This window comes from Myotis daubentonii, chromosome 5 (assembly GCF_963259705.1).
Source record: "Myotis daubentonii chromosome 5, mMyoDau2.1, whole genome shotgun sequence".
NCBI classification, from domain to species: Eukaryota; Metazoa; Chordata; class Mammalia; order Chiroptera; family Vespertilionidae; genus Myotis; species Myotis daubentonii.
Genome location: NC_081844.1, coordinates 87413327 through 87557505, shown reverse-complemented (window position 1 = coordinate 87557505; position 144179 = coordinate 87413327). Strand labels below are relative to the sequence as shown.

Below are 144179 nucleotides of genomic sequence, written 5' to 3'. Positions count from 1 at the left end.
CTTTTAGCAAGTTACTTTACATGCTCTGAGCTTCCGTTTCCACCCCCTGGAAAATGGGGATAAGAAAATTGATGAGATAAAGTACCTGATGTGCTTTGCCCAGTGATCAATAAATGGTAGCAGCTATTATTATCATCATCATCATCATCATCATCATCATCATCATCATATTAAAGAAGATCTCAGAGATTTCATAGATGATTTAGAGTCTATTATAGATTTTACTTATATCGCAGGAGTCTGGGTAAAGATTCCAATAAAATGAGTTATTTAGTTGGAATGGGACGAGTTTGTAACCACCGTTGTAAAAGGAGAAATTGTAAAAGGAAGTCTGTGCAGCTTGGCACGTTTTTGCACAGTTGCATGAGCAGTAACTTTGATGGGCGCTCTACATGTTAGGAGGATGAAATACTGAAACGGGCCAGGGAGACCCGAGTTCCCGTGCTGCCTCCGACCACTGGGTGACCCTGGGCTCATCGGCCTGGGACCAATAATACCTGCCTGTTTGCTCACAGCGTTTTGGTGAAGACCCATCCTGTGTGGTGCAAACTAACCTGTTCCCCGCCACCCCCTGCTCCCCACTCACACCTCTCCCATCCACTCCTTGACTCTCGGTGCCAGACATCGTGGACATTAAGCCGGCCAACATGGAGGAGCTCACGGAGGTGATCACAGCGGCCGAGTTCCACCCCCATCACTGCAACACCTTCGTGTACAGCAGCAGCAAAGGGACAATCCGGCTGTGCGACATGCGGGCATCGGCCCTGTGTGACAGGCACACCAAATGTGAGTAGCCGTCAGCCAGCGCAGAGCTGAGGGGCGGGGCACTGGCCCTGACACGCGGGGGGAGGGCTGATCTCCTTTCCTACATGAGACTCGCTGGGAGCAAAGAAAGTACCAGTGTCCGCCTGCCTCGGTGTCAGCTCCACGGTGGGTATTTCAATAAAGATGAAACCTCATGTTCAATCCCACAAACATCGCTGCAGGCTGTGGTCTGTGGAGATGAATAAGGCATGAGCCCTGTCACATAACGTTGTGACATGATCTGAATTATGTTTTAAGATCAGTGTTGCTGCTGTGGGCAGAGGAACCTGAGGGGCGGGAAGGGGAGAGCGCTGGGGGTTGTTGCCACGTCCAGGCAGGAGTTGAGCACGGCCCGGACCAGGGCGGTGGTGGGGAAGCGGAGAGGGGCAGGTGGGCTCTGGGTAGACCTTGGCAGGAGCTACCAGGACCTGCTGGCCTGTGCAGGAGGCTGAGATTACACAAAGAATCAACAATGGCATCTGGGGATGGTGACTAAGTAGCCACACCATATCGTATATTTGAAAGTTGCTAAGAGAGAATATCTTAAAAGTTTTCATCACACAAAAAAATGGGTAACTGTGTGGTGATGGATGTTAACTAGACTTACTGTGTTTATTTTGCATTATAGACATATATCAAATCCTGAAACTAGTGTAATGTTATATGTCAAATATATCTCAATTTTTTTTTTTTTTTTAAGAATAGTGGCTGGAGGGAGGGGTTCGTGGCTTCTTAGAGAGATTGCGGCTTTGGGAACCAGCATTCTAGAGGTACCGATGGTTCTAGTGGGCACCGGAAGAAGGTTTCAGAGAAGCGGGAGGGGAAAGGGCAGCCAGAGTCACAGGCCCTCTGGTCACGCTGGAGTTTGCAGGGCGTGGACAGAGCACAGCAGCTCCAATCCAGTGGGGGCTGAGGCTCAGACCGATGTGAGCAGGTAAAGCAGATGTCAGCTGGCACTCAAGGCCAGCACCGCGGTCAACAGGCTGGCCTGGAGCCAGCAGGAAGGCTTTCTAGAAAACTCCCCAGAGTGAAGGTGCCTGGGAGGCAGTGGTCGGTCCCCCGTGTATAGTGGTTTATAAGTTGTGTGGCTTCTACACTCCCACAGGCCCAGGTCAAAGCCAGGCTTCACCCTGGTTAGCTGTCTGCTTTGTCCAGCTTTCCCTAACCTTTCTGAACCTTGGCGTTCTCATCTGTAAATGGGTAGAATAATAACATCTGCCTCATGGGCTTGTCATGGGGCTTCGATGAGATAATAATTAAACATCGTTAATGGGATGTTTTATTTTTTTCATACTAAGTCTTCAAAAACATTTTCAATTCAGATTATCTACTAAGTGTTCAATAGGCACGTGTGGCTTGTAGCTACCATATTGGATAGTGCAGATTTAAGATGTTTAAGGTATTTTCATCGTTGCAGAAAGTTCTATTGGATATTGTGGATCCCAGGGGTGGGCAAACTTTTTGACTCGAGGGCCACAATGGGTTCTTAAACTGGACCAGAGGGCCGGAACAAAAGCATGGATGGAGTGTTTGTGTGAACTAATACATGTTAACACTGCTGCTGGTGAAGGAGCGGAGGGGAGAGCAAGAGAACCCTCCACTCTTTCGGCTCCGCGGGCCGGATAGAATAGCCGAACGGGCCGGACCGGCCCGTGGGCCGTAGTTTGCCCACGGCTGATAGACCATCAGCTTTTTGAGGGCATGGACTTACTCTGTTTTGCTCACAGCTGTGTCCCCAACTACAGCACTCCCAAGGTCAGGCACGAGCCTGGCTGCCATGGAGGAAGAACACGCAGAAGCTGTCCAACCTCCTTGAGGTGCTCTGGGTGGCCTGGCCTGGCAGCAAAGACAGCGTGTGCCTGGCAGGGGCCAGAGACCCTGGGGGAGGTATTGCCCACAACCGGTTTTATTTGCAGACTTATTTTCCCATCTTAAAATTTCACCTGAAATCTGTATTTTATTCCCATAAAATGCCTACTTTCCGTTTAATGTAATAATTACATTTCTACCCACCCCAAATTTCAACCAAAATTTATTTTCCCCCAAATTGCAGCATTTATCCCATGGCCTCCTGTACCACTTAATGTACCCCACATCCTCCTTCTCCCTGACCTTCAAGGATACATCCATGTGCCCCAGTTCCTAGTATGTGGAGTGCAATTTGAATCATTTGGCTGGAGAACAGAGTTATAGAATTCCTATTTTATGGAAGATTAACACGGCAGTGGTGGGAAGAAATATAGAAGAATTAGAAAGTAATAAATGGAAATTTATAATGTAGATAAGGATGGTAGCTATGGAAATTGAAAGGAAGGAAAAGGAAAATAGAGCCTTTTCTTATAAGGTAACTATGGGTGATGTGATTGGAGATTGGCAATCACCAGCCATGGATGTTAGGTCATGTTCGGTGTTCGTCCCTCTATACTATAAACTCTCTGAAGAACTGAATTTGTTTTGCTCACATCGCATTACCAGCGCCTGACACTAGTAGGTGCTCAGTAAATATGTATTCAATAAATAAATGTATGCCTGAGGGTTGACATAAATGGGCACGTGGAATGGGGACTAATCAGAAGCCATATAGAGGAGAGTGAAGGGCCAGGGTTCAATTGGGAACATGCTGTGTGTGAGGTGACGAGCTGACGAAGGAGGTCGGGCTCTCTGGTGAGCAAAAGCAGAACCAGGCTCGAAGGGTCACCAACATGGATGCCAGAGATGGCGCGAGAAGCGCCAGTGCTCACAGCCAGTGCGGCAGACGCCAGCCTGGGCTCCGGGATCAGACAGACCCACACGAGTGCTGGATATTGAGAAATAAGCTGAATGGGAGGCTTGATGGACCCTCCACTCAAGATGGAAAAAGAACAAGGCCTTAGAAATTCCCAGAACTGGAATAGTTTAAAGTAGAAGCTTTGAATCAGAGCTCAGCTCGGTGCTGTGTGGCCTCAGGATTATTTAATCCTGGTGAGCCCCAAGTTCCTCATTTCAAAGTAGAAATAAAAAACGTAGCCTCACAGGGCCGGCTGTCCACAAAAAGGAAATGTTATCACAGGGCGAGCGCCTAGCACCTGCTGGGACCCAGGAGTCAATGAATGGCACCTGCAGTTATCACAGTTATTCCTCCCCGAGTCCCTCTGTGCTAGGCCTGCAGCTATACGGTGCTTGAAACTCCAGCCTTTTTACCAGATATACGAAGCTCAGTTGTTCATTTACTTAATTAGTATTTGTTGAGCACATACTACATGTCAGGTGCTATACCAGACTCTGGGGATGCAATGTGAGCAAAACCAGGCCTGGTTTCCTCCCTCCTGGAGTTCACAGTCTGTGTTACTGAGGGTTCTCCAGAGAAACAGAACCCATGGGAGATATATATCTCATATACATAAACGTGTGTGTGTGCGTATGAGAGAGATGTAGTATAAGGATTCGGTGCTAAGTCCCAACATTTGCAGTGGGACTGCAGGAGACCCAGGAAAGCTAGTGCCTCAGGAAAGCAACAGGCTCATTACCCAGGAAGAGCCAATGTTTTCATTCAAATGCAGAGGCAGGGGAAAAAAGAAAAGAAACATTGATGTCCCAATGGCTCAAAGATATTCCCTCTTATTTGGGGAGGTCCAGCCTTTTTGTTCTATTTGGGCCTTCAACTGATTGGAGGAGGCCCACCCACATTAGGGAGGGCAATCTGCTCTACTCGGTCTCTCAATTTAAATGTTAAATTCATCCAAAAATGCCCTCACTGTAGCACCCAGAATAAGGTTTGACCAAATATCTGGGCATGTCATGGCCTAATCAGGTCGCTGCCAAAAATTAACCATCACACTGTCTAAGGAGGAAAGACTCCTTACTTACAAGTGCAATAATTGGTATGAAAGAGGGACATATGGTGCTGTGAGGGGATATGGCAAGGACTTTCTAACCCAAGGCGGTGACCACTGACTGTGACCTTGCCGGGAGCCAGTCCATGCTTGCTGTTTCAAGGGACCTGGCATATATGGCATACTTTTCTTAATATGTTTGCTCACCTTCTTGGCACTATGTGTTTTAACCAAGGTCACCTCTGAGAAAGGTTGTTTCCCCAGGTAGGGATTTTTCCCCTGAAGTTAGGGAGGGAATAAAACCCCTTAACTAAGTGCCAGGCGGGTAATTGATCATTTTAACTACGAACAATCATGCTTAAGCTACATAATCGTTACTCCCTGGAATGGAGATAAGAAACGCCCTAACCTTTGGAATAGAGATTGATGGGATTGAATCAACTGGTATAAATACGGATGTAACAAGACAGAAAGAGACAGAACTTAGAACACAGAATTCAGAAGACAGAACCTACACGGAGCCTACAGACAGAAGAACTTCGCTGGAGAGAGCATGGCAAAAGATCCTGGACTGAACCTGACTGCGGAGATTGGCAGGAGAGCCTGACTAGAACCTGGTGACTGAACCTGACTAGAGAACCTGAGCAGAACCTCTCTGGAGATCCAGACCAGAACTTGGCTGGAGATCCTGGCTGGAGATCCTGGCTAGGCTGCTGATCAACTGAACACTGTCTCCGTGTCCTTCCTTCTTCGCCGACTCCGTCCACACCTTTGGGGACCCCTGGACCTGCTGGGGTTGGACCCCGGCATGACCTAAAGACTGAGGACAGGAAAGGGTGATGGCGCCCACAGAAGCAGCTCTGCCAAGCTGCACACCCAGGGACCCCCAGCGGCTGCTCCTGCTTCCAGACTGGGCCCCATCCAACCCTAAGCCCTGAGGACAGTCTCTAGTGAGACCCCGGAGCTCAGTAGCAGCCTGCAGGCCTCTGCCTCAGCCCTGCCTCCCGACAGCCCATCCCTACCCGGGCAGTGCTCTGAATCGCCAGCCGCCAGCCTCCTAATCTAATTAAGAAGTGAATGAAATTCATTTTCCTGACTCGTCCAAAGTGGCGACCTTCTTTGGTGCACCTCTCCCTTTGTTCGGCTGCCTGCGCGGTGGCCCCAGGCTCCTGCCAGCTGGGAAAACAAGTTCAATCTGACCCCTCGCCTGACATTTCATATTGATTTTCTCCATCCTCCTCAAACGCCAGCCTCCAGCCGACCACGGTGCAGCCGAGGTGTGCGATCGGAATTGAGACAGTTCATCAGAGTTCAAAATGAAAAGCAACATTGGCTCTCGGAGATGAGCTCTGAGAAGGAGGGTGTTTAATAACCGCCGGCGTTTAATCAAAATGCCAAGGAGATCCGTGTTATCAGCGCCGCATATATTAATTCCCATATGTCCCTCACTCTGCGTACGCAGCAGGGGGTAGAAGGCATGCCTCGCTCCCTCATGTCTCTATTTTCCCCCCTACGGCTTCTGGCAGTAGTGACGGGTGGGTTTGCTGTTTGAGATTCTTACGCCTAAAACAATAGGGTGCTGATGGCGGTGGCAACTGGCTGGTCAGAATCGTGCTTTTCCCTTTCAATGCATGAGTATTGGGAGCTGAGTGAAGACACTGGCCGGGTGTGATGAATGGCAACCGAGGAAATGAAAGAGAAATTTCTATCTGAACGCCTTTCCAAGGCCCTGTTTGAATCTGATCCCTACCCCTCTCGAACCTCAGCTCCACATAGTCTGGCCGCACGGGCCTGCTTCCTGCACCAACCCTGCCCTTCCCTGCCCCAGGGCATTTGCACAGGCTTTTGCTCTGCCTAGAATGCTCTCCCACCATAGGTTCCACTTGTCTGGACTGTTCTCACTGTTTGGGTCTCTGGGAAAATGTTACCTCCTCTGCGAGGACTTCTCTGTTCATCTCATCTGCACCCTATTTCCATCTTAACACCAAATTTTACTTTTTTATTTTTTCCGCAGCACTCACCTATAGATGCTTGCTTTTCTTCCTCTGTCTCCCCTACTAGAATGTCCTCTCCATGAGGGCAGGGACCTTACTTATCTTACCAACCACTGAATTACCAATACTAGCTTAGTGCCCAGCATGGAGGGGTGTTTTACTGAACATCAGTGGTAGGGAGACAGGCAGATGGGGAAAGACGGATAGAGGACAGTGTATTCATTTACTAGAGTTGCTGTAACAAAGGGCCACAAACTGGGTGGCCTAAACAACAAGACTTGATGTTCTGGAGGCTGGAAGTCTGAGATGAGGCTGTCAGCAGCGTTGGTTCCTTCTGAGGGCCAAGAAGACAGGACCCATTCCAGGCCTCTCTCCTAGGCTTGCTGATGCCCGTCCTCTCAGCTTCACATCATCTTCTCTCTGCACACGTCGTGTCTAAAACTCGCCTTCTGTGGCACCAGCACATTGCTTTAGGGCCCACCCATTTTTATTTGATTACCTCTTTAAAGACCCTGTCTTCAAATATGGTAACATTCTGAGGTCTTGGGGGTTAGGGCTTCAACATATGAATTTGGGGGACACCAGTTAGCCCCTGACAGAAGACATGAAAATAATCCAGAGCACAGGCACTAGAGTGACAGTTCCTCCAGGTGGATCCCCTGTCCCAACAGTTTCAGTTGCAGAACTAACCCTGTCCTTGGACAGACATGAAATCCACTGTCTTATTCTTCACCCTCATCTACAAACTTAACTGCCGTGTCCTGGTTCCACAGGCCGCTGGATCCCTTAATAAACCTACGGCTCATTCACTCAGGTCTCTGATGGAATGTGTCCAAAGACATCAGCTGAGATGGCAGCTGCAGTGAATCTTAAAACCTCCGAGGTTTGGCACAGCTTCCAAACGGGGTTCAGTCTTGATTGGGGGCGTCCTTAACAGTGTTTGTTGCAGGGGAGTTTGGCTAGGTGAAAAAGAGAAGGCCCTTTATGAAAAGGCTTTTGGCTGATGACAGGCTTATAAACACACCCAGACACCCACCCACCCCTCCTGGAGGAAAGCCAAAACAGAGACTTGTTGCAGGGAGTGGAATTCACTGAGCCCCTCCCCCTCCCCAACCCAGTGTCTACCCCATTCAAGCTCAGCGGCAATTAACAGCAGAGCAGGCAAGGCCCAAGCCACGGAGTGAACACAGAATTCCCCCATCCTCATTTCCATTTTTGATTAATTTAACCAGTTTTGTCCATTAGTCATCCTGTTGACTCCAGTTGAGTGGATTTTCCTAAGAATTGGAAGCGTATTAATTTTGGAGACAAGTATCATTCATTAGCAGTTGACACCTCCCCAGGCCTTGCCCTCTCCCCACTAGGGGCCTTGGATGAGGCGGCCATGGAGGCTGACACCGGCTCAGGCACATGGCTGTGGCCTCCAGACACACACACACACACACTCACACACACACACACACACACACACGGAGCATGGAGCGGGAAAGGTTGGCCATAAGGTTATAGGTGGCTCTGGCTGCTCTGGGCTTGGGACGCATCAAGGCTAACTTGCCCGTCATTATCGTCCACGACAAGCCATCGCTGGCAAAGCAGTCGTAGCCACGGGGTGAGCATCCTGAATTTGAGGTACGAGAGAACCCCAGTCAAGGGAGTACTGGGAGGACTTTTCCCCAGGGAGGGACATGGCCTGTCAGTGAGGGCTCTGTCCAGGGCAGGATGGGCCTTACGATAGCTTGTCCCTTCCCACCAGACCTGAAAGAGAGAGTTCACCTCATCCTCTATGTGTTAGTTTCCTATGCCTACCAATTACTGCAAACGCGGTGACTCTGAACAACATAAACGTATCATCTTACGGTTCTGCCGGCCGGAAGTCTGACGTGGGTCTCACTGGCGGAAATCAAGGTGTCGGCAGAGCCCTGTTCCTTCTGGGGGCTCTAGGGGAGACTCTTTGCCTTTTCCAGCGTCTAGGCTGCCCACATTCCTTGGCTGAGGGCCTCTTCTCCATGTGAAAGCCAGCAGCAGTGGGGCAAGTCCTGCTCCCGCTGCATCTCTCTGACTCTCCTCCTCTACCCGCCTCTTTCCCTTTGGGGGCCTTTGTGATCACACTGTGCCCACCCAGGTAATTCAGACTAATCTTCTTTTAAGGTCAGCTGATTAGCAACCTTAATTCCATCTACAGTCTTAATTCCCCTTTGCCATTAACGGTAACATATTCCCGGGTTCTGGGGATCAGAACTCGGACATCCTTGAGTCATCGTTCTGCCTACCATACCCTTCATGTGTCGCCAAGTAGGACCAGGTGCCCTCCATCAGAGCACCTGATGTTTTAGGCTGAAATGATCTGTTTCCATTTCTGTCTCTTCTGCTAAACGATTCTTCCATTGTGGCTGAAGCTCTTTATTCTCCCCTTTCTGCATTTAGCACAAGGAGGTGCTAACTGAATGCGTGTGGAGCAGCAGTGGTCATGCACTCTGACAAGTTTGCGCCTGGGAGTTCTCTTTACACAATGACAAGGCTCACACTAAAGAGTGGTTGACCCTGTCCTTTCACTCATTTCTAGCTTTGGGAATGCCTGGCATTTGTAGGCAAAGTGAAAGGAAGAGGAGTCTATGAGTATGACAATCAACCCATGTCTATTCAGTTACTTAACAAATGTTTATGGTTGGGGCCATGTGCCAGGCACTGTTGCAGACACTGAGAAGATGGTATCTCCTGCCCTCATGGCAGTCTAATCCAAGTAGATGGAGACAGACATCAAACACATAAGCAAAAAAGTAGTGCGAGATTTGGCGAAAAATGTTTATGGAGAAGCAGAAGAGGCAAATGCAGAGGCTCTGAGTCTGGACTGTGCCTGGCAGGTGGGGGGTGCAGCGGGCAGAAGGGAGACCAGTTTAGGTGTCTATAAGGAGAAGGAGCAGCTGAGGGGCAATGGAAGGACTCCACACTCAGGACAGGCACCTTGCATAGCCCCAGAGCCCCATTCCCATTGTACACCATGCAAAGGACTTGGGAGTTAGGCAACATGATAGCCCTGTGGGCCAAGGTCAGGAAGTTGGCCTTTCTTGTACTTAGGAAGGGAAAATCTAGGAGGGTTTTGTGTAAAGGAATAATGTGATTATACTTGTAAATACTAGTATACCACACAGAGTATGTAAAGAATGAAACATCAGGAGGAAGAGTTAGAAGGCTACCAAAATGGTCTAGGTCAGAGATGATAGTGGCTTAGACTAACATTGGGCCCGTTTGGGCAAAGCTTTGAGTGTAAAGTTAACAGGACACCAGGTGTGGGAGGTGAGGTCAGGGAAGGCGTCCAGAAAGACTCTCAGCTTTCTGACCTGAGCACGTGCCAAGGATGAAGGGCACTGAATGAGCAAAGACTAGGGGAGCGGCAGTTTGGAAAGGAAACTCACAAATGCTGTAGACTCAAAGACTCAGGGTGTGTGTGTGTGTGTGTGTGTGTGTGTGTGTGTGTGTGTGTGTAAGCATAAAATGGTTATATTGATACCTTTTGCTATTTAGCATGTCACCATTTACAGAGCCCCTTCTCATCCATTATCTTAATTGATCTTCACAAAGCCCTATGCATTCAGAGTATTTCTTCCTTTTTGTAGCTTGAGGAAATCAAGGTCCAGAAAAGACAGGTCTGACACGCTGACAAAGACTGTGGGTTCATCTTGGTTTACTGCATATAATGAATAGGAGCACCCTCAGTACCGCACTAGAACATAGAGAAGGGCAGGGGACTGTCGCGTGTGTAATTGACCCATGTCTAAGGATGCCGGCTAATGCGAGCCCTGTGCAGTTCATATCATTCCATTGTGACAGCTCGGTAGGGGGCCCCAGTAACGGAGCTGTGCGGTCTGCTGTCCACTCCCGCGCTCCCGGCCCCATCGGTGTGGGTCCCTTTATCTGCTGAGTTACTCAAAGCACCTGCTGGCCTCCCCTCACCACCAGGCGCAGCCCAGGGGCAGGGGAGTGCACCCCCTGCGATGCTCATAATGATACTTGCTTTTGTCATCTTTTATATATTGAACCTGAACATAAGGATTTAAATAGAATTTTATCTCGTGGACGGGGATCCTTCATCCTGGGGTGGATGACCTGAAATGTTGGTGTCATTTGAAAATCCCTACAATGTCGTGAAATTGTCATTGAAGAGTTAGTTACATGTGAGAAAATGGGATCATCAAGCTTAGGGAAATGGTGAGATCAAAGAAAGCAAGGAATCGGTCAGTAAATGTGAACAAGGTGTCGTCAGCACAATGGGCAGGCAGACTTAGAAGATGCAGTTACTGCCTCGGTAGGGGCGGCAGAGCCGGAGCTGGGCCTGCATCCTAGCTCTGCCCCTTCCTGGCCTGTGGCGAGGGCACGTGCCCTCGGAGCCTCATTGCTCCATCTGTAAAGTAAGCACGTTGTGAGGGTGGCATGGCTATCACAGAGGGAGTCTGTCCGACACAGTGCCTGGCAGATGGGAGGCTGCTACTCCGTCCACTCCAACCGGTTCCTGTGACTCCACGTGTGCACGTCCCAGGAGCACTCAGGGCAGGCCTGACTGTCCGTGGGTTTGGAGCCAGCACTGGGAACACGGGCAGCGCACCGGAGCCACACGAAGACAACAGGCAGTGACCCGTCCCCGCCAGGGTCCCTCTCCCAGCAGTGCTCAGCCTGTGCCCGACGGACCCTCCTACTCGGCCTCGGACCCCTCGCCTTACTCTGCAAGATGACTGTCAGCAGGGAGCTCTCCTCTCTCCCTTCCCCGTGTGTGCCTCTCACCGCAGTGATTATTGTACAGCCCAGAAAACCAGGACATCCTGGGAGTGCAGCCCTGGCCTCTGCGGCACCATGACAACCAGCTCCCCAGCAATTACCCCTAATAACAGCCACTCACACGGCCTCCTCCACCTGGGCAGGCTCCCCGGGGAGGTGAGCCTCTCTTGGCGCAGCTGCAGAGCTTCCTGCTGGGAACAAACAGAGAGAACGAGAAGAGAGGGGGAGAGGAGAGAGAAAGGGAGACACGAAGAGCCTGACCTGTGATGTACAGCGTGGGCCTGGGGACACGGCCCCCAAGCCCCCGGAGCCTGCTGGCTGCAGGAAGGTGTCATTCCACCCAAGGAGCAGAACGCCCCATGCCTTTGCCACTCGCCCGCCTCACAGAGAGCCGGATATAATGGAGTGAAAGACCGAATGTGAGGGCTTGTCACGCTGGGCCTCGCTGCTGCCAGATTTCTTCATTAGGCTCCTGTCGAGACACCCACTGCCACTCATCATCGGTGCGGCCTGCAGCCGCCTGCCTCCCTGCGCCTGCGGAGAGGGCGTGCGCAGAGGCCTCTTCAATCAGTATCTCTCCAGGGCGACAGTTCTCAGAAACGCCGGCCCCACTGGGCTAATAAAGGGTTATTCCTCACCGAGGAAGGACAACAGGCCCCCAATTAATGGACTTGTCTGTGGGTGTTCACCCAAATCCGGCCTTTAGATTGACAGGGATGCCCTCCGCCAACACACGGGTTCCCGCCTCCCGGCTCTTTAGACCCCAGATTCCAGCTGAAGCATCTTCAGGAGAAAAGGTCTAACCCAGTGGTTCTCAACCTTCCGAATGCCGCGACCCTTTAATACAGTTCCTCATGTTGTGGTGACCCCCAACCATAAAATTTTTTTCGCTGCTACTTCATAACTGTAATGTTGCTACTGTTATGAATCATAATGTAAATATCTGATATGCAGGATGTATTTTCATTGTTACAAGTTGAACATCATTAAAGCATAGTGATTAATCACAAAAACAATATGTAATTATATATGTGTTTTCTGATGGTCTTAGGCGACCCCTGTGAAAGTGTCGTTTGACCCCCAAAGGGGTTGTGACCCACAGGTTGAGAACCACTGGTCTAACCCCAGAGCCAAGGGGCCTGGGGGATGCTGGCCTCACTCCCGGAGCGTTGCCAGGGACCCCGTCTCACCGAGCCTCTGTTTCCCCATTTGTGAAACAGAGATCATTCTCCCCCGAACCAGGCCTGCAGGCACCACATGCTGCTGTGATCACCAGCCGGCCATTCTGTGCAGCCTGTTCCCTGGACTAGGATTGCTTAGCGCCTTGTAAATGCTGAATAATGTATGTATTTTATAACAGGGAGACATGGAGAGGGTGGTCAAATGAACCAGTAAGGAGAAGAAAAGGGTGCCGTGGGCTGAGGTGGTCAAAGAAGGCTCCCTGGAGACAGCGAGCTCTGAGGTTGAATAGGAGTCAGAGGAACAGGGATCAGAGGCAGGTGGTATTCTGGACTGAATGTCTGCATTGCCCTAAATCCACGTGTTGAAATTCTAACCCTCAGGGTGATGGTATTAGGGGGTGGGGCCTCTGTGGGTGATTAGGTCGTAGGATAGAAATCTCTGAGTGGGATTAGTGCCCTTATAGAAGAGACCCAGAGAGCGCTCATCCTCTCCACCAGCTGGGCACAACGAGAAAGTGGTCATCTGCCACTTTTTTTCACTTAGCACAATACCCTCTAGGTCAGTGGTTCTCAACCTTGGCTGCACATTAGAATCACCTAGGAATCTTTTCAAAATCCTGATTTCTGGGCCTCATCCTCCGGAAATTCTGTTTCTTTGTTACTAATGTTGTGGCCTCACCCCATAACAAAGAAACAGAATTTCCGGAGGATGAGGCCCAGAAATCAGGATTTTAAAAAGATTCCCAGGTGATTCTAATGTGCAGCCAAGGTTGAGAACCACTGCTCTAGGTCTACCCATGAGGTCACAAATGGCAAAGTAAGATCTATTGTATACATGTACCACATCTTCTTTATTCAGTCTGCTATCAGTGGGCACTTAGGGCGCTTCCATCTATTGCCTATTGTAAATAACGCTTCAGTGAACATAGGGGGGCATCTATTGTTTTGAATTAGTGTTTTGTCTCCTAATAAGTACTCGGAAGTGGAATTGCTGGGTCATGGTAGTTTTATTTTTAGTTTTTCTGAGGAACCTCCACACTGTTTCTCATAGTGGCTGCACCAGTCTGCATTTTCACCAACAGTGCACAAAGGTTCCCTTTTCTCTACATCCTCGCCAACACTTGTTTGTGGATTTATTGGTGATAACCATTCTGACAGATGTGAGGTGATATCTCATTTTGGTTTTAATTTTCATTTCCATGATGATCGGTGATGTCGAGCATCTTTTCATATGTCTGTTGGCCATCTGTATGTCCTCTTTGGAGAAGTATCTATTCAGGCCATCCACCAATTTTTAAATTGGATTGTGTTTTGTTTGTTTTTTTTTGGGGGGGGGGTTGTTTGTTTTTAGTGTTGAGTTGTATGAGTTCCTTAAAAATGTTATATATAACCCCTTATCAGATGTATCATTGGCAAATATCTTCTCCCATTCAATAGGTTGTCTTTCCATTTCGTTAATTATTCCTTTTTCTATGCAAAAACATTTTAGTTTGATGTAGTCCCATTTGTTTATTTTGTTGTTGTTGTTTCCCTTGCCCATGGAGACATTCACAAAAGTATTACTAAGAGTGATGTCAAAGACTCAAAGGTTTTGAGTCTTACATTTAAGTCTTTAATCCATTTTAAGTTTATTCTTATATATAGTGTACTAAAATGGTCGTTTCATTTCTTTGCATGTATCTGTCCAGTTTTCCCAGCACCATTTATTCAAGAGAATGTCTTTACCCCACTGTATTTTCTTACATCCTTTCTCATAGATTAATTGACCATATTGGTGTAGGTTTATTTCTGGGGTCTCTATTCTATTCCATGGATCTATATGTCTGTTTTTTATGCCAGTACCATGCTGTTTTGATTACTGTGGCCTTGTAGTATAGTTTGATGTCAGGTAACGTGATTCCTCTAACAGTGTTCTGTTTTTCTCAAGATTGCTTTGGCTCTTTAATGAGGTTGGTACATTTTCAAATTATTGAACAAAAATCAAAAGGAGACTACTGTTTTGTGACATGAAAATTAGATGAAATTTAAATTTCCGTGTCCATAAACAGAGCCTTATTGAAATACACACTCACCTGTGTACATATTGTTTGTGCTGCTTACAAAGGCAGAGTTGAGTTGTTGCAACAAGGACCAAATGACCCCCAAAGCCTAAAAAAATTACTGTCTGGCTTTTTACAAGAGAAGTTTGCTGACCTCTGATCAATCCAGAGCTTATTGATCATAGGTTCAGCATCTTCCTAAGCCTTACCTGGTCATCCCAGCCCAGACCATCTAGTCATTTTTCTACCCAGGGAATTTTTGGTCCTTTTTTTCTGTCTAAAAAAAAAAAAATGTTTTTGACTCATTATTTTTTATCTTGGAATGATTATTGAAGAGGCTATATTTCTGAAGTATAATGTATGTATTTTGAAAATAGTTATACAAAATTCAAAGACCAATGTAATCTCTTCTAGCTTAACTGCTCATTCTCCATGATACTATCTATGCATTGTGTTGCTACAGTGTTCACTGCTGACAATTATTTGCAGAACTAAGGAGGACTGTATGAAAAGCAAATAGCACAGGCTCAGCAATGAGGCACCACTGTTTCCCAATTCAGAACCCTCTGAGTTTGATATGATCTGCGTTCCCAGTCTCCAGCCCATGTATAGAGACAGTGTCTTTGGGCCCATGGTAGTACCCTAGCCACTAATTAAATCTTAAACTTCTCTCTCTGTCCTCAGCTGGATGGAGGCCAGCATTATCTATCCGTGGGAGTTCTTACTCTCTGTGGGAAAATCGTTGGCCATTTCTCTCATTGGGCAAAATTGTTGGCTGTGTCTTCTGTATAGTAAAAATCACTGGCTGCATCTCAATTGCCGAGCCTTTTCTCTCCAGGGGCAAAACTGTTGCCGGCACATCTCTGAAGGAGAATTGCCATCTGCCTCGCTCTGTGGGAAAATTGCCAGTTGTGTCCCCATGATGGGGAAGTAGCCGACCATGTCTCCAAACAAAAAAGCGTGGCCCCTTCTCCATAGTAGAAACATCAGTGGAAGTGAGCAATTTAAAACCCTGTGCATGGTTCCTTTTTCATCAGGAACAAACTTTCCCCTCCCCCCGGCCTCGTTTCCTGTACTCTCCCTCTCATCTGCCTGAGTCATCAAAGGCAGGGTGGGTGGTGGTGACATTGTTCAGCACCAATTGAAAGACACTTGGACCAAGAAAGGCGAATTTCAAGTGGCAGTCCAGAGACAAGCTATTGTGTGTCTGTGCCACAGCCCAGTTCGGAGACCTAGAAATCGATTTACAACTGGTAGCTCTTAAGATCTGGCCCCACCTCGGGCTCTGGGACTTGTTTTGCACCAAGTTTGCCTTAAACACCACCCCCCTGTGCATGGCTGCTGACTTCCCTGTTATTCTGGGTGTGCAGGCACAATGCTAAGCGCTGGGCATGGAAGAGCTCATCTGTCCCACCACCACCCAAAAGGTAGGCACTCCTCTGACAGGTAAGGAAAATGAAGCTTGGAAGGAGTCAAGCCACATGCCCAAGGCTTCATAGCTTATAAGCAGCAAAGTCGGAGTTCAACCAGGTGTGCTAAGCTTAGAGCCGCCTCTCCTCTTAGCCACTGTACCTTAGGCTGCAGAGCGTGAGGAGGCCGTCAGGATCAGCTGTGTGGCCTTGGGTCCCCTCCTGACTCTTCATCGTAGGCATGAGTTTCTGTGCAGTGTCCAGTGTGAGGTCGAGAAGGGAGCCTCCCCAGAAACAGCCTTCCCTATGGGTTCCCTCCATCCTCCCTTCTCCTGTCCCACAACCCAATGACAGGCACACTGCATGTTTCCTGTCTGTTCTCCCCTTTTCTCCTCCTCCCTTGCCCCCCGGTTGTAATGAATATAGTTTTAGCTTTAGGTTTCTCTAAGTCAGCGGTTTTCTTCCTGACACTTCCTTTCTCTTATTGGTGAATTCCACTCTTTCCCTGGATTCTGGGACCTTATTCAGTCCATCAGTCATCGGAGCTCTCTCAGGTGCATAGCCCACGCCTGCACCCTGAAGGATAACATCAAACACAGTTCTGTAGAGTCGTATTCAGATCTGCACACGTTATAACACAAAACACTGCCTGCTCGGGACACTGAATGCGGTATTCCCCCGCATCCTCGGTTTTGCTTTCCATGGTTTCGGTTACCCACACTTAACTACAGTCCTAAAATATTACATGGAAAAATTCCAGAAATTAACAATCCATAAGTTTTGAGTTGTGCACCATTCTGAGTAGCGTGATGAAACTTTGTGCCAACCCACCCCATCCAGGATGTGAATCATCCCTTTGCCAAGCACATCCATGCTGTATGTACAGTATAATATGATATTTTAAGAGCAAGACCATATTCACATAACTTTAATGGCAGAATGTTATCCTATTTTATTATTGTTGTTAATCTCTGACTTTACTGTAGTTAGGTATGTAGAGGGAAAACCAGGGTATATACAGGGTTTGGTACAACTCATGCTTTTAGGCATCCACTGGGGGTCTAGGAACCAATCCCCGCAGAGAAGGGGGGCCACTGTTTAGCCTGTGGGATTTCAAAGGAAGTATCAGTTGCTTTTGACTCGATCATTGTAACCCAAAGTGTGTTGTAAGCAACAATAACTAGAGAAACAATGGGCTGCAAGTGATTTTCCCCCCAAAAAAACGGAATAGTGGAGAGGGAGGAGGTGTGACCCAGTAAGACTTGAAAGCAGGATTAAAGCCAGGGGCAGCCATTCCCCCGGGGAACATCTGGCAATGTCTGGAGCCACTTGGGTTATCACAAGTGGAGATTGAGGATTTATTGGGTAGAGGCCAGGGATATTACTAAACACCCTCTAACGCCCCCAACAGCAAAGAATTACTTGGCCCAAAATTCACCAGTGCGTAGGTTGAGAAACCTGGAGTAAAGAATGTTAGTTTTTACCTGTGGGACTTCCCGGCACCTTTAATAAGCGAATTGCATTCTCAGAATTGGATAGGAGTTTCCCAAGTGCGTTGGCCTCAGAATCTGGAATGCCCAGCACATCACGGGGTGGGCGTGCTGCTGATGTCACTTGGGGAAGGCTACCCTACAGTAGCAGGGGTCAGTAGAGGGAAATTGAAAGACAAGACCAGTGGAATTTCACAGATCTTATCATCTAAGAGCTGGGAGGGACCTGGTTGGCAATCCTGCCTCTTTCACATTACGGACAAAGGAAACAGGCCCCGGGCGGTTGCCAGTTGCCCAGTCATTCTAATGAAATGCAGTAGGACAGAAGTTAAAAGCTCAGAGGTTAAGAGCATAGGAAGCAGACAAAGTTCAAATCCTGGCTTTGCCTCCCACTAGCTATAAAACCTCTGTGCCTGAGTTGACTGATTTGTGGAAAAGGGAAATCATCATATCTATGACTATTGAATGAGTTACTACACGTAAGGCACATAGCATAAGTGCTCAACAAATAGATAGTATTGTTAAAGAGTTGGCTAATTTGTGTCCAGCCTGGATTCCAACCCAGCATCCTTGACTCCCAGTCTGGTGTTCTTTCCAGTATCCCATGTTGGACACAGGAGGCAGTGAGGAGGAGCTGAGGCACGAAAGTGGGAGAGCACCAGGTCTATCTAGAACAGTGGTTCTCAACCTTCCTAATGCCACGACCCTTTAATACAGTTCCTCATGTTGTGGTGACCCCCAACCATAAAATTATTTTCGTTGCTACTGTTATGAATTGTAATGTAAATATCTGATATGCAGGATGTATTTTCATTGTTACAAATTGAACATCATTAAAGCATAGTGATTAATCACAAAAACAATATGTAATTATATATGTGTTTTCCGATGGTCTTAGGCGATCCCTGTGAAAGGGTCGTTCAACCCCCAAAGGGGCCGCGACCCACAGGTTGAGAACCGCTTATCTAGAACATGAGGGAGCCCAGTTTAACGAGGTTGTTTAAACAGAGAGATGATATTGACAAAGCAAGGAAGGTCTGGTTGTGGTGGCAGTGTCACAGACAGACACATGGTCCCTCGAAAACCCATTTCTACTCTATAACTGTGATCCTGGGCAAATTACTCACCCTCTTCTGGTCCATCTCATCTACAAGTAAGGACAGTAAGCATACCTTCCTCATAAGCTTGAGCATTAAATGGGATAATGTATGCGAAGTATGAGGACCAAGAAATGGGGTAGATGTCATTGTTTTTTTGACTGTTGTAACTGGGGTCTCCAGGATACGTGCTCCCTTGTGGTGAATCTGACACACTTTGATTTGCCTCAAGATCTGTCACTCAAGCAGTAGATGCTTTTGTACCACGCGTTCAGTAACGTTCATGGAACACACGGTGATGGCCCATTTGCATTCCTCTTGCTGGCCCCCCAGCACCTTTACTCCCCTCTGTTAATGCAGTAAAATCTCACGTATTCACATCTGTAATGAAATGTGTAGAATTGTTTAGCATTTGTCTTTTCCTCTAGCCTGTGAGCACCATGTGGGTAGGACTGGATCTGTCTCGTTCCTGGCAACCTTGGCATTTAGTACAGGGTTTGGCATGCATCCATCCAACAAATACTTTTTATTTGTATGTTCTAGGTAGTATACCAAGTGTGGTGCATGTGCGTGCATGCACATAAAATACACTGAAATAGCCCACAAATGATTGCTCGGCCTGAATTAGTAAAAACCCTGAATTTTTCCCATACTTTTCAAGGGCCTAAATAGAAACAAATTTGAGCTGAATAAAGCATTGTTTAGATAGGTTCTTTTCAGGGCCTGTTTAATTATTAGATAGATATTATTTTCACTTAAAATTAAAATGGTTGTCCATATTCATTCATTAAACATATATTTATGAGCACCGTCTATGTTCCAAAGAATATAGCAGAACAAAATAGACCAAAAACAAACAAAAATACATAATAAAAACCTTGTAGAGCTTGCATCCTATTAGGGGAGACAACTAAGTGAAATAAATCAAATGTCTGTGTACATAAACTGAGGGAGAGGGACAGGGAGAGGAAAGGTTGCCTCACTGCTTGCCACGGGGATTAGAGCTGGGAGGTGAGAGATGGCCTGGAGGCTGGGCTTCTTCTATGGTAAGGGTCTTAACAGGGCATGCGAAGTCCTGGGGTTCCCACCTTATGCTTGCCACTGGTGTTATATGGCTCACGCCATGAGTTCTTGGTGTAGAAACCATGCCCCTTGTCTGTTTAAGTGGACTCTATATAAAAGGGGAAGCGTAGATCTAGTCATTAGGAGTTGTTCCACTTTACAGTTCCATTGTTCTGTGTAGATTCTAACCTGGAACCCGTCTTATAGCTCCTAAAATAAGGTCTCATTGATGGTACCAGGAGGATTTCCATCATGATTAAGAACAAAGACTTTGAAGTCAGACCTTGATTCAAAAGGCAGATCTAGCTGTGTGTCCTTGGGCAGGTTACAAAACCTCTCTGTGCCTTAGTTTTCCATATCCTATATAATAAAAGGTTAATATGCAAATTGACCCTAACAGCAGAACGACTGGGAATGACTGGTCACTATGACACACACTGACCACCAGGGGGCAGACACTCAATGCAGGGGCTGCCCCCTGGTGGTCAGTGCACTCCCACATGGGGGAGCTCTGCTCAGCCACAAGCCATGCTGTCGGCTGCCAGTACAGCGGTGGTGGTGGGAGCCTCTCCCGCCTCCTCATTGCTAAGGATGTCCAACTGCAGCTTGTATTAAATGAGATAAAGCATGTAAAATACAGGGCCTAGAATATACTAAGCTTCCCACAGACAGTAGTTATCAGCACTATTAAATGTTACTGAATGAATGGAATTCATGAAGTTGATATTAAACCTCAGATAGGCATAGATGTGTCATGAACTGCAAAGTGCTGTGATGCTATGTTATCTATATCCTGTCCTGTCCCACATACATAATTAGTGATGGGTTGATTAAAGAACTGTCCTTTTATTTCACCTCCTTATTCTGGGGATATCACTTTGAGGCTTTCTAATGTTGTTACATTGGGCCCCAATATGCCAGGTGTTTGGAGAACAGATTCCTTATAAACAGTTCACAGTCCCAAATTCTCAAGATTCCCAATGAATGAAATATGATTGGCCAATGCAGAAGAGTACAAGCTAATGGTGATAAAAATATCAACTGACAGTTATTAAAAATCTACCATGTGCCAAGCCACATACAAGCCCTTTCTGCCCCTGAGAAAACTGAAGCTCAGGGTAGTAAAGAAAAAGTCAACCACTGGTAAGTTACAGAAGCAGAAACTGACGGACTCCAGAGCAGTCTAAGCCCTTCCCACCTACGGCCTCAAGCTGCCCCTCACTACATCAGGTGACCAAGCCTCAAGGCTCCCACTGCCCTCTGTTAAGATGTGTATGTGTTTTGTATGGGGTGTGATTGTTGTTTCTAAGTCTCCAGTCCTAATGAGATTGCCTTATATGGAAACTAATGTGAAAATGTAGTTTCAACTATGAGGGTACCAGTCAGAATCCAGGGAGGGGCCTTCGTTATGCTTGATATAAATATAATGCCAGAGACTCAAACAGTGGGTCAGAGACTATAATAAGCTTATGTTTTTCTGTTTCAATGGTTTTTGGTTTTTTCCTTTTAATCTCAAGTTTAATTCTGATTGATCAGTTGTTTTGCTGTTCTCTTACATGGTTCTGTGAAAAGAAGTATTTTGGGTTCGGCTGGTGGGTTGATGTAGCGAGGTTTGAAAGAGAGCTCGATATCTTAGGTTTTCTATCTGGAATTTGATGGTACTGTGAGTGCATTGAGCAGGCAGGAAAGAGGAAGTTTTGGAGGACAAGTTAACTCAGTAACCTGCAGGCTGTTGTTTGTATCAAAATTTTAGGCTGGACCAAACACTTACTAAGTAGGCCATACTCAGTCACCATTGTTGGGGGTCCAAAATAATTAAATATTGGCAAAGATGTGTAGCTTGACATCATATATGCTAAGCACTCAGAAGGCAAAGAATTCATTAATTTAGCTGGCCTTGGTTCCACTCAAGCAACAAATATTTATTGAACATTTGTGAGTAAAACTCTCAGTACAAAGACAAGAAAAAGCAAAATCTGCCTTTAAGTTCACATCCTAGTTGTGGTAAGACAAACCTGTGGGTTATTAAGTAATAAGGCGAGAGTCCCTGAGCACATTCTAGATGAATGAGCCAGACCACGCATGATGGGGCTTCAGAGAAAGATCATTTGGGGCTAAAGTAATATGTAAAAGATGAGGCATTTGAATCAGTGAGGAAGGAATGACCAAGCAGAGCTTAGAAATGGGATAACAAGATATATTCTGTACATTCAATTTGAACCAGAGAAGTTCAAAATCAAAGTAAAAGACAAGGTAATGCAACTTATGACAGGCTCAATATCAAACTGTAGAGCTGTCTTTTAGTCCTGTAAGTGGAAATTAGCTAAAGCAATAAAGACATGGTAAGTACCTGGCTGGGTATCGGAGCAAACGAACAACATTCAGGGTGGGGCAAAAGTAGGTCTCAGTTTATTCTTGTTTTTTTGTGTAGGTTTGTTTTATTTTAAATCTCACCCCAGGACATGCTTAGAGAGAGAGAGAAACATGGATCCCTTGCCTTTCATATGTGCCCTGACCCAAACCCACAACCTTTCAGTGTACTGAGCCACTCCAAGCAGGCTATTCTTATATTATTTATTTATTGTATTTTTCATACGAACAACTGTAAATCTACTTTTGCCCCATCCTATATACAAAGGACATTGTAGCCACAGTTTAGTAACTTGCCCAAGGTCACACACTAGTAAATGACAGCAAAGCCCCATTATTAAGCACCACAATCCAGGAAATATAAAAAACATATGAACATTCATGTACAAGTTTCTGTATGGACATAATAGCCAAAAGGTAAAAACAACCCAAATGTCTATAAACTAAACGAGTGAACTGGTAAAGAGAATGCGGTATGTCCATACAATGGAATATTTATTCAGCTGTTAATAGGAATGAAGTACTGATACATGCTATTGCCTGGCTGAACCTTGAAAACATGATGCTAAAGAAAAGAAATCAGACACAAAGGACCACATATTCTATGGTTCCATTTATAGGTAATTTCATAGAACCAGAAAATAGATTAGGGGTGGGGAATGGGGAGTAACTGCTAATGGGCATGGAGTTTTTTTGAAGGGGTAAAGGAAAATGTTCTGATGGTCTCATGATTATGTGATTATACATAAAAAAAAAACCACTGAACTGTAATCTTTAAATGAGTAAATTTTATGGTATACAAATTATATCTTGATAAGGTAGTAAAAATTTTTTAATTTAAGCATCTAAGACCACTCCAGGTTTTGGTGTGTACAGTGGCACCAGAAACAAGGGGGAATGTGACACAGAGTTAGGTGCATAGACCTGGAGCTCTGAAATGGTCAAAGCCAGATAAATGGATGGGACAGGCCAGGCCCCATGCCAGTCCTCCCATCAGAAGGAAAATACAGAAACCAGTGACAGCTTTTTCTGCTGCCAAAGAGCTGACAGTTCTCTGTTATCAACGGACTAACATGTTGGTAAGAATGGGCTAAATTTGTCTTCTTTTGCTTTTGTTCTGCAGTTTTTGAGGAGCCGGAAGATCCAAGCAACCGGTCGTTTTTCTCTGAAATTATCTCTTCTATTTCGGATGTGAAGTTCAGCCACAGTGGGAGGTACATCATGACCAGGGACTATCTGACCGTTAAAGTCTGGGATCTCAACATGGAAAACCGCCCCATCGAGACTTACCAGGTACAGACCACCCTCCACCCATGGGTGTATCGCACACTTCCACTGTGGGCTTCCAAGTCAGCCTCTGCCCACAAGGGCTTATCACAACACAGAAAAATTAAAGTGGTATATCCTGTGGGAACCACAGGATTTAAGAGGAGCTGCATATGGAGGGGCTAGAACTTAATCCTTATCTACTGAGCACTTACTGTGTGATGGATACCGTAGATTCAGATGTGGTCCTGCTCTCCTGACAGTCTGGTAGAGAAGTGAGATGACGAGCAGGGAATTGAGTGTACGGTGATGATACTGAGGGCCACCTGGGGAGAGAGGCTTTCCTAAAGAAGCAACCCTTCATCTGAGTCTTGACTCCATGAACTAGCCAGAAAAATTATGTTCTTAGAATAGGGTGTTGAAAGGCCTGGAATATGGAACACAGGGGCAGAAAGAGCTTGGAGATGTAGGCTCTGGTAAAGTAGATTAGGGTATTTTGTCTTTAGTCTGAGTACAATGGAGAGCCATTAAAAATGCCATTGTGAATTTTGTTTTTACCATGTGTTTTATAGTTCAACTTGTCAAACGGATTGAAGGAATTTAGGGCGGAGGCAATGGTGGCATGCAGGTGGAGAAGGCGGGAGGATGGAGCGTCTGTGAGGTTTGCTAACTGATTGGGTGTGGAGGGAAGAGGAGTCAGGAAGGCTGTGTAGAGGTTTGTAGACTTAAGGACAAAAAGAGACAGTATTGCTTAGAATGGTTGGCTGTTGTTTTAAAGAGGAAGACTAGACTTTGAGGTAGAAAGGATTTGCAGAAGCTAATTCTAGGCAAGAGTACAATGGAAGCAAAGGTCAAGAGGCAGGAATAAACTAGTCTTATTTTAAAGATTCTTGGGTTAGATAAAAAGAAGTGGGGAAATTCTAGAAAGAGAAATTTGGTTTACATATTTCTTCTTGAGATATATGCCATAATATTCACCCTTTCATAGTGTACAATACAGAGGGGTTTGGTCTGTGCCCAAAGTTGTGGGACTAACATTTTAAAATAAATATTCTGGTTGTGCTGGGGAGGAGACAGAGAGAATAGGTATGAGGTTATTGCAACATTCTGGCAAGGGGTGTAAGTAGCTTAGATGACAGTATTAGCAATGGAGGTGGTCAGAGTCTTGGTATATATCCAAGGTAAAACCAGTAGGATGGGATGTAAGAGAAAAAGAAGCACCCAGGATCACTCCGAAGGTTTTTATGCTGAGCAAAGTTGAGTTGCCATTTTATTTGGATGGGAAGTCAAGAGTTTGGCTTTTGACATTTTTAATTGGCTCAACATCCAGAAATACCAAGTAGGCAGCTCAGTATGAGTCTGGATATATCTTGCCTAGAGAACAACATTGGACACTCATGAATATATTGAGGTTTTCAAACCCGAGAAAAGAAGAGGTTGGGTAGAGAAAGTGGATTTGGCAAGAGATCTTGGGAAGAAGTGGCCAGGCAGGTAGGAGAAAAACACAGGAATATCCTAGAAGCCAAGAGCAGAAACTGTCCCGAGGAGGGAGCCATCAGCTGCTGTTGCTGAATCAAGTAAGGACTGAGACGTGACCCTTGGACTTAGTGATGTAGAGATTCTCAGGAACCTCCATGAAAGAGGTGTAGGTGGGTGATGAATGAATGTCTGATTGGAGTGGGTTCAGGACAGACTCTGAATAGAGGACGTGAACATAGTGAATACAGATAACTCAAGAAATTTTATTCTGAAGGGGAACAGAAACATGGGATACACGCTTAAAGAAGTTTTATGCCAAGAAGAAGCAGCCAATGGAGAGGGAGACAGCTAAAGGAACAAAGTCCTTGAGGGAAGAGGGTCCATTGCAGAATTGGCCTTAGAGGGGAAGATGGTCAATTCATCTATCAAAGAAAGAAGAGTGCAGTAGGCTTGTAAATTATGTGATGGGACTATAGACAGTTTCTTATGTCGATTTTCTCAGTAAAATAAGGTCATCAGCTGAGTGAGGGTGAAGAAAAAGGGTAAAATTCTCATGAAGAGAGTGAATTGACTAGGGCCATGGTCAGCAAACTGCGGCTCTTTGGCCCCTTGAGTGTGGCTCTTCCTAAGCCTTAACAATGTACCTACCTATAAAATTTAAGTTTAAAAAATTTGGCTCTCAAAAGAAATTTCAATCCTTGTACTGTTGATATTTTGCTCTGTTGACTAATCAGCATTTTCAGATCATGGTTTTCAAACCACGTTTAGCTAAGAAATAGATATTTTAGCACACGTATAGAAATGAAATACCACTACACTTATATACTATATCAAAGATGATAAATAAATGCTGATTGAGTGTCTAGACCAGGGGTGGGCAAACTTTTTGACTCGAGGGCCACAATGGGTTCTTAAACTGGACCGGAGGGCCGGAACAAAAGCATGGATGGAGTGTTTGTGTGAACTAACATAAATTCAAAGTAAACATCATTACATAAAAGGGTACGGTCTTTTATGGGAAAGAATCCCATAATCAATTACTAAGGCTTGCCCTGAGCTGTAGACTTAAATATGATGAGCTATTTTCAGGGTTTCCTATAGAAGAAGGAATGGCAACTTGTGAGCCAAATCCAGCCCTGCCTCTGTTTATGTGAATAAAGTTTTATTGAAACACAGCCACACCCAATTATTTTGCATATTGTCTATGGCTGCTTTCATGCTACAATGGCAAAGTTAAGTGGTTGTGACAGAGGCCATGTGGCCCACAAAACCTAAAATATTTACTCTCTGACCCTTTACTGGAAAAATGTGTCAACCCCTGAAATATAAGAACAAACCAATAGAGTCTGCTCTTGGTAGGCCTCATGAGCAGACCATTAACTACCAACATCAGACTTCCACAAGTACATAATTGAGAACCCCTGGGTTGGAAGACTCAGTGTCAAAAAGGTCAAACACAATCTAATATGAACACAGAAGCAAAATATTTGGAACATGAAGCATCGAATAAGATGAATTTTAAGTTCTCTCTTGCTCTGTTTTCTGTTTCTCGTGTATATATCTTACCTTATTCTTGCCTCTGATGGAGAAAGATGCATCTTGTTTGTCTAAGATTTTTAACAACAGAACATAAATGCAACATACCTTCACAGTAGCTCTTCTTTTCCTTCAGATGCCTTCAGTTGGAGGCAGGCAGGAGCTTCCCAGAATATCGATGCTGGGAGGAGAAAATACTAGTTCAGATAAGGTTTTCCCCCGAGTCCTTCCTGACTTTTATCCTTCAGGAATTACTTGTGGATAGTCACAGGGATGTAAAGGAAATAGTCAAGAATATTGTAATAACTGTATATGGTGTCAAATGGGTACTAGACTTATTGTGGTGATCACTTAATAAGTTATAGAAATGTCTAAGCATGGTGTTGTGCCTGAAACTAATATAATATTGCATGTCAACTGTAACAGAAAAATAAATTTAAAAATTATTGAGTTACTGGTGGTGTGGTTCCCACTAGTGGGCCTGTACTTCCAAAGCTCACACATTCTGACACTTAATACTCACCTGTGCTGTTTCTATAAGCAAAGGTGAAGGATCAGGAAAGGTTCATCAAGGAGAGGACAGCCTGGGTCAGGCCTGAAAAGGCATACCAACGCCCTATTTCTAAACCTTATGCTCTATCCCCTCCCTCCCTATCAAAATCCTAATTATTTTAAAGATAATAGTTGATACTTCTACCAAAGGAAGGAAGTTGGATGATCATAGTGAAGCAAAAGAATATTCTATCCCCTTCTTTATAACTTTACGATTTCTTTAACCACTGTGGGACTCTGAGAAGTGCTGCATTATACAAACCTGCTTAACCAAGGGTTTGCAGAACTTATTTCCCCTTCTCAGAATACTCACATCTGTGCCAGGCCTTAAACGTGCTCCATACCAGAGAAGAGGAAAGAGGCGAGAAGGCTGTCTGTTCTGCTCATCTTTCCCCTCCAACAGCAGGAGAGCTGGGGCATCGGATCAGAGATTTGGCTCCCACTGCCCCCTGGATTCACTCCCAGCCCAACTCCTCTCCCTCCCCCACACATTACACACAGCCCAGAAGCAAGTCAGTGATGACAGCCAGAATCAACACTTTCTAGAAACGAGACCCATGCTGAGTCCTTTAACTCCACCATCACCTTCTTCATAGAAAGTAGTCTGTGCTTTGAGGGAATGGGGAGAACAGTCAAGACATGGAGTAAACAGAAGTATGGCCCAGAAACCAATCCTGTCTGCCACCTGTTGTTATAAATAAAGTTTTACTGGAACACTTCCCTGCTCATTTGTTTATGTATTGCCTGTGGCTACTTTTGCATTACAGGGGCAGAGCTGAGTGGTTGCAACAGAGGCCATATGGCCCTTTATATTGTAAAAAGTTTGCCAGCCCCTGGTCAATACCCGGAATCAGCCCTCTTTTGCCCTCAGATGCTTTTCTGGTTTTATGCTTAAAAATTCTTAACAATCACTCAAGATTTTCATCCCTACAAACAGAAATGGCCTTCTGAGCCACTTCAGTATGCCCCAAAGGAGGCAGAAAGGGAGAGAATTAGTTAATTTGCAGCAGAGATACCAAGTAAGAACACAAGTCTCATTCTTGCATCCCCCTTCACCACCCACAGCCCTGAAGCAGACACCCTGGCAAGGCCCAGAACCTTGGGGGAACAACAGAGCCACGGTGGAGGAAATTGATTTGCAGTTAGCAATACACTGTCCCATGACTCAGCGAGCTTGTAAATACCCAAAACGTGTAAGGCCACATGGGATGAATCTTACCTCAGTCCTTTGCCCAGCACTCAGCACACAGCTGCGCCTGAGGTCAGCATCCCGCTGGACTCTGGACTCAGGAGAGGCGAGGGGCCCCGGCTGCAAGACAAGGGAGAATGAACCATCACTCTAAATCTGAACACAGTGACACATGCTTTTCCTACCATCCTTCTACCTTCACCCAGGTCTGTCTCCCTGTTGGCCTCATCTCAGGTCATTATCTCGGCTTCTGTGTGGGACTGAGACCCCGTGTACTATAGTACGGTGAGGCTAATGAGGCAGAGCGAGTGGGGGAGGCAGATTGCTAGAGTAGAGAGTGGGTGCCCTGGAACCCGAATACAGGGGTTCAGTTCCCATCCTGTCATGTTCTTTCCTGTGTGATCTTGGACACATGATGTCATACCCTGCACTTCATTAAAATGAAGTGAATGATGGTCCCTACATCCTGAGATGAGATTTTATGGATAAAGCACCTGGCTAATAACAAGTAACATACTATGTACGCCTATTATTATTATCACCACTCCTTACTACTGGGCCCTGTTGGGTGCCACTGCCCACCTACCAAGCTTGTTTGATCCATTCTAGCCACATAAGCAGCCCATCCTAATGCCCCACAGCTAGAAAGGGCCCCACCTGGTTTCAGGCCGGGACCACCTGGATCAATGCACGTTTACACCGAAAGAATTAACAGCTCACGTCAACAGAGGAGGTATTCACAGACATCATCCTTTTTTAAAGTAATTGACTCTGTTGATGTATTTCTTCCTCAGGTTCATGACTACCTCCGCAGCAAATTGTGCTCCCTCTACGAAAACGACTGCATTTTTGATAAATTCGAGTGCGTGTGGAATGGGTCAGACAGGTAAGAAAGGCTCAGTGGCCGGGAGCCTCCCAAAGGCCGGTCCTCTCCTGGCGGAGGCCTGGGTGGTTTCTCTTCCATGGATGTCAATGTCAGGTCCGAAGGCCTGGCAAGGATGCCTTGTGTGGGTCACCGGATGCCCCTGGGGCAGGCCTGGGAAGAAGGGAAGGACGTAGTGAGACCCTTGACTCCTCTTTCAGGACCAGCGCAGGTGACCCTTTGACATCAACGAGAAAATCTGATCTTTTACACACAAGACCACCCCCCCAGGGCCAGGCCAGCATGCTGAAAATGGAGAGCACGAATGATCCTCCCTCAGATCCCAGCACGAACGGTTCACATGACTGCAAACTTTCTAGATCGAAAATTATTTCTTGAAGCTGCTAGTATAGACTTGGCCAAAGGCCCTGGCGGCTCATTAGCTGAATGCTAGCCGGCCCCATTTATCACATTCCCTCTACGTGATTTATTACTGTTTTAAGGCCTTTGATTTCAACAATGCTTCATATTACCTCCCAATAGTTCATTTTTAGTTTGACAAATACAGATGAATCTCTGAGTTCCAGGAGAACTTGGCTCAGGCTTCCAGGGTCTGTCCCTGGTGAAGGCGGCACCAGCACTACAGTATTGCCTACAACAGTGATGGCAAACCTTTTGAGCTTAGCGTGTCAGCATTTTGAAAAACCCTAACTTAACTCTGGTGCCGTGTCACATATAGAAATGTTTTGATCTTTGCAACCATAGTAAAACAAAGACTCATATTTTCAATATTTATTTAAATGCCATTTAACAAAGAAAAATCAACCAAAAAAATGAGTACGCGTGTCATAGGTTCGCCATCACTGGCCTAGAAGCACAGAAATCCAATGGTGCCAAAGCACTCAGAGAGTCGCGCCTTTAGTGAGCGGGAGCTGTCCCTGTCCCTTGTTCAGCCTACTTAGCCAATGAACCAGAGCGCCCTCCATGTAGCCTGGAAGAAATCACCTTATGGCAGAAGACCCAAGTCAGACCATCTAGCTGGCATAGGACGGGGGAGGGGGGGGGCAACTGTGATATACGAACAAAAGCTCCTACAGGGGAAAAACTAGCCAGCCCTGTTATTTTATTACTTATTTATATATAATGTATTTGTTTATTAATTATACATATTATTGTGTATTTGTTGTCATTGTTCTCATTTCCCCTCTATCTTAGCCTAGATTCAAAAACTACACTTATTAAGCGCCTACTGCAGCCGTGGGCAAACTACGGCCCGCAGGCCGGATTCGGCCCGTTTGAAATGAATAAAACTATTGGGGAAAAAAACCGTACCCTTTTATGTAATGATGTTTACTTTGAATTTATATTAGTTCACACAAACACTCCATCCATGCTTTTGTTCCGGCCCTCCGGTCCAGTTTAAGAGCCCATTGTGGCCCTCGAGTCAAAAAGTTTGCCCACCCCTGACCTACTGTGTACCAGGCACCTTCACACACATTGTTATTTAATCCTGACCATGGATTAAATAACAGAATGTTATTTAACATAAACAACATAAAAATGTTAGAAAATGGCACTCCGCCACTTACTGGGCCCTGTTTGGTGCCACTATCCACCTTGTTTGATCCATCTAGCCACGCAAGCAGCTCACCGGCCCCTCCTACCGCCCCACAGCTGGGCAGGGCCTTCGAGGTCAGCTTTAAATACACACAATGCTTCATGGTTTCAAAGTGCTCCTGCCCTCCTCACCTTCTCCAGCCTCACAATCCTGAGCCCCACAACCCTGTGACTCACTGACTGAGCCCCAGAACAGAAAGGAACCTAGGGAACAGCAGTAATTAACAAGGAAGCTTATCACCATCCTTATTTCCAGGTCCAAGGCTGGTTGCTCTTGGCGACTGCGAAGGACATCAGCAGTCGCACTCTGGAGCCTGTTTGGGTGTTTGTTTTTAATAAAATGTACGGTGCCATCAGCAGGCCACAGGGTGGCGGGGCGTGCTTTAGAAAGGCACCGTAGGGACATGTGACGACCCTTTCCCCACAGCACTCAGTGGCACCATTTCCTCTCTGCCTTTCAGCGTCATCATGACCGGCTCCTACAACAACTTCTTCAGGATGTTTGACCGAAACACCAAGCGTGATGTCACCCTGGAGGCCTCGAGGGAAAACAGCAAACCCCGGGCTATCCTGAAACCGCGAAAAGTGTGCGTGGGGGGCAAGCGGAGGAAAGACGAGATCAGCGTCGACAGCCTGGACTTTAGCAAAAAGATCTTGCATACAGCTTGGCATCCTTCAGAAAATATTATAGCAGTGGCGGCTACAAATAACCTATATATATTCCAGGACAAGGTTAACTAGGAGGACAAGTTATTATTGCTTAATAATCTCACATACTGAATACTAGTCAAACACGTTTTTAAATGTTTCTTTGGGTCTTCATTTGATGCATTGACTTTCATTTCCCTACACGGAAAACAACTGGGATAGAATTCAAAGGAGTCCAACTTTCCCATATCCCCAGTTCTAAGACACTTTTGTCCAACCCAATAGGTCCCGGACACTTCTGTTTAGAATTGAGAGCTGCCAGCTAACAGTAATTCTTCCATAGTTGACCTGAATTTCTGATGCTTTTCTTTGCCCAGTTTTCTCTGGTGGGTCCCGTGTTCTGTTGCTAGGTGTCTGCTGAGATAAAATGAGGTTGTCTGTAGTATTTAAAGTGAAAGGGGATACGTTTTTTTTTTAATTAAACAATTCCCTTTGATTGAAAAATTCAACAAAAAAATAAACACCGTTTACTCTACTCTTTGGAGAAATGCTCCTTGTTTTGTGAGAAAGAAAAAAAAAGAACTAGTCAGCATCTCCTGCCCCAACAGCACTTCTTTTTTTTTTTTTTTTTTGCCATTTTCTTTTTTAACAATTTCATTTGAGCCAGAGATTTATCTCATGAGGCTGTGAAGGGGATGCTGAATGAGAAGGGGAGGACCGCATCAGCGCCGCTATAGTCTTTCATTTGTAAGCGCCATAGAAAGAGCCTGAGAATCTGGCTGGGAAGCACCGCGAGTGCTTCAGGGGACATAAAGGGAGCGCTTCTACACGGCGCTTCTCAGGGCTGGCTTGGCAAGGCCACGGGGGCCAGATTCCATCAGCCGCTCTGTTCCTCTTGCTTTTTGTCATTTTAAATGGCTCCATATAATCCTCCACTTACACGTTCCCTGGCTTTTTCTCTTCACCCTTTTCCAGCTTACTTACTCCATTGACTTCTAAAGGCCGGGCCCTGGTTGTTTCTTAGCTGGCGTTCTGCATGAAGCTGGAGGCTGCGGGGACCAGCCCTGGCTCCCTGAGCAAGGCTGGCCTGTCCTTTTCGGGCGGGCGTGTCTCCTGAGCAGGCCCCCTCCCGTCTTCCTGGGTTTGGTAACCAAAAGGAACAACCCATCGATCTCCACTGTTGCTAGAACCGATACAGCCAATAAAAATGCTGATTTGTACAGTCTAATTGAGCACTTCTAACCCTCCCCAAGCTCACCATCTGCAAAAAAATGGAATCCGGGGGAATGGAGATGCTTTGACAATAGAGTGACGTCAGCTTAAACCTGTGGAGGCTGGTTCGTCCTTCCCCCAAGTTGAAGATTCAAACTAAAACTTCCAGAAGGTTCAATGTGGCACACCTCTGGGAAGGAGACACAGTGAATTCAAAGGACTGAAAAGCAAAAGGTTTCTCAGAATAAGCAACACATAAGCAGAATTGTAAAGCAGGTCGCCCACCAGGCCAAGCATATTATGGCGTTTCTAGTAGAGAGAACATCACAGGTGAGGTCTGAAGCAAGCATGGATGCTGCACGCACGGCAGCGTGAAATGAATGTTTCTAATTAGATTAGAAACACTTCAATTTGCCAGAACTGGCCTGGCCCCTCTTTCTTTCGTGCATCCAATAACAAACAGTTATGAAGCCCCTAGACCCAGGTACAGTACTTAACTATAAAATAGAGTAAAAGGACACCATATATCCTTGTTATGTGACAGCCACTGAGCAAGGCACTTTTTAAAACCATTACGACCCCCTAAAGGGTAAATACATTATTCCGTTTTTACAGCTGAGAAACAGACTGAAAGGGGTTCGATGGCACCGTCGCGAATCCACAGCCACAGTCCGATCTGGAGCTGTCCTCTCCCAGGTCCGTGCTGCTCCCACCACAGTGATGGGTAACACAGAGCTGCCCTGTCCTGTCTCTTTCCACTGGCGAGGACACTCACAAACACGCCGTCTCTCTGCGACCGAATATTGCCTGACAGCTGCGCAGGAATACAAATCTGGTCACCAAAGCAGAGAGTGAAGTCAAGTAGCTCCCAGAGGCCTCTAACCCCTGACCTGGACCTTTTTATTACCTTTTAACCATCCCCCAATTTAGATCTTCCACGCCCCATTAGCTAAACTGCTGGTGGCCGGACAAGGTGACCTGCCTTCTCTGCCTATTCTGGCCTTGGACGCTGTCAAGTTAATGATCGCTGCCAGGCCAGAACCAGGGGGTTAGTGACAGATCCCCAGTCCACTCCCTACCCCTCATCCCCTGAAAAGCTAACCTTGGTCTCAGACAGACAGCTGCCCTAAAGCCCTGCCTGCTGACCCAGCTCAGGACCCCCCATGTGGTCTGCCGTATTAGGTTTGAGCGAGAGTGGAAGGAGCATTTCTCTAGAGCTCATCCTTGTGCCGATACCGATATCACAGGGAAGTGGGGGCGGCCACTGTCATATGCATTCTTGCTCTGGGCAGCTAACAATACACTCCCTCCCACCCAGAGCAGTAACTTGTGAGTTGAAGAGAACCCGAGGGAAGCTGGAGTAGAAGGGAGGGGATGGGGCTGCCTCATTCGCAGAGGAAAAGTAGTATTTTGGCACTCCAAACCATCGCTCGGTTGGGTGATATTCATGAATGTGGTCATTCATTCACTCAAACATTTCATGGTCAATCTGTACTACCTGCAAGCCCTGTGCCGGGTGGTCCGGGAAGCAGGCGTACACTGCCATGGGGGTGCAGGTGATGTTAGCAGGAGAAGGTTACAGTGCGGAGTCCGGGGCACCTGCTGGGTGGAACGCTGAGCTCCTCCACTCACACGCTGAACTCTTGGCAAATCACTTCACCTCTCTGGGTCTCAATTTGCTTATTGATAAAAATAAGGATATAAATGGCACCTATATCATAAAACTGCTGTGAAGATTGAGTGATTTAATATAGCAGAGCTCTCAGAATGGTGCATGGGCAACAATAAACACTCAGTGTGTGTTCTTGCTGTTGTTCCCCCAGCTCTGTAAACCGGCGTAAGTGCTGTGATGGCTACGGCAGGCGCCGGGAGAGAGCAGGAAGCACCCCTCATCCAGAGGAGCGATTCCTAGGGTAAACCTGACAGATCAGTAAGGAGTACGTGATCCAGGTGAAGAGAAAGGGAAAGAGCGGTCCAGGTGCCGAGATTGTATATGAAAAAGGGGGAAAAGCACCTACTGTGTTTCCTGGGAAAAACAGGAACGCAGCCCTAGCTGGTGTGGCTGTTGGTTGGAGCATCATCCCATACACCGAAAGGATGGGGGTTCCATTCCCGGTCAGGGCACATACCCAGATTGCAGGTTCGATCCCCAGATGGGGTGTGTATAGGAGGCAACCAATCGATGTTTTTCTCTGACATCAATGTTTCTCTCTCTCCCTCTCCTTTTCTCTCTCAAAATCAATGAAAGCATGTCCTCTGGTGAGAATTAACAAAAAAAATTAGGACTGCAGGCCAAGAGAAGGGGATGTAAAGGGACAATAACACATGACATGAGACATAATAATGCACGGCCTCAGTGAGGCTCGCACACTAGGGCTCTCCAATAGCCAGGCTATGAGCCGCTTGATTGAGAAATTATGGTTCCCATAGCTTAGCAAATGCATATGGTCTGGGCACAGAGGACGTATCAATAAGCTCAGCTCAGTGTCACCTCCTCAGAGAAGCCTTTCCTGACCACCCTACGTTCCCCAAGGCCTGAAGCATTTCGTCCACTCTCATATCCCCAGAGCAGAGAGAAGTGTCTGGCACACAGTAGGTGCTCAATCAATATTTGTTGAAGGAATTAACAAATAAGGGAGGGAGTGAGGAAGACAGGCACAGCCTCTGCCCTCAGGAAGCTTACAAGATGATCAGGGAGTTTGAGTTACAAGGAACCTGGCATACGGCCTCACAGCACTGCCCAGAGGAGTCGAGGAATTAAAAAGAAAAAAATGGAGCGCCAGTGAGCCGAGATGTGTTAAGAACCAGCGGCGGAGCTCAGGTTGCAGCCGCAGTTAATAGAGCACGTGTCCCTGCCTGGTGCATCACCACCACCCCCAGCAGCAGTCAGTCTTCTGGGACCCTGCAAAGCGTGCAGAAAGGCTGACAGCTCACAATCAATACCATGTTCACTGATGCAGGGAGCAACATTATCACATCCAAGATGTTGCCCCCACATCCCGCTCCAGCACTAAATATTCCCCATAACAAGGCTAAGGGGAGTGACAAGAGCTATTATTTTCAACCCTCCCACTTGGAAGCAAGAGATGAGGCGAACCTTTCCCTGGATAGTCTTAGGGGAAAGCAAGCCAGTTCCCCCAAGAAATCGCTCAAAGCTGATCCCAGGCCTGACACAGCAAGACAGGGGTGCGAAAGACTGGCATTTCCACTTTGTCTGGGTGTCCACAATATAGAAGGGGAGGCTCTCTGGGCGGCTGAGAGGGGGATGGATGGTCCCACACACACACCCAGGTTGGCGGGAAATGTGCGAGGGGTGGATGCTGGGCTGTGTTCTATGTGTCCAAGTCCCTCTAATAAAATGAAACTTCACACACACACCCACACACACAGTTTAGCTTTCCTATTTCAGCTTCTCTGACTGTGGCAAACTGAAGGTCATATTTCATTCAAGCCAATGGCTTCCAACTCTAAGTGCAGGTGGCTTCTGAATAGTCAGCCGGAATTTATCAAAGGGAACAGCAAACAAGTGCATGTTAAACACCACCCATTGCTCAGTGGGGGAAAGGGGAGTGGGTCAGGCTGCACACAGCCCTGCTGTTAAATCTACCCTCACATGGCTCTCAGCCTGTGCCAGGACTCTAACAGGAAGCAGGCGGGGCAAGGATGCCAGGGATGTTTTCCTAATTCCATAGTGAATTTATTTAATGGCAGGCTTTTTTTTTTCAGCCTTTCACTTCCTTCCTGACAAGATGAGGAATATTGCTCTTATTTTTCCTGTTCTTTTTGAAAAGGCAGACAGGTTAATTAGTTATTTTTATGATGCTTCTTGATCAAATAAATGAGCTAACACTCGAAGATGGGTATATTCACTGGAGATGTGACAAATGTCATAGAAACTCAGAAATTTGTCCATCATGGAACAAGAAAGCTCAGTTCACAAGCTGACTTTTCCAATGCACAAAAAGCATGCATTTCGGGGACGGACCGGCACAGGGACGGTTAACTAACTCCATCAGCCTCAAACGGTGTCTCAAGAGGGACATTGGGGAGGCGCCCACAAGAACGGTGATTATAGCTTCCTCCTGTTCTCCAGCATTAAACACAAGATGGATTCTTCTTAACATGACACCACACGCACACACATGCACACACACGCACACAGCCTCAACAGACCCTCCTTTCTCAGAGACTCTGTGACTCTTCTGTCTGAATGATGGCGGCTCCCCTGCTGGAAACAAAGGTTGTCAATTCCTTATTGTAGTTTATATCAGGACCGGGATCCATTTACAAATGAACACTCCGCTGGCTTGGTTGATAATAAAGTTACATGACGCCACGTAAGATTGTAACAACTTCCGTCTACACCTGCTCATTACATTGCTCAGTCACAATGACACTTTGGGTGGAATAACTGTCCTGGTGATGAGCAACAGTTGAACATTATTCTTTGTGGAGCCATTTCAACCTATTCCAGCACTTTCACCACCAGACAGGTGATGCAGTCTGCCCCAGGTTACATGGAGAGTAACTCCGAGACCAAGGCTGACGCCAGGTCTTTCCAATCTCTACGATCAGCCTTATTTCATTGTTGGGTTTGTGTTGTTTGTTGCTGTTGTTTTTTGTGGGTTTACTTAAACCTAGGCTGAAGGTCTTGATAAAAAATGTCAATTCCGACTCAAAGAGAATTCAACATTTCTGTCTGTGGTACCAAAGCCAGTTCTGCAAGGGGTCTTAGGAGGACTGCCTCACGCCAACACTCACTGGCGTCCGTGTTGGCACAGATTTGCACAGGCGGCCCACTGCAGTTATCCACCACATTCAATATCATTGACCCACAAGATTAAATGCTACTAAATACTTACCTTCCTGCAGATCTCTATGCCCAACAGTTATTCACATATGACCATGTGCCACACAGTAAGCTACACAGATAATCAAGGCACAAGCCCTGTCCTTAAGGGCTACAATCTAATAAGAAATACCATTCCAACAGGTGATCTCAAAATAGCCTGGTTAATGCAATGGCAGAGGTATGCATAGGTTATCACAGGTATATAGAGTCAGATCATCTGATCTCCCTCCAAGATGAAATGAGTCCAGTCATAACGGAGGATGAGGTCCACCCAGGTGAGCACGAACATGAGCGAATGCTGAGAAGCCCCACCTGTCCTGAGAACTACCAGCAGTTTGATTTCGCTGAAAGCAAAGACTCGGCGAGGACAGGCTCGAGTGCGGGTGAGGGAGCTGAGGGCCTTTTAGAGGGCTCAGACATCACTGGAGTGCCACTGGGAGACTTCTAAGGGGAAAACTGACATCGTTGGAATTATATTTTCGAAGATCCCTCTGGTAACTGTGTAAATGACACATTTGAAGTGGACAACATTGAGAGCAGGCAGTCTACTCAGGAAGCTGTTGAAGGGGTCCAGGAAAGAGAATATGCGGGCCTGAACTGGGGATAAAGGAAACACTGAGGAGGTAAGATCTGTGTAAGTTAGAGACTGACTTGATTAGAGAAAAAAGAGAAGTTAATGGAGGTGCCTAGGTGGGTAGTTAAGACGATAAGCAATGTCGGGAGCAGAGATGAAGACTAAACGGACAGGAGTAGGGCTTAGGGGGAGGAAAAAAAGATAAGGGGTCTAACTTTGGACATAATGGCTTTGAGGAGCCAGAGCAATCAGTGACCAAGCTGTCACTACATATGATGGAGAATTAGTCATCAATGCATTCTGGCCTTTATACAGAGGACTACAAGTTGGCATAGACAGTGAGATTCTGTTGGCTGGGGAGAGGGCCCTGGGGAGCTGTATGTTTCACATCAGAGCGGGGGTGCGGGGGGGTGCGGGTAAGCACACCCAACGCAATAGAGGAGGAAGCACTGGAGTCATAAGAAGAACCATGGGCAAAACATGTTGTGGAGATAAGAGAGAAGAGTTCCCCCAATGACAAATACAGTTCCTATGGTTCTATATTTTAAAAAAAAATAGAAACCCAGTAGAAAGTAGGTAATGGACTTAAGGCGACTCACAAAAGAAGATATCCAGAAAAGTCAATGAACATACAAAATGTGCTCTATTTAGTAATCAGGGAAATGTAACTACTACTATCCAACCACAAAATGAGAGACATTAGAAGGACTGACGCTAACAAGTGTTGGCAAAGATCTGGTTTAGAGCAGACGTCAGTCAACCCTCCCTATAAAAGGCCAGAGGGCAAATAATTCAGACTTTGCAGACTGTCCGGTCTCTGTTGTAACTACTCAGCTCTGCTGCTGCAATGTGAAAACGTCCATTGACAATACACAAATGAATGAAATAGTGTTCCAATAAAACCATATTTACGAAAGTAGGTGGGGGCAGAATTTGGCCGATATGCCGCAGTGTGCCAACCCCAGGCTTAGAGCTTGGAGTCTGGAAAGACCACATAGGCTCCATTACTTGCACAGTCCTGAACAAGTGATTAATCTCTCTATGCCTCACTCTCCTCATCTGTAAGTGAAAATAATAATACCCCACCTCACAGACTCATTATGAGGATTCAATGAATTAGTAAATGTAAAGTGCTTGAAACAGTGCCTGGCGAAGTGAAGGGCCGAGTGTGTGAACTGCTTTACTGTCGCCAGCATCATCATGGTCCATGGTGCTGAGAAAGGAATCCAGTCTTGTGTCATGTGGGCCCAAGATCAAAAGAGACCGAAAGCTCTTGGCCCAGGCTACCCAGTTACAATAAAGTAATAATATTCCTTTTTTGCTTAAAACAGTTTGAGCTGCTTTTCTCTTATAACTGAAATTATTTCATCTGACAAAATTAATGAATCAGGATAGGGATGAAAGTTACCTAACACACCGTTTCTGCGCCCGTCACAGACGTCACCATTTAAACACGGGCATTTCTCTCACCTAGCCTCTGCTATGGACTGAATTATGTCCCCTGCCCCCAAATTTATACTAGTATGTTGAAGCCCCACCCGCCTGCAGGGACGGCATTTGGAGATGGAGCATTTGGGAGGTTATTAGGGTTAACTGAGGTCAGGAGTGTGGCATGGCCCTCGTGATGGGACCAGTGCCTTTATGAAAGAGGCATTGAAGAGCTTGCTCCCTCTATCTGCACCTACACACTCCAAGAAAAGGCCACTGAGGACACGGCGAGAAGGTGGCCTCCTGCAAACCAAGGAGAGAGCTCTCACCAGACCCCAACCCTGCTGGCACCTTGATCTTGGACTTCCAGTCTCCAGACTGTGAGAAATAAATTCCTGCTGTTTAAGCCACCCAGTCCACGGTATTTTGTGATGGGAATCCAGGTTAATGAAGACAGACATGTAAGCCCGCCCACCCCACCCCCACCCCCACCCCCCGCCAACGAAACAGGACCCAAGCAGCCTATCAATCCATCAAAGTCGCCTGTGAAATAAAACCTCTCTATGCCTGCTGGAGGTCATGGATTCTAGGAGCTGATCCCTGGTAATACTGATGAGCTTTGTGAATGTTCTCTAAGTGTATGTTTGTGACAGGGAAAGAAATTTGCCAAAAAAACCTATACATTTTTAGATGTGCAGTCTCCATTTCTAACTTCTCATTTATGAGTCTTCATTCCTTTCAAATCCATACACTTTAAACTGCCTGCACAAAATCCTTGAAATCCTCCCACAGTCCTCCTTTCTTTACCAAGTACCTTTTCTCTCCGAAGGGCCAATAAATGCTGTTTGCATGAGTGAAGGCAGCAAAGGCTGCTAACGAACAAGTTTACCGCCTGGCCGGTTTTGCTCAGTGGTTGGAGCGTTGCGCTACAGACTGAAGGGTCTCTGGTTCAATTGTGGTCAAGGGCGAGTACCTCCGTTGCTTAATCCCTGGCTGCAGGGCATGTGTGGGAGGCAACCAATCAATATGTCTCTCTCACATCGGTGTTTCTCTCTCTGTCTCTACACCTCCCTTCTACTCTCTTACAAATCAATGGAAAAAATACCCTTGCGTGAGGATTAACAAACAAAACAAAAAAGGACAAGTTTCTCCTCTACCCCAGAAGTGATCAAATTAATAGACTTTAAACTGTACAGCGTCACTGATGACTGTAAGGTCCCTAATCTACTGTGGGGAAACCAATGGCATAATTAACCTGATTTGTTTGACATGCATAGAGAGCCTTTGAATTCAGAATGCAAACGAGCCAAGAACCTGCATACTTTCCTTTTTCTTTAAAATTTAATTAGCTTATTGCTAGCAATATTCCGTTCTTCCCAAATTCTTAACGGGCGGTGGGAATACTATTACTACCTCCTTGAAAAATTACTCTGATGCATTCCTTCTTCTCAAATAAGTGAAGTTACCGTCTGTTGGTTAAGAAAGAACTCCCTGGTAATTCTACTACGAAGTGTCCATCTCAGTGGTGCTTCAAACTCCACTGTGGATCAGAATGACCTGGAGACTCCTTAAAACATAACGCTGGGCCCGTCCCCAGAGGTTCTGCTTCAGTAAGTCTGGGGTGGGGCCACCTACTAGGGTGGGTGCCCTGTTTTCACTCTTTGCTCCTATCTAGTGGCCATGGCTGCATAGACCACAGTGCAAGCCCCTTAAGCCAAGCCCGAGCCACACTTGGAGGCTCAGAGACCACAGGTCAGATTGGTCTGGTTTCTGGTAGACGCGGCAAACCTAAGAGCTGGGGCGGTGTTCTACTGTTGCCATGTGAACCACAGCCTACCTACTTACAAGCTGCGTTAGCAGTCCGTGGGGAAGTACGTACAAAAATGAAAAGCACTTAGGAGCCCTTAGAGCACTTTGTCAGAGTAATTCTATGACTCTGGATTCTCATACTAAAAAGTAGCCTTTATTTCACTTGGGTATAAGCATTGTTGCTGTGTTTTAGCACAGACAGTCTGAGGAACACTGGATTTCAGAGGGGCAAAGTCGATCTGCAGAGAGAAACGGCAGAGGCAGATGACCAAGAAGGGGTCCTGGTTCCAGCCCACTCCTGAGACCCGGTGACATCTGTGCCCTTAGATTCCAAAACACATCCCTGGGTCCTTGTGGGTGATGCTTTTTGCTGAAGCTTGCTCACGTGATCATGTGATTTTATGGGCCTTGAAACTAGAATCCTAGTGAATATGTCCATACCGGTCTCTGAGGGGGAAGAAAGCCCTACCAGTCTTCATCCTCGTTTCCTATTAAGTTCTAACCCGAGACTCCATCAGCCAACCCACAGAAGCAATCACCTTTTCCTTCTCATCCTTAACTAGACCCGTAAAATAAAAGGGCTCTTTCTGCAGGAATCATGGAGAACACAGAGAAGGGTGATGGCTGAAACAGATGAGAGTGAATTGATAACTACTATATATGGAGAGCCTACTGTGCGCTCTCACTGCATGCACACTGTGAGCTGATGCCCACAGGCTTGCTACACGTAGCTCACTTCATAGTGGGAGAGACACAACAGACAACAAATAAATCAATAAACCAGATCATTTCAGAGAGTGATACATGCAGGGGGGGAAATATATATGTGACAAGGAAAACACTCAAACTATCAGCTGAGACAAGAAGGAAAGGAGGCAGAGATGAAAGACTGAGAATTATAATAAATGTCATTTATTAAAGCCCAACCCTGTGCCAGGCCTAAATATTTTAAGTGCCCTCGGAATAGCCCTAGGAGAGCTGTTGTCACCCCATTTTAGAGATGGGGGATAAAAATTCAGGGAGGTTCCCTAACTTGCCCAAGACAGAGTTAGGAAGACAGAAAGGCAGGCATGAATCTCAATATATATTACTCCCAAACCCATACCTTAACTGCCCATGGAAAACAGCAGAACACAAAGGTGGCCTCAATGAATGAGTATCTTCTTGGTCACCCAGAACACTCAGGCCCAGCCATTCTGCTTCTTAGCACAGAGGGCCTGGAAATGCCTTCAAATACACGTTTCCCTCTCTACATCCACTGCAAAGGCCTCCTGCTCAGGGGGGGCGGCCTGTGTTGGTTAGTAGAAAGCAGCAGGAGCCAAGTGCTTCGGGCCACATAAAAGCTATTTTTGCAGGAAGCATCTCACAAAATGGAACAAGAAAGAAGGCTGGAGAATATGATGTTATTTCCCCAAGCAGAGGCAGGGGACGGCTGTAAAATGTCTCATAAAATCCCGACAAATGTACAAATGGCACGGACTTCAGTTGAACAGCGATGGAGTGAGTTGTTGTACATCTGGGTGGGGTTCCCTGGGGCTCCAATCTTTGTTTACAGGTGCTAACCCATCCATCACACCCCCGTGAAGCTGTGTCCTCCCTCCCTCTGCAGGGCATGCAGCCCTCTCCCTCCCTCCCACTCTCCGGATAGGTTAGTGCACCTGTTTTCCAATAACACTTTCAGGTGACTGAAGTCATCCATCTTTCTGGGCCTTATGGGTAGGCAGACTCTGGATTTAGGCCTCCATACCCAGCTCCAGGCAGGATGCCTGACATCCCAGCCGTGAACAAAGAAACGCAAGAACACTAGGTGCCTTGAGGTGAGGAACAGACTTATAGAATGGTGACTCCAGTGGAATAAAAAACAGAATAAAATATCCATTCCAACCCCACTATTCTAGAGTTCACAGCAATCTAAGATAATTTTTGTTGGCTTTACTTGTATGCTGCCTATGAAATAAAAGTACACTAGAGTAGTTAATATCTTTAATTACTTTAGTAAAAGTAGCTCTCTTGTATGCATGCATATTAGCATAACCAGTGGACACAGACACTGGGGCGGTGGGGGCTTGCCCGGGGTGGGAATGGCTGTGGGGGAGGGGGGTCAATTGGGGAAAAAGGAGACATGTAAAACTTTAGACAATAAAAAAAAAAAGCTCTCCACAAACCCACCATGTGCTATCCTAAGAGTTATAGTTGACCAGATATCAGTAATAACAATATTACCTGCTCAGTAAGCATCAGTTATGTGTCAGATCCCATCAGAATATCTATCACCACCCTTTATGGTATTGATAGTATTATTCTCAGATGATGGGATATTGAAAGTTCATAACAGAATAGGCCTAAGGCCCACCCCAGCCACCACCTAAGGGAGCAACTCCTGGCAACTCCCCTCAAAGGTCACTTCTGTCCTCAAACAACCTGCCTCAGGTGAGATCCACCTTCAGCACCACCTTTGCACCAGACTGGTTTCAGGCCCTGGGGCTGGAGATACCACTGACACCTCATCCTCTGAGCCTTCCTGTTCTCTCTATACAAGTGTGTCGAACTCGCAGCCTGTGGGCCGCATGCCGCATTTATTTGGCCCATGTTAGCCTTTGAGTTTGACATGCTTGCTCTACAAGCATCCCTTTCCCTGGCATGCATGAGCCTTTCGTAGCCCCACAGTTCAAAGGAAAATCTGAAAGTATCCCAGCCCTTACAGGAAACAAATTCCAGGTGTTATCTCATAGGATATATAGGGTGTCTGGTCAAGGTGGGGGTTGATTTCTCAGAAAAGGACTCTTGTTCATTCTCATTACTTTCCCACCAAGAGAGGCCTTGCCACACGGGCAAGTTTTTTCTTTCTTAGATTTCAAGTTTGAACTCTTAAGCATCCTTGTAATGAATGGACTTCTTGTGTCTTTATTTCTTTGTGTCCTTTACCAGTCTTAACATGGTGGGGAAAGAATTCAGATGCAGAAACACACATGCAGAGATACATACATATAGACATAGATAGATACATACACACATGGATGGATATATGTACACAAAGATACATACACAGGTAAATATACACATGGATACATATACATGGACATACATCCATATCTACACATAATCTGCACTTAGGAAGCCTGCTTAGGTTAAAATATAGATAAATAAGTTTTATCTTTGGAATTAAAAAGATAGGGAGAATCTCCCAAATGTGGGAAATATGGTATTTTCCATAAGTCTTATGTGAATATTAATAAGTTTCTCAAACTAGGTATTGAGTAATATTCCTGAGACTCCTTTTAATTCTCAAGGACCATGAGACCCAGTCGAGGACAAGCGCACGTTATAATTTTAGGAAGTTTCTCAGCTTGCTTTTATAAACGGGATCCACTGAACCTGTTTGTTTAATAGTAATGTAATAAAAGCTTCCTTAGCAGTGAAAAGACCAACCTGTACGAATACAGGATATTGAGGTTACTCTTGCAATAATTATTCTGTTCCATAAAATTTATTGAGCATTTGTGGAATCCCTGTAACACCCATTTCCCCAAGCGGCCATGAGCACTCCAACCACATGCTTCTAACTACAGTTTTGCCACTTGATAACCCATGATCTTGAACTTCTCAATTAGCTTTCAGGTGATTAGATAGCTTACACAAGAATCAACCAATGAGTGCATAAATGGCAGGTGGAACAACATGTTTCTCTCTCTCCCCCCACTCCATCCCTTTATCTCTAAAATCAATAACAATTTTTTATTTTTTTAAATATTTTTTATTGATTTCAGAGAGGAAGGGAGAGGGAGAGAGAGAGAGAAACATCAATGATGAGAGAGAATCATTGATCAGCTGCCTCCTGCACACCCCCTACTGGGGATCGAGCCCACAACCCAGGCATGTGCCCCTGACCAGAACCGAACCCAGGACCCTTCAGTCCACAGGCTGACCCCTCTAACCACTGAGCAAAACCGGCTAGGGCAACAATTTTTAAAATAAGGAGAATATGCTAGAGATTCATCTGATACAATTCCAAAATATTAAGAACTGTAGTCATGAGGGCAGAATTGACAGATATTATCTGAATCCTTATTCATGGCAGACACTATGTGTACAGCTCTTCATTTTTAAAAAAAAAAATACATTTTGTTGATTTTTTACAAAGAGGAAGGGAGTGGGATAGAGAGTTAGAAATATCGATGAGAGAGAAACATCGATCAGCTGCCTCCTGCACACCCCCTACTGGGGATGTGCCTGCAACCAAGGTACATGCCCTTGACCGGAATCGAACCTGGGACCCTTCGGTCCACAGGCCAACGCTCTATCCACTGAGCCAAACCGGTTAGGGCAGCTCTTCATTTTTTATCTCATGTGCTCATCACACCGTGCCACAAATACTCTGCTAACCCTGCTTTCCAGATTAAAAAAAGCGAGGCCAAGAAAGAGTGCAGGTAGGTGGCAGAGCGGAGTTGGACCTTGCTCACTGTCCCCGGGCAATGTGGCATGGAGCCCTTAACAACCGTGTTACTGGACGGCATTTCTAAGTGACAAAACTCAAACACATTATTTGGGGGGGGGCCCTCCGGGGGGGAGATGGTGGAAGGAAATCATTTGTAGGCTTATGAATTCTAACATGTGCCCCTTCCCAAGAGTTGCAATCAACTTGTGTATTTACAACAGTTGAAGTCATTAAAATGATAGGCTCAGTGCTCAGCATCCCAAGGGATCGCCAAACAACAGAGCACAAATGTCCTTTATTCCCTGGCCGGATCAGAGCTGACTCTGCTTTAGGAAATTGCTGCCAATGAGCTCTGGGTCGTCTATGAACCACCTAAAGTCACATGGATTTTTCTGGGATGAAAGTCCACAGAGTGGACGGTTTCTCAAAGGGCTCCAGGACCAGCATGCCAGAGACAGCCTGGGAAGTGCCGGTCTCAGGTGCCCCTGCCGTGGACGTCTTTTCCTGGACATCTCTCCATCAGTCCCTGCCCTTCACAGCCATAGTTCTGCAGAACTCATTCCCAAAGTCAATTCATCCCCGTGTCCAGCTGCTCCTGTGGGCCCCGCAGCCGGCATGAGACACTGCGAGTGTGTCCTTCACCGCTTCTGGTAATGAGTTGTGCTTTTAAGCAGCCTGACACAGCCAGGCCTCTCCTTCCTAAGCCGAACCCATTAGCATATACGACCCCATTTACTGATAAATGCATGTGATTTGTTTCCAGCACGTCACTGTATTATGGCTGCTGCTTGTCTTAGGGCGCGTGTGAAGTTTTATGCAGTGGTGTTTTTGTTCTCTTAATTGGAGCCTTAAATTCTAAGGAAGAAAACAATTAGTATTTAATTTAAAATCACTCACGGGTTGCCCTGACTGGTGTGGCTCAGTAGGCTGAGCATCGTCCCATGCACCAAAAGGTCTCCAGTTTGATACCTGGTCAGGGCACACACCCAGGTTGTGGGTTTGATACCCAGTTGGGTGGCTCCTCCTATAAAATATGGATAATATGGGTAACAACAGCACCCCAGAAGTTGGGCACCACCTGGAGGCGACTGATTAATGTTTCTCTCTCTCCCTCTCCCTTCCTCTCTATGTAAAATCAATAAAAACAGCCTGACCACTGTAGCTCAGTAGTTGAGCATCGACCTATGAACCAGGAGGTCGTGGTTCAATTTCTGGGCAGGACAAATGCCCAGGTTTCAGGCTCTGTCCTCAGTGGGGTGCACGCAGGAGGCAGCCAATCCATGATTCTCTCTCATTGTTGATATTTCTCTCTCTCTCTCTCTCCCTATCCTTTCTTCTCTAAAATCAATAAAAATATATTTTAAATAAATAAATAAAATAAAAATGTATTTTTAAAAATAATAAATAAACTAAAATCACTCCTGGGTTTTCAATCCTTTGGTGCATCAAAAGGGGAAAAGAGGAGTAAAAGAAAGAAGGGGGAAATCTAATAGATGAACCTGGGTAAAGACAACCAAGGCTCCTATCTTGTCAGATGTAGGGAAGACCTAGTCACATTTTTTCTGAAGAGTAGGCCATTCCGTTGTCTTTCTCAGGTGCTGTGACCACGTCTAATGGACCAGAGGCCAGAGTCCCTTCGCTTGGCCATGGACGGCCAATGGAAGGATCAGATTCCGGTATCTGAGTCCCAGCCTGCAGTGACCTTGGTTATGTTACTTAGTTTATATAAGTTTGCATCATCTCTCCTGTAAAATAGGGATAACAACAGTACTCAGTGCATCGGTGTGACAGCGTGCTTGACTGCAAGCAGGAAGAATCTACAGAGCACAGATGTGCACAGCTGGAGGGTCAGCGGGAGCACCCCCTCCCCCCATGCTCTGACGAGGGGGCAGTCAGTCTGTCTACAGTGCTGCTGGCAGGAGCACACAGCCCACTGCCCCGTCTCTGCCCTCTTGTCTCTTGCTCACACTCAGATAATCTAACATGAGTGCCCCCCTGCTGACCTGCCTGCTGGAGTCAGGGAGAGGGAAGCTGGGAACCCCAGAGGTTGGGCACTGCCTGGAGCCCCCCACACGAGGGAGAGTCACATGATGCTATGCACAAGGGCAACTCTCCCCCAAACAAGAAATAGCTATGACAACAGGATGGTTGTGAAGAATCAATGACAGAATGCACAGAAAGCCTTTAGCAACCTACCAGAACGCAGCAGATGGCCAAGACATGGAAGCTATTATTATTGCTATAATTGGCAATATTTTTTTAAAAAACAGGAATAATAAATTTATTATAAGAACCACAGAAGGTATAGTAGTGCACATACAAAAGAGGGAACCTCTGAACCAGAGCGCTGGCTGATGCCTCATCAGGGAGCCCTCCGTCTCCAGAGTGGCTCTGAGGATACCAGGTCCAGAGGATGGCACCCTGACCCAAAAGTGAGCCCAGCTAGAACACATGGTGCCAGGGACAGGGTTCCCCCAGAATGCTCTGCTCCCCAGGACCCCCAGTGCTGAGCAGGCCCCAGGGCTTGAAGGGAACATGCTGCGAGGTGTGAGGTCCAGCTGGTAGTGGCGACTTGAAACTATCCACAGGCCAGACTTCCTTCCGAGACACACGGGTGCCCCTGGATGCAGGAGCCTCCCTTCCGCAGGCCCCGTATGAACCCAACACTGAGCAGTGAATTCTGTGTGTCTTTAGGGTTTCCTACAGAAACGGGGGGAGTGTTTTCTGGCACACACACCAGGGCTGTAGCAGGGCCCTGGCTTCTCCCCGGAGACAGGGAGGACAGGGGCTCTGCAGGTGCCAAAGGGACAGCAGCTTGAGGAGCGCAGGCCCGGGGCATGTCTGCCACTCCTACCACCGCGGACTCCAGAGCCCCTGTCCCATCCGGTACCTGTCCCGTCCAGTTCAAGTGTGGGGAACGCTTGGTAGGTCCCCAAGGCAGAAGATAAAAGCAGGAAAGCTAACCTAAGCCCAGGCTCTCTAGGGAACCCACACCTAGAAGGGTCCGACACAAGGTGTGTGTCCTCTGTGGCCCCAACAAGGCTGCCAGCCGACCCGTGGTCCCTGGTGGGCTGGCAGCCCGAGATGCAGCCGTGCTGGTGGCTAGGTAGCTGAGAGGCAGGCCCGGTGGATGCTCTCCGCCCAGATGTTAAGCAGGGCTGTAACTGAGTGCTTATCGGGGAGCTTCAGCAGCCTCGAGGTCAGGTATCGGTACACCAACTGCAGGAAGGGGCTGGCGTCGTACTGCCACCGCCGGTCGATCCACAGCGGGCTCTGGGAGGGGTAGTCAGCGGGCACACGGAGCTCCAGGGGTGGCACGCTCGGGAGGTCCTTGTCATTCAGCCTGCATATCAGGTGGATGGTGCCATTGTCACTGCAGTGAGAAGGGTCCAAGTTCACCAGGAACTTGGGGTCCAATCTGGCCACCTCCCCCTGGAGCACGTCGGGGATGCTCTGCTGCTCATCCTCTTCCAGCTTACGCTTCCGGGCGCACACCACCGGTGCCGTGATGGGTGGGCCATGGATGGCCGTCATGGCTGGCATGAATGTGTGGTGCAGGGAATGGTTGAAGACGGGCGAGTGGATGTTGGCCAGGACGGCATCCAGGAGCGGCTGGCACAAGCACTGCTGCTCGGTTGGTGGTCCCGGGGATGGTGGGGGCGTGAGCACCGCCATGTCATTCTCGAGGTTCTCCAGGGCGACCTCACACTTCTGCAGAGTTTCCAGAGGGCACCGCTTGGAGGGGTCAGTCAGGATCTCCAGAAGGCTCTTCATCATACTCAGGTCCTTTTTTCTGTCTTCATCCTTGTCGATCTTGTTGATCATGCGGCGTAGGGGCTCGATGTACTTGGACAGCTGCCTCAGCTTGTCCAGGTACTGCTGCTCCTCGGCCTGACTAGAGCCCGCTGGGCTCATGACGGAGCTGGAGTTTACAGGGGTGTTTAAAGGTCCCGGGGAGGGGACGCTGAAGTTCTGCAGAGTGTGCGCTACCACTGGACTCTGGGAGGGCTGTGGTGAGGGGCTCAGCAGGAAGCTGCTGGGGGATGGGGCAGGGCCGGGGCTGACGTTGGAGTTGGGCTGCGGGGACGGCTGTTGGGGAGGGGACATCGACTGCGGGGTCTGCGCCTGCTGGCCCGGCGACGGCGAGGACGGCATGGTGAGGCTGTCCTGGCTGACCCTTGTCTTTCTTTGATGCCCTGCTTCTCAAATACTAATGTTGGGGTCCAGCCCCAGCAGGTCCAGGGGTTCCCAAAGGTGTGGACGGAGTCGGCAAAGAAGGAATGACACAGAGGCAACGTTCAGTTGATTATCGTAGCGAGGCTCTCCAGCCAGGTTCTGTGTCTTGGCAGTATTTTTAGCAGCTACCGCTCGGGCCACCAGGGATGATACAGGCAGATGATAAAAACAGACTCATTTTCGATGAGTTCGTGATGAGGAATCCTGGGGAGAGGGCGGAAGGAAGGATAGGCAGTGAGCAGAGAGGCCAACGCCTCTGAGGAGGGACAGCTAAGGACGCAAGGCCACTGGGGAACTACCCTTGACATCCCTGTCAGCCTGGGCGCAGGACCATCGCCAGCAGAACTGCTGCTGTGGCCAGGGCCTCCCTTCGATTGTCCAGGGGTCCCTGCCCCACCAGCCGGCCCTACACAGGAGGGTCTTCCCTCTTGATGACCTGCCTCACGTCTCAGGTAGAGGAAAGACAGACCTCGGTCCTCCTGAGGTTAAAGCGCAGGCTCAAGCCTTGTCATTTAAAAGGGATCCGGGTATCCTTGCGCATCGTTTGATTCAAAACGACAGCTGAAGTCTAACTATTCGCCCAGTGTAACCGCAGAAAACGAGGCCTGGCGTGGCCATGAAGTCTTTGCATCTCTCTGCTGCGGACAGTGGGGATTTTTTTGTTAAAGGGCAGAATTCTCACCACAAGTTCAAGGCATATTAGTCAGTGGCTGAGAGCTCAAATCAAAAGTGAAATCGGACCTTGGAAACTGTGGTCCCGAGACATTCAGATATTGCGGGAGACGAGCAGTGTCCTCTTAAAGGTGTGTGGTGTGTTACCTCTGGCGGTCATCGGCTGACTTCGTTTTGTTTTGTTTTTTGCCTAAGCTGACTTTGTAATGCCTGATCCTTCCTCCCAATCGAGGTGCATGATGGTTTGCAAATGATGAACCTGAGGCCTTGGAAGGCTCAGAAGGGCCACCCCAGTAAAAGAAATTAAAGAAAGAAACCAGAGTTGGTATTGGGTAAAATTTAGTGACATTAATAGAAAATTTAGTATTGGGTTTAAGGTTATGGTAATGTAGAGTACACCATTATTTAGAAACTAGAGGCCAGTGCAAGGGATTCATGTACTGAGGGGGGGCGGGGTCCCTCAGCCCAGCCTGCGCCCTCTCACAGTCTAGGAGTCCTTGGGGGGATGTCCAACTGAAGGCCCATGGGGGGGTTCCGCGGAGGCTGGAGAGGCTCCTGCTGCCGCCCCTGCACTCGCCAGCCATGAGCCCTGTGGGAACACACTGACCACCAGGGAGCAGCTCCTGTGTTGAGTGTCTGTCCCCTGGTGGTCAGTGCGCATCATAGCGACCAGTCATTCTGCTGTTCAGTTGATTTGCATATTACCCTTTTATTATATAGGATGCCCAACTCCATTTCCCCCATACCAAATCTTTCCCCTTGGATTAAAGTTGTAATCCAAGTTGTGATGGTGGTAATGCTAAGCAATGGGGATTAACTAATTAAAATGTGGTTAAAAGTTAATGTGCTGGGTAGTCATTCCTTCATCCAAACACTATCCATTCAGTGCCAGCTATATGTCAGAAATCATGCTGAGTTCTGGGATGCAATGAAGAATGAAGGCAGTCAGGGACCTCAGGGAGTGGAAGGAAAAGAGAGTGGCTGTATAAAGAAATGCGAAGTGGTAAAAGTTATCAGAAGGGTAAGCTACTAGAGTAAGGATGTGTGACAAACAAGCTGAGACACAACAAATGTGAACAGGTACCTGGGTGGAGAATGGATAGGGTAGGGGGGAAGGAGGGTGTTTGTCCGGTAGTCATTCAGCTAGCCTTATGTAACCCCACTCCTTCCTAGGAAGTGCAAAGGTCTCTGAACATCATCGTTAACAACAGGCTGGGAAACAGACCCCGACTCTGTCCACAGACCCACCCCCAGCATGCCCACAATCTAAAGCACACAAATTCTCAAGTCAAACACTCTTGTTTAAGCCTCTATGAACAAGACAATGAAGATTATACAAATAAGAATAATGGCTCATCCCTGCCCTCCACAGTACCCAATCTACTTCTGAAGACAAGACAAATGCATAAATAGCTTTTAAAAGCACCTAGGATGCTCAATGAATGAGAGAAGGCATATTCTTTCATCCATTCAGCATTTATTTGCCAATTATTGTGGACTCAATATTGTGTGGGAAACAAAAATGACTAAGACTCATTATTTGGGTCAAGAAAAATGGGGCTCACTACAAACGGCCAAAATCCAAACCCCCAACAACACCAAATGCTAACGAGGATATGGAGCAACAGGAACTCGCATATATTGCTGGAGGGAATGCAAGATGGCACAGCTACTTTGGAAGACAGTTTCTAAAGTCTCAAAGACAGTTTCTGACCAAATTAAACACGTTTTGACCCTAGGATCCAGCAATCATGCACCTTGGTATTTACCCTAAGGAGTAGAAAACTTCTATCCACACAAAACCGACACATGATGTTTCATCATAATTGCCAACCAAAGGCATCCTGGAAGCAACCCGATGTCTTTCAGTGGGTGAGTGAACAAACTGCTATGTCCAGACAATGGACAGTATTTGGCACTGAAAGAAATGAGCTATAAAGCCCTGAGAAGACATGGAGAAACATCAAATACGTGTGAGAAACCAATCCCGAAAGGCCACTTTTTTAGAAAGTCATACTGCATAATTCCAACGATATAACATTCTGGAAAAGGCAAAACTATGAATATAATAAAAATATCAGTGGTTGTGGGGGAGGTGGGGTGTGTAAATAGGCAGAGGATTTTTAAGGCAGTGAACATCCTGTGATATATTGATGGACACACGGCATATATTTGGTCCGAACCCACAAAGTGTACAACAGAATTGAGTGATTGTGATGTGCCAATGTACGTTCGTTCGTCCTTGGTGAGAAATGTACCTTTCTGATGAGTAATATTAATAATGGGAGGCCATGCCTACGTTAGGACAGAGGGTATGTGGGAAATCTCTGTACCTTCCTCTCAACCTTGTTGTACACCTAAAACTGCTTTTAAAAAGTGTCTTTAAAAAAAAAAGAAAGAAAGATAGGGTTTCCATTGGGTCTTCAGGGGAAGTAGAAATTGAATTATTGGGAAAGGGAAGAAATATAGCTCAAGGAGATGTAACAGAGGAAATAAAGTCAGAGAAAAGGGACAGAATTTCCAGGTTGGTTGTAGCTGAAGAATTGACAAAGCTAACCAATTCCTGCTCACCCTGAACCCCAGGCAGATAATAATGACTGACCTCCGTTCAATTCTTCTCAGAATTCAGGAATCTTTCCTTCCAGGTAGCCACTCCCAATAAGTCGGATTATGAAACTCGCTAGGCAAGATGGTGGCTCCATTCACAGAAAGAAGGGAGACAGTAAAGAGAACTGAGCTTTGAGGGAAATGGGGAGGGTCCATTTAATTGGTTGGTAAGGATGTGTCTAGGAGCAAACCAGTAAAATTCAGCAAGACCTATTAATCTAGAAATCAGCCTCAGAAAGGTGCTCCTAGATCAACATTCACTTTTTTTTAATATACATATGTTTATTGATTGCAGAGAGTGAGGGTGAGGGAGAGAGAGATAGAAACACCAATGATGAGAGAGAAGCACTGATTGGCTGCCTCCTGCATGCTCCCTGTTGGGGACGGAGCTCACAACCTGGGCATGTGCCCTTGACTGGAATCTAACCTGGGACCCCTCAGTCCGCAGGCCAAAGCTCTATCCACTGAGAAAACCGGCCAGGGCAACATTCACTCTCTTGAGCCTCTTTGCTACTTTGAAGGGGTATGAATAGTTCTCCCTTGAAGATGCTACATAATTTTAGAGACCAGCTTGCAAACTGAGTGATTACAGAAGTCTGCTAATGGACTGGATCAGAGTTTTTTATTTATTTTTAAATATATAATACACACACACACACACACACACACACACTCTGAGTGGCCAGATTATTATGACCACCTGACGTTTGTAGGCAAATTAGCCGTACACTGCATCGTATGGGATATGGAAGCCGAAGGCCTGTTCGAACACCTTTGCTGTCTGCAGTTACCAAGATAAAACATCTACAGTTCGCACAGGAACACAAGGATTGGACAGTCGAGCATTGGAAAAAAGTCATGTGGTCCAATGAATCACGTTTCCAGTTGCATCATGCAGATGGCATAGTGAGAATTTGACGGAAACAGCATGAAAGCATTCACCCCACATGCATGAGTACAACCCTTCAAGCTGGTGGGGGCAGTTTAAGATTTGGGCCTTTTAATTATGTTGAACAATGTCTGAATAGCACAACATACCTAAGTATTGTTGCTGATCAGGTTCATCCTATCATCTTGATGGTGTATCCCAATGGAGATGGCTTCTTCCAACAAGACAATGCGCCATGCCACGGTGCTCGTATTGTGCAGGAGTGGTTTCAAAAACATGAGGGTGACTTTACCTTGCTTAGGTGGCCCCCACAATCACCAGATCTCAATCCAATTGAGCATTTGTGGGACCAAGTTAAAAGAGCCATCAGGCAGCTGGTTCCACAACCATCAAATCTCACAGAACTGGACAGTGCTATTCATCAGGCATGGTGTCAGATTCCTCGCATCACCTTTCAACATCTTGTGGAGTCAATGCCAAGAAGAATCGCCGTAGTATTGAAGGCAAAAGGTGGTCCAATGAAGTACTGATGGGGTGGTCATAATAATCTGGCCACTCAGTGTGTGTGTGTGTGTGTGTATTTTTTTTTTTTTAATTTCAGAGAGGAAGGGAGAGGGAGAGAAACATCAATGATGAGACTCATTGATTAGCTGCCTCCTGCACGCCCCCTACTGTTGACTGAGCCCACAACCAGGGCATGTGCCCTGACCAGAAATTGAACTGTGAACTGTGACCTCTTGGTTCACAGGTCAATGCTCAACCATTGAGCCACACCATCCAGGCTGGATCAGGGTTTTTTAAACTTCAGTTATTTGTGCAACTACTGTTAGTGATTCTAAAAGAGCTGGTAACAGACATACTAGTAACTAACCAGGATCTTGTCCTTGAAAGATAAAAAGAATTGAAAGAGGTTATACCTGTATGAGTTCAATGCTACCTATGTTAGGTCTGTGTGACACAAAAAAAAACATTTATTGTACCCTATATGTCTCACATTTTTTAACCATTGGATGGTGTATAATTGGCTAAAGTTTACTGAGCGTGCACCAGTCGCCACTCTCACAGCTTAATACTCAAAACATCTCAATTAGATAGAAAGTATTACCTCCAGTTATTGTATGAGAAAAAATGAGACATGGAGAGGTTAAGAAGTTTGCCTGGGTCTTAATACCAGGAAATGGTAGAGCTGGGATTCAGACCCAGTCACCCCAGCTCCCACAGCCATCCTCTAATTATTATACTGTGCTGGCTGGCCAGAGAGAGTGGGACATCTCTGCAGAGCGATGTCATGGGAAGGTGTCATGGACTGAGTGGAAGGTGTCTGGAAATGCAGAGTTTTGATGGGTGGCATATACCCTATAGTTACATGAACATAGACAATAGCATTTAACTCATGGACAATGTTAAGGCGAGGTTTCCCTGTATGAGAATACTATGGGGTTAAGCATTATCAAGATTATGTGTATGTGCGTGTAGAGAGAGAGAGGAAGAGATTGAATAGGCCTAAGGCAGTGGTCGGCAAACTGCAGCTCACGAGCCACATGTGGCTCTTTGGCCCCTTGAGTGTGGCTCTTCCACAAAATACCGACTTCTGCACCTGGGCCACAAAGTTTCAATCGCACTATACATGTGCGCCCGCATGTGGTATTTTGTGGAAGAGCCCACTCAAGGGGCCAAAGAGATGCATGTGGCTCACCAGCTGCAGTTTGCCGACCACTGGTCTAAGGTAATGTTTATTTACTGGTCAGAGTTTAGTGTAGGAAACAAAACCCATTCTAGATATCCTGAGAAGAATAGGATTTAATTCAGGGATGAGATGCCTGCAAAATCACAGGAAGAGTTAGCTGAATGGAATTTAAAAGGCTGCCTCCAGGCTTCTGTGGGTGTCATAAGTACTATTCACCGAGTATTCCCCGCTCTCCACCTGTTGGGAGCACTTTCTAACCCCTCTCTGGTTAGGTGGCACTTGTGACTAGTTCTGACCATTGCTTTTTTAGAGTAAATAACATATTGCTTCCGGGTCAGATCACGTAAGTGCCAGCATGATGGCCCTCCACATCTCTTCCCTCTGCCATGGCACCCGGCAAAGACTGGGTTGATGGCTGTCCCAGCAGTCCAGACCCTAGAGCAAAGACACACAGAGCTCAGCCCCTCGGCAATCCACAGTGGGGACGTATCATACACAGGAAATGAAACTTTGTTGTTATAAATGACTTAAGATTTTGAGGTTGTTTGTTACCCCAGCAGAACCTCACCTATACTGACTGAAGCATGTTCTGACTTCTAGATTATAAACTCCCACAGCCACAAACAGGAGGGCAGGAACTATTACTGCCAGTAAGATGTCAGTGAGATGCTGTTTCCATGGCTACCACACTGCCGAAGCCACCGCTTCCTCAGCCCATGACGCTAAGAATAAACAGTGAACATGAGTTCGGCTGTTGCCAACATTTCACATATATTGGCAGCACAAAAAGCTCTGGGGGATGAGGAGGAATGGTCTTTGCACCCCTTCTACCTTAAAAATATCAAGATTATCTCCTCGCCAGAGCCTAAATTGCATCCAGAATCCTATTAACCAAAGAGCAGGAGAATGTGGTTTTCAGTCTTCAAGTCCCTGGGATGGAGGACATGGATGGAAACAGACACTAGGTACAAAACACAAGATCTAGCACAAATGCTCACAGTGTGCTCCACAGACCCTCAGCGTCGGGACCACTGGTGTGCCTACCACCAGAGGGCAAACACACTGTCAGGATCTCAGCGGCCGGGGCACCTGCTTTTTGACAAGGGCCCCGGGCAATCCTCATGCACACTGAAACTGGAGATCTCTATATAAGAGAGAGAAAAGAGGTCCAAAGCAAAATGGCTCCTACGTGAGAATCACTTTAATATTTTAACACTCCCTATAGGATTCGTGTTTCTCGGATAGTGTGAATTCATATTAAAGTGTGGATCATAAACGTTAGCGATAGACCTCACAGACTCTGAAACCCACAGAGAACACAGATCTCGGGAAACCTTTAATCCAGAAGCCCCACAGGTAGCCCGCAGATGTCTTCTTTTATGATACACTATGTATTCTTTTAACATTTGAGCTAATGTTTAAGATTTGGGAGATTTCATATAAAAACCCATACATCTGGTTTCTCTTGAACAATTAGAAGAGCTGACCATTTGGGGCCCACATTTCCAATTGCCACTAGCCTCTCTGGGAGGCAGCATCCCTGATACCACCTCACCTCCAACACACACTCTCCAATTTGCTGCAGTCCCACCACTCCTGACTGCCTCCTAGGATTCCAGGCTGAGGGTCAATGTCCATTTGGCACCATGCTTGAAGTAGACCTTTCTACTGTAAAGAAAGATTTCTCTTAACTATATGTCGATCAAAAGTACAGAAACAAACTCAGACCAATAAGGCTGTGTGAGTCCTCAGACCTTCCCACTTCATTCATTTTCACTGCCTGCCTGGCCCCTGGGGACACTCTGCCACTCTGGCCTTGGAGTGCTTGGTAGCATTTTTTGGTCCTGAGGCCAGTTTGCAGCATGTGATCTAAGGTCCAATTGAGGGGAGCCCCCACCTGGCCACCTGTAGAATAGCACCCTGGAGAGGGGCTATTTTTATATTCTGGCATGGGGGGGTGGGGCAGGGAGAGGATTCTCTATACAGGATACCACAGCACTGTGTGCTGGAGGTAATTAGTTTGGCTCTAAAACTTGCAGTTAAATAAATGTTAATGAACAGCTGTTCCCAATAAACAGGATAAACTGAAATTAATAATTGCAGTATTCATTTAACAAATGAATTACCCACTTTCTAAATACGCGGACATAACATGTGTGATCTCCTGCCAAGCCAGGCCAGCCTAAAAAAATTAATTTAGTGGCAAAAAAGGGCAACCTGGGAGCTGTGCCACCCACTCTGAAGGAACCAAGAAAATGGATGATGGCTTTGCTTGCTTTTTCTTTAAAAAGTAAAAAATAGCTGACTGACTATGATCCAAACACCGGGGAGAAGGGAGTAATTTCATTCTGCCAAAAGTGGAATAATGTTGTGCAAGTGTTTCCCAGGTGTTTCCATGACGACACACTCAGCCTGCCCACCATCATGGCTTTTATTTAGGCTACTATTTGCACATGGATCTTTAAAGAACCCAGCTGCATAGAGCAGTGATGGCGAACCTTTTGAGCTCGGCGTGTCAGCATTTTGAAAAACCCTAACTTAACTCTGGTGCCATGTCACATATAGAAATTGTTTGATATTTGCAACCATAGTAAAACAAAGACTAATATTTTTGATATGTATTTCATATATTTAGATGCCATTTAACAAAGAAAAATCAACCAGAAAAATGAGTTCACGTGTCACCTCTGACACGCGTGTCATAGGTTCGCCATCACTGGCATAGAGTCTCAGATAGGAAACTGCTAGAAACATTGAGTTCTCGGGCAGTGGTAGGGCATGAGCTTTGGAGGCATTCACCATTCACACAACCTCCTTTATGGTGCCAGACCCTGTTCCTGGCAGGGATGCCACCGTGAACAAGGGCTCTGCCGGTGGACCCAACGCACCACAAACACATGCATGAAAGGAGAGGGAGAGAGAGAGAGAGAAACATCAATGATGAGAGGGAATCATTGATCGGCTGCCTCCTGCATGCCCCCTACTGGGGATCGAGCCCACAAACCTGAGCATGTGCCCTTGACCAGAATCCAACCTGGGACCCTCCAGTCCACAGACTGATGCTCTATCCACTGAGCAAACCAGCTAGGGCTGATTTCATTTTTAAAAGATAACTCTGGGTGCCCAGAGGGACAAAGGCAGGAGGCGGTGAGTTAGGAGGCTCTTGCAGATGGTGGCTTCAACTAGGGTTCCCCAGGCCTTGCCCCAGGCCACCTCTGCTCATGCCAAGGGATCCTCCCACCGCGGGCATCCCTGTGGCACACTGTGTTCATTACAAAATACAAGGTCACTACTGACAGGTGCTATAGCAAGTACTGGGAGCCAGGCCTTGAAGGCAATAACTAGGCTGCACATAAGAACTTGGTAGCCCCTCTCCATTCACTCTTTGATCTCTGCCCCTTCTCCCAATCCACACATCTCGTTATCAGAGTGCTTTGCATATGGAGGGACTCAACAATGGTTTGTGTTTAAAATGTTAAACGACCATAGGCATATGCAATATTTCAGGATGGATAACAGACTTAGCCTGGTCTGAATCCCAGCCCTACCATTTCCTACCTGTGCAGCCCTGGCCAATTTGCTTCACCTCACTCGTGTGTCTGTTTCTCCATTTTTGAAGTGAGAGGATAGTGCCTAGCTATCGAGAAAGTCAACAAGAACACAGGGAAAGATCTGTGGACGTGAGCATGTCAAGCATACAGTAAGTGCTCAATAAATGTTCACTCTTAGTATTGGCCCTCAGTACACAAAGGTCTTCTCTGTGATTAACACAAATCCTGTTCCCCTGGTGACCAAGATGTGGATGTAAAATAGACGGTTACATTCAAAACTAGAAGCAAGGTTTGTGGTAAAATTACTTAATAGACAGGAAGTTGGAAGTATTGGGCCAGGAGGTGACCTTGAAGGTGGAGAGGATGGCACACTGGTGCCTGGATCCCTGATGACACCATGGAGCCACCAGGCCAGCCCTGGGCTGTTTGCATCCGGGACTGTTTCCTTACATGAGAAAGAAGCTTCTGCTTTATTTCAGCTATTTTTATTTGAGGCTTTCCTACCTATGCAGCCAGACCTAATCCTAAGTCACACTGTGGGAAAGTCCAGCAGTCTGCAAAGATACACACTGCACTACTTTCTGCCATCATCTCTGGGGAAAGCGGGGCGGGGCGGGGAGGGGGGGGGCATTACAGAGAGAAGTCAAAGGAAAATGAGCTCTTTCGTATTTAATGTTTTAGAATTCACTCACGTATTTGTACAAATCTAAAAACTGATTTTAAAACAAAGGGGAACACCCATGCTAAATTCCAGAGGGAGAGGGTCCGGGGAAGCGGCTGGTGGGGCTCAGGGCCTCAGGGGCCACGGAGCTGCTTTCCCCACGTCAGGGCTGGGCCGTGTCAGCGGTCACCTCCCCGGGGGGCTCTTCCTCAGACTGTCAGCCGGGCACCCCCTCCAGAGAAACTTCACCTGTGGGCTGGCCACCACGCACCACCAGCGGGCCATAAGCCTGGCTCCGTCCCCAGTAAAGGACCCCGGCTGAGACCGTTGCAGGGCTCAGAAGGGAGAGCGGGTTCAAGCACTGGCCCCGACAGGGAACTGGTTTCTCTTTCGTGATCACTGCCCCGAGTCAGGAGGGAGAGGTCAGGGTGTGACCGATGACGCTGTGAGGTGCGAGTGACGCCAGACCGCTCATCCTGCGCCGGCCAAGGGCCCAAGACTAACGTGTTCTGCTGGTCATAGGTATCCCCACAGACAGCAGGCATGGGAAGCGAATCAGCCAGGTGTCAGTGGATAGGGGCAGGTCACTGAGATTTTAAGTTCATATTCAACTCCTATGCACCGACTTCAGATTACTTGCAAGAAACCCCAGACGAGTCAACGATGGGGGAACATGGAGAGCGGCCTTTCCTGTTTTCAACACGTCTGTCCTCACCGGTTCCCGGATCTGGCAAACCCCCAGGCCTCAGTAGCCCCACATCCACGTCCTCTGTGCCCACACCTGCAGAGCCTGGACGGGGGGAGGTGGGTATCATTGTCACTCAGCACCCCTCATTTCGAACAGGCTTCCGACCAGACCAGCAATTCTGCTGTTCCAGAGGAACCGAGTTTACCCTAATTCTCGGCCTTCCACCCTCTGTCCCTGCTACTTACAGGAGCTGCCACCTCGAAATGGAAAACCGTCCCCGTGTCTGCACCCATCTGTCACCTCTGCCTCCTACCACTGCAGAGGGCTGCCCTCCTCTTATCTAAGGCCCATCTCCCCCCACCCCCACCCCCAGGATCTGACCTCCCACCCCGTCTCTTCCCAAAGCAACTGCCACTCCGTGGGCTGCTGCCACGTCTCTGGCAAGATCAACCTTCCCTTTGCCTCTGCGTCACTCAGGGGGAAACAAGGCAGGATGTGGAAAAGTCAAACAATCCCCCCAAACCTGGCGGGTGTGTCACCCCCACAGCGGTGGGCTTACCATGAACACTGATAACAGACACTTATTATCAGGACTCAAATGTAAGTTGTAACTTGAAGGGGAATTCTTGTCCACCAGGCAGGTCAACTCCTACCTCAGGACTTCAAAACAAAACTGTATTATCACCTTGAAATGTTAATCGCCAGGGAGACCGCGTGACTTTCCCTTGAAATACTTAAGCCACTCCACCTTTGTTTTAATATTCTATTCTCCTCCCTTCAATTTATTTTTTAAATATTTTTATTGATTTCAGGGAGGAAGGAAAAGCGATAGAGAGATAGAAACATCAATAATGAGAAAGAATCCTTGATCGGCTGCCTCCTACATGCCCCTTTCTGGGGATCCAGCCCCCAATCTGGGCATGTGCCCTGACCAGGAATCGAACTGTGATCTCCTGGTTCATAGGTCGACGCTCAACCACTGAGCCACACCAGCTGGACAGCTCTCCTCCCTTTTAAAGAACGACTACAGAGATTTCCTTTTATAAAAACAAGTAAGTCTTGGTCATTTATAATCCTGGGATTCAAATAATGTGATGGGGTGAGGTGGGGGCGCTGAATGATGCTTTAAAAGAAATCAAGCAATATTTCAAATCAGAGCATTTCACAGAGAATCCGGAATGCTTTCTTCTCTTGAAAAAATCAGAGCACTAGGCAACACCGGGCTTTCTCCCACAAATAGCCATCAGCTGGAACCGAGTGCAAGCGGATGCTTTCAGACCTGGAAACCCTCTCCAGTTCACGAAGGTCTCCACTACACACCATCTCCCTATTTGAGTTCACACAGGTTACACCACTATTTGTTACCATCTGCAAGGCACATACTTTATTTTATCGCCCTCTGCTGGCAGTTCCATGCAACTGCACACAACTACCAAATCACGCCAGCCTGTTAACCACCTGCAAATAGGTCAGCCACTCAAAACCAAAATTCTCTTTACCCAGATTCCTGACCCTCTCCTGCACCAGATGATACGTATGCAAGAAATGCAAACTGGACTTGACTTTACCAGACCGTGACTTAAAAAGTGACCAGGAATGCCCAACACCAAATACAGATTTCTCTTATTATGCTTTCAATTTACTTGTGAAGAGAATTCAGAATTGCTTCATTTACATAACAAAGCTTTATTTTTCCCAAAAAAAAATAGCTTATAAAATCATTTTTCACCATATTTCTGAATGTGATTCAAGCATATTCATTTGGTCCTGAACTTTCCATGAGGTAAACTTCTTGTCACCCATGGCGCTCACACCAGCCATCATGGGAGCCCAAAACAAGACAAGAGGCTCTTTGTCACTGGGCTCCTGCAACGTGCCGCCCTCCCAGCCGAGAGAAACCACCACCTCCCAGGACATCCCTATCTGCATGCAAAGGTATTAGAGCCATTCCAACTTCACACACGCGGACAGCTCTATCTTGAAAGACATACATTCCATTAGAGAGATTACTGCTTTATTTTTTACCACCACGGTCTTCTCTCTGGTAGATAAAATAGGACTTGAAAGCCAAGCGGTTCTTTGATCGCACCTGCAACTTAACCACCCCATTCCCAACCAGCAGCAGCAACAGCCAAAGAATGCAAAATGGCCAATTTTTTGCAGCTGAACTGGAAATTGAAAGGTAATTACCAAATGCTCCTAATCAAACACTCCTATGGAAATACAATAAAACCCACAGGTGGGTAAGACCGATCCAAATGAGCAAAAATGGAGGGTATAATTCTTACAGAAATTCTGCTTTGTGCATATCAAATGCATCTTGGGATTCCCCCAAAGCTCTGTCTCTTTAAGCAACTACTTAATGTAGAAGAATAAATAAGTGTCTTCCACTACACATATTTGCTTACAATGAGTGTCCTTAAACCTTTAAGCCACCAGTGTTCTGGGAGTCCCTGAGGCCCTCTCAGGGGGCCCACAAGACCGAAACTATTTTCTAATGATACTAAAACGTGATTTTCTTTCTTGCCCTCGTTCTTTTTTTTTTTAATTTCTTTATGTATTAAGTTATTACATATGTGTCCTTATCCCCACATTGCCCCCCATCCCCCCCACTCATGCCCTCACCCCCTCGGGCCCTCTTTCTTTCATGAGTGTACAGTGGGGTTTTCTAGAAGCTACCTGACGAGTGAGGCTTCAGACTGAATGAAGAAGCAGATACTGAGCCAGGCACTAGAGAGATTTGCACAAACATAGAATCATAACACTCATCTCACTAATTATTTTTGTTTTAAAAAGTGTAGTTAGCTCTTATGAAACTATTACTTAAGGTAACATGTAATGGGTTGATTATTGTTATCTATATATATAAAAGCCTAATATGCTAAGTGTCCAACTGTGCAATGGTTCAACTGGTGGCTATGACACACACTGACCACCAGGGGGCAGACGCTCCAACAGGGAGGTTAGCTTGCTGCTGGGGTCCAGCCGATCAGGACTGGGCGAGATGGGCCCAACATGCCCTGGAGCCCTCCCACCGTCCCTCCCCGTCCTCTAAAATATTTCTTCTAATTAATTTCCTTTCAATGTCCACGAATCTGTGCACCGGGCCTCTAGTTTTAAAATAAACTAATATGTTACATTTTTCTCAGGTTTGATTTCATAAAAGGTAAATGTTGATAGAACCAACATAAACAAAAGCTCTATGAGGTCCTCAATAATGTTTTAAACGTGTAAATGGGTCCTCAGACCAAAACGTTTGAGAGCCACTGTTTTAAACAGTCTTCCTGTCGCTGACAAGGTTAAGCAAGCTCTCTGAAAACGGGTTTTATCTTAAATAACTGTTGTTGCATCGCTCATCAAAAGGGTGGGTCACGGGTTCCGAATTCAGCCCTCAAAGCTCCCAGCAGGCCTCACCATCCCCACCTCCACTTGCCAACCCTACAGCCTTCACTAGTATACTGGAGACATCCCATTCCATTCAACTCGCTCAAAGCCCGTATTTTATAGTGATTATCATCATCACAGCCCATCATTTTTTTAATTGGAAGAGCATTTACCATGTGCCCGGCATGTAGCCTTCATTATCCCCTTAATGAATTAATAAAACTGCTGAGAGCAGTGTCTGGAATGTGGCAAGCCCTCAATAACGTCCGTGATGATGATGGTGACTCGTGCCTCGCACTAATCCCCTGGGCTGAAGGATCCACTGAGATTATTCCTCGATTACAGATGAGGAAACTGAGGCACAGAAATGTTACTCGGTCAAGTTCACACAGCCAGTAAATGGCGGAGCTGGGCTCCTCGCCCAATTCTAAGTCTTAAGTCCATGAGGCAAACACTTCGGCTCTACGATGCTGCACACCAGGTTTCTCACTCTACCTAGCAGGTGAGTCATTTGAGGTTCTCGTTAAACACAGGTCCTGGTTCAGGAGGTCTGGGGGGCCTGGGCTCTGCATCTCTAACAAGCTCCCCAGCAGGGCACACGCTGCTGGTCCTTGATCCACATTTTTTAGATTCACCCCCCACAGGTATTTTAAACCATTGTTTAATCTCTGTGTTCATTTTCCTCTATCTACACTCAAATATCCTTTTCCTAATTAAAGTATTTTTATCCACGTCCTCGTCAACGAAAGTTCCTAATCTTTACTCAACCTGTATTTTTTCTTGTGAGTCACGGACACCCACAAACTGCCTTTGGAACGCCACACTTCATCAGAACAACAACTAGTATTCTGAGTCGTCGCCAGGGGGCGCTGCCTGCTAAGCAATTGTTCCCTCTCAGCCGCAGTCTTAGAGTTGTGCAATCCTGCGATTGCATGAACATATTGTTAAAAATGGATGAGAGCCCTAGCCGGCTTAGCTCAGTGGATAGAGCGTTCGGGCTTGATCCCCAGTAGGGGGCGTATAGGAGGCAGCCAATCAATGATTCTCTCTCATCATTGATGTTTCTATCTCCCTCTCCTTTCCTGTCTGAAATCAATACAAATATATTTTTTTAAAAATTAAAACTAAAAATAGATGAGAACTAGAAAAATAAAATTGCCGGTGGTGGCCAGAAGTATAGGTATCAAATATAACACAATGGAAATAGCAACAGACATTATTAAGCATGTCAAAATGAAATAAAAACTATTTGGCCTTAGTGGAGGCTTTATGGCAAACAAAAACTGTTTAAGAAAGACAAAAATAAAATTTAGGACATGTCTGATTCCAGGAAATAGATCAAATGTTGATTCTAAGGGCAAGTTATTATTGGGGATTTTATAACATTTATTGACTTCACTTCGAGCAGCTCTGCCTCGTCTTCCCCATAGGCCACCGCCACACAGCCCAGGCCTAGCAGTCTCTTAGGCCACTGCAATACACATACTGCACCGCAAGCAAGTGACTGCATTCATTTGTGATGGAATCTAGGAGGATCCCATTCAACATTACATAATGTATCTAATTTTTGTAACTATGCATAAAGAGATAAATGGAAGGGTGTCTACCCAATATTAAATTATTTTTATAGTAAGTGGGGCTCATATAAGATCCCAGTGAGGAGATGCCTGGGTTGTGGTCCATAACATGAGAAATAACCAACCACATCAGAAACACAGACAGTGCCCATTATACACATTCTCACCGCGCACCAGGGCTGGTCCCATACCTCCGAGTGATAACTCATTGACTAGCATTTACAGTTGTTGGAAAGAAAGCCTAGTTTGGAAGCAGGTCAACGCTTTGAAGCCAAGTGTCAAAGCCAGACAGCCTGGTTCAAATTCCAGGCCTGTCACTCACTAGTCATGTTACTTGACTCAGTTACTTCGTGCGAGGAAACGCTGACTGGGGACAGACCTTGAAATAGTCACCTGAAGCACGCAAGGACTTAATCCAATCCAATGATCCATGGAATCCCTGTGCCCGCGTAACACAAATACAAAATACTGCAGCCAGCTTGAATGCCAAGTATCCCCAGTGTCATTTGGAGTGTATCGGCAAGGATGGTGTTTTCTAAACAATAATTGCTAAGGCTAAAGAATATACCCAAGGTAATGGCAATGGCCTGGCTTAGACAGTGACATGGCAGCCTAGGGACAACCCTCCCCGTCCCTGCAAATACACAAGAGAACCCTCAACAGCTGCTTTAAAGATGTAGATCTATTGATAACACATGAGAGTTATGGCATCATATGAAAAGAAAAAGCAAATTTACAGTGGCATCTAGTGGGAGCTTTTCAGAATCACAGACATGTATAAAGAGTATTTGAAAATACACAGATAGAGATATCTGGGAGGTATCCCATCTCCCCTTTCCCCGGCAGCCTTCCCTGAGGAACCCAGGAACCCTCCTGCCCCTGAGCTTTGAAACTCTCTTCTTGATTCCATGTGTGATTTGTATATCCTAGAGCAGGAGTCCTCAAACTTTTTAAACAGGGGCCAGTTCACTGTCCCTCAGACCGTTGGAGGGCTGGACTATAGTTTAAAAAAAAAAAACTATGAACAAATTCCTATGCACACTGCACATACCTTATTTTGAAGTAAAAAAACAAAACGGGAACAAATACAATATTTGTATTTGCATGTGGCCCGCGGGCCGTAGTTTGAGGACCCCTGGCCTAGAGTTTCAGGGAGGCACCTCGAGGGCCTCAGCAGTAAGTGACGGGCGGGGTGGTCTCAGAAAATAGGACCATGATTCCACCCAACACTGCTTCAAACACACAGGCACCCCACTTCCCTGATGCTGGTATTGAGCTTCGGCCTCCGATTGAATACATGTGTGGACACCATTGGCCATAACAGTCATTAACCTGCTACTTGCTTTTACATTTCTTATGTAGCATTATGGATGATCTTTTCACCAAAGCACGTGTTACTTCCCCCAAATAGTGGCTTCAGAGACTTGACAGGTGCTCAGTCCCACTTCCTTGGCTTTCCCACAATTCCTAGAACAGCTTCATAGATTCTTGCTAAGTGACTGAAGAGTTCTTTAACTGGGACATCTATCCTCAGTGGAGTTTACCAGGCTCTAACCAACACCCCACACAGTTCCATCAAAGTCTAGGACTCAACAGTCTACAATCTCCCACTAGTGACTCCCAGGACTCCTGTTCTACATCATCTCCCACCACAAAGACACCTCCTTTTCAAAAGTATTTTCTAAAGCTTTCAACAACCGTTCTTCAAGTGACATTAGGTAGCAATAAATTATCAAATACAGTCCTATGCTCACATGGGCCTGGGCTAGACTTGAACATCAGATGTGGAAGAATAAAAAGTTGTGTTTTCCAATGTGACTATTTCAGTTTAAATAATTAAAAAATTAAATTTAAAATTCAGTCCTTCAGTTGTCCTAACCCCAGTTGAAGTGCTCAGTAGCCACGTATGGCTCGTGGCTACCCTATTGGACAGTGCAGTGCAGCTACGAACATTCCCATCATCACAGCACGTTCTACTGGAGAACATTGCTATACAGGCCACCGAGTTTATCATTCATAAAGTTTTCTGAAGAATACTAGCTGGGAAGGATGCTATGGTGCTGGCTAAATTAACCTGGAAAGTTCTGCATCCTAAACCCCCTGCCTTACCTATCAGAATGTTAATATTACAAATCTCCAAGACTCAGACTCCAGCATCAGAGAAATCCGAGTTTGAACCCCAGTTTTGCCACTTATTAATGGTGGGAACTTGAGAAAGTTACTTAATTTCAGGTTTTTTTCATTTGATAAGTGGAAACAGAACACCTGGGTATTGTCATGAGAACAAAATGAGATTAAGAGGTGTAAAATTTAGCAAAGTGCTTTGCAATACTAAGGTCTCAACAAATGTAAGCTATCGTAATCATTATTCTTTAAGTACAGAGAAGTCCTATCCTACTTCGTTTAGTGCAGCATTTCCCAAATTTACTGCCACTAAACTTTTTCAGAACATGTGGGAGACAGTATAACAGCCCCCTCCCACACCCCCTGCAAGCGGTCTCTGCCCTGATCCTGGAACCTGTGAATATTTGCTTACGGGCAAAGGGGACCTTGCAGACTTGATTGAGATAAGGCTTGTGAGATGGGAGGTTATCCTGTGGCCCAATGTCGTCACAGGGTCCTTTATAAGAGAGACACTAGGGTCTGAGTGGAGAAGGAGAAGTGAGGAGGGAAGCAGAGGAGGGGGAGGGGAAGGTGCTGTGCTGCCGGCTTTGCCGTGGAGGAAGGGGCCGTGAGTCAGGAGTGGGCGCAGCCTCCAAACGCTGGGAAAGGCAGGGAAGTGGGTTCTCTCCGAGAGCCTCCAGGAGTGCAGCCGGCCCACACCTTGATCTTAGGACTGTTCTTCCGGGGACTGTAAGACGATCTGAGTCGTTTTAAGGCTCCAGTGGTCGGCAAACTCATTAGTCAACAGGGCCAAATATCAACAGTACTTCTTCAAAATAGACTCGCCCAGGCCGAAAACCGACTTCTGCGCATGGGCCACGAAGTTTCAATCGCACTGTGCGCGCGCCCACACGTGGTATTCTGTGGAAGAGCCACCCACACTCAAGGGGCCAGAAAGCCGCATGTGGCTCGGGAGCCGCAGTTTGCCGACCACGGTTTAAGCTGCTAACTCCGTGGCACTTATTACAGCAGCAATAGACACTAACACAGGACAGCTGAACCCAACTCCCAATGGGAGGCCCACCTGGGGAAGCGCAGAAACCCAGGGTCTAGATCAGCCGGCAGCTGGGCAGCTTTGTAACTCCCAGCAAGCCTCTGGCTGCTTGGGTTTCTTCTACAAAATGGTGGCATCCTCCCTCTGCCTAATTTTAACATGTTTAACGAGGGTAAAAATATAGGCATGCTTTGTGAGAATAACTCAAACTTGCACATTTCAACTTCTCAATTGCTACTACTTGAGCGAAGGAGTAAAACAATGCATAAGGCAGTTTTAGAAGAAACAATTTAGAATGTCCTCAACTTTCAACAAGGATTTGTAATGAGGGACTGAAAAGTGTTACATTTTTTTGTTTTAATGCACTCCGCAGAAAAGCCAATCAACAAACATTTCGTGCACAGGTTGAAGTATTTGTGGCCTTCCCTCCCTCCCAACCAAACATCTTTTCTTTCCACGAGTCAGAGTATGATGTCTTGTTTGGAGGGAATGACTGAAAACAATTTTTTTTTCCTCCCAAGAATAAACATGAAGGGCAAACATACAGACGGCAAGGGCTGCGTCGCCCATTTTAAAAAGGCAGGCAAAGTCTGGGACTCAGGGAGGGACACGTACTCTCCTTTCCTGACAGGCCACCGAGACATCAGGCTCCCGAGGGCTCTCATCGCTGAGCCTGCTGCCTGCCTTCCCAGACTCTTCCAGGCCCGGAGGGTGGAAACACGTGTGAAGATGCCGCGCCACCTGCTGGATTTGGCAGGCACAGCACAGGAGCGGCTCCGAAGAGAGGATTACGTCACTAGCCACTCAGGATGGGCACCAATGTGAAAAGATTAAATACCCAAAACACTGAATTGGACACTTTAAATGGGAAAATTAGATGATGGTATGTGAATTATATCTCAATAAAGATATTTTTTAAAGGAATGGAAAACAGTATTCCACAAGGTGATCGTGGCAATGGAACTTTGATTTAAAAAAAAAAAAACACCTAGATTTTTCTCTAAATGATGGCACATGTCACTCAGTAAGGACCCAAAGCAAACGGTAGCCCACAAAAACAAGACAGCGTAGCCAGGGATGGGCTTTTATGCCCAAGGCATGATTTTAACCATCTGGGGCCCATATCAAAAAAAGGGAGGGGAAGATAGAGAGGTAAGAAGGGAATGCAGCACAGTATCGACCACAGCTGTGTTTTGTTTTTTTTTTAATATATTTTATTGATTTTTTACAGAGAGGAAGGGAGAGAGATAGAGAGTTAGAAACATCGATGATGAGAGAAACATGGATCAGCTGCCTCCTGCACATCTCCTACTGGGGATGTGCCCGCAACCCAGGTACATGCCCTTGACCGGAATCGAACCTGGGACCCTTCAGTCTGCAGGCCGACGCTCTATCCACTGAGCCAAACTGGTTTCGGCCACAGCTGTGTTTTGATAGAACCGTGATTTCTTTTTTTCAAGAAAGTTGCAAATTCTACATAAGCGGGCACCACGCAGCTACCTACTGGTGTCCTTACCATCCTCTGGCTTTCCAAGGAGCCTTCACACCTATGTCCAGATTGTATCCTCCACCAAGTCAAAACACACGTGACTACGAAGGCAAAAACCCGGCAGGAAAGAGGTGCAAAACTGCACGAAGAACAAAAAAGCACCACGCTGGCCGCCGAGACTCGCGGAGCCCCGCTGGTGCCCCGCCGCCAAGGAACCAGGGAGCCAGGACACGCCACTCACACTGTCAGCATCTGCCACGCCTGGAAAACAGGTTCCAGAGGACAATCCGAACTTCCCCTTCCAGAGCTCCCAGCCTCACCCTTTCAGGACGGGTGCAGATCTGAGCCCCGCCTGTGGCACCTGTAAAACACAGCACGGCCATGGGGTCTGGAAACACACTCAACCACATAGTAGACAAGTACAGGACACAATCGCCATCCATGTTTCCTGACTTGCTGGGCACTTTGTAACAAACAGCACAATCCATCCTCCTCCATCATCTTCCCTACAAGTGGCCTTAAGAGCTACCGACCCAACAGCAGAAAAGGGGGTGGGGACCCGAGGGGTGCTGTCTTGCAGGAGGGGCCTTGCAGACCCACCGCACACTTACCTGAGCGATGGACTGTCTCGCACCTGCAGCCCGAAACCACGCTCCAAGGCACCGGACGCCAAAGAGCAGGGAGACGCCACTCAGGCAGGCGCCGCAGCGAGATAATCCACCAACACAAGGTAGGGCCGTCCGACGAAGAGCACAGAGAGGCAGCCTCGGCGAAGCAAGGCCGTCAGAGAAGGAATCGGCAACACACTGCAACCGTGCGGCGCGGCCTTTTGTCAGCTTGGGATGCGAGTGAGGGAGGCAACGCATCTGCGCCCTGAGGGCGCACTGACTGCACACGCCGATGGCCCGCAGCTGGCCCGGCCCGAGAGGCCCCTCTCCCAGCTCCACCTGCAAGGCTCAGAGGTCAACTGCAGAGGCCTGGGGTAAGCCATGCTGAGGTCTCTGATGAGCAGCAGCTGTTTTCTGGCGCGTTGAATACAGCAGCGGTTCTCAACCTTGGCTGCACATCAGAATCACCTGCGCGTCTTTTTAAAATCCTGGTTTCTGGGCCTCATCCTCCGGAAATTCTGTTTCTTTGTTACTAATGTTGTGGCCCCACCCCATAGCAAAGAAACAGAATTTCCGGAGGATGAGGCCCAGAAACCAGGATTTTAAAAAGATTCCCAGGTGATTCTGATGTGCAGCCAAGGCTGAGAACCACTGGAATACAGGGATCCTGAAAGGGCTGCGGTGGAGGGGAGCAGGTGGGCGCATGGCGAGGTCTCGGCTCCCACTTCATCCTCCACGGAAGCCTTTGCCTGACGCTTCCCCACCAGCTCTCGGTTTGCTCCCAGGGCCCCTCTGCCAGGCACCCGAAGCCAGGACTCGGGGAGCACTGTCCTTGAACCTTCTCGTTGGTCATCTCTCCAACGAGATTGTAGGTCCGCAAGGGAATGGACGCTGCGCCGCGCTGGGTTCCCAGGGCCGGCGCAGTGCGTGGGGCTCGCAGAGGAGGGAGGGGCTGCAGCTTTGTGTTCCCTGCAAAAGGTCTCGACATATGAGCACTGAACTGAAATACAGCCATTTCACCGGCAGTGCTTACAGCCAGTAGCCCACACCTTCCTCAGCGGGCAGGATGGCAGCCGGCTGACCGATGCCAACTCTGGGTGAGACCCACGGGGCCGTCTCCCAACCCTGTCACCTACTGGCTGTGTGACCTTCAGAGCCAGGGCTAGTTGTTTCACCTTCTGCCTCCACGTCCTCGTCTTTAGAAGGGGTGGTAACAGCACCCTCTCGTTACCTGAAAATTCAATGCATGGAACACTTCGCACGGAGGTGGGCACTTAGAACTCACTGGGAATAGGAGTGTTATTACAGGCATACCTCTTTTATTATGCTCCACAGATGTTACTTTTTAAAATGCTTTTATTGATGTAAGAGAACGAAGGAGAGGCAGAGAAACTTCGATGTGAGAGGGAAACACCGATCTGCTGCCTGCTGGGGATTAAGCCCACAGCCCAGGCACAAGCCCTGACTGGGAATCGAGCTAAGCCACACAGACCAGGGCAGATGTTGCTTGTTTTACAGATTGAAATCAAGACCACCCACCAGCAAAAAAGACGAAGGCTTGCTTTACTGCGATCCTTCATTGCAGTGGCCTGGACCCGAGCACCATCTATCTCCGAGGTTTGCCTGTATCATTCACGTTTGCCTGGAACTGAGCTATAGGTTTTAAGTTTTGCCCAGGCCTGGTAAGAGGATCACATTCAGCGCTGCTTTTATCAGAGGTCACTTAAAAACTTGGCCTCCATTTGCTTGGTCTAGGTTCTTTTGAAGATTAAGCTGGAGGAAGTCCCTTGCCACTTAAATGTATTTTTTAAATATCTGATCTGTGGTTCCGATTTCCCCTTTTCATTCATACTTTTGAGTTTCAGGGGTACCCTTGGCATCCCCACTATGGGTGATGTCCCCGTCCCGTCAGGAACAGCAGCCTGAGACCCAGCGGACGCGCGCGCGCGTGTGTGTGTGTGTGTGTGTGTGTGTGTGTGTAGGCGGAAGTGGGGGGAGGCGGGTGGGGGGCCCTATTGCTAGGGCACTGAAACCAGGCACCAGAGGCAGCAAATTTTGAGTCTCAGCATTCTGACTCCTTCCTGCCTGCCTAGTACTGCCCTTTGGCTTGGTCCTCCCTGGTTCCATTTATTTTTTCAATCGCAGTCTCAGAACGCCCCTCTGCTGAAGGCTGCTCAGCATGCTAAGAGCAAAGATCTGCTCTAACCCGCACCAGATCCGCTGGGCCAAGCTCTCCGGGTGATTCTGGCGCGCGCTCTCGTGCTTTGGTTTCAAGGACCTGGTAGTTCGGACGTCATGTTTACTGAGTAACAGACCGCAGTCAGGGTTTTAGAAACAGCTGGTTGAAAGTAATTGCCTTGGCTGGCTCTAGTGGCCCCCCAGGAACCCACCCCACTTGCATGTATGTTCTCCTCATTTATCATTTATGGGCATATGGGGTTTTCTCCACGGAGCGACACTTTGATATTAGACTTGCCAATGAGCAGCCACCATGCGCCCTGCTGCTTGCCATTCAGCCCAGTCAACGTACATTCCATGCAGCTTAGCCAACCTTCTCCCACCTTCTGCTCTCAGGAAACAAGCAAGGGGAGGGTCCAGAGGTGCCGTTGGGCAGCGCCGACGGCGTATTTATTTCCTACGCAGAAGAGCCAAGGCAAAAAGACAGAGAAGCTAACTTCTGCAAGGAGGCGCTGGATGGGAAAGGCGATGGCTGCGGCCGCCTTTGCAGACTCCAACTCCAGCACCATGAACGTGTCCTTTGCTCACCTCCACTTTGCCGGAGGGTACCTGCCCTCGGACTCCAAGGACTGGAGGACCATCGTCCCGGCTCTCCTGGTGGCCGTCTGCCTGGTGGGCCTCGTGGGGAACCTGTGTGTGCTCGGCCTCCTCCTTCACAGAGCTTGCAAGGGAAAGCCATCCCTGATCCACTCCCTGATTCTGAACCTCAGCCTGGCGGATCTCTCTCTCCTGCTGTTTTCTGCGCCTGTCCGAGCTACCGCGTACGCCAGAGGTGTTTGGGACCTGGGCTGGTTTGTCTGCAAATCCTCTGACTGGTTCACCCACACGTGCATGGCAGCCAAGAGCCTGACAATCGTCGCCATGGCCAAAGTCTGTTTCCTGTATGCCAGGGACCCAGCCAAGCAAGTCAGTATCCACAGCTGCACCATCTGGTCGGTGCTGGCGGCCATCTGGGCGGTGGCTGGCCTGCTGCCCCTGCCAGAATGCTTCTTCAGCACCACCAGGCTGCACGCAGGCGTGGAGATGTGCCTCCTGGATGTGCCCGCGGTGGCCGAAGTGTTCATGTCCATCTTTGGTAAGCTCTACCCTCTCCTGGTATTTGGCCTGCCGGTACTCTCTGCCAGCTTTTATTTCTGGAGAGCTTATGGGCAATGTCAGAGACGAGGAACTAAGACCCAGCATCTGAGGAACCAGATGCGCTCCAAGCGGCTGACGGTGATGTTGCTCAGCATGGCCCTCACCTCGGCTGTCCTGTGGCTCCCTGAATGGGCAGCCTGGCTGTGGATGTGGCACCTGAAGGCTGGCGGCCCGGCCCCACCCCAGGGGTTTACAGCCCTGTCCCAAGTCCTGATGTTTTCCATCTCCTCGGCAAATCCTCTCATCTTTCTAGCGATGTCAGGGGAGTTCAAGGAGAGCCTGAAAGGCTTATGGAAATGGATGACCAAAAGGCACGCAGCTGCCGCAGCGTCTCAGGAACCACCAGCCGGGGACTCGGAGGCCCTTCCTGACAACATCCCCTCTCCAGGGTCCCCGGTATCCACACCAGAGAACGAGGAGACTGGCTCCCCTGCCTCCAGAAGAGAGAGAAGCCAGAAGGCAGAGATGCCCATCCTCCCCGACGTGGAGCAGTTCTGGCACGAGAGGGACACAAACCCTTGTGAGCAAGACAATGACCCTGTCCCCTGGGAGCATGACGATCGAGAGACAGGAGACTGTGGTAAATGATTACGTCTCAAAGCAAAACTACTTTGCGATTCTTGTATGTACGTGTACTGCTGCGGATCCACATGGCTGACTTTACCATATAAAACATAAAATGATTACCTTTAGGAATTACAAATATTGCTTCACAGTCTGCATTTTCAAAATGTGCCATTTGGTAAGTAGGACGCCACATTAGGAGCAGTAATTATGTCTCAGAATTAACACCTGGCTGCCCAAAGGATTGTGTTGTGTGGTGTTTCTACCACAGGGACCAGAGAGCCCAGATCTGTGGTCCGGGTTCACAGGGGCTGAGTCACTGGGTTCTCTTGGGGACCAGCCCTGTGCCGGTTGGAGTGCAGCTGGTCTAACGATGAAGCCTTTCCTTTAGTTTCCTCCTGAGCCTGCTGGCCCTCACTTCCCATCACATAACCAAAGCTCAAAATCCACATCCACGGAATGAGATTTGTTCTTTAACATGTTAATGAATACATTTCAAGGAGTTACCTTCATTTGCTTAAAATAAGTACATTTACTTGATGAAAACGACTGAAGTTGCAGAACAAGGAACATCACCTTATCCCGATTGTGGGCTAATTTCAAATCATAGCCAAGTTTAAGTCAATTCGAACTTCACCTTACACTAACACCTGCTTTGGTTGATCTTTGTAATGCCACCTGAGTCCTCAGTTTCTAAGTCTAAGGATTTTAGCAGCTTAGTTATGACATTCTGTATTCTGATATGGAGAAAGAACTTTAAAAAACTACCCCTTTCTCTTCCCAATTATCGATTCTTCCCAAATACAGGACACAGTTACTCTTCTGCAAGTTGAAATCAATCTGTTCCTCCCAATATCTCCTTTCTCTCTCAAGATAAAACTATAAGTTATGTCTAGTGACATAGTTAATTACTGAAGGCAGTAATCAAATATTATAAAAGGGGGATAGAGATGAACTTTCTTGTTAAATGGCATTAAATGTACCCATAACATTGAACTTGAACCCTGCTCAACATTTAAAATGCCTCAGAGTGCCGGGCCAGTGTTGCTCAGTGGTTGAGCATTGACCTATGAACCAGGAGGGCACATACCAGGGTTGCAGGCTTGATCCCCAGTGGAGGGCGTGCAGGAGGCAGATCAATGATTCTCTCTCATCACTGATATTTCTCTCTCTCCCTCTCCCTTCTTCTCTGAAATCAATTAAAAAATGTATTTTTAAATGCCTGTTTTTAAGTTATAAAGATGATCAAGAGTAACAAGAAAAAACACACACAAGGGCAATGCAGAAAAGCAGTAAAATTAAACTTTGTGTTCCCAAACATCCAGTATAACTTGACTGTTCATTTCACAGCAAGTTAAAGCACACCCCAAAAGGCATGATTATGATACATTTCTTCCCCTATGAAATATAATAAGGACATTTATCCATGATTGTTGATTACTCTGTAATGGACTCGGGTATTTTCACTAAAGGACCCCCTCAGGGGGGGAAAACTGTCTTTAGGGCAAGCAATGAAGTATTTGAAATACAAAAAATACACTGTGGATGGAATTTTTATTTTTTGAAAAATGTTCTGTCTGAATTTTTTTTGGTTTTTGTTTGTACAAATGGTCATGGTTTATTTTAACACAGAAGATAGAGCTGTTTTCTTTTTACTTGGTTCATTACAAATTTTATTCTAAGGCTCACATGATCAAATTACAACTTAACCTAAGTATCCAAAATATTGTTTTTGCGATTAGATAGTTATACACAGGGATTACCTTTAAGATTGTCTGTGATGAACTATTTGAAGATTTTTATGTACATTATATATAGTAAATGTAGGATATAAGATTCCAGTATTGAATATCTTAACATACAAAAATAAAAGGCATTGTTTCACTTCAGATAGTTTGGAGAATTACAGTCTTTGTCTTGAATGCTCCTTTCAAAAATCATCATTGGGTTTTAGGGGGAGGTCAGACCTAACACGGGTCTCTGGGTAAATTGAATCATTAATTTTTTAAGGAACTTGCTGATAAGCAGCAAATCCAGTTGCAGATATTGAAACTGTAATTACAACAACCCTTTCATTAAGTACCGAACACAGAGTCCTGACTTGATTCCTTAAAGAAATCTGCATAGCTCTAACCGGGTTGGCTCAGTGGATAGAGCGTCGGCCTGTGGACTGGGGGGGTCCCACGTTCGATTCTGGTCAAGGGCATGTACCTTGGTTGTGGGCACATCCCCAGAAGGGGGTGTGCAGGAGGCAGCTGATCGATGTTTCTCTCCCATCGATGTTTCTGACTCTCTATCCCTCTTCCTTCCTCTCTGTAAAAAATCAATAAAATATATTTAAAAATAAAAAAATAAAGAAATGTTTATTAAAAAAAAAAATCTGTATAGAAGAGTCTGATTTGTGACTTGGCTCAGCACTTAATCCCAAATACTTTACCACAAAAGTAGGAAGTGAGATATCACCAGACCATTTTCTTCACACTCCCTACTGTGAGAACAGAAGAATGCTCTGTGGAAGTGGAAATGACAAAACACTGCACAAGTTCCACCTTTGCAGGACAGTCACATTTCTATCCTAGTTGTGTTCCTTTTGTCAAACACTTCCCTTTCACTCCTCACAGAACTTAAAAATCACTCAATAAATTTATAAAAATGAACTTCAAAAAAGGAGAAGGGGAAAAAGAAGAAAAAAGTCCTGTTAATTAGCAATTTTACAGGTTAAGACCTTAGTGAAAGAATCCCAGGCCACTACATGCCAAATTCATGCAAGTTTTGTGGCTACGTACTAAGTAGCCCAGATGTGAATGTGTCTCTGTGTGCTGTGCAGTGCACAGAACATATAAATGCAGACCTGTTGGTATGCCCTCTTTTTAGGTTTTGCTACAATCACAGTATGTGTAAGATTAACAGGAAAATAATTATCTTATTGACGTATTTTTCTAGACATTTTATTTATGTGGTACACCAACACTAGGAACCTATGAAGGAATGGAACAGAGGATCTTTTTAAACTGGACGGTCAAGCTACGCAGAGCAATTGGGAGGCATCCAAGGCGAAGCTCCATGCATGGTGTGCATGATACACTAAAAGGACGCCAAAAGCATTAACTACCAAATCCTTTCATATAAAAGGCAAAAACAAAAACACAAAAAGCAGCTTCTTGCTATAAAGCAGTAAGATATTGCTAAGAGACTGAGCACCAAAATGGTTCTTTACAAATCCCATCTCTTTTATACTGTAAATAATTTATTATATTCAAGCCTTTCAAAACTATGTGATACCCCAAGACTTAAAGTCAACCTTATTTTGTACCAAATTACATTTGCTGCTGCTTTTAAGAGCAGGTTTTAAAAAAGTTTTTATAAATTATGTAACGTAATCATATACAATCCACATATAGAAAAAGGGTTGGTTTATTGTAGTTCAAATACATAAACTGAACATTCAAACATCTTAAAATTAAACTTTAGAAACAAAAGTTTAACATTCAAACAGGAGTACAGTTTACAGGGAACACCCAAAAAGAATCTGTTGTCTAATCCAGAATATTGATAAAGATCACTTAATGGTGAATGTGTTTAACCAGCAGTTCTATTCTGGCCAACATATTAGTTATGACCGTGGTTCCATACCTGAGAAGAAATTCCTAAATAAATCTTCTCTTAGGCTAAACAAGACTTGGCCTATAATTCAGAGGGGATAATCAAAGCTCATAAGTGAACAAATAAAACTAAAGTGTTCTTTAAAGACAAAGGTAAAAGTATGTCCATTATAATAATCTTAACCTCTGGAAGATAAGAATTCCATTTTCAGTGTTTTTTCTTTTACCCGCTTTGAAAAACAAAATCAAAACAAACCCCAACCTAGATTTTTTGGGAGTCTGTGGTATTTGTATCTTGCAAGTTCAAACCACAAATGCTCTTATGTCTTGCATGTATAACACTGCTAGAAAGTACGTCAACAAAAGTCACTGACTTCCACACCTCATAAAAGGATGATTTTTAGCTTCAAGATTTTAGATTTACTAGAGACAGCCTATATTTGAGTATGTATGTCAGTCATGCCACACAAAGAAAAGCATAAATATTTCCAAGTGTTCTCTGTTCAGCAACTGTTCACGAATGCTTCTCCTTCTGTTCGTCAGATGGTTTTGCAATAGTTTGACTAATGCACATACATGTAAAAAACCTGAAAATTGGCTCATGCAAGCATTTTGAAGTAATAGATACCCCATGGAAGAGTATGCAGGGTTATTTTGTTGATCGTCGGGTGGGCTCCGACGCTGTGGGAGGGGGCGGAGGGCCCCGGCGGTCCAGGTCATCCACATACGCCACGATCAGTTTCCGCCTCTCCTCTGGCACACAGTCTAGTACTAGATACCGTTTGTCGTTCTGCAAAATTTTTTCTACGTCTTTCAGGTGCTGATCAGATTCCTGGATTAGCTTTTTGGATCTGAAATAAGAAAAGAAGTCCAGAATTACTGACTGCTGTTCACAGGCCTTTCAGATATGAGCTGGAAATGTCCATCTAGTTCCTAATTGTGTTTCCACTTTTTAAATTTTTTTTAAGAAAAATTTCACTGCAGTGGTCACCTTTGTAAGTCGCCTCAGCAAAGACTCCAGGGAGTGAAAGGGCCTCAGAAGCTGAATTACCCTCCCACCCCTACTGGTGGTCCCTCCAGACCAGGGCTGAGGGTGGGTGGGTGAATCTTGCCCGTGCTGTACCTGTTCTGTGGATGAACAGAGGACTTCAGTCTGCGGGGCTGCCAATCCCAGCATCTTTCACAAGCTTTCACTTTCACATCTTTCACTAAATTAACTACAAAAATGTAGAAAGAAGTCTTACTTCACATCTAATTTAAAAGCCCAAACTGATGCAAAACATTAAGGATCCTGACCAAAAAATCCAATGACAAAGTACCTAAAAACCACACCCTCAGCACTACCTAGCCTCCCGTGCACACACCCTTCATTAAATGCTTCAAATTTTTCTCTTTTAGGAAGAGCTGGAGCATGAACCAACAACGGTTTCCTGCACAGACTACTAACCAATGTCAACTTGTTCCCCTGCTGAGAAATCGCTGGGGTGGGGACGACTGGGCATGCTACAGTGAAATCTTGTTTTAAAGCTCCGAGTTTATCATTTAAAATCTTTATTTAAAACTATCCAGCAAACTGCTTTCCTCTGAGGAAAAAAAAAGTTTTTACTGAACTTGGATGATTTCAAGCTTCCGAGCTGGCTCAGTGAAGCGACACTGAGTAGTCTTCAGAGGAGGTGAAGACAACTGACAGTGAAGGATTATTTAAAGTCGGGGCACTCCTACGAAAGCAGTGAAGCAAAAACAGAAGTCTGTTTAAAAAACTGGATGGGTGGGTAGCACAAAATAAGAATTGGCATCTGGGCCCTTTCTTAAAAAAAAAAAAAAAGTAAGGTAGAGATGGATTGGCTGTCTCTGGTCTTTGATAAAAGTTGGCTTCTTCTTATCCTTAGAAGCTAATAATGTCAACATGTGTGTGAATGCAAAGTATGCCTTGGCCATTCGAGTAAGAACTAGCAAAGACAGGAACTGCTGACATGAAACATTCCATGGCACACACCTGTATGTTATAAATTTGGTCTCTTTCAAAAGCGTCCTGAAGTCGGCTTTGGCAGTGATGTATTTGTCTCTAATGTATTCTTCGAACTCTCTTTGTTTTTTCTGCAAAAAGAAAGTAAGATTAGAAAGAAAATAAAAAGTCCACTAATTCCAAAATTAATGTCATTTATAAAACTAGAAATGTGTGAGTCACACCGTCAACTAGAAAATTCTAAAGAAAAAGGTAGTAAGGTACATTTATTTGTGTTTGTGTAACATTCATTAAAATAGAAAATCTGCAATGTACATTTTCAAGACAAAAAGAAAGCAAGATCATAGAACCATATAATATATTAGTGACAGGTAAGACTTGAGGGCTTGCTATCTGCTACACTGTGCTGAGGGTTTATGAGGCTATTCCTTTTAATCTTCACAAGAACCTGCTAGAAAGTACGTCACCAAAAGTCACTGACTTCCACACCTCATAAAAGGATGATTTTTAGCTTCTGTGTACCAATTGCTAAGTGGTAGACAGACACTTTTAAGAAATAAAGAAATGTGTATTTCCTGTAGACTGTATTTATATCTTCCAGTATAAAAACACTAATGTGGTATAATTTATGGGTACACCAACCATAACACTCAGAACTTTAGTTATACTGAGCATTTAGCTTTTCTAGTAATTGTTATGATAGGTATAAACTCTTTGGGGTAAAAAAAAAAAAAAAAAAAAAGACTTTACCATCAATTCTAAATAATCAGAAAAGTTAGAAACTGAAACTGGATCTCTCAGCTATCAGCCTACCACTCTAACCCAGCCCCGTATATTTTGTTATCCAAACACCCCGAACACAACTTAACAGGGTTTGAAAAGGAAGAATATTAGATCTGTGGGTTTCTGGACTCTATACTAAAGAAACCAACTAGGAAAGGAGAATGAATGGTGGGAAGGAAAAAACAAAGAAGTCCAAGGTATAAAATGGACTGCAGTAAGCCACACTTTTCTTTCTTTTTATGTTTATTTAGTGGAACTCCGAGATGGTTTTTACTGATGTTTTTATAAGAGAGAGGAAGGAAGAGGGAAAGAGAGATAGAAACATCAATCAGCTGCCTCCTGCATGCCCACAGGGGATTGAGCCCATGATCTGTGCATGTGCCCTGACCAGGAATCGAACCGGTGGCCTCTTGGTTCCTGGGTAGATGCTCAACCGCTGAGCTACATCAGGTGGGCTTATTGATTTTTTTTTAAAAAACACTTTTTTTTGACATAGTTCACTATTTCAGTCCCCAACTGAGTTTGTTCCTAAACAGGAGTTAGAGAGCACCAGAGCAGGGTTCAGCTCACAAACTTCCCACATCCGCAATTCCTCCATCCGAGTTTCAAAAGCACGTAAGAACTAGAGATCATGCTGTAATGGACTGAAGGATTCCCTCGGGGGTGGGGGGCGCGCGGGAATAATAAAAATAAAAAAAAACCCAAAAAACCACCCAAAACCCTTATGGCTTTGTTAAATCTCTAAATCCCCAAACACAGCTTTAACTCCAAGGATTCTTTTTAAAGTTTCCATTGTGCTGTCTTATTAATATATACATGCAAGAAAAAAATGTTAACTTAAAATTCAAATTTCTCATACACTTAAAAAACTCAGACAAAATCCTCTTACCCTGTCACTGGAGGAGAACTTAATGCACCGAGGGTCTTCTTTGATGATTTTTTTTACTTCTTTCCATGTGGATGTTAAGGTAATCTTTGAAAAGAAAAGGGAATAAAAACATAAATACGCTCACTTATTACTGAGGGGTCAAACTGCAGCCTGTATGGCACATAGCACTCCTCACGGCTCTGCGAGCTCCCACACATAACTGGATTAGTCAGGGACAGGGAAGCAGCTTTCATGCTACAAGAGTTATTTTCATGGACACATTTCCAAAGTGGCCTAAGACCTGCAACCCTATACCTCCAGGCGCAGTACCCTAACTTCTGAAGAAGCCATTACCCAGAGAGCAGGCCAACAGGAGCAGCACCTGGACAGGAGAGTGTACACACTGCCAAACAAGGGGGCTATGGCGCCAAATTGAAAATGGGGCAAAAGAAGGAATTTATTAAATCAATTGTCAGGAGGGACCAATGATCACACACAGCTAAGGACATTCTGAACAGCCACAGGAGCAGATATGAACTTGAAAACTGCATGAATTCCAGTAATGGATCTAAAGACCATGACACTAAAAATCATGTCCATGTTTTACTTTGGGATTAACAACGATCCCTGCAGATCAGAATAGGAAAATTAACTCTTACTGCGGAAGTTTCATCCAGAAGTTGCCTAAAGTGCTCCCTCTTCTTTTTGGTAAGTGCTTCAATGTGTTCATTAAAAAGCTTCTCTTTCTCCTCTCTCTCCAACAAGGATCCAGACTCCCAGCGGTGATCTTTCCGGAGGGTCCTGCGAGTGTCTGACCAGGACACATCTGAAGAACGAACCTGAAACAGAGATCTGTATCTAACACCAGATCCACCTGTTCACACTTCAAGAAAGGCTCCTTTGTTTAGGAATCATACATTTAACAAACAGAAGCTGATGGTGACATCACCTTAGTGAAGAAGTCACTGAAAATCTGCTTCTTTAGGCCAGAAAACTTACCTCTCAGACCTCACTTAAGCTGTCAAATGTTGGTTTAGAGGTGGAGAAGGAAGAAGACAAGATATCTCCCACCACCCATGGTCTGTAATCACTTTAATAGTAGTTAAATAGTTAGGTTTTCTATTTACCATCTTACCAACTTTGACACTTCCAAGAATAAGCAAGAATTAACTTGGTTAAGAAGACTAGAAAACAGACCACCAGACAGGGCTAGCTGGTTCACCAACCAGCAGAAAGATATGCTTCAATGCTGGGAATGGCATTAGCAGTTAAGTCACACTGCTGCCAATTGCTAAGAAATTTGGAGGCTGAAAAGACAGAAAGTTAAGGGAAAAAAAATACAAAAAACATTTATTTAACCAACATTTATCAAGCATCTAAATACGTGTCAGGTAAACACTATGCTTGGCACTGGGAATACATAATAAATAAACCCCTCCCTTTAATGGGCTCACTCTTTTTAGGGAAGACAGGCATGGAAGCCAACAATTGCAGTAACATGCAGGGAGTGCTGCAGAGGTCTAAGCTGAGCACAGGGTAATAAAAGCAGCAGTAAGGTCAGATGTGCCCAGAGGGGCTGGGATCAGCCTCAGAGGAGGTATTTTTGAGTGTGCTCTTGAAGAATGAGGAGGTTCACCACCATGGTGGGAAGTTGGAAAGCACTCTAGGTGGAAGGACTGGAATGAGCAATGGCAGGATTTGTTAAATGTAAGTATGGTTCATTAAAGGTTAAGTTCAGCAAGGCTAGAGTCTAATTAGGGGGCAAAAAAGGGAACCAAAGCAGGTAAGGTAATATGGGTGGTGGGGGAGAGGCAGTCAAGGAATGAACAGTCTTTTATATTATGCTAAGGAGACTGAATTTGAAATGTAGGCAACTGCTAAAAGGAAGGAAGACCTTGATCTTCTGCAAGCACAGGGAAGAGTCACAAAATCAGATCTGTCTTTTACAAAGATTTCTGTTGTTGTAATAAAGATGAATTGGGGGAAACAGAAAAAGGGAGAGAAATGAGGAAACGACTGACTGTCCAGAGAAGGGAAGGAAATTAAAAACTGATCAGCAGAAGCAAGGGAAGAAATCTGAAGACTCGACTGGAATGCTCTGAAGAGCCGCACTGACAGAACAGCAGGAAAGATGGCAACAAAGAAGGGGAAAAAAACAATAGAACAGCAAAGCGGTCTGGGGTATTCTCTGTAGGGAACTCATACTCTACTTATCTTAACAACCTGGGTAATGCAGAAGTATTTTCAAGAAAGTTCCAGGGTATCTCCTGGAGTCAGCACCCCCCAAGTCCTACTTCTCATACCATCTATAGAGACAATAACTGGTCATCACAATGATGACTCTAAATCATCAACAAAAAGGGTAAATTAGCCTGGTGATGTGGGCTCAATGGTTGAGTGTCAACCTATGAATTTGGAAGTCACGGTTTGATTCCACATCAGGGCACATGCCTGGGTTTCAAGCTCGATCCCCAGAGGGGGGGCGTGTAGGGGCAGCTGATCAATGATTCTCTCTCATCATTGATGTTTCTCTCTCTCTCTCCCTCTCGCTTTCTCTCTAAAATAAATAAAAACATCAGTGGAAGGTCCTGGGTTCGATTCTCAGTAGGGCACATACTCAAGTTGTGGGTTCCATCCCTGGTCCAGGTATGTACACGAGGCAACCGACTGATGTCTATCTCTTTTTCTTTCTCCCTCCTCCTCTAAAACTTAAAAAAAAAATTTTTTTTTAGGGGTAAATCATGTTCAGCACACTTGTTTCTTACTATGGCCTATAAGTGTGACTTTAAGATGACTTACCAAGACCAATAAAAATAAAGCTTTGACACTGAAAGATTAGGAATTTTCATATAAATAAATGATCTCACTTCTGAAAATGTTAAATAACTAGGGTTTGCCTGTTCCAACAGGGCTAATACCAAGTACTCAATTTTAAAAGTTTATAAATAACTTAGCAAATTGTATCCCTCACAGTCAACTTAAAGAATATTAAAATGCTCACTATGAGGTAATGTAATGGACTTCTAACATCCAGTACTTTACAGAGAAAATAGTGAAAGAGCAATAAATACCATGTCAGACAGAAGTGCCTTGAAGTTCTGGATAGCTTCTTCCCGTTTGTGCTGCTCTCTCTCTCGATCTATTTCTTTCGTTTGTTCGGACCGAGCCTTCTGAACCTCTCTCTCTCGTTCCCTAAGGCTAGCCTCAATGCGGGCTTGCCTTTCCAACTCCTTTTCTTTTTCTGAGTCTAAATTCTGTAAAAGTGAAATTACATTATCCTTTTACCAACTGCATAAAAAGGTTTCCACAAAGTTTTTCAAATACAAAATTTTAAACCTACCAAGAATACCATATACCTAAACACTGTACCCCATTTCCAAATCAATAACTAGAGATTCTTGTATTAAGAATATCAACAAGAAAAATGCCAAACCCCAAACAGCAGTGAATACCATTATAATGCAATTAAGGATTTTATTATTCCATGGTTAAAGGACAAGCGGCCCAATGGTTACCTTGGCTATTTTTTCAATATACTGTTTGAAAAGGTCTTCTCTCATTGATGAACTATCCACTGCTTTGTAACGTGGATCACTTTCTACTTTGTCTTTTACTTTGCTCCATCGAGACTGACTGTCCAAGTGATGATTAGATAACAATTCAAAGAAATCCGATCTAATCTACATTTCAAAACAAGATGAAGGAAAAACAATGAGAAATTCCTCATATCTAAATGCTTACAACTAAAAAAAAGTTCACTTACCTTAAAAATAAGAATAACTTTTTAAATGCACTTACTCAGGATACAATAAGTTTTAGTAAAGGAGAATATCAGAATTACTCTTTCATGAGAAATATAAAAATCAACACACATATAGGCTGTCATTTCAAATATACCAAAATTAAGATAAATTATGTTCTCTAATAAAATTATTCAAATATAGAGAAAAACTTTTATGTTGTTTATAATATTTGATCTCAGAACTGCTATATTTCATAAGGAATGTGAATTTGAATTTACTTTTAGCAAAGAATCAGCTTATAAACTATAGTAAAATACTTCAACATAAAGCTGGTAAAAATGCTTTATTTTAAAAAGTAGATGAATAAAATTTTTGTTTGTTAAAACTAATAGGGGGATTTAGAAACCGTTGAGCACAAATAGCAAGTCTTATTTATTACAAACCTGAAACTATCAAATATCTAAAAACAGCCAAAACCGGTTTGGCTCAGTGGATAGAGCGTCGGCCTGCGGACTGAAAGGTCCCAGGTTCGATTCCGGTCAAGGGCATGTACCTGGGTTGCGGGCACATCCCCAGTAGGAGATGTGCAGGAGGCGGCTGATCGATGTTTCTCTCCCATCGATGTTTCTAACTCTCTATCTCTCTCCCTTCCTCTCTGTAAAAAATCAATAAAATATATATATATATATATATATATAAAAATATCTAAAAACAAAAAAATAAGTCCAATTTTTATGTTTTTTAAAGAAAGGCAAGGTATTTTTAACCTTATATACAAGAAAATTATAGAATTTCTATGTTGGTCATAATTAATTAATCATTACTAAAAAAAAAAAAAAAAACACCAAAAAAACCTGCATTCAGATTTCCTGTACTTCTTAGCCATTAAACATGTATGCCTTCACCATTACACAGCTCAGAATATGTATCAACGAAATAACATACTTAACAACTGAAGTACTAAGTTAGTAACATTATATCAAAGGTATTATAGTATCAAAATATGCAATACTTATCTCAAACTGTGTATATATATATATATATATATATATATATATAATTTTTTTTTTAAATAGGGAAAGAAAGAGATAAATGAGGCATTTATTTTATGATCTTTTGAGGATCTGTTTTAAAACTAGGCTCATCTAAATTATTCTGTGCTCCTTCCAGGAAAGATATCAAGATAGCCAAAGTCCTTTCAGCAGAGGATTCTGACCATGTCAAGAACCTCTTCTCCCCATAGAGATTAAACATTCCCTCCTGACCAAGAGAATGATAAATTAGGAATGGAATCAGAATTTCAAATGTGTGGGCACAAAATAAATGAATCATTCTTTCTGCCTATTCCAACCCTCTCATTTCCTCCTATAACCTCATTTCCCCTATTAAAGGATTAAAAGGGAGGTTTATGTCCTTTCTGGAAAACACTTGTAAGATTATAAGAAACCGTGTCTACATTAGAGAATTTTTAAAAAGACAAGAACTAATCAGCTGTGGATTTCAGCAGTGGCTTTGTTTGGATCATAAACCCAGCATTTGCAGACAGTGATAAAGAAACCACTTGATGTAGTAATATGACATAAATTTACTGTTCATCTTGTCTACTTTGTATCTGAGATGATAAACTCCAAATTCCTAGATGCAAGTCAAAACTAAAAAGCGAAATTTATAAAATTCATGCTAAATAAAGACATGCAAGCTGTAGCAAACCCGAATCTTTCTAAGCCATAGGAATTTACATGAACTTAAAATCATTTTCAAACAAAGCCTATAAAGTCAAAATCATCTAAGTTTTTTAAATGTGTGACATATAGCCAAAGTAAACTTTAAATAAAACTTTATTTCCAAATATGAAAGTGCCTTCCCATCTAAGCTGTTAAATTAATAGGGAAAATTGTCTCTTTAGCCTTATGATGTACTGTAATAAAAATATTTAAATTGTTCAGCAGGAAATTTGAAACAGGGAAGAGAGAAAATGCCAATTTCCTAAAAAGACTAACTCCATTATGTATAACTTCAAATGTGTTGTTCCAAAAAGTAAATTATTTGAACCATAGTTTTATAAAAATGGGCTACAGTAATAAATTATAATAAACAAAAAATGTGAGGGTAGCTACTGTGGTATATAAAACAGTCTAGTAAAAATGAAGAGTTTGAGCCGAAAGTGGTTTGGCTCAGTGGATAGAGCCTGCGGACTGAAAGGTCCCAGGTTCGATTCCGGTCAAGGGCATGTACCTGGGTTGCGGGCACATCCCCAGTAGGAGATGTGCAGGAGGAAGCTGATTGATGTTTCTCTCTCATCGATGTTTCTAACTATCTCTCTCCCTTCCTCTCTGTAAAAAAATCAATAAAATATATTTTAAAAAAATGAAGAGTTTGGGGTCTTTTTTTAATAAAATGGAAAATTACCAGTGAAGGCTACATGAAAATAATTGTAACCTTTAGCTTGAAAATGCCTACTGAAGGAAAACACAGTATTTCACCAAAAGTCAATGTCCTTCACAGGCTTTTGGCTCGGCAAGTAGTTGCCTTTATATTTTTACCATGCAGCTACTGATTCGATTAGAGAATCCAAAGAACAAAGAATAACTCCAACATATCAGCATGATACTGGTACTGATCTTACTCTTCAATTGCACAGTTAAAATGTGATTTTAAAAAACAGTATAAACAATATACTTCATAAGAATCTACAGTGAAAGTCATGAAGAATGTGATAAAACTTCATTAGCCAACCACTTCTCAGAATGTGAATTTAATACTACTATATTTAAACCCTTACTTTAAAGATTTCTGCTGTCATGGCCTAGTGAGTAATTGATTATGCATTCTTTAAACTGGCTGAGAAAGTTTTACTTTATTTTAAAATTTAGTAATGGTACAGAACCAAGCCCATAATTTAAAGAATTAAAATTTTACAACCAGAAGAAAATAAAGCTGACTATATTAGGGTTATTTAGATGTAATATCTATTTAATTTTATTTTAATTGACACATTCTGGGCACAACTGTCATCACTTTATAAGGAAAAAGACTAAAAAAATGTAAAGTACCGGAACTGCAGGAGGCTAAAGTCACCACACAGAGAGATACCAACTCTTTCCTCACTAGAGAATCCTATAATACTTTGCGTATCAGTGACTGACAGCTGTCAGACTGAATTGATTGACAGGTTGCACAGCACAAAACTGTAAAGTCTAAACACTTGTTATAAAACAGAATACATAAAATACATAAAAAAGTGTTTAGGGTAAAAAAAAAAAAACAGTTACAAATGCAGAAAGAAAAACATTCAACTTGTATAAAAGCAATCATATAAATCATACAATATCAATCATCTATTTACTTGATTTCCCTTATCAAATAAATTATAACAAAGTCAAAATTAGCAAACAATTCATTAACATGTTTCTAACACAACACATAAAATGTTTAAGTAGAATTCAACTTTGCACATTTCCACGGCAAAGCATAATCGCTTTACAAACAAACATTGTTAATACTGAAATAATTCTTGAAGCCAAATAAATCAGGAAATTTCAGATGATTTCTGACAAAAGATATTTCCTCTAATACTATTGCTATTTTCAATGACAAAGATTCTTCCCAACAAGAGTGGTATTACTTCCCTAACAACACTTAATAGAATTTGTAATATTTTAACTTCCTGGAACAAGAGGCAATTCTAAAGGTCAAGAATGATTAGGCTCCAGAGGTTTTTCCTCCATGCACAAAACATACAGGGACACTAAGGGTAGTGGCTGCTTGTTTTGATGGCTCACACACCACTGGTGCCATCTCCCTACCCGTCGGCCTCCCCAGTGGTGAGCTCCTCTCCACTCCCGACACTGCTATCAATGACATTTGAAATTCATTAATCTTTTATAGCTGACCTTTAATTCTGATAAGCAATAATTTATATGTAAGACATGTTTACTAAAAGATTAGAAAGTCACTAAAATGCTTTTAGAGAGCAAAAAAGATAAAGAAGGCTCTGAAACTTAAATGTTACCACCTATAAAGAATCTTGGAATCTCAGCAGGCACTTAGCTGGTCAGTGAACAGACAAGCCTAACAACCAGTTCTGGGTTTACCGGGCATCTCAATATTAATAAACTTTAAAGCAACCCTGTGTAGTTTAGGAAGCTACTAAATTATGGAAAGTGATAAAATATACACATATCAACAATTATAAAAGTCAGTTTAAGAGGCTAAACAGTAAATGTGGGTCCTATTACTTATGCTCATGAATGAAACTAGAAACATAGCACCAGCTTAAGTCCCTCTCTATTCGCACTCCTATCAATCACACCACTGGAACGAAAACCATCTTACCTTCTCACCTCTGGTCTTCGAATCTTCTTTCTCTTTCTTTCTTGCAGCTGCCACAAATTCATTAAACAAGGCTTCTCGATCTTTCATCTTTTCAATTGCTTTGAATCTTGAATCTTTAGCATGCTTGGCTGCAAATTCACTAAAAGTTGCTCTGTAACAAAATGGCAAGTGTGCTTTGACAGAGCTATTTCTGCTTGTAGAAAGGTATAGCAGAAGATACCATTTTTCCAGCAAGAATGTGTACCAATGAGACACTGAGTCCCAATATCTGCTTAAACACTGAGCTACAGAATGGAGTAAAAAGGGCTAAAGCAGGGGTCCTCAAACTACGGCCCCTGGGCCACATGCGGCCCGCCGAAAACATTTATCCAGCCCGCCGGTTGTTTTTGACACCGCTGTGTGCATAGGAATTTGTTCATAGGTTTTTTTTAAACTATAGTCCAGCCTTCCAACAGTCTGAGGGACAGTGAACTGGCCCCCTGTTTAAAAAGTTTGAGGACCCCTGGGCTAAAGGGTGAAAATGTCGTTAGAGATTTGTTTAGTATCAGAATGGTGGTAGAAAGATCCACACATCAGAGAGCAAAGAATGTGTGGGCTTCAAGAGACTTAACCTCAGTGGTTAGCAGGGGTGGGCAAACTTTTTGATTCGAGGGCCACAATGGGTTCTTAAACTGGACCGGAGGGCCGGAACAAAAGCATGGATGGAGTATTTGTGTGAACTAATATAAATTCAAAGTAAACATCATTACATAAAAGGGTACGGTCTTTTTTTTTTTTTTTTTTTTTTTTTTAGTTTTATTCATTTCAAACAGGCCGTAGTTTGCCCACGGCTGCTCTATCCACTGAGCCAAACTGGTTTCGGCACATTTGCTATTTTTAAGTTTTGCTAACCAAAGTTATCGATTCTGATAATCTTTTATATGCAACTGATATTACAATATATAATGTCATTAATTCAACATTTCTAACAAAAGGATATATTGTAAACCTGGTTTGAACAATGGATACATAACCATAATGAAATGCTAAGGTAAAATAAAAGTGTATCCCAGAAAAGGCATAGCATGTAGTCCATTAGATATATTTTTCTCTTCATGATAAATCAAGCAACTTACTTTATAATTAGAAAAAGCAATACTACGATTAAAAAAAACACCTTTCAAAAAATGTAAAATTAACATGTAAAAATGAAAACTCAATTATTTTACTTATTTACATTGCTTATAATAAGTAAATTAATTAACATGTTTTACCAGAACAGACTAAAATGAAGTTTTAGCATTAAGTTCCCATGGAAATGTTTTTATTTGACTCATCTCTTAACTCTAAAAAGCACTACTTTCTAACAGACAATTGAAGAAGTAGAAAAACTGCTGTTGATTTGGATAAAGGAAAAGCAGTTAGCCAGTGACAGCCATTTTGGAGGCAGTGATATATGAATAAGAGTTTTGGGTTTTTGTGGGGTTTTTGAGGAGGAGAGGGGTAGATAGTGGTTGGTGGTAAGGGACTGGGAACATTACAATGATCAGGAGTTGACCTGAAATCTCTATTTATAAAGAAAAAAGGCATTGAAGAGATAGGCACTAAAGTTAAGTAATTCTCCCCAGTCATTTTTCCCTTGGAACAAACTCCAGTGCTTTTTATCTACAGACTCTACTAAAGAATTCGGTGATAGTAGTCTTTTTTCCAAATCAAAGAGAAATTTAGGTCAATGGACAGTATTCCTCATTTTCTGCTACTTAATCAAAAGGGGTCCTAATCTTTGTCCTAGCATTAAATGTAATGATATAGAAATACAGCGCAATGCCCCAACTGCTAAAACTTCTAGTTATGTGCTTGATGGTTTTATTTTCTGAAAGTAACTTGCATAGTTCCGATCACTAACAATTCTATCTGCTCCAAAAGAACATCAGGAGGGTACTGAGATAAAGCAAGACTTAATTCATCAAACCTACAAAAGGAAAATACGTTTGGAGTCTCAATTATTCCCAGATCCATAAAGGGTTTTAATAGTTGTTTTGCTGAATCATTTGAAAATAAGCTATAGACAATATGGGACTCCATCTATAAATATTTCAGAATGCATCTCTTGAGTAAATCCTTTTGCTCCATAACCACAATACTCAAGAAAATTACTAATTCTCTATCCTGTATTAACAGTCCATGTTCTAATTTCCTCAATTGCCTCCAAAAATGTTATTTACAACCCAGTCTTAACTACTGCGAGCCATGAACTCACCCTCTGGAGTCCCACTGGAGAGTCTGAAGCTCTACCACTCCTGAACAGCACTGCCTTGTTCACAACCACAACTCCTCCACTGGCTTTATTTTCTGACATTTGTATTAATGCCACAGGAGTGTTCTCTTCCTATTTCAAATATACAATTGTAATCCCAAGTGTACTTTCTCAAACAACATAACTCCACTGACAAAAATAACTGTTTAAACAAGATGAACTTTTATAAAAAGTGCCACTTAACTGAGAGACTCCCTAAATCTACCCTACAGTTTTAGAAATGCTCCATGTTCTGAGGTGTTCACACCACCTACTACCACAACTAAGTTATAAATAAGAAAGTAATTGTCCCTGCCTGGGCTCTTTGGTGTAACACTGGAATCTAGTTGAAATCCCACATTCACTTGGGCAAGTTACCCAACTTGCTTATGTCTTACCTTCCTTATCTGTAAAATAGGTATGATATGGGTACCTAAATCATATTGGCTGTTTTAAAGATTGAATGAGATAATATGTGTGTGTTGTGTGTATACTTACATACACACACAAGCACTTTAGGTGTGTATGTATGTGTGTGTGTATGTATGTGTATATATAAAAAAATAGAGGAATATGCAAATTGTTTGGGATACCGTCACATTAACAGTAACGACTGAACAGAAGGCTGCGTGGGGCGACAAAGCTGGCAGGGGGGGTTAGTAAGGGACGATCAAATGACTGAACAGCAGGCTGCGTGGGGCGACCAGGCCGTTGGGGGGGGGGGGGCAGTTAGAGATGACCAGGCTGGCAGAGGGGGGCAGTTGGGGGTGACCAGGCTGGCGGGGGGGCAGTTAGGGGTGACCAGGCCGGCGGGGGGGCAGTTAGGGGTGACCAGGCCGGGGGGGGGGTGTAGTTGAAGGTGACCAGGCCGGTGGCGGGGGGGCAGTTAGGGGCAACCAGGCCAGCAGGCAGAGGTGGTTAGGGGTGATCAGGCTGGCGGGGGGGTGGCAGGGGTGATCAGGCAGGCACGCAGGTGAGTGGTTAGAACAGCCGTGGGCAAACTACGGCCCGCGGGCCGGATCCGGCCCGTTTGAAATGAATAAAACTAAAAAAAAAAAAAAAAGACTGTACCCTTTTATGTAATGATGTTTACTTTGAATTTATATTAGTTCACACAAACACTCCATCCATGCTTTTGTTCCGGCCCTCCAGTCCAGTTTAAGAACCCATTGTGGCTTGTGCACTGCTGGTGGGAATGCAGACTGGTGCAGCCACTATGGAAGGCAGTATGGAGTTTCCTCAAAAAACTACAAATGGAACTCCCATTTAACCCTGTGATCCCACTTCTAGGAATATATCCCAGGAAACCAGAAACACCAATCAGAAAGGATATATGCACCCCTATGTTCATAGCAGCACAATTCACCATAGCTAAGATCTGGAAACAACCTAAGTGCCCATCTGTAGATGAATGGATTAGAAAACTGTGGTACATCTACATGATGGAATACTATGCTGCTGTAAAAAAGAAGGAACTCTTACCATTTGCAACAGCATGGATGGAACTGGAGAGCATTATGCTAAGTGAAATAAGCCAGTCAATGAAGGAAAAATACCACATGATGTCACTCATTTCTGGATAATAAAGACCATTATAAACTTATGAACAAAAATAGATACAGAGGCAGAGCTGCCTCGAACAGACTGTCAAACTACAGCAGGAAGGCCGGGGAGGGTGGGAAGGCAGGAGGGGGGTGGGTAAGAGATCAACCAAGGACTTGTATGCATGCATATAAGCATAACCAATGGACATAAGACACTGGAGGGTAGGGGAGGCCAGGGGATTGTCAAGGGCGGGGGGTAAAAAAAGGAGACATATGTAATACTTAGTCTCGTTCCCCTGCAAATAAAGTCCTTTTTACATAAAAAAAAAAAGTTTGCCCACCCCTGGGTTAGAAGCTAGCGGTCCCAGATTTCGAGAGGGATGTCTGACAGCCGGTTTAGGCCCGATCCTGGGACATCCCCCGAGGGGTCCCAGATTGGAGAGGGTGCAGGCTGGGCTGAGGGGACCCGCCCCCCTGCACAAATTTCATGCACTGGGCCTCTAGTATATACATGTATCTTTAAGCACATAAAAAACAACCAGTATTTGATGCTATTACTATAATGCTTGGTACATAAGTTTAAAATGTCTCATTTTCTTCAGCCCATTACATACATTCAATTCATATTAACAATTAGTTGAAGACATAGGACAAAACCATAATCTAGATACTTAGAAAACTGAAAGGTCCCTTCACCACTTCAATCAAAATAATGTCCCTGCTCTGCAATTTATTGTATGTAAAACTAAGAAGACAGGGACATCTTTTCTATGATTTACCAGTTTTTATAGAAGAAAACTTGTTCCCACAGGAAAACATGTAAAACAAAGGTGCCCTTCTGAAAACCAATGCCTCTCAGAGCGCTCCAGGGAATCCTCAGGAAATATTTTAGGAATGAACATTAGAAAGACAGAAACCAATGATCAAATAAGCTTTTCATATCCAAATCTCCAAAAGACCATTTATATATTTAAATTTTTTTTAGCTGATCTTAAGAGAAAACACACATATTTTGACAGTTGGCAATAATGACCACATACCTTGGATTAAATTTTGCTTCTTCCATCATTTTTTTGAAATCTTCCTTGGCTTGCATTATTTTGTTTTTCTTTTCCCTGCGTTCTTCCTCCGCCCTGGTCTTTACATACTGATCAAATACCTATCAAAAAAATAAACCAATTTGACAAGTTAGTCTTTCATATAGGTAATTTAACTACCAAACTATGGAATCTATTAAAAAAAACCCAACACACTAAGTCCCTATCTAGTCCAATCTATAGTAAGAAAATATAGGTGACGCAATTATATGCAGATTATCTCTAACAAGTCTCATTTTAAAGCTTCAGCTGACATGACAGTATTACAGTAGCATACAGCCCTCTGCTTAGGCTTCCAGAATAAAAAAAAGCTAAAAGCCCCTTTAATTTTCATTTTCCCTGATTACAAATTGAATACATGTTTATTAAAAAATTTCAAGCAATTTAGGCCAAACCGGTTTGGCTCAGTGGATAGAGCGTCGGCCTGCGGACTGAAGGATCCCAGGTTTGATTCCGGTCAGGGGCATGTACCTTGGTTGCAGGCACATCCCCAGTAGGGGGCGTGCAGGAGGCAGCTGATCGATCTCTCTCATTGATGTTTCTAGCTCTCTGTCCCTCTCCCTTCTTCTCTGTGAAAAAATCAATAAAATATTAAAAAAAAAATTTCAAGCAATTTAGAAATGTTTAACAATCCTCCCAAATGCCTTCTAGATAAAACATTAACAGTTTGGAATCCATAGTTTAATTTTATTTCTGTGCTTCTCTTTAAGATATAATTTTCTCCAAAATAACCATGCTTTACATCTACTGTATATTTTCCCCATTTAATAATGTACAGTCAAGTATAAACTGAATATACACATCTATTTCCTGCCTTCTACAAATACTAATAAAATGACAGTAGAGGAATTTCTTTTTTAAAGTCACAAGAACAGGAAAATGGCAAAAACGCTGGAAGTTGAAAAATGGACAAGTGGTACAGGATTTGGCAGACAGAAGAAAGCAAACCCTAAACCAGTAGTCAAGAAAACAAAGGAATTAATGAAAAACAATTTCTCTTAAAGACCAAGAATTTACCAACTTTGATTAAAGTCACTAGATACTCAAAAGAAAAACAGGAAATAGTTTTTTAAGTTCTTAGTTTATTAATCCTCTCATGAAAAAAGTACACAATCACCACAGATAAAGCCACTGAATAATCTTTGCTCCTTCTTGTCCCATCTCCAGCTCACTTTTTGCAGCACCAACATTGGCCTTTGCTGCCCGCGCATTCCTTTCTGTTTTCTTGAGGTCTTCTTCTCATACAGTTCCATGTCTTACAAGTCTATGTTTGGGTTCATTTTTCTTTGCATAATTCAAGGAATCATAAATCATGACAAAGCCAGTTATCTTCCTACCACCAAAATGGGTTCTAAATCCACACACATAGATGACATCTGGTGTGGTCTTACATATTTTGGCTAGTTTTTCCTGAATTTCTGTCTTGGGTACTGTTGTCATCCCCAGGTGAAGGATGTCAATGATGATTTGTTTCCGCTAAAGTAGTTTGTCATGAACTTCTTGGTTCGGATACTTACTGTGTTGTTGATGATGAGGCCAATCTTCAAGCAGCCAGGGAGGAAAAAGGAACTTTTTTTTTAAGAGAATCCTCACAGCTCAGGAATTAGTGGTACCAGACACACATGGAAGTGAGAGTGGGGGTACTGCCACAATAAGGCTATTTAGGAGGTGGTACAAACACTAGGTTCCCCCCCTCACCAAGTTTACGGTATCTGGGGGCACTGGCACTACTGAACTTCAGTAAAAAGCAAGTGCTTACTCCTAGGGTAATATAAGCAAAAGAAATCAATCTCACTCTCTCTCTCCCCTGCCCTTCTCCCTCCCTCCCACTCTACTTAAAATCAAGGGAAAAATATCTTCAGGGTGAGGATTAACTAAAAAAAAAAAAAAAATCCACTCAAAAGAAGGAAGCATTTCCCTGAGTTCTGTGAGTTGTTATGGCAAATTAACAAACCCGAAGAGAGGGTCATAGGAACCCCTAAAATGCAGCCAAGATAAAGAGTGTGGGTAAGCTGGGGACCTACTACTTGCGTCTGGTGTCTTGTGGGACTGAGACCTTAATCTGTAAGATCTGATGCTAACTCCTCATAGACAGTGTCAGAATTCAATTTAACTGCAGGACACCAAGCTGGTGCTGGAGTACTGGTTGGTTCAGGGAAAAAATGTACACATTTGATGTCCAAGTATTCAGTGTATAGGGGAATCGTTTTTCCTTTTCAATAGATCTCCATTATTTGATTCTTACATCAATGTAACACAATTTATAACTTGATACTGATTCGGTGAACAGTGGCCTAGATGGACAGTTGACAATCATGAGTAATTATACTGGTAATGTATTACCATATTGTAACACTGTCACTCTTATGCAACTCTGAACAATATGCACTATATGAAAATACTTTCATTTTAAATTTTGAAATGTTAGCATAACTTCTCCCTAAACCCGAGCTTAACATCCTATACAGAAATGATCTGGTTATTTTCGAAAAATGTCACACATTTTAATCTGTCAAAACAAAACTGTGCCTGATCCAAGGTGGGGGGAAATGGATGGAAAGAGACTTTGCTTGGGGTGGATGGGCGCATGATGCATCGTGCAGATGTTTTGTTGAGTTGTATACTTGAAACCTGTATGGTTTTGTGAACCAACGTCACCCCAATAAATTCAATAAAAAATAAGATTAAATTTAAAAAATCATACGTTAAAATTTATGGTAATAATTATATAAAACATGTCTTTTACAATGATGTGTATATATGTCTACAGATAACTAAAAAGTACAAAACTGAACGAGATGTAATTTACATTGAGGCATTTTTAATGAAATTGTTAGGTTTTTCAAATCAAAACACAAATTTGAGATATGAAGTTATCACATGCAAGTATGTATCTAGGACTTAATTGGCTACTCCTTGATTTTATACTCCCAAGAGAATTATTTCACACAGAGTATTGAAAAATATATATATTAAATTCAAATGTTAACTTCTCCTTTCTCTCATTTCTTACATTCCAGTTGTAAGAAAAAAAATTCTAAGAGGAGTTTTTATTTAAAACAGAACAGTGCTTGCCCTGGCCGGGTGGCTCAGTTGGTTGAAGCATGATCCCGTGCACCGAACAATATGCACTATTGTGGGTTTGATTCACAGTCAGGGCACATGCCTGGGTTGCAGATTCCATCTCCACCAAGGTGTGTGCAGGAGACAACTAATCAGTGTTTCTCTCTCCCTTCCTCTCTCTCTAGAATTGATAAGAATATATCCTTGGGTGAGGAGTAAAAAAAAAAAAAGAAAGAAAGAAAAGAATGCTTAATACTTTTTCTCTTCTTAAGTGTAACTCCAGTAAAGAGGTAACACCGTCAACTTACAAAATATTTCCAAACATGAGACTATGTACTTGTAATTTCACTTACTCAGAAACTAACACTCAGTGCTAGAAATAATCTCAAGTCATAAAAATTTTGACGTTTTCAAGGATATTTGGGTTAAGCATTATTCTAAGACAGCGGTTCTCAACCTGTGGGTCGCGACCCCTTTGGGGGTCGAACGACCCTTTCACAGGGGTCTCCTAAGACCATCGGAAAACAAATATATAATTACAAATTGTTTTTGTGATTAATCACTATGCTTTAATTATGTTCAATTTGTAACAATGAAATTGGGGGTCACCACAACATGAGGACCTGTATTAAAGGGTCGCGGCATTAGGAAGGTTGAAAACCACTGTTCTAGGAACTACATTTAGAGCAATGCACAAGACCACATTCCTCCTCTCACAAAATTTATATTCTGCAAAAGCAAGAGACAGATGATAATTTTAGACAATAAGAGCTATATATACTATGACGATAGTAAAGAAGGCAGAGATAGGTTGATCAGAAGGCATTTGGACAAGCACCTGCATGAAAAATCTGGGGTAAAAAATTTCCAGGCAGAGGGAATAGAAAGTGCCAGAATGTACCTAACTGGCCTGTTCAAGGCATATCAAGGCCAACGTGGCTAGAATGAATAAATTTAAGAAAAGAGCTTCAAGAAGTTTGCAGGCATAAGTGTATGTAGAAGCTTATAGGCCATGATAAAGTTTCATGTTATGCTAAACAAAGTGGAAGCATAGCACAGATTTTAAGCAAAACAATACTACCTTAATTTGTTGCTTAAACTTCGAAAGTTGCCTGGCTGCTGTGTGGAAAAAGAACTTGACTTCGGAGGAGCAAAAAGGGAAGGCAGCAAGGAGCTCAATGAGGGGCTACACAATGATGAAAGTTGACCATGGCGATGGCTTGGATTAGGGTATTAGGCACTTGGAGTTAGATGACTTTATGGAGGTAGATTTGCTGATAGACTTGAAATGTACATTGGGTCTCAAGTAAAGAATTAAGGTTGATTTACAAATTTAACAATTAGGGTTTTGATAGAGCCATAACTCAGGTGGGAATGAGACCATCACACACTAATCGATTGTGTTTTGTTTTAATTTTTTTAAAGACTACTGTGCTTGAAATGCAGATAATGCAAATATATTTAGAAAGCCATGTCTTTCTACTACAAGCACACTGTAATATGTCTGGCACACTGTAATTTTCCTCTTTTCATAAAAAGTCTACAACTAGACCTACATACAGAATGACACAAAATGTGTATAGAATTATTCCAACCATCTTATCTAATAAAAGAGAAAGATGGTAATTAACGTACGACCGCTACCCTTCCCATTGGCTAATCAGGGTGATATGCAAATTAACTGCCAGCCAAGATGGCGGCCGGCAGCCAGGCAGCTGATGCGAACAGGGAGGCTTGCTTGCTTGCTTCAGTGACGGAGGACTCCAACGTTCCCCGCCTGACTTGCTGGCCTCTCAGCTGCAACTCTAAGCAACTATGTTGCAAATATAGAAGCTAAAAAACCCCCAGAAACCTGCTTTACTCAGCCAGGCTTCAGCCAGCCAGACCGCAACATTGTATCAAATACAGAGGGTAAACAAAGGCCAGAAACCTGTTTTCAGCAGCCCAGGCCTCAGAGCTAAAGCTGGCCCAGAATAAAAAAAGAAAAAAGAAAAAAAGGAGCGGTTGGGAGCTTCAGTCACCCGTCAGCTTGAAAACTGCCCTCAGCCCCTCAGCCAGACTGGCCAGGCACCCCAGTGGGGACTCCCACCCTGATTCAGGGCAAACCAGCCAGCCCCCACCCGTGCACCAGGCCTCTATTCTATATAGTAAAAGGGTAATATGCCTCCCAGCACCGGGATCAGCGGAGCCGCGAGGCCTCCCGGCACCGGGATCAGCGTGACAGGGGGCAGCGCCCTAACCCCCTGATCGGCCCTGCTCTGTGTGTGACAGGGTGCAGCGCCCCAACCCCCTGATCGGCCCTGCTCTGTGGGTGATAGAGGGTGGTGCCCCAATCTCCCCCGCCCCCACGGGCCCTGCTCTGTGTGTGACGGGGTAGAGCCATAACCTCCCCATCAGCCCTGACCTGAGTGTGACAGTGGCGGCACCCCAACCCCCTGATCCACCTGCTCTGTGTGTGATGGGGGGCGGTACCCCAACCCCCCTGATGGGCCCTGCTCTGTGAGTGACAGTGGGGAGCTCCTCAACCCCCTGATCCGCCCTGCTCTGTGTGTGACAGGGGGCGGTGCCCCAACTCCCCTATTGGCCCTACTCTGTGCGTGACAGGGGAGAGCTCCTCAACCCCTTGATTGGCCCTGCTCTGTACGTGACAGGGGGAGCTCCCCAACCCCCTGACCAACCCTGCTCTGTGTGTGACAGGGTATGGAGCCCCAACCCCCCTGATCGGCCCTGCTCTGTGCATGACAGGGGGCAGCGCCCCAACCCTCTGATCCGCCCTGCTCTGTGCGTGACAGGGGGTGGCACCGCAACTTCCCTATTCACCCTGCCTTGAGTGTGACAGGGGGCGGTGCCCCAACCCCCCAATCGGCCGTACCCTGAGCGTGACTAGGGGTGGCATCGCAACCTCCAGATCTACCCTGCTCTGTGCATGACAGGGGGCGGCGCCCCAACTCCCCAATCGGCCCTGCTCTGAGCCCGACCAGGGGCTGCACCTAGGGATTGGGCCTGTCCTCTGCCACCTGGGAGCAGGCCTAAGCCAGCAGGTCATTATCTCCCGAGGGGTCCCAGACTGCGAGAGGGCACAGGCCGGGCTGAGGGACCCCCTCTCCCCCCCGAGTGCACAAATTTTTGTGCACCGGGCCTCTAGTTAAGATATAAATATGGAAGGTGGCACTATTGTTACCAAATGAAATCTTGTAGCTCAACAGCACTTACAGCGAGTGGTTCAATATACTCACCATTTTAGAGAGATCAGTGTTGGGGTAATCCAGGTAATTTAGAAATTATAGAAATTAGAAGTGTGCAATACTTTAGACGAAGAAATCACCCTGAGATGATGTGTTACTGAATCATCACGGGATTAAGTGGCAATGGAGTGTCCATCTTAAGAGATGCCACTCAGGTGTGAACTTGGTGTGTATAGTGTGTGTAAGACATAAACATGCCTCCAAGTATTTTCTGTTCAGAAGACACACACACACATGTATTAGTATGTACCAGCCAGGAAGGCTATAAACCAAAGTGTTCAATGCTGATCCTGCCTGTTAGGTAGAACTTTAAGTGGTCATTTTTCCCTTTTTTTCATCTATAGTTTGCTATTTTTCTACTCCAAATTTGCATCATTTATCTAATAAATTAATAAATGCATTTGAAATGAATGCATTTTGAAACCTTCTTAGATATAACCTCAGTTTATATGAGGCATAAGGATAAATGTTCATGAGGCAATAGCTACATCCATAAGGGCAAAAATATCCAAGTACTCCTAAGGTAGAAATGTCCACACAGAGAAAGGATGACTGTGTTCTAAGATATGAGACTGTGTTTTTTTAAAGCACTGTGCTAGGAAAAGGAAAGAAAAAAGATGATACATTATTCCTTACAATTTAAAATTTATACTTATAAGTGATATACACTTTTAAAATAATGTTATTTTCCTTTTACCTGTTTTCGTTCTTTAGGGTTGAGAAGTAAGTATCGAGGATCAAAAACTATCTTGTGCAACTCCTTCTCCCATGTTGAAAAAGCAGACACCTTTAACATAAAAAATGTATTGCCCTTCATAAGTAAGTTGGCTCTAAAAACATAAAGGTCATATAATTTTGCTTGAAATCTACAGGACATCTGCTTAAAAAGGAGACATAATAAAAAGCACCCTGAATTTTCCATCACTAATAAATGACAAGCAGTGGGAGGTGAGTAATAGCAAATTTCCACACTAATTGGCTCTGAACATTTCTATATTATATAAAAATAAGACACACCTAATTACTCATTAACATAGCCACTACTGTGTGACATTTTAAAATCAGTACATCAGAAAAAGCCTTGAAGATCTGTATTTTGATTTCCCATGTTTGCTCCAATCTCGTGAACAACATTGTGATTTAAAACTGCACCAATTTTAGTTATTCAAATGAGTCTGAATATAACCAAAAGAAATTCCTTCTCAATTAAGGTTCATTAATAATAAGATCATAAAGTACCAGTTCTCCTTTAACCAAAAGCCATTATGAAGATATTAAAGGAAGAATCGTATATACCTTACCTATCCTGAGTAGTCCGCCATTCTGCAATGTTAATACTCGTCTTAAATTACTCACCAAAATTTAATGACCCAATAAATATGTTAAATATCATTTGTACTTAAAAGGATAGTAAGTGGCATTAAGTTAAACATTATATAATTAGCCAAGAAAATGGCTGAGTGAAAAGATACAGTAATTTGATAGGCTTCCCTTCTCCCCCCCCCCCCCCACAACATGAGCACTAACCTTAGATTTGACCTTTTAGCAAGACATATTTATATTACTTATACAAAACAGAAATATCTCCCCCAAAGATTGTTTTCTGACCCCTCTTTCTAGCAGCATGTCCTTGAACTGCTTCATTCGGGCCTCCAGAGGGACAATGGCCCTTTCTCGGGCAGCTTTAATTTCAGCTTCCATTGCAGCTTCTTTGTCTGAATCAATGTCTTTATTATCGTCTCTCCTATAAAAAATAAAAGATAAGGCATCAACTGACAAAATATTAATAAGAAATCTTACTAAAATCTTAAATGGAATGTTCAAGACTCACTACTGAGGAGCATATTTTTGGCAAAAACAAATTATATTGAGGGTATCTAATGAACTCTAAGGGTTAAGCAACTTTCATTTTAATAATAAAGTTACAATAAGCTTCTAATGTACAATGGCTACATTGTAAGAGAATATATATACTTTTGCTCTCCCTGACACTAGTTGATACACAAAATTAACTATCTTACTTAAAAAACCACTTATCTCACATTGCAGTCAAACTCTATGTGTTAGAATTAAACAGCACAGAATATAACTTTTAGTTCTTGAAATGATATAGAAAAAATAGCATTTTCTAAAATATTTTATGTTATAAATGCATAAAATATTTATTAAATCTAATAAGAGTTGGTATAAGTCTTAGTAATCTCAAATTTATTTTGAAAATAAAATTAAAATATCTGCAAACTTGGCCAAGTGGATATGTGAGATGTATACCTTACCTACCTGACATTTTTTTTACTCACTTTCTGGGTGATAAGTTGAGATTTAAGTTGAAGAACAGGTCCCAGAGAGCAACATAGGCCCAGGAGTAGTTAGGTGGAATTAGAACTGTTCATCAATGACTAAACTACTTGTTCCTCCAAAAATGCACCTTAGGGCTAAGGGCAACCCTGCTGCTGAATGGTACTCAAGGGAGATTGTGAACATGAAATCTAGTCACCTCTCAAACATCTGCACTATGAAGAAGGCCCGTTCATGTGAATAATAAAAAAAAAAAATTAAGTAATTCAATAGTAGTTGGGCGTGTTTGAGCAGATCTTCCTTCTTAAATATGATCTGCTAAATATAATAGTTCAGATTCCCTACAGAAACTTAAGGGAATTAGGAAAACAGAACGTCAGAAAATTAAAAAATGAAGGTAGCCCAGGAAATTTAAATGAAACTAAGGCTAACCCTCAAATATGGTAAGGGAGAGGTAATTAACAACTTAGGGAATGAATCAAAAGAAATAGAAGACATAATCCATGACCTGCAGGAACTTAGCGAGATAGTCTGTGACCTAAGATATGCACAAAACAAACAGGTAAAAGCAATTTGCCAAACAATATACCCTCTTATAATAATTTATTTATGAACTATTTAAATAGAGTTAAAAGACATCCAAGAAATATAACTAATGAAAACAACCTTTACAGAATTACTAAATGAAAATGTCACAATACAAACTATCACTATCTATCTCAATAAAAGAAATAAAGAGAAACTAAGCCAGGAAAAAGAGGCTTTTAGCTTTGTACCTAAATAGAGAAGCTCGGGCAATCCACATAAAGGACTTCTTTGACATTCTCCTGATAAAAGCAGTTAAAAACCTTACAGAGTTGTCTATAAGAACAAACAATTAAAAACAACCTAAAAGTTTAACATTGCAGGAATATCCGAAATTACGGAACATAAACAGAATGAATACAGTCATTTATAATAACTAAGAAAACAAATGTCTTACTCTAGATTAAAAAAATACAAAATCAGTTAATTACAACTAATAAAAATACTTATACATTTGGTCAAGAACTAAAAAGTCAACTGAAAAATGTATGGTTGATTATGAGTGACTCTCTTTAATATTTTAATTTCTTTAATGTTGTTGCCAATAAAGACATTAAAAATCACCACAACACACACACACCCTTGATAGGGCCTGTCTTACTGTTTTGTTTTGGTTTTTTTTGCCATAATTTGGCTGCATTCAATCTGTCCTTTTCAGATAAGGACTCCGATAAACTAGTCCCTAATGCCCTCAAATTTTCCTTTTTGCTGCTAATGGCCCCATCCCCCCACCCCACCCACACACAAACACCCTCTACCCCACCCTTCTACTCCTTATAATAGTAACATTGGCCAAGCTAATACTTCTACTTAATAGCACTCTCTTCCTTTTAGAACACTTTCTAAGCTCCTAGGTTCCCTCTTTACCAGGACTAGGACTAGGGAAGTGAGAAGTATGTAAAAAGAGAGAGACGTCTGTGTCTGCATTTATGCGATTCCTGGAATGGTGTCTGTTGGGGTCTATTTTAGGGAGGAAGTTTATTTTTTATAAAACACAGGCCTAATGAATATCTGAAAATAACTTATCAACTAATTCCTAAAATGTCATTTGGCTTCATAATGTGTATTTGAATAACCAAATCTTTTGCAAATCTAATAACAGAAGGGACACACACCATTTCTACATTCTATAGCAAAGCCTTTTGGCTTAAGACACAATCACTTCTGTCACCTGACAACATGTACACATTACCTGTCCCCAATCACGAACTGAATGTGGCCCAATCAACTTTTAAAAGCTACAATCTACCTGAATTACATAAACTGTAAGTATTACTTACTTCCGTTTTTTGGCTTTAACTGGTTCATCTTCATTAAGTTCTTCCATTAATTCTTGTTCTTCCTTAACTGTAGGGTAAAATTTAATTAACCTCTGTCAGAATACAAATAAGCAAGCAACAATTGAAATGTTTAAGTGTGACTCCTTCTGCTAGCCATTACCAAATACTCGCTCTAACAGTTATTACAAAGAAGCTGCAATTGACAGTTCACTTACTTGCACTCATAGAGAACTGCCACTTTTGGATGGACAGCATAGTCGGGGTTGGATGCCCTGGCAAAAGTATTTCAAATATTAAGAAAAATAGTTGTATGCGTATATTACACAACCTACTTTTATAAAATTACTGTTTATATAAAATATCCATCCCATGATATGCACTCCTTTGTAAAACACTAAACAAAGCATGGTAATTCTATACCTCCTCTATTAATACTCCCCTTTACATTAAATATTCACTTCATTTTGAAATGATCCTTCGATGCACATATCTATAATAATAAAAGCATAATATGCTAATTAGACCGGACGTTCTTCTGGACGTCCTTCCTTCCGGACAAAGCCATAGGAGGTGGGGGCTGAGGCAGAGGTGGCAGAGGGCCGCAGCACTGGGGCCAAGCCCTTGCATGAATTCTGTGCATCGGGCCTCTAGTTTATTGAATAAATGGATTGAGTACTTGAAAACAGATTCAAAAAACTTTCTTGGCATGATTCAATACTATGGTGATGATAAGTATTATCAATATCATAACTATGCAGCAGATATTGGTGAAGGAGAAAAGCTGGTGCCTAGTATTTTTAGCACCAAGTAGGCCAAGTTTGACTGATTTAGAAATCAGTTATAAGCAGAAAATGTTAGTATCACATATACACAATCTATGAAGATTTCTCCATCATCATAAATGACATATATTAGGGTTTGCTTCATCTGTAGTGTGTATTAAATGATTCATTTATCATGCTTCTACATGACGTGATTCTACACAAACACAATTACATCAATACAAGAGCAAACTACTGACAAAAAATATGCAACAAAAATTATTTACAAATATTTGTCTTCATTATATATACTAAAATGCTACCTAAATATGAGGTAGATTAAAGATAATCTCTTAATAAGGTTTATGTGTCTCTATATTCTCAGGCATAAGGCTTACCCTTCCCTAAATTTCACCTACTGAAAAAGACTGATAACCTCCTGTATGTACACAAAATCTTGTGTTTTTGCATTCTATAAAAATTTAGTAAACATATTTTAAAAATAGAGTTTTGATTATTTCAGAAAATATATTGCTAATCACAAAAGGTGCTTTTTAAAAGGTTCACTGAAGCCGAAATCGGTTTGGCTCAGTGGATAGAGCGTTGGCCTGCGGACTGAAAGGTCCCAGGTTCGATTCCGGTCAAGGGCATGTACCTGGGTTGCGGGCACATCCCCAGTGGGGGGGGGGGTGTGCAGGAGGCAGCTGATTGATGTTTCTCTCTCATCGATGTTTCTAACTCTCTATCTCTCTCCCTTCCTCTCTGTAAAAAGTCAATAAAATATATTTTTAAAAAAAATAAAAGGTTCACTGAAGATTGTTTTAGTATTACTAGCAAATATGGAACAACATCAGTGGTACCAACCCATCCTGTACTAAATGAAATCTTGACAAGGATAAAAAGGAAAAAACTACATATAAATATTTTACAAAAAAATAATTTAACCCAAATTCTCTATTTTTTATATCTCTATCACTGAACTCAAACTAGCGTAGCAATCTAATTTCCACTTCTCAAGTTCCTTATGTTCCTTGAAAACAGAACAATTTTCTAAACATCATCAACATTTTCTGTTGAAATATTAAACAATGTTAACATTCTGTGATTTTAATTCCTAAATTAAAACTTACTTAGCTTCCTCAATTCTTCCATTCCTCTTTTATGAGGGGGCTCCTGAATAATTTTGTCAACATCCGCTCTTCCAATGAGATCATCAGGTCGGTCCCACATAGACAGACGGGTGGTAGGATTATAAAAGAAGACCCGCTCGTCACCAGTCCAAACAACACACCTAATAAGTGATTCAAACATAATGACCTTAGGTTATGGAACACATGTTATAGGTAGGTCTTTCCCTGTCATCCTGGCAAAAGGATGGTGGTGGTGGAGGGGAAGGACATGTTTATATTACTTATAGTTATTTATAGGGAACCAAATATGGCCTTTAGAAGAGAGTTGACCAAGGTTAAAACAGCAGTTTCATATATTGAGAAAACCAGGAAAAGCAAAGCAATTTGTGATCAGCTCTAAATGCTCAGACACTTGGTCTGACACACTCAAATTGATAATGTTATATTTTAAACTATCACAAAGGATATGTTTCATGGCAACAATAATGCAATTAAGCATTCTAAAGCTAACCAACATACCATAGGACCATAGCTTTACATAATACTTCTTAATATTTCTTACCAAACCAGAATTACTCAAATGTAACCTACTATGAAGCCTTTATATCTGATTTCATTTAGTATAAAAAATAAAGTACTGACTGAGCTATGGCACTGTAGCCCACTGCAGCTCACTGTTCCTGTTAATTACAACCAGACACTCAGACAAAATAGGAAAAAAACAACAATTACATGAGGACCCTGTAAAGTTAAAAAAAAGTATAGAGGAGTCAAAATTTAGAGAAACAGCTCCAAGGATATAAACCTCCCATTTCTCCTCCCTCAAACCTCTCCCCTGAGGGTGGCTCCTAGTCACACAGTGGCATGATGACAGTAGCACAGGCAGCTGAAACTCCAATAGAAACCAGGTCTTTTTGGCCAGACAATCAAGTTAATCAACAGCTGCCAAACCCAAGGTGACCTAGATGTTGAAATTATCAGACAAAGTCTCTATTGTTGAAATAATCAGACAAAGGCTTTAAAGCAGCAATTATAATAATTAGATTTTATGACATAAAGAAAAACAAACTTGAATAAAAAGATAGGCGTTCTCAGCACAGCAATAGAAAATATTTAAAAAAACAAAAAGAAAGAAAAATGAAAAAATACAACTGAAATTAAATTTCTCTGGATGGTGGTAATAGAGGAAATGCTCGGTCAACCAGAAGATAGACAAATAATTATCCCATCTGAAGACCGGGGTGATTATGTCAAAATGCCTAATATACAGCACAACCAGAAACTCAAGATCCCAAAAGGACAGAAGGATACTGGGTAGAAAAAAATTGAAGGCATAATGGCAAAAAACAAAACTAAACTAAAAACAACTCTCCAAATTTGGTAAAAGACATTAATATTAAAGGTCAGTGAATTTACGGAAAAATTTTTGAGCATTCCCAGACCCAAAATTCAAAATACACACGTCTTTATTTTGTTCGCCAGGAGCAAAACCCTTAATTACATCCAGTTTTATGCTGTGGCACACACACCCTTATGAGCTCTCTTGAGTGTCTTTTCTGACACCTTAGGACGCATCTTGCTAACAGATGCATAAAACAAATCCTACAGATGCTCACAGATGCACAGTTGAAAGCTATGGCAGCTTGATGCTGAGATGCTGACTGTATTTCCCAGGGAAAGAACTTGGTTGAGGCCATTCTAGCTGCTGGAAAACAAATGCTGAACACTATTTTTGCTTTACGCCTTTTTTCTTTAAAAAACGAAAATTATCTTTGGATTTCTTTTAGTTAGTGAAAACAGGTACTAATGTAGGTCTTTTCTAAAAGTAAAATGAATAAGATGAACTTTTAAAAAGTAAAGAATACCTATATTCAGATAGATTGTAAAAGCAGTAAAAACATATCGTTGCTTTTTGGTGGGTGAGAAAGGGAATGGAATGCTTCAAAGCATCCCAGGTTTGATTCCCAGTCAAGGCATATAACCAGGGAGGGTATGAGTTCAAACCAGGGTGTGGATTCGATCCCAGGTCAGGGCACATACAGGAGGCAACCAGTCAATGTTTCCCTCTCACATCGATGTTTCTCCCTCTCTCCCGTTTTTTCCCTCTCGCCCTCCTTCCTTCCCTCCCTCCCTCTCTAAAAAATCAATAAAAACATACCTATAAATAAATAAATAAATATATAAATAAATAAATATATGTATCTTCCATCTGTGTCTACCAAAGAGGTCACAAAATAATGACTAATTCAGTAAAGTAACATCTCTCAATCCCACAATGAGGCCTATTAATGCCACTTCCCACAAAAAGAAACCAGTGCTCCTTGGAGAAATGGCTAAATCTAGATCTGAGACAGGAAATATATGAGATAAGCTGGGAACATCTTGTAAGAGCAGAAAGCAAGGAAGGTATCAAAGACAGGGTTATAACAAAACTAAACAAAAAAACCTCGAGTCCATCTTAAGAGGCTTCACCTAATCAAAGATGAAACTGTACATCAACAAGGATAATAATTGCAATAGACAGAAACATAAAATATAATTAAATCTATGAATTTGTAATACTCAAACCAACTCATTATTCTGAAACTGGTCTATCCTTTCTTTCCTATGCCATTTGTTAAGGGGAAGCATCTCTCAAGTATTCCAGTTAATACCTGGAAAAAGAATGATAGAAACACATTACCACCACTTATTGATTTAATGGATCTAGGTCAGGTTTTGCAATTCAGCACTACTGGCATTTTGAGCCAAATAATCCTTCTTGAAGGGAGCTGTCCTGTGATTGGCAGAATGTTTAAGAAGAATCCCTGGCCTCTACCCACTAGATGTTACTAGTAACATCTAGACATTACCAAACATCCACTGATGGGGGGATGGGGAGGAGGGAGTAGCAAAGTTACTCCTCATTGAAAACCACTGATCTAGGCAACAAATAATCAGTAATGACTGGTAACATCACACAAAGAAACACCTAGATGCACCCTGAGGAAAAGGCACATCATCACTTACGAACTAGTCTTGCAAAAGGATCAAACCTGAATCTGATCACATCTCTGTATCTGCTTGCTAGTTTGTAGAAAATTCAGAAATGGAGAACTCTAACAGCATATAGATGCAAATACAAAATCCAAACTGTAGGACTCTATAGAATAAACATGTTTATTTTTTTTTACAACAAAAACAAGGAGGAAAAAGCAAAATAAACAAGTTGGAGGGGAAGCTACAGATTATAAGTCAACTTACTGCAATGTGAGGACTATACTGTATATGGATTAAGTTGCAGCAGGTACAGGAGAGAAAGCACTGATGTGGGGAGATAAATAAAAGGGAGAACCAGCTCTAGCCTGTTTGGGTCAGTGGATAGAGCATCGGCCTGCAGACTGAAGGGACCCAGGTTCAATTCCAGTCAAGGGCATGTACCTCAGTTGCAGGCTCCCAGCCCTAATTGGGGGCATGTGGGAGGCAATCAATCAATGTGTCTCTCTTACATTTTACATTGGGTCTTTCTGTCTCCCCTCTCCCTTCCACTCTCTTTCTTAAAAATAGATAGATAGATAGATAGATAGATAGATAGATAGATAGATAGATAGAAAGAAAGAAAGAAAGAAAGAAAGAAAGAAAGAAAGAAAGAAAGAAAGAAAAGAAAAGAAAAGAAAAGAAAAGGGAAAACCAGACCAAACAAAAGAAAAAGTAGATTATTCAACAATTAAATACAAAGACACAATTTTACATAGTTCTAGAAACATAATCAAATGTAGGTATATATACAAAAGCAAATTTAAACAATTTTAAACACTAAACAGTAGATTCAGAATCTCACAGTGTGGTTCAAGTCTATAATTAAGAAAAATAAACATTAACAGAAAGCACCATGAAGGGAGGAAGACACCACAGCAACTGAGTTTTACAACAAACAAAACCCAAAACATTCAGTAGATATAAATACATATTTGACATATACTTTTTCTTTCTATAGGCTAAACCATGTAACAAAAAAGTATGGCAAATAAATAAATAGCCCTGCTGACGTGGAAAAGTGGTTGAGTGCTAACCTATGAACCAGAAAGTCACGGTTTGATTCCTGGTCAGGGCAAAAGCCCAGGTTGCAGGCTTGATTCCCAGTGTGAGGCGTGCAGGAGGCAGCTGATCAATGATTCTCTCTCATCACTGATGTTTCTCTCTCTCTCTCCTCCCTCTTCCTTCCTCTCTGAAATCAATAAAAATCTATTTTAATAAATAAATACTTTCTAGTTAAACCAAGTACATACCATGGAGTACCAGGGATAGGGGTAGTAGCTACTGGCTTTGCCTTCTGGGCAGCCTTTTCTTCTTCGGTCATCTCCTCTTCTTTGGGCTCCTATGGGAAATGATATTACTCCCACTTTATTAATACCATAAAAGTTTACTAGAATGTTCCAAAAATACAAGTATCTGCAAATACCTCCAAGTGCAACCAATAGGAGGTTTGCTACTAACACAGGAAGAGGAGACTAAATAGAAATGTTTAATAATGTCCTAAATCCTGGCCCTTTAGACACAGGCAAATTCCAGTAGAGCAGACACTGGCAACAGCAGATGGTCCTATCTCACAGATTAACTAACCATCTGCTAGAAGCAGTAATGGGGAATACAGTATACAAAATGAAAGGAGACCTCTTCATTTAAGGTCATTTCCTTTTTTTGCTAACTTCCTTACTAATAAAACATGACTACTATTGTTCCCTCACCAAATAAAGAAAGTTTCTAAAAACCAGAGCTCTTTTAATACTGTATGGAGACCATTCCATGCCTGGGCAGATGAAATATAATGAACATTCCTCAAATATGAATTTGTACTTATAACTTTAACACATGCCAGTCTGTAAGTCAGAAGGCTGGATATCAGGTCCAAGCTCTGGTCTAAGGCCCTTTCTTTCTACAGGCCTTGATTTACTATAAGTAGTTTAATGAAACTTTCAAAGGAAAAACTGAGAAACTTCAAAGAACACTAAAATTTCTTAAATCAAATGTATAACAATTACCTAAAACTATTTCAAATGATTCTTCAGTTACAAGTAACTTGTACCCAACAATCAATGTCAGCTGCCATGCTAACAGGTTGTGGCCCTTTACCTCTTTTATCTCTTTTATTGGCTCTTCTTTAGGATCCTCCTCCTCTGTTTCCATTGGCAAAGGTTCTTCAGAAGGTTCTTTAATTGGCTCTTTAATCTTCTCTTCTAATTTTTCTATTTAAAAAGTTAAGATAATGTCACGCCATGGTTTTGATGTAATTTTCCAAAAGCTTTCAGAGACTAAGCAGTTAAGATATTCCATAACTAGAAGTTACTAACCATAAAGATAAAATGTTCTTCCTTATAATATCATTAATTTGAATCTATTATAATGCTCAACTTCAAATACCTTGCTATGCCAATCAGGAAACTGTCACTAAAAAGAAGTACTGATTTCAGAGGATATAAAGTCTTTCAGTTCATTCATACATCAATTGTAGCATTCATTTTGCTAAAAGGGACAAAATATTAAGATACTTAGGAACAGAAACAAACTTGCGGTATAGAAAATTATGAGTTTTCTTCATCCAAGACTTCAAGGGCCTAAAGTTTTTACCGTATTTCAGAATATATACAATACAAACATTCCTTCCTGATCAGTAATATCAATATTAATAATGATATCGATAATTATACAACAAAATTATGCAATTCCTGATAATAGTAAAAATACGTATTTGTATATAGGTATAATTTAATTTATGGAAAAATGATGGGACAAATATGTAGTAGATGAACTTTTTTAAGTAAAATAGATGTTTATTCAGTAAGAATAAATAATCCAACTATGCAATTAGAAAAATCCCTCAAATGTGTTAGCAAGGAATTAACTCAGAATTTCAAATAGCCTTCTATTTATAATATCATAGTTTATATTATGTCTCACCAAGTCATTAAACTATACCTTTTTCTTTCAGTTCTTGGGGTTTTTCCCAGGTTGATTCTAATGTTCTATTATTATAATAATATGTCTTCCCATCTGCTGTTTTATATTCAGTCCACTCAGAAACAGCTGTTGCTCCAGCTAAGGTAGCAGGTGAAGCTGCAATAGCAACCTGGGGATGTATCATGGGTACAATAGGAGGAGCCATTCCTGGCAACACACCTAAAAGAGGAAGAATAAAAAGTTAGACCCAAGTATCAAATTGCAATTCAAAATAAAACTTTAAAATATGAGCTAAATCTTTCTATTAAATATTAATAAAAGAATAAGCCAGTTGGAATAAAAAAAACTCACATAAAATGTGACTTAATTACTCAAATCAACTTCCCTGGTTTATTTCTAATGGCTAAATTCAATTAGATGCATATATTCAACCCAAGAAGTACCTTAAGAATAGTCAGAAATTTGAGTCACACCTATGATGAACTCTCAACATAATAAATTATAAAAATCATGGTACATTCTCTACTTATTAACAGAAATATATTTTATAAGGACTTCTCAAATTGTAATAAAATAAAGGCAATGAACATATTTACTGAGTATATGTCCTGAGACAAAATTATTTTCTAATTCGAAGGTATCTAAAAGGGTATGAATAAAATCCTCAGCTTAAAGTAAATTACTGAGTTTATTATCAAATCTACTTTAAATATTAAGTGGTTAAGTCAAATATCCCTATAAACTATCAAGTCAGTTTAGACTTTTCCTTAAAAATAAAAAGTTTCTATTTTTTAAAAGGTAAGCCAGAATTTGTATTTTTACAAGATAGCTAAAAAAGTTGACATTACATAAATAATATAATTAAGAATATGTGAATCAAAATACAAAAATCCTCAAGTCCTATACTAGAATTTAGGTTTTGGGTAGTTATCTTCAATAACTTTAAAATGTAAATTTGTACAATACACACAAATATTCACACACACACACACACACACACACACGTACACACGTACACACAAATACTCACTAGCATGCAAGCATAATCACATCACTTTACACATGGAAATGATTTTTTTATATTTAACTTAAAAACACACATCAAAAAACAAAATTAAATGTTATGAATATGAGAATGAAGTTGTTTACACTTATTATACAAATTAAGTGATCTGACCTTATTTGCTTTTGTGAACCAAAGAAGCTAATACTACAGGCAATTGGGAAAATCAAGTGTTGGCCAAATATGACAACTGCATTTATACTGCTCATTAAAAAGAAAAATATAAAAAAATCCACTCATTTGGGCAAAAATAAATAAATAAAAGGATAAACAACAACATTCACTACCATGCCAACTTACAGACAAAACAAACTAAGATGGTTTTAAAAATTACCGGTCTTGGTGGTAGCGACTGTCTTTACATACGGGCAGCTGACTATTTGCATCATTGCTACACCTGTAAAATGGATAAGCAAGCATATGTTGGAAAGCTGCCATTGTATGTCAGCTACCACTGGGATTCAGGAAAATAATTTACCACTACAATTTAGAATGCTATTTCCAAGAATGGAATAAAATTTCTTTTTGTTTGACATTTTGTGGGAAGTGGCGCCAAATCCAATGATAATTCTAAATTATAGCATCAATTACCTTTTTATCAACCAGCTGTGATAATATGTGAAGGAGTCTAGAGAGTTTAAATTCAACAAAGGAAAGCCCCTTCATTACAATACATAACAGGTTCTCACTGGGACCTTTTCTCACAGGACATCAAACCCATGCTGCTGTTGCTTAGATACCAGTGAAAGGCAGATGCAGCATGACACTGACAAGACACTTTCTCTGCTGCTTCTATGTGGGAACTAAAGCAGAAGCTGAGGCCTGGAGCATAACCATGCAGAATAGAAAAAGATAAGATAGGACAAAAAGGATGGGAGGGAAAGAAAGAAAAAAGGATATGAGATGAATTCAAATATTCCACTATAAATAAAAGGGCAAAGATGAAGAGTAGGATAGCTTACAACTAATGACAGAATATCCATGTTCCGTGCCTGCCCTATTCAATGCCAAGGGCTTGGAACACTGTGAAGGCAGGCTAACAGGTTAAGGAAAACACAGCCCTTTAATCTCATTAATAACTCCATGGGCTGTTTTGCTTCAGAAACCTCATCATTTAAGCCAGCTAAAGACGTAGCACTTGTATTAAAGAATGGAAATTATGTACAGTTCTTAGAAGAATAAAGATTCATGATGCATTATGATGATGATATAAAAAGGGAATGAAAAGAAAGGCTGAAAAACTAAGGCTAATTGAGGACATTCAAAATTAAGAATGAATTAAAAATATTTTTAAAGGAAAAAGCTAAAGGATAAAGTAAAAGGGAATTTAATTTTATTTTCTATTTGTTTTGCCTAAAAAAACTAAACCTAGTTTGGTACCAGTAACATTTAAAATAACGAACTATTTTCTTTCCCCACTAAAGTACTGGAAAAGAAATTTCTCCTCATTCAGAGACAAAAATTAAACCCCTGGATTTGTATATAATGTACCTATGTTCACGCACACACACACAAAAATACTGCTAGTTTTTTAAAAAGTGCCTTTTTTTCTTTTTAACTATCTTAAATAAAGGACATTAAAGCTAAACTTTCTACTAACTCTGCGACTACAAAAAAAAGCACTGATCATAAAAGCATGCTGAGTAAAGTTATATGTATAGTTTTATTTTCTGCTTAAAGAAAGCAATGAAAAATTCATTTGGTAAAAAAAGTTACATGTATTAAGTTTAAATCAGTATAAATGCTGCCATCTGCAGGACCACTGAACCTATTAAGTCAGCACTAGAAATTCAAATCCCAAAATACAGGGTGGGGGGGGCAAAAGTAGATTTACAGTTGTAATACAAATAAGTAATATAATAGTTAATAAATAGAGTGTATTCAGATCTGGGGCTCTCACACAAGAAAATAACTTGCATTCTCATAACTATAAACCTACTTTTGCCCTACTGTGTATATAAACTTATCCTCAAAGACTGTTCTCCAAAACCAACCCCCCCACAAAGTAATTTTAACTTTATGACTTAAACAGAAGAAAATAAAATCTCTTTGCATTTGTATTTAGGCATAAATGTCATTGTTAAATATCAATCGGGGCAACATAACACTCTTGTATTTGACTATCAACATATAAACTACACTGAAAGGTCACGTGTTTCTTCTCATGCTAAAAGAGAAGGTTTTCTCTTTGGGTGATTATTGCATGCATATCATGAAGACACAAAATAACCCCACATCTAAATTTTTAACCTTCTTTTAAAAGGAAGCATTGGCTGGGTGGCTCAGTAGAGCGTTGTCCCAATACAGCAAGGTTGTGGGTTCAATCCCCAGTCAGGGTACATACAAGAACCAACCAATGAACACATATGTGGATGGGTGGAACGACAAATTGATGTTTCCCTCTATCACTGGCTCTCAATTTTTTTAATCCATAAAAAGTAAAATAAAACAAAATAAAGAAAGCATCTGTTCAACTTAGATACACCTCTACCCTCAAGTTATATTGTATTAGGAAATTAAAAATTCCACTTAGCATTTTGGATAATTCTGTCACTGACAATAAGTTTCTTAAAATTCCAAATAAGATTTTAGTCTTAGAGATAAAAATCCTAATCCAATTTACTATGCCCATTTCCACCTCTTATGCCAATATTTTCCCTAATTCTTCGCCTCTTTTTCTTCATCTTGTTTGCCTATCCCTTCTTTATAATCATCCCCATTAGAATTACACATTGCTATTTCAGCAGCATTTAAAGCTCCAAGATAAATTACATCCAAATCCCCCCTTTTCACCGTAATGCCAAATTAATATAATTCCTATTATATACAATGAGATAGATGTCATTGTACATAAAACCAAAGATCTGGAAAAGAGAAAAGCAAGTCTTTTCTTTTAAATATATTTTTATTGATTTCAGAGAGGAAGGGAGAGGAAAAGAGACAGAAATGTGGCAGCATCCTGCATACCCCCTACTAGGGATTGAGCCTACTACCCAGGCATGTGCCCTGACTAGAAATCAAATTGTGACCCGATTCACAGATCGACACTCAACCACTGAGAAACACCAGCCAGGTAAGTCTTTTTCTTTTCTAGTAAAGTACCTTGGAGGAACAAATTAAAGGAAAAATGAGAAAATGAATGAACCCTGATATAAAAGATGCCTTGTTATATAAATAAATATGAATAATACTTTCTATAGAACACTAGCTCCCTCTCCAAAGAATCTTGTTATCTTGAGCAAAATTTTATAGAGTAACTCAAATTCTCTTCCAATTGACCTACAAAATGTCATTAGTGTCTGCCATTTATTAAATGCCTTTTACTTACAAACTTCACAGGTACCACATTTGGTCAAATGGTCACCACCATCTGTTCTAACATTTGATAGGTAGGGTCAGAGAAAGACCATGACATCAAAATGGAACTGTAACTGGAAGAATTTTATTGTGACAAAAATTCCACTTTCTATAGAAATGAATTTTGCTATTCTGTACCTTTCACCCACTGGTCCTATTTAAAACCTCTAAAACAAAATGAAAAGTCCTCTCATAGATGATAGCCTTTCAAATAATGTTATTATGCAACCTCTCAATCTTCTCTCTACAGAATCAATAACCCTAGCTCTTTGACATCACTCAGAACCCAGGATCTGATTTTAATACTGTCCTTGACCCTAAAGAAGACCAAGATTGCACGATGTTATCAAGAATATCAAGCTATTCTCTATCAGTTAGTGTTCTACAAAAAGTATGTCCAAAGAGAAAAGTAATCCAACTACTTTTAAATTTAATTTAGAAAGTGAGTAATCCCTACTATTAGAGAAAACATTTTTGGTTTTTTAAACATTGTACTGGGCATTTAATTATCTAACACTGTCAACGTGTAAAAAGTACCTCCCAAAAAACAACACACATCACCAATTCTTGAAAGTTTTTGGTTTCTTTCTTGCAAGATGCAATATCTGAAAGTGCTCTTTTCAAAATAGTCACAGGAAAAAGACCAGAGAGTGATAATTAAAATGTGTGTAAGTCTAAGAAACAGCTGTATCACAATCCTATTCTTACACAGAAGCTAGTACAACAAAGTGGTAATAGATAGTGGGGAAAATGAAAAATTGGGATACAAGAACCCTAGGTTCTATTCATCTTTGCTACAAATTAGGCCTGTGAACTTGACCTACGGCATATAGTTTTCAACTATAATATTAAAATAGACCTCGGATTAAGGATTAAATGCATTCAAATTAGGATGCCCAACATTATCACTGCTTAATTCATACAAGAAGAATTATACTCCACAATCTTTTCATTCCTTTTCTAGTTGTAACGATCTCCCCTAAGACAAAAAAACAACACAGAACCATGAATTCACCATAATTATCTAAATATTTAAATGGTGCATTTTACACTTCACAATTGTTACAAGGGAAACTTCTAATTTCTATTTTAGATAAATTTTTTACAGTTAAGTGACTCACATTTTCATTCCAATATAGCATAGTTATTAAGAGCATGGTACTTTGATCTGAAATGCCCAGGCTCAAATCCAACACCATCACTTATGAGTTCTGTGTACCTACCTCAAAGATGGTTGTGAAAATTAAATTAATTACATGTAAAGTGCTCAGAATCATGCACAATATATAATAATTCACTGAACTTGTGTTACCTATCAATGACTTATGATCTCTCAACTTTATAGATTCAATCCCTTAAAAATACTGCACTTAGAACATATTTACACAAGATAATTGTTTTTAATTCACTGAGGCCATTATTCAAAATGGAGTGTAGCTTTAAATGTGGCTCTGATTTTAAGACATGTAAACAACAACAAAAAGGACATTTATCAAAACTGAAGAAAAAATATTGCAGTTAGCCATGAATCGTTCAAAAACGTTTCAAACAGGTGAGATTCAAGGCAAATTTCAAATGCAACAGACACATGAGAACAAACTAATTGACAGTATGAAAACATAGCTGGAAATATTATTATAATCTATTGGTTTACCTGGAAGTGGAATTGGCATGCCAGGAAGGGGAACACGAAACGGAGGTACCATTACTGGTGGAAAAGCAGGTATTGCTGCTGCTGGTTGAGGTACTGAATGAGGGACAGCAGGAGGTAACGTCTGGGGGTGCGGCTGGGGAACGTTTTGCACAGGTGTGGCTGTAGGAGCAGGAGCTGAAACACTAACTGTAGGCGTAGCAACTGAAACAGCAGAACTTGGGGTCTGATCTTGTGTTGTGGGTGCTGATAAAAGATAAAACAAAAATATGTATCACTCCTTCATAAACCATTTTACTCTATTCATTCATCATTCACTCATTCAGTCAGTATTTAAGGGCCCATTCCATGCACTGCAAGAAATTTGTAACAAGGTCTCTGTCTTCAAGAAGCTTGGAAATAGTTAAAAGAAATATAAAAAGTAACTAAAATACAAAGAGAAATGGAATAAATGTACAGGCATGTAAATCAAGACCCAAAGACCATTTTTAACAGAGAGGTACAGAAAATGTTATGCTGTGATGGAAGGCATTGATAGATTAGGATTTCAACAAGGAAAATGACAAAGTGGAAAGAGAAAATAAGTAGTGGGAATAAATAAAAGCAAAGAATAGGAAACAACCAGGAACAATTTATAAAACAGATGGCAAGCAGTCAACCAGTAAAACACTAGGCATACCATCAGAACTAGTGAGTAATGGCTGGAAAAGTAGGCCAGAGGCACAAAGTAGGCCTTGAACAAAAGTATGTACTTTACTAGGTAGGGGAAGGAAAGAACTTATATAAATGTAGAAAAATGATCTATAAGAATGCACACCAAAATATATTAACTCATTATATCTGTGTATGTATGCCTTTCACTTTTTACATATGCTTCTTTTAGACTTTGAATTTTTAACAAGAATGTATTCACGTGTAATTACTAGTATGATTTCGTGAATATTAAAAAGGGTGTGGGGAGGCTGATTTAAGGTTTCTGTTTTGAAGAATAATCAATGTTCATTTGATGAATTAACTGGCAGATACATAAGAAAAAGAAAAGAAATAACAAAGGTGGGAAAACCAATTTCAACATATCTGGAATTTTGTCCAAGCAAAAAAGAACAGATAGAAAAAGAAATGCAATAACTAATGACTGACTGGATAGAAACAAATATAATAAAAAACAACTTTGGTTTCTCTATAATTATTTCAAAAGAAAAAAGAAAATAAAAAACAAAAAACTCAGGTTTCCAGTATAAGAGACCAAGAGAATGAGAAATTCAGGATAATTTGGTTTGGCTAATATGTTATTTTTAAATATCAAAATTAAAACATTTTATCCCTAGTAATTACATTCAAAATCAAACTGTGACCTAAATATAAAATTCATATTTCTTCAAGTTTCAGTTCTCAAATATTACAAAACATTTTTGTTATTTATTCATAACCCATATAATTTCAAAACAAAAATTCATTGTGGTGATTCACTGGTAAAAAATACTTCATCTTTCTCTTGTTAAAAAGAAAAATGTCAAACTCTACCTATATTGAACTAAGAATAAATTTATCAAATTAAATACAATAAAGCAGTGCTTTCCTAATATTTTATTCTAAGGGAAAGCACACTGTTTAACACAAACCACCCGGTACTCCAACTGACAACAAAATTGGTCAGTAACTTTTTTTCAGCGCCTAATAATGAAAAAACTCACTTAGGCTGGGAAGATGTGAGCAATTTCATACTTGTTAATAAGGGACTCACCTTGGCTAAATAGACAGCAGGGCCAAACAAGTATCTTCAGGGGCCCAGGAATGAATTGTTGGTCTAGCATAGACCTAGCCTTAGGGTACAGTATCATATTAATATAATTTTATAACATTGTGAAAAATACAAATTACATGCAACATTTGCCCAGTCCCATACACATACCATTTAGCATTTGTAATCTATTGTAATGGCTGAAAATATATTTAGTTATTCTTCCCAACTTCCCTGAGAAGTAGGATTTATTAGCATTTTTCACAATCTTGCAGAGGATAAAATGAGTTTATACTCAACTGGAGTTCAAATTATAAATATCTTAATTTTTATTTCCATTTGCCCAGGTCTATACTGCAGTTCACAGAATTACATTTTTTAAAAATATAATGGTAATAGTATGTAGATATAATTACCAAAGTTTTGTACAAATTACTGTAGTCAGAAAATAAAATGTTATAAAGGCATCAAATTCCAAGTGGAAAGGAACACCAAGGGAGAAGGCAAAAAGTATTCAATTCAACCCATTTCTCTTGCTGATACAGGATTTTCTGATTTGATTAGTGGAAATAAGTCATGAGAGAAAAAGGATAAAGGCAATAAAAGAATTAAATGGAAACTGGGAAAATGGCAGCTAGGACTTTATAGTAGATAAATTCCTACTAATTCTATCTGCTAAAATAACTGAAACACTAGGTCTCAAAATATATTATTAATCCAGACTCAGATCTCAACTAGAAAAGATAAGTGACTGCAACAACAGATGGAGAAATTTTAATACTGTAGCATGACAATACTTCATCACAATGAATCAAGTAAAATAAAAAGACATCAGGAATACTCAGAAAGACATCAAAATTGATGTTTAAAGGCAGTAAAAAGAACGTGATTTTGCTATTCTGTCCTTAGAATAAAGGCCTCCCAATAACTGAAGGGGAGTGCAAAAAATGACAAATTGGAGTGTTCTGACAAGAATAGTTGATAATCACAAGACAGCTATGGGCCTGAAGACCACCCTGATATAGAAATGGAATGTATGTAGGATAAAGTATTTTGCTACCCATTTTCCTTAGAACAAAGTAGTTCTCCTTCCTAAGGCAGAAAACAAAACAGCAGAGCCTCCACAGAGAACCACACTGCTTTTATTAATCCCCCTCGCCCATCACCACCACAGGTACCCCATAAAATCTGGCAGTTTTCTGCCCTGCCACATAGGTTTTAGAAGCACTAGCCTATAGAAGGGCAAAGACCCTCAAACAGCTAGCTGTTAACTTCCATATAAGAATTCACTGTTATACTTCCATATCAGAATTTATCTTCCTATTAAGTATATTTTCGTCTAAAAATTATCAAGTAGGGCCTTTAAAAAACTGCCTCCACATTACATGTACCTTATTCTTATAGGTTATTTCTTGTATCAATAAAATAAAGTCAAATTTAAATCTATTATTAAATTTCTCTCATATACATATTCCTTACAATGTACTATATACTAATAATTCCCAAGTCCCTACAATATTGGGGAAAGGGACATTTTTTATTTTCTTATTTTCATCTCTATTATCCATGTAGCAAAATAATCCAAAATTGTAATAACCTTGTAGAGACATGTATTTTCATAACAGTACCATAAATAATCAAAACAATAAAATCATTATTTAAATATTCTGAGGCTCAATCTCAGCTTGTAAAATAAGTAGCAACAAATAAAAAGTAGTGGTATAAATATTAATGGCAATCTTTTAAGCATACTAATATATTATTCTTTCTTCATCCCTAAAAACTGCTATTAAGCACCTCTCATATTTTAGAAAAGATCTAACCTTTGGGCCTCTGTAACTTTATACCTGAAAATTCTCTTACCCTTTTGACCACTTCTTTTCCAATTCCTCATTTCATCGGCCTATGTCCCGTTATAGGGTCTATTCACCCCTAAATGAGTACTGAAAAGTTCCTAGTAAGTTTCCAATTTCAACACTACCCAAAAAATGAGCATCAGAAAAATCTCCCAGAACACTGCATTTCTACAGGCTCCCTGTTACCTGCCTGACTCACCCATTTGCATGGTTCTTAAAACTCATAATCTGATGTCACTCTTATTCAATTTACTAACCAATATAAACCGTCCCACCTCAAAAGAGTACCTTAACAATCCCCCAAACTACACTTACACTCATTTCCTGAACTTCATGCTGTTCCTCTCTACTTAAGAGACTTCTCCTTACTTTTGAACTTACTCAAATTCTACCACAAATCCTTCATGATCAACCTTAATACCCATGCAATCCACCAACCTGTCTCTCCGTTTTCTCAAATTGTTACACCTTCTATTTTCGCTGTAAATTTTGCACACTATTTTACATGCATTATGCTGGCCTCCTCAATTAGAAAAACTGAAGTTCTATAAGATAGGGAACAAGACTTCCACTTATTTTGCAAAGCTCACAGCACCCAGCATTACTGTTAGCCAAGTTGAATAGCTAACTGTACTTCCCCGGTTTAGATTCATGAATTGCAACTGGGCAAAAAATTTCTTCTACTAATGTAAATTTCTGTTCTTCTTTAACCAAAAGTCTTATGTCAAAAATATTTTTTAAATAACATCAAGGATAATATATAAACACTAGTATCATTTTGGAATGCAGTTCCTAGTTGTCCATTTCCCTAGCTGCTAAATAAAAACACATGCTGACTGGTACTCACTTGATACTGTCTGCGAAACCGAAGAGGCAGTTGTCGTGGTAGAAGTGGTAGAGGATGGGGTGGATGATGATGTTGAAGTGGATACTGCAGGTGCTGGGCTACTGGTCGTAGGGGTGGAAGCTCCTACTACTTGTGCTTGCACTTGAGCCTGGGCCTGGGCCTGGGCCTGGGCCTGGGCCTGAGCCTGAGCCTGAGCCTGTGCTTGCGCCTGGGCCTGGGCCTGTGCTTGCGCCTGGGCCTGGGCCTGTGCCTGAGCCTGGGCTTGTGCCTGTGCCTGCGCCTGCGCCTGGGCCTGGGCCTGGGCCTGCGCCTGCGCCTGTGCCTGGGCTTGGGCTTGGGCCTGGGCCTGAACCTGTGCCTGGGCTGCAAGCATAGGTGTCAGTTCTGACTGCTGAATAACCTTAACTCCATCTGGCTTGCTCCAGGCAGATTCACGTGTCCGAGCATTATAATAATAAACCTGCAGAGGAAGCAAAATCACTGGTATCACAGAATCTGTCAACTGTCATTAAAAACCGATAATGCAACTATATTTTGCCTTAAAATTAAGTTATTGGGGGAAATTTTCTATAATGAGCATACTATATTTTTAACACATATTATTTTTGTGCAGTTAACACTGCTATCCTGCAAAGTTGACCCTTGGCTGGCATCTGGGAACTTGGATTTGGAGAGGGTTACCACCATTCCCTAACTGGTAAGAACAGCAGCTCACTGTGCCTAAATTGTTTACACAAAAATACAATTCATGCTAAATGTCTGCTTTCCCTCTGAAAGTCTGGAATTTTGTTATGTGCCGGGCAAAGGGTGCCAGTCCCCAATGAAATCCCTTGACTCCCCAGGTCAAATGAGCTTCTCTGGTAGACAACCCTTCACGTATGTTGTCACAATTCCATGCTGGAGAAATTAGACATACTCCATGTGCTTCCAAAGAGTGGACTCTTGGAAGCTTGCGATTAATTTCCTATAGACTCTGTCCCATTACCTTTTTCTCTTTGCTGGTTTTGCTTTGTATCCTTCACTGCAATTAGTCTTAGCTGTGGGTACAACTACATGCTGAGTCCTGTGAGTCCTCCTAGTGAATACTAAACCTTAGAGTTGTTTTGAGGACCCATAATACATACTTAAAATACAAGCTTCCAGAATCATAGGTAAACAGATGTAAGCATTCTAGTCTGCGTGGAAGTCCAATCCACTAAGCCTTTCATCAAGTCCCACCGCACGCCCTGCTTACCCCAGGCTCATTCTTAATTGGCAAGAATATTGTCATTGATCTCAATCTGCCAGAACTCTTTAAGTTTTACTCTTCTGTCACTAAGGAGTTAATAATCTAAATATATTTTCTAATTTACCTTCCCATCTGGCGTTTTATTTTCAACCCATATCTCCTCAGTAGGAGGCAGTGCTGGAGTACCAGGGGCAGTCACAGGAGGCATTCCTGGTGGAAACATCATACCCGGAGGAGGAGGCATGGTTCCCATGGGTGGAGGCATGAAAGGCGGTCTCTGTTAATTCGCAAGAACAGTAATGGTCACTTGTATTTATCTTTTTTCCTTTCAAATTATTACTAAATTCTACCCCAAAGGAAAGTATTATAAGAGCAACCAAAGTAGCTTTACAGTCCATTCAAAAACACTCATCTAGGATGCATAAGCAAAGTTTCTCTGGAACAAAACAGATTGGAAAGAAATACATCAACATATAGTAGTTATCTCTGGGTAATAGCATTATGGGCGAATTTCATTTTATTATTTATACTTTAACTGCATATTTCACACACTAGGTACTAGATTACCTTCAGAAGAAAATAAGCGACTTTTGTAGCTTTTTTAATACCAGGCACACCAATGCCTCCACCTCTCACTTACAATAAGAACCAAGCAAAGGAGAAACATTATTTTACAAATAACATAGCAACAACTAAAAGAGAAAAACTGAATATAGCTAATCCCTTTTCCTACAAGAAAAAAATATTAGCTAGAAAAATATTCATCATTTTCTATTTTTCAAATAATAGTAACAATAAGTAGCTCACCAATGGCATGAACATCAGTTAAGTTTAAAAGATATAGTAAAATAATTATCCATTTTACTTTTAGTGGAAAATAAGAATTTAAATGGTATATGTTACAATTTTTTTATTTTATTTCCTGGAGCTATTACTAATTCAATCCTATCTCTGATAATTCCTTCACTATCATTCTTCAATGATTATTGACACAACATTAAGATTCTGAGCCACACAATTCAACTGTGACTACTAACCTTACTTACTAAAGCAGACAAGTGGTCTAACATTTTAACAACAGATTTTGAATGGGGATTCAAAGACATCCTCTTTAATTACAAGTAACGATAAATTTCAGTTATCTAAAGCATCTTAATGTGGATAATGGAACTAACACCATGCTAATAATGTGAAACAGTACTTCATTTTCTTTCCCATACTTCAGATTTTTTTTTAAAAAATTCAGTTTAGTGTCTTTCAAGCATCAGCACACAGACCCACATTCTATAAAATATCCACCCCAAAGCACATTAACTGGATATCACTTGGATTTAATGTAAAACCACACAATTATCTATCAAGACCAAGAAAACATCACAACAGTGGAAAGTATCCCATTACAACATCTGATATATTTCCATTAGAGGGTTACATCAGTCCATTACATTTTATAATATTCTGCAAGTACGTTTAACTCTTAAAGGCCCAAATTAGAATAAATTCATATGTAACAAGTTATACCAGAGACAGTCAAAAATCTATTTCTTATTCTAATCTCAGAGAAAATATAAAACTTTTTAACAATTTGTTTAAGGGGGTAGGGGCTATTCATTACTAGGAAGGCAATAAAATTATTAAATATTAAAACCTGTGTCTCTTCCATAAATATGACCCTATCTAAATAGAGTTAACATCATTCCCGTAGTACTTTGTTATCTTTTGTTATTTCTAGTGAGTTCATTCTTGATTATTTAAACTAATGGGAAATAGATGATACCACTATATTTATTTGGTTTCGGAACATATAGGCTGGATAAACTAAGAAAATCAGAGATACATACCCAAACAAAAACAATACAACCTCAAAAGTAGACATTTGAGAGAGGCCACCTTCGTGACCTCATTTCAGACAGTAATTGAGTCTATATATACTAGAGAGGGATCTGGGCCTCAGGTTAAAATACCAGAAAAGTTTTTATTTAAAGAAATCCCACAATTCTATTTCTAAAATTATAAAATAACCTCTTTTGTCCCCCAGGGAAGAAAAATATTCAAACAATGTGCTTACAAAATGCATTTGTTCTAGATCAGGGGTCCTCAAACTATGGCCCGCGGGCCACATGCAAATACAAATATTGTATTTGTTCCCGTTTTGTTTTTTTACTTCAAAATAAGATATGTGCAGTGTGCATAGAAATTTGTTCATAGTTTTTTTTTTAAACTATAGTCCGGCCCTCCAATGGTCTGAGGGACAGTGAACTGGCCCCCTGTTTAAAAAGTTTGAGGACCCCTGTTCTAGATTCTATCCTAGGCTTCATTTGTGGCAAGAATTGCTCAGAACATATATACATTATGTATGTATATATACTTAATGATAAAATGTATCATTGGTTGAGCATCGACCTATGAACCAGGCAGTCATGGTTCTGGTCAGGGCACATGCCCAGGATTGTAGGCTCGATCCCCAGTAGGGGATGTGCACGAGGCAGCCAATCAATAATTCTCTCTCATCATTGATGTTGTTCTCTCTCTCCCTTTCTCTAAAATCAATAGAAATATATTTTAAGAATAATAAAGTATTAAAAAATAAATAGCAATAACTAAAACAATTATACCTTTAAAATTCAAACTTCATTTCCCATAAAGAAGATGGGTTACTACAGACAATTCTCAGAAATAAAGGCAGGTAAGAAATACTCTATTTAATCCTGTTTCCTATGAAGTATATTTTTCTATCTAAATTCCCATTCTGAATTTCTACTCAAAACCACTGCTTTTGGGACAAATTAATATATGGATTATATTTTCCTATAAAGTGAAACTAAGAACACAGTTTTTAAGGCAAAACTGACATACAATATTAATATTAACAACAATGAAGGAATGACAACTTCTATATTCTTTACCTGAAGGTGTGGAGGGCCCATAGGTGGAGGAATCCCTCCTGGAGGAGGCATTGGTGGCATATTAGGATCAAAAGGAGGACGTCCAAAGGGGGGACGAGGTGGTGGAGGAGGGCCTCGCATCATACCAAAAGGTGGAGGAGGTCGCATGAGAGGTGGTGGGCCTCGCATCACTGCATTTGGTGGGGGAGCTGGGCCTCGAAACCTTAAGGCCTGCTGTTGAGCCATCCTGTGGGAAAAACAATGAATTAGTTTTTCTTTCTCAAAATTACAAAAATGTAGTTACTGATCTCTAATTACATCGAATTCAATAGGCCCTTAAGAGCAAGTGGAGTTGGAAAGGCATAATTTTGCAACCATCACAGTAAAAGTGCATCAGTAAGAATGATCCACGGACACCAAATCTAGGAGGAAAGCTGGATGAAGAGGATATCCAGATGATCTTAAAATGTCTCCTCACGTGCTGCTTATGATTGCAAGGGGAAATGAAAAAAACACTATGTGATAGGGAAATCATGCCAACATCTTGACCAGTGGATCTAATTAATATCATCGAAAAAGGACAAGATGGACATCATGTGACTGAGAGAAACACATCACCTATTTCAGGCAAGAATGTATATTCTCAAATTAATGATGAAATAGTAGACAAACACAAAAAATGGAATGTTCTATTTATAAGGGGGAAGCAGAGGATATATTCTTCAGAAATGTGGATATTATACATAAAAGACAAAGGCAGGCTGTGGAAATGTATTACATTAAAGGAGCTAAAGAGACATGACAACACAACACTAATTCTAAACTAAATCCTATCCTAAAGGGAAGAAATGCTATAAAAAACACTGGATTAACGAACAACACTAGGATACAACAACAGATTAAAGTACTGTATCATTGTAAATTTATGAAGTTGGTAACTGTATTTAGGCAAAGTATCTCTATTCTTAGAAAATGCACACTTAAGTACTTAAAAGCAAAGGGCTATGGTATATGTATCTTACCCTCAAAAAGTTCAGAGTAACAGAGCATGCATGTGGGCAAATAATAAAGCAGAAGAGGTAAAATATTAATACCAAGTGTACTATCTTTATTTTTTGCAACTTTTGTTAAGTTTGAAATTACTTCCAAATACAAAGTTTTTTTGTACCTCCATACAGAGGCGGAGGGTAGCAGGCTTATGAGATTACTAGTATTCTCTACCTAAACGGAAAGCCTTTCTCTACACTGCACCCTACCCCACCCTTCAATCTCTAGCTAAAACACCCTGGTTTATTTTCTCTATGGTATTTCAGCAGATACATAGTATTACATGTTATTATCTATCTCCCTCTCACAAGTGCTTTTTAAAAAAATAAAAATTATTCACTCTTAAAAGTAATTACTATGTGTCAGGCAGTGCTCTAAGCTCTTTTTAAGTCCTTTAGTCATCATTAACTACCCTATGAGATATACTAGAGGCCTGGTGCACGAGATTCGTGCACTTGGGGGGTGGGGGGTCCCTCAGCCCGGCCTGTGCCCTCTCACAGTCCAGGACCCTTCAGGGGATGTCCGCCTGCTGGCTTAGGCCCGATGCCCCTGGAGATGGGGCCTAAGCCAGCAGTCAGACATCCCTCTCGCAGTCCGGGACCCCTCGCTCCTTACCACTGCAGGCAGGAGAGGCTCCTGCCACCACTGCTGTGCTTGCCAGCTGTGAGCCCAGGGCAGCTCTGGCTCAGCGGCGCTCCCCCTTTGGGAGTGCACTGACTACCAGGGGGCAGCTCCTGCGTTGAGCATCTGCCCCCTGGTGGTCAGTGCGTGTCATAGTGATTGGTTGACTGATCGTTTGGTCAACTGGTCGTAACTGTCGCTTAGGCTTTTATATATATAGATACTATCAACCTCATTTTATACATGAGGACACTAAAGCAAGTTGAAGTCAAATAATTTGTCCCAAGGCCACAAAGCTGGTTGAGTGGAAAAGCCAGGATTCAAACACAAGCAAATATCTCTTAAACACTACCCGACACTGTGTATATACTAAGCTCCTTTAGAGTAGAAATTCTGTCCTGTTCATCCTTACATCCCCTATACATAGTTAGGTCTGCACATATTAGGCCTAAATAAATATTTGTTGAATGAACCAATGAATACCTACCTAGGTGATATTGTACCTACACTACCTCACAATAGGGTATGCAGAATCTTATAAACATTACTAGAGGCCCGGTGCATGAATTTGTGCACCAGAGGGGTCTCCTCAGCCTGGCCTGCGGGATTGAGCTGAAACAGGCTCTCCGACATCCCTGAGGGGTCCCGAATTGCGAGAGGGTGCAGGCCAGGCCGAGGGACCCCACTGGTGCACGACTGGGCCAAGGAGGGACTGCGGGAGGGCTACAGGGTGTGTCCCGCCCATCTCCCTCAGTCCCGATCAGCCAGACCCCAGCAGCAAGGTAACCTACTGGTCAAAGCATCTGCCCCCTGGTGGTCAGTGCACATCATAGCGAGCAGTTGACTGGCCTTAGCATATTACGCTTTGATTGGTTGAATAGCTGACCGGTGGACCAGACACCTAGCATATTAGGCTTTTATCATATAAAATTGGCATGTTTACTATAATTTGCCATAGTCAATTGAGTACCTACCTATCAGTCTTCCCAGTAGTTACTATAAATCTCTCCATGATTAATGAAATGTACATTTCTGTGCTCAAGAAAAAATTAACAATTACACTGGGTTGTGTGTGTGTGTGTGTGTGTGTGTGTGTGTGTGTTTTAATTCTCACCAGAAGATATTTTTCCATTGATTTTTAGGGAGAGTAGAGAGGAGAGAGGGAAAGACAGAAACACTGATGTGAAAGAAGCACGCTGATTGGTTGCTTTCTGCACAAGTCCTGTCCAGGGCCCAGGCCCGGGAGGAGCCTGCAACCAAATACATGCCCTGGACCAAAATCGAACCCAGGACCCTTTGGTCCGTCCCCAGGCCGATGCTCTATCCACTGAGCCAAACCAGCTAGGGCAACAATTATATTCTTTTTTTTTTTTAATATATTTTATTGATTTTACAGAGAGGAAGGGAGAGAGATAGAGAGTTAGAAACATCGATGAGAGAGAAACATCGATCAGCTGCCTCCTGCACATCTCCTATTGGGTATGTGCCCGCAACCAAGGTACATGCCCTTGACCGGAATCGAACCTGGGACCTTTCAGTCCGCAGGCCGACGCTCTATCCACTGAGCCAAACCGGTTACGGCAACAATTATATTCTTTATATATATATATAAAGATAATCATTCTTATATTCTCTTCTCACCAGGCTCTCCCAACTTTCCTATATTTCAACTCTCTGCTTAAAATTACACTTTGAAGTTTTTCTACATTTTCCATATCACAGTTAATTCTGACATAAAAAATCCTAATAAAGAACCAATTTTCCTTCTAGAATACTAGGATTGTAAACATCCAGAATGCATATACCAACTGTATTTAACCAAATTTGCAAATGATCCTATCTCAAAGTTTAAGTTAAAAACAATGACTGAAAAGAGGAGTATGGATTATATTAGAATAATTAGTCTTTCTCAAACTATATGTATTCCTAAAAGACACATAGCTACCATTCTTGAAGAAACATCTTAACCTTTTGTGCAGAAACAAAGTTAACTATCAAGGAAGGATATTCTATTTCAGCCTTGAGTTAATAATGTACCTTAATCTTAGATTTCTTTTGAATCTGCCTCTCCCTTTAAAAAAAAATCGACAGTACTTGTTTCTTTGGAATTTCACACTTCCTAGTTATAGCTTGAAGTTAAGCATTTTGGCTCTAAAATGATGAAAAAGTCAAATTCATGGCTCTGCCTTTTGCTGTCAAACTAGTTACATAATATCTGAGCCTGAGTATACTCAGATGTAATTGAGCTGGGGAATAAAAATAAAACCTGTCTCATATCCCTGTTCAATGAGATAATCCCTGTGAAACATTTAGAGTACTTGATACACACTAAACCACTTTAACTATCACTACTTTCATTCCCCAAAAAACCTTGCACTATGCTCCACCTATAAAAGACACTTGGGCCCTGGCCAGTGTGGCTCGGTTGGATCAACGAAATCCATCCATGCACCAAAAGGTTGCCAGTTGGATTCCCGGCCAGGGTTGCAGGCTCAATTGCCAGTAGGGGGCATGCAAGAAGCAGCCGATGGATGTTTTTCTCTCTTTCTTTTCCTCTCTAAAAATCAATAAAAACATTTTTTTAAAGGCACTTCATTGTCAATTTGACTAAATGTCTTTCAAAAGTCTGCCATTAAAATAGTGACAGAATTCACAGAATTTCCTCCATCAGCATCTTAAAGTTGCCATTTTCTGATGCCAGCTATGTATAGTACCTGTGCTGAGCTCTTCACACACACTGCTTCATCGCAGACAACTTATCAGAACCTGCAGTGAGGATTAAATGAGCTAAGAAAGTATGTGGAATAGCACCTAGCACATTAGTGCTCTCTAAATATAGCTTTTATTACTGTTGCTATAACATCAGTCTAGTAATAGTACTAGTAAGTTTTAATGATATTAATATTAGTAACTAGAGGCCTGGTGCACAAAAATTTGTGCACTCGGGGGTGAGGGGGAGGTCCCTCAGCCTGGCCTGTGCCCTCTAGCAGTCTGAGACCCCTTGGGGGATGACCACCCGCTGGTTTAGGCCCGCTCCCTGGGGAATTGGGCCTAAGCTGGCAGTCAGACATCACTCTGGCAGCCTTCGGGGGATGTCCACTTGCCAGCAGGGAGCAGGCCTAAGCTGCAGTCGGACATCCTTAGCACTGCTGAGGCGGCGGGAGAGGCTCCCACCACCACCGCTGTACTGGCAGCCATCAGCCTGGCTTGTGGCTGAGCAGAGCTCCCCCTGTGGAAGCACACTGACCACCAGGGGGCAGCTCCTGCATTGAGCATCTGCCCCCTAGTGGTCAGTATGTGTCACAGTGACCAGTCATTCCCAGTCCTTCTGCTGTTAGGGTCAGTTTGCATATTACCCTTTTATTATATAGGACAGAGGCCTGGTGCACGGGTGGGGGCCGGCTGGTTTGTCCTGAAGGGTGTCCCGGATCAGGGTGGGGGATCCCACTGGGGTGCCTGGCCAGCCTGGGTGAGCGGCTAATGGGTGTTTTCAGGCTGGTCACACCCCCTTCAGGGTGGGGGTCCCCACTGGGGTGCCTGGCCAGTCTGGGTGAGGGGATGATGGCTGTTTGCAGCTGGTCACACCCTCTACAGGGTGGAGGTCCCCACTGGGGTGCCTGGTCAGCCTGGGTGATGAGCTGATGGGTGTTTGCATGCTGGTCAAGCCCCCCCCAGTGGGGACTCTCACCCCATGGAGGTTTGGCCAGCCTGGGTGAGGGGCTGATGGCTGTTTTCAGGCTGGCCACACCCCCTTTAGGGTGCGGGGGTCCTCACTGGGGTGCCTGGCCAGTCTGGTTGAGGGGCTGAGGGCCGTTTTCAGGCTGGCCAAGCCCTCAGGCGATGGAAGCTCCCGGCCTCTTTTATTTTTTTTTTATTCTGGGATTTATTTACCTTCTATAATTGAAACTTCTATAATTGAGGAGCTCAGAGCCAGCCAGGGTGGTTGGGAGGGAAGCCTCCTGCTTGCTCCAGCTCCATGGCCACGGCCAGCTGAAAGCAGGTATCTGGGGTTTATTTATCTTCTATAATTGAAACTTTGTTGCTTTGAGTGGAGCTCAGAGCTGGCCGGTAAGCTTGGCTTCCTCCATCACTGGAGCAACCAAGCCTCCTGCTCACTTCAGCTCCATGGCTGCAGGACACCATCTTGGTTGGATTAATTTGCATATAGTCGCTCTGATTTGGCTGGTGGGCGTGGCTTATGGTATAGCAAAGATACGGTCAATTTGCATGTTTGTCTTTTATTAGTGTAGATAGTGTAGCTACTATTATTATAATTATTATCAGGCACTACATAACCTGCCTCTTGTTGACCTATCTATAGACTCCAGCCTTTTTTTATTTTTTATTTTATGCTCACCTGAGAATTTTCCCATTGATTTTTAGAGAGAGTAGAAGGGAGAGGGAGAGATAGAAAGAGAAACATCAATGTGAGAGAGAGAGACATTGATTGGTTGCCTCCAACCAATCACCCTGACCAGGGATGGGAGCTTGCAACTGAGGTACATGCCCTTGACCAGAATCGAACCCAGGACCCTTCAGGTCGCAGACCTACGCCCTACCCACTGAGCAAACCGGGCTCCAGCCTTCTTTTTTGGTCAAATACTTCAAGTTCATTTACCTTGAAGCCTCTGCACTTATTGTTTCCTCTGCCTGGAATGCTCCTTCATATCAGTCTTAGTTCCTCAAACTCCTTCCCAACCCTCAGCCTCTCCCAGACCCTCTCTGGCTCATTACACAATTCGAGTTTTCTTAAAATATTTTTTATTGATTTCAGAGAGGAACGAAGAGGGAGAGAGAGATAGAAACATCAATGATAAGAATCATCGATTGGCAGCCTTCTACACTCCCCTTACCGGGGATCAAGCCCGTAGACCATGTTGCATGTGACCAACCAGGAATGGAGCCGTGACCTCCTGGTTCATTTGGTTCACAGGTCGGCACTCAACCACAAAGCCACACTGGCTGAGCCCAATTTGAGTTTGTGTGTGTGTGTTTTAACATATTTTATTGATTTTTTACAGAGAGGAAGGGAGAGGGAAAGAGAGTTAGAAACACTGATGAGAGAGAAACATCGATCAGCTGCCTCCTGCACACCTCTTACTGGGGATGTGCCAGCAACCAAGGTACATGCCCTTGACCGGAATCGAACCTGGGACCCTTGAGTCCGCAGGCTGACGCTCTATCCACTGAGCCAAACCGTTTAGGGCCCAATTTGAGTTTTAAATCATGATAAATGCTAAGAAACCTCTCACTTGCTTACTTTTGTATTATACCCACTAATATGTAGTTTTCCCTTAGTATACTGCAGCTTTCCAGTGTAGAGGATGGTGGGTGTTCAAATGTTATTGTTTTGATGGCCAGAGAGAAGGGGGGAGGAGGGTGGGGACTGGTTAGAGATGGGCAAGGAGGGAAAGGAATGGGGACACCTTCAATAGTGTTAATAAAAATAGTTTTAAAAAAGGAAGCGCTGGCTGGTCTGGCTCAGTGGATAGAGCGTCAGCATGTGGACTGTAAGGTCCTGGGTTCAATTCTGGTCAAGGGCACATGCCCGGGTTGTGGCTTGATCCCCAGTGGGGGGCATGCAGAGGCAGCCAATCAATGATTCTCTTTCATCATTGATATTTCTATCTCTCTCTCCCTTCCTCTCTGAAATCAATAAAAATATATTTTAAAAAAGAAAAAATTGTTTTAATAATGACAGTGAATACTGGGTATTTCCTATATGCCAAGAACGATTACATGGACATTACTTGCACCAACTCTTTTTATCCTCAAAGCAATACACTGAGGTAAGATTGGCACCATTTTTACAGAGGAAACTATGTCACAGAAAAAATAACGTGTTTAAGGTACTAGTCAGTGGTAACACCAGTGTAGTCTTATTCTTGTTTTACAATTAAGGAAACTTAGACTGAAAGTACCTTGTCATAAGGTATTAATAGGTAATCTAAGGCCCTGGGTAAAGGATCTATACCAGCGGTTCTCAACCTGTGGGTAGCAACTCCGTTGGGGGTGGAACGACCCTTTCACAGGGGTCGCCTAAGGCCATCAGAAAACACATATATAATTACATATTGTTTTTGTGATTAATCACTATGCTTTAATTATGTTCAATTTGTAACAATGAAAATACATCCTGCATATCAGATATTTACATTACGATTCATAACAGTAGCAACAGTACAGTTATGAAGTAGCAACGAAAATAATTTTATGGCTGGGTCACAACATGAGGAACTGTATTTAAAGGGCCAGAGGTTGAGAACCACTGATCTATACAAACATGACTCTAAAAGTTATCTTAACAGTCCTCAACATAAAGGGATGAATAGCATTTGGCTCTCCAAATAAATTCTGTCTGTTGCAGGTTATTTGCATTCCTACCACTTTCAACCCTTTTGGAAAACAGAAGACTACTTGCAAAAATAGAAACAATTTTTTTTTTTACAAGAACAAATGTATTTCTCTAGCAGTGGTTCTCAACCTTCCTAATGCCGCGACCCTTTAATACAGTTCCTCATGTTGTGGGGACCCCCAACCATAAAATTATTTTCGTTGCTACTTCATAACTGTAATGTTGCTACTGTTATGAATCGTAATGTAAATATCTGATATGCAGGATGTATTTTCAGGGGTCGCGACCCACAGGTTTAGAACCGCTGCTAGAGGTACTCTATCTAGATATGCAATCCCCCACTGGTGAAGATTAGACTGCAAATACTTTAACAGGAGAGGCAAAATGAAAAGATGCTTCTGACATATGGGAGGCAAATCCAGACTCTGCCAATTACTCAGCGACCTTGTATAAGTCACTTCCCACTCATTTGATGTGGCTAGTTTAATTCAAAATTCAGATCTTAATTAGTACGGATGCTCTAAAGCAGCGGTTCTCAACCTGTGGGTCGTGACCCCTTTGTGGGTCGAACGACCCTTTCACAGGGGTCGCTTAAGACCATCGGAAGATACATATATAATTACATATTGTTTCTGTGATTAATCACTATGCTTTAATTATGTTCAATTTGTAACAATGAAATTGGAGGTCACCACAACCTGAGGAACTGTATTAAAGGGCCGCGGCATCAGGAAGGTTGAGAGCCACTGCTCTAAAGGATTTTGGTCTGGTTCAAGGCTCTACTGCCAGCACCTAGGTCTGTGACTGTCACACGGCACAATCACTTTGGTTCTACGAAGCGAACCGTCTCTAAATCACCTATACCATTTACTACCATAGAGCCACTGAACACTTTATTTGCCAGACACTGATATACAGACACACCACAAAATGCCTGCATGGTACACATGATCCATATACGAAAACTAAGCCCCGATTTCTGCCATCAGAAAGACCACAAAAACAGCCAATTCATCTTAAACCATGAAAAGTGCGAAAATAATGGTCTGTACAACATGCTTTGGAAGCAACTTCCAACCCAAGAGGCCGGGCATCACATATTTGCAACAGAAACCCGAATTTAAGACCCTTCTCAAATCAGCTTTGCATCAACGTCCAGACTACGGTTAATAAAAACCTAACAGGCCACTCATGGTCAAGCTGAAGATGCTAGGCTCTCTGAAACGCAGATCAATTCGGGTGACCTTGAGATCAGAATCCGGAATAAGCCTTCCATCACTGGCGCTGAGCGACCCTGGCCATGCACCTTCATCGCTCATGACCCACGCGAACATACACACGGGGCTTAAGGGATCTGAGATTCATCTCTGAAATATGACAAGATTTTGCTCCTGCCCGAGTAGGGATTTCTGTGTGCGACAACCCAGAATCTAAAACCCTGAAAAACAACGGCCCCCATCTCCCGACACAACTTCATCCTGGGCGCCGGACGATCCCAGGCTGCTCTCGGCCCCTGCGCTGTCCCCCGCGCAGATGCTGACAGTGGCACAATTCGGAATGGGGGCTGGACATCTGAAATGACATCTTCCCCACCCAGAAAAGGGGGAAGAAAAAAAAAAGTCTCAAATAGTAGCCAGAAAGCTGAGCGCCTCTTTGTATTCTCCCTGACTGGAGGTGTTTTTTCCCCAAGACACTTTCACTTGACCAAACCTTCATGACGAACCCCACGGGCACTCAGACACCGAAGGCGAAAGGTCACCGACCTCCTTCAGGGCGAAGGCGGGACGCGGAGCCCGCCTGCCCGGGCTCGGCAGCCACTTCCTGGAGCTCCCCCTGCGCCTCCGCGCCCTCGCCCCACCGCCTCGGCGTCCGCCGGCCTCCGTTTCCCCGCCGGCGCCCCGGGCGGGAGGCTTCCCTCCAGACGGTTCCGGGCGGCTGGCTGCACAATGAGGAAGGCAACCAGCCCGCGACGGGGGGCGAGGACGGGGCAGACCCCCCTAAGGACGCGGTTCCCGACACCCACCAGGACGTGGCAACGGCCGCGGCCGCGGCTCCTGGTCACGAATACGCCAAGGGAGGAACAAACGGGAGACCGGGAGAAAGGCCACAATCAGTGAAGAATAGCAAGCGATACGGGGGGGGGGGGGGGGGCAAACGTGGAGACCCCAAAAGCGGAGCCGGGAGGAGTGAGGGGCTCCGGGGAGTGCCCTGCGGAGCGGAGGGGCGCCCGGGGGACAACGGGGCCCGCGGCGACGCGCAGCCGGGCGCAGGGCTGAGGGCGTCCGGGGCGGAGGCTGCAGGCGGCCGCGGCGTCGCCCCGAGGCGGGAACGTCTGGCCGGGCCCAGGGACCGCAGCCGCCAGGGGCGCTGGGCCCCGCGAAAACCGCTGGGAGCTCCCGGAAAACGGACGGGAGGCCGCGGCCCAGCCCCAGGCCGGCTCTCTCATTCAAGCCGCCTTCCCCTTCCCCCTTCCCCAGCCCCATGCGGTCCTGGACCCGGGCCGCCGCGGGGCCCCGGCCCGCCCTCCACCCCGCATCCCCGCGGCAGGCCCACCCGCGGGGCTCCCGCATGCCGAGAAGAAAGACAGAGCGGCGCCCCTTACCTGAGCTCCCCCGGGTTGAAGCGCTCGCCGTCCCCCCCGTCCCCGCCACGCTCCGCCATTACAGAAGACCGCGTTCATCCACCCGCCGACCGGGCGTCCTCTATTGGTCAGACAGGTCATCCATCTCGAGCGAGAGAGGCGGAGACAGCAGAGATCTGTGAGATGAATGGTGAAGCGTTCCATCAATCCTCGAGCTGAGGGCGGAACTTGCCTTACTATTGGTGGAAGGGCCCGCCGACTTTGAAAGCGGTATAGAGACAGCCACTTGATAGGTCGCTCGGAGGCTTTATGGGAAATGAGACTTAAGCGGCGAGGAGCCGCCAGCGCCCTCTCGCGGTAACCAGAACTAGGTCCTCCCACGTCCTGCCGCGCCTGCAGGAGCCACGTGTCCGCCGGCTTCCAGGAAGGCAATGGTGGAGAATATTGGCCACACGCTGGCGATATTGGCTCCGCCAGAGACCATTTCCATTGCGTGAGCCAATCAAAAATCGATCTGCGTAGAGCTACAAGCAACCACAGGGTTTGTGTGGAAATGAGCTATTTCCCAGCTTTTCAGAAGCAGAAGTTTTAAAGCATCACCGGTTTATAGCCATGTTATTAAATAATATATTACCGGCTACATGAATCTTCTAAATTGTATTAAATAATTAGTTGCAGGCTGATGAGTGTTATAAATTGCTGCATGAAGTAAGTTGGGGAAGGCAAGCCCCTTCGCAATTTACAGTTTCAAGCATCTGTTCTTCAATTTCAAAATACATTTGTCTGAAACTAGCACATCCTGATACCCAAAAGGAATTCTGAATATTTATTTCTCTTTTTTATTAAAGGAAAAGAAACACCTTTAGGTTCTGGGTTTTCAAAGGTACAGTGACGATGAACCCTATCAATAAGTTGCTCAAAATATTAAAATAATAGATAAATTTTACTCAGACCTAACTCTATATACCAGGCATTACCCAAGTAGTCTCCATGTCTTTTAGGCCTCATATACAGTAAGAATAGCCAGTTTATAGATGAGACTGAGGCACAGAGAAATTAAGTAGCTTGTCCAAGTTCACACAGCTTGAGAATGGCAGAGTCTGGCCTTCGACCCAAGGCAGTGTGGTAGCATAGCCCATTTCTAAACACCAGGGTGTGAGAAAATTGGAAACCCCCATCCACACAAAAACTCATACACAAATGTTCATTGCAGCATTACTCATAATAGCCAAAAAGTGGAATCAACCCAAGCTGTCCAAACAACTGATGACTCTATTTAAAATGTGGTATATCTATACAAAGAAATATTATCTGGCCATAAAAAAGAATGACGTACTGATACAGGCTATAATACTGAACCTTGAAAACATGCAAGTGAAAGAAGCCAGACGCAAAAGGCTATCTACACTAATAAAAGAGAAACATGGTAATTGGCATACGACCGCTACCCTTTTCATTGGCTAATCAGCGAGATATGCAAATTAACTGTCAGCCAAGATGGTGGCCGGCAGCCAGGCAGCTTGAAACTAACAAGAGGCTTGCTTGCCTCAGTGACAGAGGAAACCAACGTTTCCCGCCTGCAGCTGCAGGCCTCTGAGCCTGCAGTTTCAAACATTGTAACAGATACCACGGGACTTCAGCCAGCAGATTCGCAACGTTGTATGCAAAGGCCAGAAACCTACTTTCAGCCACGGAGGCCTAAGAGCTGGAGCCAAGCCTCAAGCTAAAGCAGGCCCGGAATAAAAAAAAAAAGAAAGAAAAAAAAAAAGGAGTGGTTGGGAACTTCAGTCACCGGCGCCCCAACCCCCTGATCGGCCCTGCTCTGTGGGTGATAGAGGGTGGCGCCTCAACCCCCCCCCCTCCCGGGCCCTGCTCTGTGTGTGACGGGGTAGAGCCATAACCTCCCCATCAGCCCTGTCCTGAGTGTGACAGTGGTGGCGCCCCAACCCCCTGATCGGCCCTGCTCTGTGGGTGATAGAGGGTGGTGCCCCAACTCCCCCCGCCCCCCCCATGGGCCCTGCTCTGTGTGTGATGGGGTAGAGCCATAACCTCCCCATCAGCCCTGCCCTGAGTGTGACAGTGGCGGCGCCCCAACCCCCTGATCGGCCCTGCTCTGTGGGTGATAGAGGGCAGCGCCCCAACCCACTGATCCGCCCTGCTCTGTGTGTGACAGGGGACAGTGCCCCAACTCCCCTATCGGACCTACTCTGTGAGTGACGGGGGGAGCTCCTCAACCCCCTGATGGGCCCTGCTCTGTGCATGACAGGGGGGAGCTCCCCAACCCCCTGATAGGCCCTGCACTGTGTGTGACAGGAGGGAGCTCCCCAACCCCCTGATGGGCCCTGCTCTGTGTGTGACAGGGGCCAGTGCCCCAACCCCTGGACTGGCCCTGCTCTGTGCGTGACAAGGGGTCGCGCCGCAACCTCCCCATCGACCCTGCCTTGAGTGTGACAGGGGGTGGTGCCCCAACCCCCCAATCGGCCCTGCTCTGAGCCCGACCAGGGGCTGCACCTAGGGATCGGGCCTGCCCTCTGCCACCCGGGAGCAGGCCTAAGCCAGCAGGTCGTTATCTCCCGAGTGGTCCCAGACTGCGAGAGGGCACAGGCCGGGCTGAGGGACCCCCCCTTCCCCCCGAGTGCACAAATTTTTGTGCACCGGGCCTCTAGTATATTATATGATTCCATTTCTTTTTTTCTTTTCTTTTTTTTTTTTGGTATGATTCCATTTCTATGGAATGTCAAGAATAAGGCAAATCCTTAGAGACAGAGTAGATCAGTGTTTTCCAGGAGATGGGGAGAGTGATAGCTAATGCCGATGGGACTTCTTTTTGGATGATGAGAATGTTCTAAAATTAGACAGTGGTGCCATGGCGGGTTTGGCTCAGTGGATAGAGCGTCGGCCTTCGTACTGAAAGGTCCCGGATTCAATTCCGGTCAAGGGCGTGTACGTTGGTTGTGGGCACATCCCCAGTGGGAGGTGTGCAGGAGGTGGCTGATCAATGTTTCTGTCTCATCGATGTTTCTAACTCTCTCTCTCCCTTCCTGTCTGTAAAAAATCAATAAAATATATATTAAAAATAAAAAATAAAATTAGACAGTGGTGATGATTGCAAAAGTTGGTGAATGTACTAAAACACATTGAATTATACAATTTAAAGAATGAATTGTATTATAGGTGCATTATATGTTTTTAAAAATATATTTTTATTGATTTCAGAGAAGAAGGGAGAAGGAGAAAGAGATAGAAACATCAATGATGAGAGAGAATCATTAATTGACTGCCTCCTGCATGCCCCACTCTGAGGATGGAGCCCAAAAACCCAGGGATGTGCCCTGACTAGGAATCGAACCGTGACCTCCTGGTTCATAGGTCAACACTCAATGACTGAGCCATGCCAGCTGGGCATATGTGCATTATATTTCAATAAACACTGTGCTATATTGAACCCTAGTTCAATATTCAAAATTAATTATGATAATACGTGATAAGAACTGAACAAAATTCTGAGCATGATCAATTGGTAAAGGAAAGAATGGTTGAAATTTCACTAAATATGTGACATTCAAACAAACTGGAGTCTAAGAGTGGGAGGTTACATCCCTTTAACAACATTGGTGTGCATCTCCCAGTCCTGGCAAACTATTACAAAAATAATACTGGCATAGATGGCTCATGACAAACTAATTCCCACTGCTGGAAAAAAACTCAAAATGGGCCGGAAGCTGGTCCATCCTTGCTGCTTGACACAGTCGCTGCAGGGAAGAAACATCTGCACAGCATATGTTTCAAGGGACCTGGTGTATATGGCATACTGTTCTTAATATGTTTGCTCCCCTTCTTAGCGCTATGTGTTTTAACCAAGGTCACCTCTCCGAGAAAGGCTGTTTCCCCAGGTGGGGATTTTTCCCTGGAGTTAGGGATTAACAGGACTAAGGAAGGGAATAAATCAGTAAAATCCCTTAACTAAGTACCAGGCGGGTAGTTAATCACCTTAACTACGAACAATCACGCTTAAGTTACATAATCTTTACTTAGGATAATCTCCTTTAGTTACTTCCTTGTAGCTTAACAGAACAGTAGAGTAGTGACCTTGGAATGGAGATAACAAACGCCCTAACCTTTGTAATAGAATGGATAGGATTAAAATCAAATGGTATAAATAAAGATGTAACAGGAGAATAAAGAGAGAACCTGGCTGGAGAACCCGGCTAGGCTGCCGATCAACTGAACGTTGTCTCCATGTCATTCCTTCTTTGCTGACTCCGTCCACACCTTTGGGAACCCCTGGACCTGCTGGGGCTGGACCCCAACAAAAATGAATACTTTATAGAAACCAAGTCAATGGTGTTTATATAAAAGATGAAAACAAACTGTCAGTTTGGATGAATGGAAGAAACTCCTTGTAGATTTAATACAAGGTTTTTTATTTGATAGTTTCCAGTCAGGCCTCCTTCCAGGCCAAGGTGCCGGCCCCTTCTCCAGGCCCCGCCAGGCCCTCGGGTTTCATTGAAATATATATATATATATATTTAAAGATATTTATATCTTATTGTTTTATTTTTAAATATATAGAGCAGGTATATCTACATATACTAGAGGCCTGGTGCATGAAATTAGTGCACGGGGGGGGGGCAGGGGGAGGGTCCTCAGCCTGGCCTGTGTCCTCTGGCAATCTGGGACCCCTTGGGGGATGTTGGGTCTAAACTGGCAGTTGGACATTCCTCTTGCAATCTGGGACACTGCATGTACCAGTGACCATACTTTTCATACAAGTGAAAGGCATCTTGCTGTTGTATGGGCAGGTACATTTTTTTGCCCGGATTATAAAAAGTAGTGCATAACATGATCCTTCTGAGGCAGTAGTACCACTTTCCCCATCTCATGTGTGGAAAACTGAAGCAGAGAGAAGTTAAGTAAGTGGCTTTGTTACACAGTTATAAGTGTTAGAATCAGGAATGACCACAAAATGTGCAAGCCAGAGTCCATGCATGTCATCGCTGCATCATCCTGTTTTTTTCAGTGTTAGAGTAGCCTTGCCAGGTTTTAATTTTTAAATCTAAGAGACTGTTCCCAATATATAGGGTAGGGTCCCAAGGGCTGGCCGGTGATCAGAGCCATCTGTAGGGCGACTGGCAGGCGGGACAATCGGGGGGGAGGGGGGGAATGGACCACTGGCATCCACCTTGGCTGGCAGCCTGGCACCGCCTGCTGGCCCGCCCTGCCCCTCAATCACTGCGGTTGGTTGCCTCCCTCTTGGGGTGGGGAGAGCAGACATCTCCTGCATTGAGCATCTGCCCCCTGGTGGTCAGTTCACACCATAGCAACCAAGTCATTTCACGGGTTGTTCCACCATTCGGTCAATTTGCATATTAGGGTTTTAGGGTTTTATTATATAGGATATGTATCATATGTGTATGATTAATATAGTCATTTTGTTATTTCATTGCTATAATTTACTCACATAAACATGCCCTTGAAAGTCAGATATTTTGTACTCAATAGCTACATAAAAAATTCTGCAAATATATGATCTGAGCTGTTCCTATAGTGAATCATTTTATTGAATCAATGTAAAAACTGAATTAAAGAGACTCAGTGTGTCTTTTAAGAAACCAAATGGATTTTCCTATAGGCAAAACCTGAGAACTCTTAGGGATGCTAAAAACGTGCATAGCTGTACAGAACAGAAAAACAAATATCCTTGCCTAATTGGTGGTAATTGAACTATAGACACTAAAACTTGGTATATCAAAGTGAGGTGAAGAAACAGTGTTGGCTTAAGGCTACTAATTATTATCATCTT

At 43.3% G+C, this 144179-nt stretch overlaps 4 protein-coding genes across 12 annotated transcripts in view; 2 read left to right on the top strand and 2 right to left on the bottom strand.

Moving 5' to 3' along the window:
• Nucleotides 1-31712, top strand: part of PPP2R2B (protein phosphatase 2 regulatory subunit Bbeta) — a 342291-nt gene extending 310579 nt beyond the window's left edge. For all 4 annotated transcript variants that reach the window (XM_059698784.1, XM_059698785.1, XM_059698787.1 and 1 more), the window contains 4 exons: nt 622-786; nt 23152-23321; nt 28845-28936; nt 30991-31712. In XM_059698784.1, the coding sequence (XP_059554767.1) occupies nt 622-786; nt 23152-23321; nt 28845-28936; nt 30991-31270 (707 nt within the window). In that variant the 3' untranslated portion in view covers nt 31271-31712. The remainder of the gene's footprint in view (nt 1-621; nt 787-23151; nt 23322-28844; nt 28937-30990) is intronic.
• Nucleotides 31713-47760: 16048 nt separating this feature from the next.
• On the bottom strand, nt 47761-50555 carry LOC132236160 (mediator of RNA polymerase II transcription subunit 15-like). The gene is made up of 2 exons (XM_059699541.1): nt 50543-50555; nt 47761-49683 (listed from the first exon to the last, which is right to left on the bottom strand). Exons 1-2 carry the CDS (start codon nt 50553-50555, stop codon nt 48590-48592), a joined length of 1107 nt encoding a protein of 368 aa, XP_059555524.1. The 3' UTR covers nt 47761-48589.
• Nucleotides 50556-73270: 22715 nt separating this feature from the next.
• Nucleotides 73271-74656, top strand: GPR151 (G protein-coupled receptor 151). The gene has a single exon (XM_059695348.1). It carries the CDS (start codon nt 73388-73390, stop codon nt 74654-74656), a length of 1269 nt encoding a protein of 422 aa, XP_059551331.1. The 5' UTR covers nt 73271-73387.
• A 3372-nt stretch (nt 74657-78028) lies between these two features.
• TCERG1 (transcription elongation regulator 1) lies at nt 78029-138538 on the bottom strand. 6 transcript variants are annotated; one of them, XR_009453090.1, is made up of 24 exons: nt 138398-138538; nt 127794-128019; nt 125012-125164; nt 123660-124119; nt 119219-119461; nt 114542-114604; nt 113163-113363; nt 112320-112432; nt 111476-111564; nt 107208-107368; nt 105532-105588; nt 105317-105383; nt 104228-104278; nt 102762-102897; nt 101851-101940; nt 94789-94907; nt 89930-90080; nt 85367-85531; nt 84923-85105; nt 82511-82690; nt 81873-81956; nt 80231-80331; nt 79358-79451; nt 78949-79085 (listed from the first exon to the last, which is right to left on the bottom strand). XR_009453090.1 is itself a non-coding variant. In XM_059698779.1 (23 exons), the coding sequence occupies exons 1-23, from the start codon at nt 138454-138456 to the stop codon at nt 78884-78886; spliced, it is 3354 nt and encodes a 1117-aa protein (XP_059554762.1). In that variant the 5' UTR covers nt 138457-138538; the 3' UTR covers nt 78029-78883. The 6 variants fall into 6 exon arrangements, 5 of the variants coding, with proteins under 5 accessions (XP_059554762.1, XP_059554763.1, XP_059554764.1 ...); XM_059698779.1 differs by lacking the exon at nt 79358-79451 and having other exon boundaries at nt 78029-79085; XM_059698783.1 differs by lacking the exon at nt 78949-79085 and having other exon boundaries at nt 79353-79451.
• Nucleotides 138539-144179: the final 5641 nt, after the last annotated feature.

What these genes read in the sequence shown, in the direction of transcription:
- GPR151 (XM_059695348.1), top strand. Translation starts at nt 73,388, where the DNA reads ATGGGAAAGGCGATGGCTGCGGCCGCCTTTGCAGACTCCAACTCCAGC.
- TCERG1 (XM_059698779.1), bottom strand. Translation starts at nt 138,456, where the DNA reads ATGGCGGAGCGTGGCGGGGACGGGGGGGACGGCGAGCGCTTCAACCCG. An exon ending in GGAAGAATTGAGGAAGCTAA is followed by an intron (nt 105,589 to 107,207) that starts GTAAGTTTTAAT and finishes TACTTTTGCCAG; the next exon opens with GGCATCCAACCCCGACTATG. An exon ending in AGTTCTCCTCCAGTGACAGG is followed by an intron (nt 80,332 to 81,872) that starts GTAAGAGGATTT and finishes TTCTTTTTGCAG; the next exon opens with AAAAAACAAAGAGAGTTCGA.